Below are 140367 nucleotides of genomic sequence, written 5' to 3'. Positions count from 1 at the left end.
TACCCGGCCTTAAACAAACTATGTAACTATACTGATGTCGTAGTCTAGGGATTTAAAACTAAATAAAAAATTTCTTTCTTTCTTTTCATAATTACAACCGAGCAAAGTCACGTTACAATATTAGTACAAAAACGAATCTAAGAAAACTCTACGAAATTCCATTGTCTACGATACCTCGTAGCTATTGCGTAGCGACTGAGATTTCGTAGACACTTTATGGAGCTCCGTAGTACTGTCTTGGCTACGGTGTAGCCGCTTTGCTACGAAAATCTTCGTAGTCTTCGTAGTATGACTGCATAAAGTTGTAACGGTTGATGTAACTTTTTAAATAAATTGCTTTTATAAATAAATTGCTTTAAAAATAATTATGCTGATCGAAACTTAACTCCTGTCTTTAGTACAGTTCTTTACATTAAATAAGTTAAGATAAACTGGCTATAAAAATAAATATCTAAAGGAGAGAAAGGATCTAAAATCTAAAGAAAACCGTTCTACTGGCCTGTGTCCCCTGTAATAAAAAATCTGTCTTGTTGGTTGATCTAAATAAATAATAATAATAAATAAATTAATATCCTTGGACATTTTACTCTGCGCCTCTAGTCCTAAACTAAGCAAAGCTTGTACTAGGGTACTAGACAACGGATATAAACATACTTAAATACTTTTTTTTGTTGTAAATACTTACATTATCCTACTAATCCTACTTCCTACTAATATTATAAATGCGAAAGTTTGGATGTCTGGATGTTTGTTACTCTTTCACGCAAAAACTACTGAACGGATTTTGATGAAACCTTACAGTATTATTGTTTATAACCCAGAATAACATATAGGCTACAATTTATGACGATCTGTGACAAACGGAATTTCACGAGGGTGAAGCCGGGGGCAAAAGCTAGTACATAATAAATAAAAAATCAGTTTATAGAACAAAACACATTGTTAATACGAATGCATGTTCTTTGTCATATAAATACGACAAGGGCGGTACGGAAACGCAAATATAATTTTGTGATGAATCCCACAGAACCTTAAAATGGGTTAAGAAAGTGTTAAAATCTATGCAACATGAGTAGGAGGCTCTTCAATTATCCTGGCTAAAGATATACAGATTTATGGGGGTTAATATACAGGGGGGATGGGTGTCGGCCGGTATATTGTCATGTTGCAAATTGCTAACACACGTGAGCTATTATTATAATCATAGGTGCTGCAGCGTGCTAGGGCTGGCTAAACGTTGTTTATAGAGTTTAGGNATTTCAAATAGAACTTTTTGTTTTTAAAAGAATATTCCGGTTAAATTTTTAGTTGTCAGCAAGGAATATTTACATTGTTTTTGTGGAAGATTATTTTAAAAAATTCGTTGTAGGAAGTAAAAAATATTGAGCTGATATAATTTAGTAAGCACAATATGTCTTAAATCATCTTCATCATTTCAGCTACAGGACGTCCACTGCTGAACATAAGCCCCTACAATGACTTCAACATTGCACAACCGTGCGCCGCTACTAACCGGTAGCGGCCTGCATCCACGCAACGCAGCATGGGACGTCCACCTACAAGGTGGACCGACGACCTTTATAAAGGTAGCAGGAAGGCGCTGGATGCCATAAATAGTTGTTGAAAAATCGTGCCAAGATTATATGAAAGTGCTTAATTTGATGAGTCTTCAAAAGTTACAAAATGATCCTGGGCTTCAATTTCTAAAGCACGTAAATCTATAAACTAAGATCTTTACTAATAAAAATTATAAAACTGAAGAGATTTTTGTTTGATTGAACGCACTAATCTCAAGAACTACTGGTCCGATTTGAAAAAATATTTATGTGTTGGATAACCCTTTTATTGAGGAAGGCTTTAGGCTATATAACATCACCATACAGCCAATAGGGGCGGAGCAGTAAAGAAAAATGTTGCAAAAACGGGAAATATTATTCAAACTATTTTCACGCGTACGAAGAAGCGGGAACACCAAGTAACAGAATAAATAGGGAATCTCATAGATTTATTAAGAATTTTGTAACTGGTTATGGTCATGGTCATCAGAGCAATATTCGTCGCTATCCTCTTACCCTTTTGTCAATCTACCGTCAATAAAAGACCTTTAAGCCACCGCCCAACTTATACAACCCTTTGCAATAAAGAACGAAGTCAAACGTTAGTAAACGGTTGGAATTCCATTAATATTGAAGATTTTAACGCCTTGCCGCCAAATTAAACGGTAAAGCCTTGTTCGCACTGGTCAAAGTCAAAGTCAAAGTCAAAAGTTCTTTATTTGCACAAACTATTCTAGGGGAGGCCTATGTTCAGCAGTGTACGTCCTATGGCTGAAATAAAGATAGACTATTTAAAAATCGTCAAACTAAAAATAAATACCAATAAAACGGGCCTTTTCAAGGCGAGAGTAAATAGGCACTTACAGGGCAGAACCGCCTCAGTGGTTTAGTGGTAAGACTACCTGCTTCAGACGCCGAGGTCCCGGGTTCGATTCCCAGTGGGGGCAGATTTTTCTGTTCGGTTTGGTTGGTGGTAGGGCTTGTTCTAAGTCCGCCTGGCTAGCTACCACCATCTTACCTAAGACTGTCGCCATAACAACAATGTTAACAGCATTGTTGTGTTCCGTCAGTTAGAGGTAAGATAGCCAGTTTCTCCGTGGTTGAGGATTCCGGGTGAAGCTCGCTTTCACCTTCTGCCTGATCATCACTTACCATCAGGTGAGATACAGGCCAAGAGCTTCCTCGTTGTGGAAAAAAAAATTGTTTCAAAAACTATACTAAATTACTCGACTAAAGCCTGGTCCGTGAGCACGTAGAATTTTGTCCAATGACCCCAAGCTACCCATCCTTATCGCTCGCGCGTAATTATGTTGCTGTCTCGCTCGCACACTCACTGCGGGCGCCCGTCGCACAGTCGCGACAGCAATTTACGCTCGAGCGATAAGGATGGGTAGCTTGGGGTCATTGGACAAAATTCTACGTGCTCACGGACCAGGCTTTATACTAAAATACTCGACTAGTGTGAACAAGGTTTAAGGTTGCGGTATTAGCATACACCTTTAGCCCTTTCGGTTACATTTGTAAAGAGAATGGCGTTGGAAGGGCTTTATTTAAATTTGGAACCCTCGTTACCTGAACTTCGGTCGTTTGAAAACTATTTGGAACAAAAAAATTAAATCTTTTTGGAGTTAAGTACTGGCCACTTATAGAGGCACCTCATTGTAGATATTTACCAGTAATAATGTTTTTTTTTTCGCACATTTTTAGCCAGTATCAAGTAATTTTTACACACACTTTGATAAAACTGCATTCTCGTTTGATTAAAAAAAAAATAATGTGAATGATGGCCAAAATGTTTTTGTTATTTCTTTTTTAAGAAAACGGATTGATTTAGATTCAATTATAATCGTTAAAAGTTATCAACTATAGCGCATCGTAAAGGGAGGTATATTAAAAATTTTATAGTTACAAAAATATTACTTACATAAGTGGACATAATCGCTTATGAAATTTTCTTTTGGTCAAGAAAACATTAAAGTAGGTGACCGAAGACATTTTCTAATCTACAACATGCTGAGTGGCTGCCTTTTTCGTTCAAATTAAACAAATAATGTAACTATACTGATGTCGTAGTCTAGGCATTTTAAACTAAATAAAAAAATTCTTTCTTTCTTTTCATAATTACTACCGAGCAAAGTCACGTTACAATATTAGTACAAAAACAAATCTAAGAAAATGCTACCAAGTTTCATTGTCTACGATACTTCGTAGCTATTGCGTAGCGACTGAGATTTCGTAGACACTTTATGGAGCTCCGTAGTACTGTCTTGGCTACGGTGTAGCCGCTTTGCTACGAAAATCTTCGTAGCTTTCGTAGTATGATTGCATAAAGTTGTAACGGTTGAAGTAACTTTTTAATGTAAATGCTTTTATAAATAAATTGCTTTAAAAATTAATAATAATGCTGATCGAAACTTAACTCTTGTCTTTAGTACAGTTCTTGATTTAAGTTAAGAAACAAATAAGAAAAAAAACTCTGAACTTAAAATCTAATGAGTCCCCAGAAATATCCCTTACCTTTTTAACGCTTGGTTTAAATCAATTGCCGTGCTCTAAAAAAACAGCTAAAAAAACAAAACACATTTAGTTAATAATAATGCATTTTCTTTGTCGGTCGTTTGGTGTAGTGGTTCAAAACGGACTACTATGCCGAGAGGTCCCGGGTTCGACTCCCGGCCGGGCAGAAAATGAAATGATGAATTTTAGTTTTATTTCTGTAACGGGTCTGGGTGTTACTAGATATAATATGTTATGTGTTTAAAAAGTATATAAGTAGTATTAAGCTAGCACTCATAATACAAGCATTAGTTGCTTCCTTTGGGGTTAGCCATCTAGAAGCCGCTGTGTGTAATTGTCCAAAGAAAGAAAGATATTAAAGATATTTGTGGGATAAATATGACAAGGGCAGTAAGGGCACGCCAATGTTTGTCGAATTAATCCGACAGAACCTTAAAATAGGTTAAGAAAGTGTTAAAATCTATGCAACATGAGTAGAAGGCTCTTCAATGATCCTGGCTAAAGATATACAGATTTATGGGGGTTAATATACAGGGATGGGCGTCGGCCGGTATATGTCGTGTTGCAAATTGCGAACACACGTGAGCTATTATTATAATCATAGGTGCTGCAGCGTGATAGGGCTGGCTAAATGTAAACAGACTTTGGGATCTAGAAAACTAGGCCTTCGTTCGTTCGTTCGTTTTAGCGGAAAGACCTCCACTGCTGGACAAAGGCCTCCCCCAGGATTTCCCACAGGATGGCACTTGACCTTCACTGGTTGGGTTTTTATTAGCGATCAAGCTGTAGATCCTGGCTACACAGGAGTTGCAGCAGTAGGAACGAGAAGTGGGAATCATCATCATCATCTCAGCCATAGGACGTACACTGCTGAACATAGGCCTCCCCAATGCTTTCCATGTTGCCCGGTTGGTAGCGGCCTGCGTCCAGCGCCTTCCTGCTACCATTATTATGTCGTCAGTACACCGTGTGGGTGGACGTCCCACGCTGCGTTTTCCAGTTCTGCGTACTATATGCCCTGCCCATTGCCACTTCAGCTTGCTAATCCGTCGGGCTATGTCTGAACTATGGCTAAACTAAACCTTCGGCTAATCGGGACTATTCGCACCTCTCGTTCCCACCGCTCCAACTCCTGTGTAGCCAGGATCTACACCTTGATCGCCAATAAAAACCCAACCAGTGAAGGTCAAGTTTGTCCCGGGGGAAAGTTAATCTGTCATTGGAGCCGCAACGAAATTAATCAGAAGAACAAAGTACAATTTTGCTTCTAGACATCTCTATTCAATTTAATGTGACGTCACATAGTCATACGAAATTTTCTACTCTTCTTTCATTTATCCCATCCGTTGCAGCACCTAACTAGCGTGAACGAACGCACCTCCCAATATCGGTGGGGATTATTTTTATGATGGCAACCCTGCGATATAACCCTCCCGTGCCAGCACTAAATTACCGGTTACAATTCATTTGGGCGAGGTGTCGCCGGAATTTATGGGTTAGAGCCGGCGTATTCGTCATTGTGGTTGGAAACACACGGGAGGCAGTTTCGTACCGACCCGCTGCGGTAAAGAAGTACTGATATTAACCGCCTCTGTGGTCTAGTGGTAAAGACCACTTGCTTCAAACGCAGTGGAAAACCCGGGAGGTTCGATATAACAACAATGTTAACAGCATTGTTGTGTTCCGGCAGTTAGAGGTAAGATAGCCAGTTTCTCCGTGGTTGAGGATTCCGTGTGAAGCTCGCTTCCACCTTCGGCCTGATCATCACTTACCATCAGGTGAGATACAGGCCAAGAGCTTCCTCGTTAAGGATAAAAAAAATACATTTGTTTGATTGTTTGTTTTCGTAATAAAGTAAAATGAATAGGTACTCGTATTTACTTTCCTATATACGAGAGGCTGGTTCGTAACGAATGTATGATATAAACGTGATTAGAAATGTGTGCTTATTTTTTTTTTAGTTTATAAGGCGATGGACAAGCAAGGTCTAGGTCACTAATGTGTAACGTTACAAATGTAATTTTTAAACGTTTTAAATTCGTACAAAATAAAACATTCTGATGGCGAATCTTTCTATTCATAACTTTTTGATTTTTAAAGAATTTCCTGTTCATAAACAAAATAATTGTATTTCTTAAGATCCCAAAATAAGTAAAATATTAAAAATATTTTATAAGTATGATTAAGCACTTGTTTTTCTTCTTTATTAAAATATTCACAGCATAAAAAAGCTGAGTTTCTAGATCAACTAATTCCCCGTAAGTTTACACCTAACAACGAACTATTTTGTGCCACATAAGCCGATTCCAAAACGCCACAGTTCCAATAATAAGTAATTGCTCCAGGTTTCTTCTGGAACGCGGTTTGAGAGCTGGACTTAGTGGGATTATCTGGAATTTTCCAGGACCTAAGTGTATTAAGTCAATACCTACCTACAGCCTTATTCACGTAACAAAACTTCAACGACAACAAATCGCTGAGTTGCGATCCTATCGAGTAATCGTTCTATCGAAATGACCCTTGTGAATACGGATTTAGAAATGTTTTTCAATGGAACGACTTTTGAACGTCAGCGAGATTTTGACTGTGTCAAAATATGTGAATTATGCCTGTTTTCACCATCGATCCCTAAATTTTAAGTGACCCGTATGAAAATAAAATTCATGTTAATGTGTGTGTTACCGTAGGAGTCACTTAAAAATTAGGGATTGATGGTGAAAACAGCCATTAGGCCACCAATAGTTTGCAAAATGGGACTAGAACTCGTAAGTTGCAGTTGCATGTTCAAATTTCGTTAGAGTCTAATTCTAATGTAGGTAATAAGCATGAGCAACGAACCAAAGTGGCTGACATAGCCCCAAGGATTAGCAAGCTGAAGTGGCAATGGGCAGGGCACATAGTACGCAGAACTGACGGCCGACTGGGGCAGAAAGGTTCTGGAATGGAGGCCGCGTACCGGAAAACGCAGCGTGGGACGTCCACCTACAAGGTGGATCGACGACATCGTAAAGGTAGCAGGGAAACGCTGGACGCAGGCCGCTACCAATCGATCAACATGGAAAGCATTGGGGGAGGCCTATGTTCAGCAGTGGACGTCCTATGGCTGAAATGATGGTGATGATGATGATAAAGCACGAGCATATGCTCAGAATCATGGGCGATATTAAAATTTTAATTCTTTATTAGGTAGGCCATTTTCAGGGCACTTATACACGTCCCAAATAAAGCTTGCTCTACCACCACTTCGGGACGGAAGAATTAAATATCTTAGTTTGTGAGTAATTAATGGTGTTAAAACAATTTATTAAAATGAGTTTCTATTCACTTTTAATTTAATGAACATGGCTTCACCATCATAAATTTCAGCCACAGGACGTCCACTGCTGAACTTAGGCCTCTCCAATGATTTCCAGATTAGTCGGTTGGAAGTGGCCTGCATTCAGCGTTTTCCTGTACCTTTATAAGATCATCTGTCCCTCGAAAGTGATTAAAATTGACTCTATCTCGAACGTCACTCTGTCTACAAACATAAGAGGCAGTAGATAGTACAGTCACGGAATGAAAAGGTTCGTCAGTTTTCAAATTGATTCCTTCAACGAATCGCGAGCACATATTACCTTTTGAAACTATGTTACAGAATAATCTCGAGTTAGAGAAAATAATCTTTAACTGTTCGTCAGTAAAGTTCAAAATTATTCAGATCAAAGTTGTTTGATAATTTAACTTGTCAAGAAGATTATTATGATTGATAAACTAAAACCTTCTTGTTGGTTCAACCTGCCATTATCTATTAAATAAAAAAAAACTACATTTTTTTTTTGCTTTCGCGGTTTGCGTTTGTAACATTGCACTGATGGGATAGAAAAATAAACAAGCAAAACCTTATTCGTTAGCAAACGTCATATTTATTTAAATGTTAGCAGTGGGTCTAGACAAAGTGCAAATTATGATCGCAAACCAGTCGAAAAGTGGTCGAAAAGCCCCTTCTTTGTATGGAGTTTTGACAGATTCGATTTTCGATTCGATCAAAAAGTGCGTTTTGTCTAGGGGGGCAGCACTGTTTCTTGCACTGTTATGTTGGCAGGTTTGACTCTTACAGTACCTAGTGCAAGCGAAAACCGACACTAAGGTGACGAACCTTTTCATTCCGCGACTGTACATTAGTTTACAAATCAACTCGACTTTCGACTTCGAAAAAATTTAAAGCCGAATTCTCATATTTCACACGCGAATTCCCAGAAGATAAAAGAATAATCATCTATCATGTCAGAAGCAGAGCTAAGACAAAGGAAAATAGAAGACGGTTCTATTAAATGCTTACATAAATAACTTTGAAGCTCGCCCCATAATGCGAACAATAGGTCTTCGCCGCCGGAATAGGGACCTTATGACGATGGTAATAAGGCAGGGGAATAACGCCTGCAAATGACTGACGGTAAATGAAGGAAATACAGGGACTTGGTACTGGATCTGAGAAAAGTGGAGGTGGTAATTTAGAATTAACTACACAGCCCGTGTAAACTAAAGTCGCTGACATAGCCCGACGGATTAGCAAGCTGAAGTGGCAATAGGCAGGGCACATAGTACGCAGAACTGACGGTCGATGGGGCAGCAAGGTTTTGGAGTGGAGTCCGCGTACCGGAAAACGCAGCGTGGGACGTTCACCCACAAAGTGGATCGACGCCCTCATAAAGGTAATAGGAAGGTGTTGGGTGCAGGCCGCTACCAAACGGGCAATGTCGGCCGTTTGGTGTAGTGGTTCGAAACGGACTACTATTCCGGAGGTAGCGGGTTCGATTCCCGCACAGTACAAACATTTGTGTGCATGAACATATTTGTTTGTATTGGACTGGGTGTTTTCTATGTATAATATGTATGTATTTACAAAAAAAAAAAAGTATTTAAGTATGTTTATATCCGTTGTCTAGTACCCATAGTACAAGCTTTGCTTAGTTTGGGACTAGAAGCGCAGTGTAAAATGTCCAAGGATATTTATTTATTTATTATTTATTTATTTAATGTGGAAGTCATTGGGGGAGGCCTATGTTCAGCAGTGGCTGAAATAATGATGATGATGACAGTCCTTTAACTCTTCTTTTTTGACAGCTGCCTGGTTTAGGGTTTAAAGCCCTTAAAGTATTTAGTCTTTAACTACATTTAAGTGGATTAAAAAACGCCATATCCAATCTTCCCGCTCCATACCAACAATACAAAATCAGATGTCTTGAAGAAAGATGTATTAATCTGAAACATTAAGAGTAATTTCATATTGTTCCACGTTGATATAATTAACTTCGCGAAAAACGTCGTCAAAAGAATTCTGTTAATTTCGGGCCAGATTGGTGTTTAATTACCGCCAGTTGTTTGTAGGGTAGACATATTTAATCTGGGAGTTCATAAAAAAGTGGGTAAGTACGAGTTACGCTGGCGGTTGAGGGTTCCGTAGATCTTTCACACATTCTTAGATACTCGAATTACCTGATTTTGATACAGCTTGGGCTTAAAAATATAGAGCCATTTAGTGGTACATAAGTCTGTTTTTTTTAACTTGGATTAAAATTATGTACCTATAGAGTGCCAAATGGAACTAGACATGTTAACTAACGAACTAATATGTTAAATATGTTAATGTATGTTAAATGATATACAAAATCTAAAAAACTTGTACTGAAGACAAATTCATGTGCTATGTCTGTTCTTTTTTCCGCATACCTTCTTTGTCCTTAACAAGTGATGTTCATCGTAATAAATGTTTCTTTCTTTCTTTAAATTAATGATTTTTGGTAAATTATTTTCTTATCCTGGCCACCATTTTATAGTAAATTCTTTGTCCATGAAAAGGGGTATTCCTAAGTTATGTAAGTAAGGAACTTACGACGTCCGCCATAATGTTCTGTAAACATTGGTCGCGAGCCAATATTATATTTAGCCTATTATTTTCTTTTTCTTCATAAATCAGAGATGTGGGAGCATCTTTTTTCTTTTGAATAAATTTAAAAAAAAAATTGCATTAGGTACATAGGTACTTCAAATAGACATTTAAAGAAAACACGTGTCTACTAAGGCTGGGTTGCACCACCTAACTTTAACGGCAACTATAACGATAACCGGTGCTTTTTGTATAGTCTGACAGATATTTGACGTTTGTCAAAGTTAAAGTAAGATGGTGCAACCCAGCTTTGGAGCCGTTTTTGAAAACTTATGTGGAACCCTATAGGTACCTACCAACAAAAAACGACCAATCGTCAAACAATCTTTCATGGTTATTTGTTTTGACGATATTAAGTAACATTTATGTATTTTATTTCAAAGTTAATTAAACCTGTGCTTCAATANGGAGGCAAACGAGCAAACGGATCACCTGATGGTAAGTGATTACCGTCGCCCATAGACACCCGCAGACCCAGGGGCGTTACAGGTGCGTTGCCGGCCTTTAAGGTAAAGATACGCTCTCCTCTTGAAAGCTTGCAGGTCGTATCCGTCCGGTCCGTGGACCTTTTGATCACTCTTAGTGGTGGTTGGAATGAATTTATACCGAATTGTTCAAGAAAACTATTCACTGATTTGTTAGACTAGGCGCAGAACGCCGATTTTTAGTTGGCCGATAGTTGTGCCCGATTTTAATTTGTATGAAGAATCGGCCAAATCAAATCGGTGTAATGTGCGCACTTCCATACATGCCCATACTGATCAACTGCCCGACTAAACTATCGGCCGACGAAAAATCGATGGTCTGCGCTTAGGCTTAAAGCTCGTATAGTTCGAATTTGATATGGCTTAAAAGGTGCAGACCTGGAAAGTCACTAAAGTCTGTTTATTATTTTTTATTTTTTACTTTGGATTATGACAGAACAGTCAGCTCTCAATTTCACAAAATCACCCATTTTCCTACTCGTAATTTTATCCAAATGCATTGTTTGTGCTATTTTGTTAACTCATTTTATGGTAGAAATATTAGTCCATGATAAAGGATATTCCTAAATAAGGAACTTACGACGTCCGCCATAATGTTCTGTAAACATTGGTCGCGAGCCAATATTATTTAGAGTAGGCGCACACCGTTGATTTTTCGTCGGCCGATAGTTTAGTCGGGCAGTTGATCAGTATGGGCAATTGGGCATGTATGGGAGTGGTGCGCACACTACGCCAATTCGATTTGGCCGATTCTTCATACAATTTAAAATCGGGCACAACTATCGGCCAACTAAAAATCAACGGTGTGCGCCTACTCTTAGCCTATTATTTTCTTTTTCTTCATAAATCAGACATGTGGGAGCACTTTTTCTTTTGAATTAATTTCTAAAAAAACGCATAGGTACTTCAGATAGACATTTAAACAAAACACAATCTCTAAGGCTGGGTTGCACCACTTAACTTTAACGGCAACTATAACGATAACCGGTGCTTTTTGTATAGTTTGACAGATATTTGACGTTTGTCAAAGTTAAAGTAAGATGGTGCAACCCAGCCTTGGAGCCGTTTTTGAAAACTTGTGTGGAACCCTAGATACTACTTTTGTACTTATTTCCATGCTGGATCACGTTAGCAAAAGCCAACAAAAAACGACAAATCGTCAAACAATCTTTCATGGTTATTTGTTTTGCCGATATTAGTAACATTTACGTATATTTATATCAAAGCTAATTAATATACCGTGCTTCAATATTTTTGAATCTTATTAAATTGAACATGCGTTACTTTTGACTAAGGTGCCTGGAAGGCTTAAAGTCTAAAGTTTCTATCACACCTGAACCTGAGGTAGTAAATTTTATATTAGGTAATTGTTCCCTTCATTTATTTCAAAGAATAGCAGCGACCCACCCTTGTTTCGGATAGGTATAATGTATCGTACTTATAAACCTCCGCAGCTCCGTCTTAAATCACTATCTATTAAAAAAAACGCATCAAAATCTGTTGCGTAGTTTTAAAGATCTAAGCATACATAGGAGGGACAGACAGACAGGAAAGCGACTTGGTTTTATAATAAGTAGTGATTCCGTCCCCATAGGCGTCCAATAAATTAATTAACCCATTCGCATTCACACTATATGTAGGTACTGCTGTTCAACAAATTGTTGTTATTAACAGACTATAGATGCGAACATCCGCCAGCTGACGCCGACGGCTTGTGGCGTTGGATGCCACGCCTCAGTAACCAGCCGTTCATTAATACTCAGTTTTAAAATTGAATATTTTAGCCCGGAAACGTGGCCTCTCTCTATAGGCCTTATACAGAAGCTCAAAGTTGCTATGGAGAGGGCTATGCTCGGTGTTTCTTGACGAGATCGAATCAGAAATGAGGAGCTCCATAAACGAATTAAGGTCGCTGACATGGCCCGACGGATTGGCGGGCTGAAGTGGCAATGAGCAGAGCACATAGTACGCAGAACAGACGGCCGATGGGGCAGCAAGGTTTTGGAATGGAGGACGCGTACCGAAAAACGCAGCGTGGGACGTCCACCCACAAGGTGCACCGATGACATCATAAAAGTAGCAGGTAGACGCTGGACGCAGACGATCTGGTGAAGGTAGCGAGAAGTGCCTGGATGCGGGCAGCGCAGGAACGTCCCGTTGTTGTTGAAATCCTTGAGAAAGTCCCAGATGGGACATAAATTGAAGAATAAACTTAACTTATTTTCTATACCTTGTCTTTGCGTTGTATTGTATCCACACAATAATATATTAAGAATTTACATGATTCATCATCATCATTTCAGCCACAGGACGCCTACTGCTGAACGCCTGAACATAAGCATGCAAGCATTTCCCCATATCGCCCACTTGGTAGCGGCCTGCATCCAGCGCCTTCCTGCTACCTTCATGAGGTCGTCGGCCCAACTTGCGGGTGGATGTTCAACCGCTTACATATTAAATTATCTTTCATTTAATTATAATAGAAGATTAAGATTAATACTAATAAGGAATGCATCAACACTGTCAATCAACTGACGCTGATTTCACGCTATTAACTATTTCATTTCAATGCTATTAAACTACATTAATTTGATTTGATTTGACAGCCCCCTATGAAAGCTCACGTCATCACTTCAAATATTATGTAACGTACAGTCGACAGAACAATAAACACTGTTATTAAAAATTTTTAGCAAATAGAGTCGCTTCTCAAACTAAATTTTAGACCATTTAGGCGCATTAGGGCTAATTATCATTATGGCTATTTCTCATTTTGGCTAAAATGGGATCCACGCGTACGAAGTCGCGGGCGCGCCGGGCGGTCGCTAGTCTATTAAATAAATTCAAAGGACACTGGGCAACAACACCACTACTGGGTATATTTTTAATCTGTCCACACTTTAATCTGATAGAGCAAGACCGTGCGCAAGTTACAGGGTTGCCATGTTACAATACTATTGTCAAGAAAAACAAACAATTGCAAGCTTGTTGGGTGAAAAAATACTTTTTTAGACTCCATTGATTTTATAAAGTCCACTACTCTTTTTTAATATTAGCACGCTTCGTAGTTCGAGCTAATTTCAGTGAAACCTACCAAATCTATGTAAGACCACTTGGAATTATGCAAATAAAGAAAATTGAATTTGACTTGGCTCACTTTCAGCTTAGTTCCAGTTATTGGAATAAAAAATATTTTAAAATTCAATCCAGCGACTTGGCCCGTGGAAAAAAAAGTGGTCCAAGTCACTGGAAGACTCTTTTTATTGAGATTAAGTTAAACAATGGTAAATTAAGTTTCGTAATTTGCAAATATAACCATCATCATCATTTGTAAATATTGTCTCGCATCAATGTCTTTTTCAGTTTGCACGTAGAAAATTGCGAGAAACTATCCTTCTCTCTCAAAACTCAATAAAAGTAACTTAATAATAACTTAACATCCAACTAAAAAAAAAACATTGATTCTGGTAGCAAAATACCAGTTAAAAAAAATACCTAGCCTGTTGAATACACATCTACACTATATTAAAAAGAGTAAAGATTTGATTGTTTGTTTGTAGAATAGGCTCTGAAACTGCTGGATCGATTTTAAAATTATTTCAGAATCCTATTTTCTGATAACATAGGGTACGAAGTTCGCCGGGTCAGCTAGCAGGTATATTACATAATGATAGATACTTATTGAGTAAATTGATAACTCCTACGAAAGCCAAATGTTAATTAAATTTGAAATTACTTCAGGGACTTAATTGGAAATTATGTTATGATCAGCTTCCTATTATAACAAACGATCCCGGAACCGCCCGAGCCGTTTGACAGCCCTAATAACCGGGTATAACCGGTTTGAACCGCATCAATCCGGATGATCCGTACAAAGGTTCTCCAGAGATAGTGGGATGGGTCACAATGGAGATGTGGACAGTAGGATCACTACTATTGACAGTTTCATTGCAATTATGGCTATAGAATCTGTGGATATGTATTTGCAAAGATGGTTTTCGTTCAGGGGGCGTAGTGTGAGTTTATGTCAAACGCATTCGATATCAACTGCTTTAAAAAATAGGTATATTAGGATTTTAGTTCTTGAAAGTTTCCGCTAGAGGCGCTGTACAACCCATCATACATTTAATGACACTTTTTTACGCAGACGTTAACTCACACTTCGCCCCCTGGTGGTTAGTGAATTGAACCAGGGATCGCGAGCTCGATAATATGTGAGAGCATGAACATAATATTGCCTGTTTGTCTTAATATTTAATCCTTCAAGCTCCGTGAATCTAGACACAATAGATAATCAATTGTTATGACATTAATTAATGCCCGTCTGGGACTCAATCGGTTAAGTATGTTTATGCAAAAGCTTTGCTTAGTTTGCAGCCAGATAGCGCAGTGTAAACATGTTCAAGTATAACAATTTACTTTTGTTTTGGTTAGAGCAGAGTTTTCAATCAATTAACCAATAATCTAGGATGGAAACAATCCTATGTTTTTCTCCAGATCTCTTAGGGAGCAGGAAGGCGATGAAAATCGTTGAGAGGCCTATGTTCAGCAGTGGACATCTTATGGCTGAAATGATGACGATGATGATGAAATAGCCCCATAAGGGCTACCTTTTCTTTTTTTATTATTTTCTATTGACGTTCATAAGTGCCACTTGTGGTCTAAACTGAATAAATATTTTTGATTTTGATTTTGATTTTGATTTTGATTTTGAAAATATAAATCTCTTTGCAATATTAAGTTTAAATCAGTTAAGTAGTTATTTTAAGCGTGAAAATATAGATTCATCCATCGTCACAAACATTCACATTTCAATTTTTTTAGGATTGAATTTTTAAACAAACAACAATCAGAAAAAGTCGAACTGTCTTAGGCGGGTCTCGAACCTACGACCTTCCGCTTGCCGGGCGACTGCTCTTCCTGAGTTACTTAGAAACTGAATGAGCCTGTCGAAATTGTAATACGCTGTTATGGCCGCGTTTTATTTCATCAATGTTTTTAGGATTGTAGCAGCGTGGGACGTCCACCTACAAGGTGGGCCGACGACATCGTAAAGGTAGCAGGGAAGCGCTGGACGCAGGCCGCTACCAATCGATCAACATGGAAAGCATTGGGGGAGGCCTATGTTCAGCAGTGGACGTCCTATGGCTGAAATGATGATGATGATGATGATGAATGTTTTTAGGATTGATTTTAGGTATACCAGTAATATTCTATTTTCTTCTGCATCGAAGGTCTATGATTCTACTGCATCAACGTACATTATGCCTGAGGTTGTTTCTTACGGAAAATGGGGTTTAAAATATCCGCAGAGAAGTGGACTGGACAAACTTGAAGTTGCTTTTGCATGAAATAGAAAGGGTCTTAAGTCTTTTTAATGCGAATGCTATTTATTGTACAGTCGTCTCATCAGGCTGTACATATTTGTTGGAAAATCGCTCTTATTGCAGCTACGTTAAGGGCTATATTTCACGGGGACACCATGGCGGCGCACCCAGTCGCCGCTACCAACAAAATGTACAGCTTTGCGCAACCAAACGGACACCAGGAGAGCTGTATACATTTTGTTGGTAGCCGGCGACTGGTTGCGCCGCCATGGTGTCCCGGTGAAATTAGCCCTAATAGATCGTTTCATCCACGAAGACGCGCCCCACCAATGTTTGGTCGAGGGAAGCGCGGGTGCGGGGAGTTTGATCCAAGTCCGAGCGTCATTATTGTAGTGTGCGTGTGCACTCATGGATGATTTAGCGTGTACCGATAACACTCAAACATTAGCAGAAGAATGGTGGGGCGCGTCTTCGTAGATGAAACGATCTATATGTAGATGCTGCAGCTGAACTAGAGCTTAAAGCTTGATGTGCCATGAGCCATCGTCGACCTTTATGTAGAGCGAGTAAATGAGTTTCTATTTTATTTAATTATTATTTATGTAGAGTGAGTAAATGAGTTTGTATAGTAATGTAAGTAGGTACTTGTACACCTGCGTAATTTTAATAATCTGATTATTATTTATTTAATCTCAAAGATTTGTTTGAAGCCGTTAAGATAAAACAGCTTTCTTCATTTTGAGTAATAAAATAGAAAACCAAGGGGAACACAAAGATAATTTTGCCTCTGTCTTTCTTTGTTAGTGATGTTTAACAGATCGAAGGTCCCGAATTATTGATATACCAATCCTTATTTCTAAAACTATTATTTTAAGTTAAGGGACAAGTGCTTGTCCAACCACAAGGTGGGAAGATCACCTCACAAAAGTGCTGGCTCATTTAGAAATCATTGGGATAGCAGTAGACGTAGACGCCCTGTGGTCATCATTTCAGGATGATGATACCCTTGCAGTTTTATTGATTCTAGTAACCGGTATTTAATAGGTACCTACAGCACAGAATATATAACCTACAGTCTTGTCTAAATTATACAACTCAAAGGTGACTGACTGACATAGTGATTATTCAACGCACAGCCCAAACCACTGGACGGATCGGGCTGAAATTTGGCATGCAGGTAGATGTTATGACGTAGGCATCCGCTAAGAAAGGATTTTATGAAACTCCACTCCTAAGGGGGTAAACGGGATCCACTCGTACGAAGTCGCGGGCGGCCGCTAGTCAGACTATAAATTCATGTTTTTCACATAGGATTACACAGTATTTGAAGTGCGTTCTACTGTTTGACGTAGATTTGATTGAAATATATTCTTAAATTAACTTTAGAAAGTTAAAGTTTTCCCTGTATACATGTACGTACGTACAATATTCAGGACTGGCTCGTAGATACGGCCTTATTCAGTGTGCAAACAAAACCCGTGGTTAGTGGGGATATAAATTTAAAATTACTTGCGGTTAGTTCAGGGGTCGACAGTTTATTTTTAGACTAGATTGAATTTATTTTAGTCAGATGTATTATCGATTTTCTACTGGCCTTCAAACTTAGTACCAAATTAAAATTTATCCCAAATGATTTAAATTTAAATTCTTTTTTATCTAAATGAAAATTGATAAGTTTGATTTATAATTTTGCATGCCAAAAGGTGGAAGATGGAGATACTAAAATACTTCTAACACCTACTTGTAATATCCATGTTCGCAATAAACATATTCGATTTGACTTGATTTGTATATTTTTGTAAACAAAAAATCACTAACTCCAGCACTAAAAACATCAGTATACCACCACCCTGTGGCACCATACGTCGAGTGGTGTCCGCTCGCTCTCAGCTCGAGAGCCATCCACTCGACCGTCGGTCCGCCGTATTTATTGTAACTCGTACGCTATTGCTGTTGTGTTGTACATTAATGGCGTACTACATTGTGTCCTTGTGAAATTGTAATTGTACATCGATTAAACAGTTGTTATTGTGATGAGAGTTGACTATGTTAAAATTCTAAACAGGAGGTCAATAGGCTAGATGACAAAATTTCAATTATTAGTCCGTCAGACAGATAATTAGAAAATATTAGACTCATATTTTTTATTTTATTTCATAATTAAATAATAACAGTGCTACATCGAGTTGAAATGGCGCGATACGTCACGCTTAAGTAGAATTTTTACTCAAAAGTGACGTCACGCGACATTTCAACTCAATATAATACTGTAATTATTCGATTATGGAAAAAAATAAAAAATTTGAGTCTAATATTTTCTAATTATCTGTCTAACGGACTAAATAGAATTTCGATTTCATTATCCAGTCATCATCCCTATTGATGTTGATAGTGTTAACATACTCACTCATGTACACTTCCTTCAAATCCCTACTTCCCTACTAATATTATAAATGCGAAAGTAACTCTGTCTGTCTGTCTGTGTCGCTTTCACGTCTAAACCACAGTGACCCGATTTTAATGAAATTTGGCATAGAGATAGTTTGAGTCCCGGGAAAGGACATAGGATAGTTTTTAACCCGGTTTTTGAAACAGGAACGCGCGCGATGTAGTTTTTCTGTGACACAAAATTTCACGCGGGCGAAACCGCGGGCGGAAAGCTAGTAAGTAATAGGTACTTATATATTTTTGAAAACATCATAATTATGTTGGTACTTGTCAGACTCTAAAATGCATTTACTTGTACAATAATAAACTTGCTTGATATCAACCTATACATGAGATGAGGAATTGTATTAAAATGTTTAAAAATGCCTAAAGTAGGTAGAGAATCATAAATTCAAATTACTTACTATTTCTTAGGAGCTACACATTTATTATTTGACAATTACCTACTACTTATTTATAAAATCTAAGGCTGAGATGCACTACCTAACTTTAACTGTAACTATAATGATAAGTAACCGGTGCTTTTTGACAGATTTTTGACGTTTGATAAAGTTAAAGTAAGATGATGAAACCCAGCCTAAAACGATATTTTGGATTTCAAACCAAGTAAGTACGTACTTTTGATTAATTTTCAATATCACATAAGAATAATAATATCATCAGTTGAAATATTGAATCCAGGGATAAAAAGGCCTCGTGGGAAATCCAGCGCCGACTTAGATATTAATCAAACGAAAACAAGGAAGAGCAAAATGCTTTTTATAATAAGAGAAATAATGGAGGAAAATAATTCACTTCCTTTTGCTTTGGACGCGAGTAGGCATGAGATAAGCAAAAGTAGAAAGATTATACATGTATTTTGAATCTACCTACAGGGCGAAAAAGTCGAAAAAACCCTTTAAATAAGACTCTACTCATGATACATAGTAAATTACCCACATATCGTCGCTTGCCTCTCTAACTGACGTAATTATCTCACATTTTTTTCGAAACTGAGTTATCTACCCTATCTTAATCAATTTTGCAAGACGAATCAATCTGTCTAATTGCCTGAAAATTTTGCTAAATGTCAGTTACGTCAGTTACGGCCGAATACTGAAACGCCATTTAAATATTTGACGGCTTCTCAAATAGTTAAGCAGCTCCTAAACTTACATTTCGCATACTCAAAACAATATCTGAGCAGTTCTCAATTTTTAAGCACCTCTCAAATTAAGTTGCACTCAAACGCCACTTAAATGAATTTTCGCATACTGAAACGCCATTCAACGCTAAGCATTACTCAAACAACTGTCAAATCGTCTTAAGCAGCTGTTAAATTTGAGAGTGCTTGCGCGGTATCTTAAATCCTATTCTTATACCTAAATCGACCTAAATAGTGGTAAATAATGTGTGTCATCGTTATCATTTCTTTCGAGCCTCGAGGAAATACCTAGATCTAATCGCAGGAACGCAATAAGGCTGAACGCTATTGAAAAATATTATTATAATGACATGCAATTCCGAGCGAGGTTCCGCGTCTCTAAAGAAACGGTGTTGTTTCTGGATTCATAATTTGGAAGCTCTTTGAAACCCCTCACCAAATGCCATACAACCAGTGGACCAAATACTTATTATAACCCTACTGTTCTACGCAACGGGAAGTTATGAACGTGTACTAGGTGATATCTTCCACATCTAACAGCCAACTGTGCATCGTATAGTGCACGAAGTAACAACCAAAATAGCTGCTATGAAATCGCTTTACATAAACATGCCTATTTCTGAGGATTAAGGGGACATCGCATAGCAGCATTTCCAAGAGTTGTTGATTTGTCAATTTGATGCTCTGTCAGTCAACAATGATAAATGTCAATTGTGGTTACGTTTCGGTCCACGATCGCCACTTAATAGATTTCAACAATAAAAAGTATCACATTTAAAATTATTTTTTTAATTAAATAAAAATGCAAGCATTAATTTTTTTATATGATAAAACGAGATTTATATATAATAGAAACTAAAAATAAACTGTTCTATGTTAAGTTGATTGAGTATATTTCCATAAAAGACAATACATAACCAAACGATGCTGCGTGTAATGGATAAAAGACGTAAAGTTATCATTTGTGTAAATGAAAACATACTTTTTTTGGTAAATGTTGCCATTATGTAAACATTTGAGAGCTGCTTAGCTGATCACGGCTTCAAATCCATTGAGTAGCGTTTGAGAATACCATTTAAAATTGAAGGATACTTAAATTTAGGAGCCCGTCAGCTGAGTGACAGATTTGAGTAGTGTTTTAGTATTCGGCCGTTAGAGAGGCAAGCGACGATATGAGACAAATCTAATGATTAAAACTTTGTACAGAGTGTACAGACGACAACACATATTATAACTCAAAGGTGACTGACTGACTGACTGACATAGTGATCTATCAACGCACAGCCCAAATCACTGGACGGATCGGGCTGAAATTTGGCATGCAGTAGATGTTATGACGTAGGAATCCGCTAAGAAAGGATTTTACGAAACTCCACCCCGCTAGTCTCGTTATAGGAGCACACCAACAATACAAATGAACAGTAAAAATAAATACAAAAAAAAATCATTGGATTTGCTTAATATTTGGTTCATGTACTACAACTTATCATGAGTCTAATAAATTATTATAAAAATCTCATAAAACTCATTAAATTTATTTTTGTAAGTAGCCTTTAAAAAGCACTTTTACACGTCCCAGTATTAACCCTACCACTGCTTCGGGACAATAAATGGGCCAGTGCTGAGAAGAAGCAGCGCAAGAAACTCAGTCATTGTTATTGTAGTCGGTAATTGAATTAATTTTTTACCTTAGGTCCATAATGTGGCTATAAAGTCAATAAATCTGTCAAAGTTACAGCAAAGAGTGTTATTAAAATGTACCCTCAATCAAACCAAAAATCCCTAACTATCTATCAGCCATTTCTAAAATTGCCTGTCGTTTCCACATCCTCTTCGACAAGCAAAGAAACCCAATCCCTCGCATACTTGGGGCATAATCAAAGTTTGTTGGCCAAATGAGTTTCATAACTTAATTTGATATACCTTCTTTCGGGCTTGGAGTCCAGTGAGGGGAGCATGATATTGTGAAATATATTTCTTAGTATTAAAAATAAAGTATGTATCTAAAAAGGTACAAGTTAAACTTCTCGGTTACCAGTTGTCCCAACTGTTGTACTGTGTCCCAGTATAGTACAAATTAAGATAATCCATATGACAATATACTACACTTGCGTCTTCCGGCCCGTGGTCGCCACTCGAGTCTTTCTGTCCCAACGGCCATCAGCTCTATGAGCTAAATGGCCCTGCCCATTGCCATTTGAGTTTAGCAATTCTACGGGATAAGTCATTCAATCATACAGGAAAACTCCGAGCATAGCATGCTCCATTGTCATATTGCAAAGTGAAGTAACAGACTTTATTTCAACCTCTGTTTAAGTTGATTTTGATCATAATATTATATTTAGAAAATTGTTACTTCCTTCCTACTAATATTATAAATGCGAAAGTTTGGATGTCTAGCTAGATGTCTGGATGACTAGATGTCTGGATGTTTGTTACTCTTTCACGCTAAACTACTGAACAGATTTTGATGAAACTTTAAAGTATTATTGTTTATAACCCAGAATAACATGTAGGCTATAATTTATGACGATCTGTGACAAACTAAATTTCACGCGGGTGAAACCGCGGGTAAAAGCTAGTACTACATACAATATTTCTAAATACTTGCGCTGTAAGTGCATCATCATCATCATAATCATCATCATCATCATCAGTCATTAGCCCCTCTGCAAGAAGATGGCTCTCTCATGGTCTACCATGCCCAATTGCCTACCTTGGCCAGACAGGTTGGGAAGTACACAAACCTATCTTTCGCTTAGCTCTATCTATGAGTTAGCCCTACCACTTGAGTTGAATTATATATGAGAGTCGTTTCCCTCCGTGATGTCAAGGAAACGCCGCAGAAGTTTGCAGCGAGTATTTGGAGTGCACGAAAAAACAACAACAGGCCGAAACGGAATATTGTGTTCGCATATTTAATTTGATGCTTCTACGAAGGTTCTTCAAGGAGTTCTTCTTGCTAGTTAGAAAGTGGAAGGCACAGTGTAAGATTGCTAAAAGTAGCCTAATTAGTAATGAAATGCTTATGTATCAGGTGGACGTGAACATTGGTCGCCGAGGGATGTATCCTGGGTTAAAAAGCAGCAGTTTTAATTAGTCCAGTTAACTTTACAAAAAATACTCGACACCTATTTTTCTTTCATAAAAATTGAAAGAGATGAAGCGCGCCAAAGTACAAAAGAAGAGGCACGTGAAGTTAAGGAGTGCTACAGCACTTTGTGACGTCATGTGTCATTGACGGACTAAAATTTCTGTTTTAAGAAACTAGTCTTTTATGCAGACCTCTAGCTCTTTAATCTTATGGCCGTCGGAGAAAAGTTCTCGAATGGTTAACATGGCCTAAAGCCCGGTCCGTGAGCATGTAGAATTTTGTCCAATGACCCCTAGCTACCCATCCTTATCGCTCGCGCGTAATTATATTGCTGTCGCGACTGTGCGACGGGGGTACCCGCATGTCATTGGACAAAATTCTACGTGCTCACGGACCAGACTATAGACGACGTTATGTCCCACTTGGTGGACCGACTATCTGGTGAAGGTTGAGATGGACGTCCTATACAGTTAGCATCCAGGTGGCTCATCGTTGGTTACAGGAGGACATAGGACACTGCATTTTCTTTATTCCCGGTTTTTCGTGCGACCGGTGTTTTTTATTCAATTTAACCATCCAAAACCCCCAAAAATATGTTATCAATTGCTAGCGGGTCTATTGTCAACCGCTCATTACCCGCAGGCCATTAGCCGCTGGAGCGCCGCCAATATAAAACTACCCCCGATATTGGCGGTGAATTTGCCGGAGTTATAGCGCCGTGTGTTCGCGTGGAAACTGTGGAGTCTCCTTTCAAAGTCAACGTAAAAAAATATTTATTTGTATAGAACGTCTAATTTAAAGAAATGTTCAAATAAAACAGGAATAAAGTACACAGTTTTGCGTTTCAGAAGCCTTTGCATGTCCCATAATATTTTTGCTCTACTAGGTAGGTATACCAGACTGGTCTGGACAGCGGTTACAGATTCGGATCCCCAGAAAAAGAGAGCAGCAGGATGAGGAGGCATGATTGGCAGACTGGTAGACTAAAAATACTTATAAAGATAATAATAATGAATATGTTCCTCCAAAGGGATTTCGTTACTGACATACGGACTCAGAAAATCACAGTTCGAATGTCAGGCCGTAATTATACAATTAAGTTAGATTTTTCATTTTTCTGTATCTTATGACCACTAACCTACATATTTATATGGGAAAATAAATAACTAACATGTTTTACATTTCGATGTTGGTTTCAAATGAAAAGTTGCACCAGAAAACCTCATAATCCATAACTAATAAAGTTTTTTTATTAACAAAAAACATTAGTCTGTGACGACTCCACACCAGTTCTGTTCCATTGTTTGAAGTGTAGGTAATTAAAATCGGCAGTGATATTAGTTCTCAGGTGGGACGAAGGAATCCCGTGAATCTATGGCGGTGGCCAATAAAGGCACGTCAAGTTGGACAGGCTTATGTCGTTGCAATAGAGTCGATTTTGTAATATCTGTTGATATGCTGTTGTTTGTATTTTGTTTGTGGGGTATAGACATGAGAAATGTAGTGCGAGGTTTAATTAATTTTGACAATAATATTTGTTAATTGACAAAAATTCAAGGCTTAGTTGCACCACCTAACTTTGACCGTAACTTTAACGATAACCGGTGTTTTTTGTATGGAATTTGACAGTTTTTCGACGTTTGTCAAAGTTCAAGTAAGTGAAGGTCTTAACCTTCACTATGAGATAAATATTAATAATTAATATCATATATTTACATGATAATATTGTTTAAGATCGAAAATGTCACAGTCAAAAGTCGCTAGTGGAGCTACGGGACTATTCCCACCTCTCGTTCCCACCGCTGCAACTCCTGTGTAGCCAGGACCTACAGCTTGACCACCAATAACTCAACCAGTGAAGGCCAAGTTTATCCCGGGGGAAAGTTAACTATACTGTAGTTGAGCTAGTAAATAAAATAGGTAATTCATGACCGTTAGTAAAGAGTTACATGAGTATTAAGAATACCTTTATTAGAGAAAATCCAATAAATTAATTCTAAGTTGTAGACCAGTAAATGAGAGCTACGAACGTTGCCGAACTTAAATCTCAACAACAATTTAATCCTAATTACTACGAGCTAGAGTTCAAAATAGAGCAGTTAAATATCAATTTAGAATCAATTTTACTAGTAAATGGCTGAATGCTTTGGAAACTACAGGGACGGATTTGATCATTCATAGACACCGTTTTTTTCATTGTTTGATGACTTAAAACTGTTTTAAAATATTCCATCTTCATTTGGCAGATATACTATCAGAAATCTGGCAACCTTTATCAGTTCAATAGCGTTATAGTCAGATTATCAAAAAGCAGTGAAACTAGCTCTTCGAATCACTTGAGTAGGTACTAACGCCTGTATTCATAAACATCTATGAGGTCTCACAGTGCGCGTGGACGCACAGGGTGACACATGAACCAATCACGCTGTGCGTTCGATTTGCTGCTTTACTTAAGCAATAATAAACTAGTAAAACTCGAAGTTGACAGAACAAAAAAAAAATATTTAAAAATTTCAGTGTGTTTTGACTCGGCATTACATACAATAATTGTGAGTTTTTGCCCTAAATGCTGTAATATGTCAGTAAACGTGTTTGAGATCTGTACATTGATAGTCAAATTCAATTCACGCCTGAAGGTATATTTTAAATACAGTACAAAATTGCATGAACACTGCATATTGAGATATTTTTTTAACGTTAATAAAAATACACTGATAAAAAACCGTAATAATAATGTTTTGGCTTCTGAATACGTCCCTGTGTTTTCACGGTTCATTACCGACCAGATCTTTGGTCGTTTAGAATAATTTTAGGCAAGTGCTCTGTTAACATTACACGTGAAAAGTCACTGAAATGATTGTTTACTTCATTTTTGGGCTGTTTCTACTTCAAATGGAGAGCGATGCTGTGAGATTTTTTTATTAGTTTAGTATTATTAGCGTTTCAAAATGTGACTGGACAAATGGAGAATGTGAAAGTGTTATATGAAAGCCCGCGACATCGTATCTCGTTTTACCCCCTTAGGGGTGGAGTTTCGTAAAATCCTTTCTTAGCGGATGCCTACGTCATAACATCTACCTGCATGCCAAAATTCAGCCCGACCCGTCCAGTGGTTTGGGCTGTCCGTTGATAGATCACTATGTCAGTCAGTCAGTCAGTCACCTTTGAGTTGTATATATTTAGATTAGTGTTTAAGACTCCACTAGTTGCTAGCATAAGTGGACACTATAGCTGTGACCACTGAGCTTCAACATAGATTTGCCATCATCATCATCATCATTTACTTTCCACTGAAAGAGTTCGACCCTCTCTTATTTACCAAATGAAGGATTTAGCCTACATTCTCCACCCTGGCCAGACGGGTGAGAGATTTGTGAATGAATTTGACTAACTTGTCAGTTAATACTGATAGTCATCATTGACCTCGTCACCATAGATCAGCTATGTAAAATTAGGCAACTAAAGTTGTATAAGCAACGGCTCGGGGGGAAAAACTCAACTGCGTAAAAATGAACAAAAAAGATAAAAACAAGACAACTTAGTGTTCACAAAATTAAATGCAGTCGGAGGCATCAATGACTAATTCTTTTATTGGTGATATGTAATTAATGCCGATAGGTTCTGAAAAAAAATAATGTTTTAATGTCTTAAAAAAATATGGCGCCTAAAATCCGCCTTTTTGATTTTTTCAAATTTTAATATAGCCAGTGTCACTCTCACGATTAAGACGAATCTAACGACACATCTCACGCTAAGATCGGTCATGCCGTTTAGGCTGTAGGTCGTGCCAAAGAAATATACATACATACACTCGAAAAACACAATCCTCCTTCTGGCGCAGTCGGTTAAAACTATCAATAGTAGTAGTAAGTAATTAATGACCCGTGATTTTTGTTTATTGCAGCACAAATTCAAAATCAAGCTCATGACGATCACCAGGTGCAACATACCAGAATCAAAGTTCAGCCCAGATCGACCTCCGAGAGCGAACTACACTATCAGAAAACGGGACCGAGACACCCCTCTTTTGAATCTCAACATAACCACACCAAAGAAACTGGGGCCTATGACGGTAACACTTTTTTGGCAGGTATTTGACGCACGCACCTGATGTTATGTGAGATGCAGTCTAGGATAGTACACACCTACGGGACTATGCACACTTCTTGTTCCTACGCTGCAACCCCTAAGTCGCCAGGATCAACAGCTTGACCGCCAATAAAAACCCAACCAGTGAAGGTCAAGTTTGTCCGAAGAAAAGTTACATACCTGCCCTCAGTCTCGCCTTTTCAAGTCCCGGATTATGTGTTCTAGAAAGACAGCAGCAGGCAGCGTATTCCAGTCCCTACAAAAGAGTTATCGAAACGTTTAGTGCGAGCTGGTGAAATGTCGACAATGTAGGGATGGTACTCTAACCTGCGTCTGGTTTCCCCATGGTCTAAATCTTTTGTGAACAGCTAGGGACTGGAAATCGCTACATACTGCTGTTTTGTCTGCAGCAACAAATAGTTCTGTCGAATCCACAGATATATATCTGTGGTCGAATCGTTCTTAGGTGAAAAGTTTTGGCGACGAAATACCCAATAGCGAAAGGTTCTGCCAACCAAGAGTGATATGAATTAATGACTGTCGGAGATACGAGTATATTTCACAATCAGCAATGACACACAGATCGGTTTTTCTTTAAGTATCATCATCATTTCAGCCATAGCTTAGGCCGTCCAGTGGACGGCGTCCACTGTTGAACTTCTTCTCAGCACTGACCCATTTATTGTCCCGAAGCAGTGGTAGGGTTAATAGTGGGCCGCGAAAAAGTGCTTTTTAAAATCCTACTTGCAAAAAAAATATTTTATAAAGTCATAATTTCCAGATGGCCTACCGCACGTACCAGCTGCAGCAGAATGCAGTCAGGAACCTGATCTTCAAGCTGGAGAAGGTGTCCTGCAGCAACCCCATTACGTTTAAGGTCATCAAGATCATGAACGCGAATATCAGCAAGGACTGCTATGTGCGACCCGTAAGTGCACGTTTTTAGTCGTCATCAGAAGGTCGAAGCACACTTCCACCACCACTGCCACCATCATTACAGCCATAGAACGTCCACTGCTCAAAATAGGCCTCTCCCAATGATTTCCATGTTGATCGGTTGGTTACCTTTATGATGTCGTTAGTCCACCTTGTGGAATGATGAGGATGGAAAAGGCTATGCTCCGTGTTTATTTACAAGATCGGATCAGAAATGAGGAGATCCGTAAACGAACTAAAGTCGGATTAGCAAGCTGAAATGGCAATGGGTGTGGCAGCGATCGGTGTGTTGTAACGTAACAAGTGACGTCACGTGTTTATGTAAATTGTTTTACTAATTTGTATGTTTTTTATAAATTTTCAGGGACTTATTTATATCAAAAACTTCGATTTCAACAGTCTAGCATGGGTTCTGACCAAATCCATGACCAGTGCGGGGAAGTAAGTGAATTTTAAAATAATATTTAATTCACAGGTTAATTTGGTGTTCAGGATTTACTACAGTTTTTTTGAACAGTGATTTTTTGACATAATGATTATGTAGACTGTAGACATACAAATCTGAATTCTCGCTGACATTTAACGTAAGACCAATCTAAATATGTATTTAAAACTCAAAGGTGACTGACTGACTGACATAGTGATCTATCAACGCACAGCCCAAACCACTGGACGGATCGGGCTGAAATTTGGCATGCATGATGTAGACATCCGCTAAGAAAGGATTTTACGAAACTCCACCCCTAAGGGGGTAAAACGGGATCCACTCGTACGGCGGCCGCCAGTCTGTACTCCACCCCGGTTTGTTCTTTTCCTAAAGGTTTCCTAACTTTTTCTCCCACACCGTTGTGGCTAAACGCAAACCGCGAAAGCCAAGAAAAAAAACATTGGTCTTAATATGTTGATTTGTACTCGTTTTTACTGAATGTTTTTATTTTTGGTACCAAATAAATATTTTTTTATCTGGGGGCACGGCAGTGCCCCCACCAAGTCGAGCAAAAAAGCGGCACGGCCGTACCATCCTTTTCTCGAAGCAATTCAGGCCATTTTCGACCGCCTGTAACTTCGTTGTGGATAAAACTAGAAGGCTGAATTTTCATTAGCTATGNAATGTTACTTGGGAATGATCTAAGGTTGGGTTGCGCCATCTCACTTTAACTTTGACAAACGTCAAAAATCTGTCAAACTTCACACAAAATACACCGGTTATCGCTGTAGTTACGGTCAAAGTTATGGGGTGCAGCTCATCCCAAACCTATCTTTTGCGCTGATCCTTACACAACTTAAAATATGGCACTTGAAAATTTCAACAGGTTTGCCAATGCATCCATAGCTCAGTGGTTAAAGCACTCGCCTGACAAAAGGTCGTGGGTTCGATTCCCCGACACAGCCGATACATTCAACTTTAAAAAGCCTGTAATCAATGCTGTTACATATAAATCCGTATTTACCCTACCTGGTGCGGTTATCAGAGTACGCCAATAAATCCTAACCGACTGCGCGAGGGAGGTTAATTTAGCCAAATTTATTGGAGTCCGATTGTGAATACATTTGGAGCGGGAGTTGCACAGAAAAGTGGGCTGATTTACGGGATGCGGTCGCCTTAGCGGGTGTAGCCCGGGAGCTGGGGAAGGAAACTGTAAATTGATTTGATTTCGGGTTCTTTGAACTAGAAATTGGTACCTAATAGTGACTAAGTTTCTTGCGCTGCTTCTTCTCAGCACTGGTCCATTTATTGTCCTGAAGCAGTGGTAGGGTTAATACTGGGACGTGTAAAAGTGGTTTTTAAAGCCTATTTGCAGAAATAAACGAGTTTTATGAGTTTTTTTTAACAAAAAACATAAAAATCGTCTTCATAGATCGTTCGTTTCAGCCAAATGACGTCAAATTCTTGACAAAGACCAGATTTCCTATCCTGCGCTGCACGCATTCATGACTTCTTCATAGGTCGCTCCAGACATAAAAAATCCTTGATTTGTGTTAGGAAAGAGTCACTTCTCAACACAATAAACATTCCAGACGGTAAAAACTAATGTGACAAAATGTGATCGTCAAGTAAGTTAATTTGCGATTCCGCTGATGCCATAAATTACTGGGATGGTGTGATTTTTTTATCTCAATAAAGGAAAACTATTTTTGAAAGAAATGAAAGAAAGTACACAGCAAGATAATAACTTTTTCATAATTAGTTAAATCTTTCATAGATAAATCAACAAGACTCTCATTTTACTGACAAAAGAATGATTTCGTGGCTCCAAAGTAAAATTTTCTTAGAAAGCGGTGACGAACCTAGTTACCCTAAGTTTTTGGTGCCCGACTCCCGGCCTAAAGCTCCAGACAATCCTAGAGCCGGTTACGACCAGTTTTATCCGGCTTGTCGCTTCTTCAGGCCAAAATGGCGGCATAATTTAGTCGGCGGTCGTCGCCACAATTCGATTCTAGTATCTTAACATTGAAGCTTTGGTTCTGTTGTTTTGCGGTTTTGCTCAACGCTCAGCGGATTAATTTCGCAGATTTACCGGTCAGAGTATTAGTTACTGCGCACATTACACGGTTTGGTTTAACATTACTTATAGGTGTACCGCAATACTGAGTTAGTTCCTGCGTGTGACGTCAATAGAGCTGCAAAGGTATGAATGTTTGAAGACTTTTTCACATTACGCCTGGACTATTTATTTATTTATTTAAAACTTATATGCAGACAGAACGGTGTACATAAGGCGGACTTAATGCCTTTCGGCATTTTCTGCCAGTCAACCTTAGGGCCAAACTGAGAATAAAGTAGGCGATATAAAATTATTACGAATTTAGAAAAAAAAAATTACATAAATAATATATGAATACATACATAGACACATATAATAATAGGATGGATGACAAAGGGAGAAAAAAAAGAAGGAAAAAAAAGGGAAAAAAAAAGGTTGGGGTTGAACAGGAATCATGAAGATGAAACACTAGCGAGAAAATGTTTTCGCACATGAAATTTAAAGGTGGACTTGCTGGGAGCCTGCCTGACGTTTTCAGGGAGACCGTTCCAAAGACGAATGGAATGTAGAAGAAAAGAGTTGGAAAGAAAACCAGTACGATGAGAAGGACTAGTTAGAAAGATTTTCTAACTAATATTACTTCTATGGGTACTGAACACTGGAATAAACGAATAAACATAGATAAGTAAATCCTTTTTTTTGTAATACATAGAAAATGGAAAACATTTAGACAAATTCCTAACGAATAAGTTCATGAAATGTTTGTAATTTGCAAGAATCGAACCCGAGACCGTACCAGCCATACTATGTAGAAGTACATAGTACCAGCGAACCAGTAAACCAAATGGTTATCTAATACCAATAAATAGTGTGTTTTTATTAAAGGCTTACGAGTATTAGCTTTTTTCAGACAAAATTGCGGTCAGAAGCTAGTGTGAAAGAAATACAATTATTTGATGAACTTCAAAGTAATTTAAGTGGTTATTTCTTTTTTTTTGTAATAAAATAATGCATAAAAGCTCTTTTGATTTAATTTCTCAGCTTTTACTACAATGTAAATAGAGATAGAGTATGTTGATACGAACAAAAACGTAGAACAAGTCTGTCTAGACGAAATCTTAGTGGAGCTTATTACAAAAATATAAACGGGCATTGAACACTTGTTGTCAATTACATTTAGTATAGCGAAGCTATTTCAAACACGCATTTAACGTCCGTTAAAGTTTTATAAAAACATCACGTACTTATGTTTTTATTAAACAATTTGATTGAAATATTCTTGTTTTATCTCTATTTTAGTTAACATCCTTTAGTACTTCACTTTGGTATCTAAGACAGTTTATTTATATTAATCACTTTTCTGTAAAACAAAACGAGTAAAGAGTTATCTATCTATTTTGCTTTTTCGTTCCCTAATGCTACGAAAGCCACTTTTGGACGTTCCGCTTCTACGTTTAAATCGTTCGCCGCCATATCGGTATTTTTAAGGGTTAAAGGTCAGAGGCAGACCGTGTTCTGTTTACTTTGTACTTTAAGTTACGTTTGAGATGAGAAGAAAGACGCACAAAGAAAAGGTTAAGTAGCCGAAGTATCATTTTGTTATATTTCATTAAATATAGAGAGAAAAAGCTTTTCTATAAGATTCTGTTACTATTAGACACTGAAAACCGCTGTGGTCTAGCTAGTGATTACACAGATTTATTTTTATTTTATTTATTTGATGATCACCAACAAGGTTACATTGTATATCGTTCACACAAGTAACTTATACAGTGTGAGTCACGTTAAAGTGTACATATGAAAATAGATGAAATTAGACCTATTTTTGTCGACAAAAAAGAGGTCAAAAAATTTTTGAGATTTTTTTTTATTTTTTTTATAGAATTTTTTTCTCCCTATTACTTATTGTAAAGAAAACGTAATAACTTTCAAACTAAGCGGTATATCCTGATAAAATAAAAACAATAATAATGCTAAATAACAGGCGATACTAAAAAAATACATAAAATACACAAAAAAGGCCAACAAATAATAAAAAATGATACTTTTTGAAAAAAATCTGCTTTTAAATTCGTGTTTTTTTGGTTATTTGATAAATTTCTCCAAAAAATGCCCGTATAACCGGAGGTTTTTATGACTTTGTATTATTCTCTATCGTATTACCTTCGTAAAACAAAAAATCGCATGTCTCTATCCCCATCACAACGTTTGCAATGATCGTTTGAACTAAGCCTCTCCGGGCGCGCCATTCAACGCTTCGTTAACAACGAAACTGAAAATGGCTCTAGATTTGTAATTTTGATAAAGACAAGCTAGATTTCAAATAAAAACAAAATATTTCGAAGTAAAATAAGCATTTTAGTTAAAATTTAAATTGTCTCTACCTGTAGCGGAAAATAATGTTGTGGCAGGCCTTTGTTCAAACGATTATAGCAAATGTTGTGATAGGGATAGAGACATGCGATTTTTGGTTTTACAAAGATAATACGATAGACAATAATACAAAGTAATAAAAACCACCTGTTATAGGGGCAGTTTTTGGAGAAATTTATCAAATAACCAAAAAAACACGAATTTAAAAGCAGATTTTTTTCATAAAGTATATTTTTTTATTATTTTTTGGTATTTTTTGTGTATTTTATGTATTTTTTTAGTATCGCCTGTTATTTAGCATTATTACTGTTTTTATTTTATCAGGATATACCGCTTAGTTTAAAAGTTATTACGTTTTCTTTAGAATAAGTAATTGGAAGAAAAAAAAATCTATAAAAAATTAAAAAAAAATCTAAAAAAAAATTTGACCTCTTTTTTGTCGATAAAAATAGGTCTAGTTTCATCTATTTTCATATGTACACTTTAACGTGACTCACACTGTATATTATATAGATTTGTTATATTATAATCTGGAAATCTAGAGCTCGATTTTCAGACATAAATTAGAAAATTCCTGCTTATTTTATTAAGGCTTTAGGCTATACATACAACATCACCCTACACCAAATAGGGGCGAAGCAGTAAAGAAAAATCCTGCAATAACGGTAAATATTATTTAGACTATTTTCACGCGTACGAAGTCGCGGGCACAGTAGTTTTGTATTAAAAATGTTTAGTCTAATGTGCTGTCAACTTGTAACAAGATATTATTTTTAGTTCAGTCTATTGTTTTTGAAATTGCTAGAATCATTATCTAAAAATACATTCTAATAGTCTTTCTAGAAAGATTATTACATAAATATAATTACCTTTTTAAAAAAATAAAACCGACTTCAAATGCGTGAACACAAAAAAAACTAAAAATTAAAAATTTTGCGTATAAAAAAGTTCATCCCCAATTTTCCACCCTTAGGGGTGAAATATTTTCTTCAAATTCGCATGAAACCACCCTTTTGATAATACCNATTTCAGCGTTCTTTTTACTCTTTTGACGTTGCGTTGACAGCTTTTACCTAAATTCGCGCGGAATATTTTTGTGAAATGGCTCTTAAGGGTTAAAGGTCAGAGGCAGACCGTGTTCTGTTTACTTTGTACTTTAAGATACGTTTGAGATGAGAAGAAAGACGCACAAAGAAAAGGTTAAGTAGGTAGCCGAAGTATCATTTCGTTATATTTTAATAAATATGTACAGAGAACGGGGCGGGGCACATAGCTCGTAGAGCTGATGGTCGCTGGGGCAGGAAAGTTCTTGAGTGGCGACCACGAGCCGGAAGACGTAGCGTGGGCAGGCCTCCCACTAGGTGGACCGACGATCTGGTGAAGGTCGCGGGAAGTGCTTGGATGCGAGCGGCGCAGGATCGGTCTTCGTGGAAATCCTTGGGGGAGGCCTTTGTCCAGCAGTGGACGTCTTTCGGCTGAAACGAACGAACGTACAGAGGAAAAGCTTTTCTATTAGATTAATATTAGAATAAACGCAGCGTGGAACGTCACACAAGGTGGGCCGACGACCTGATAAAGGTAGCAGGAAGGTGCTGGATGCAGGCCGCTACCAACCGTGCGATGTTGAAGTTATTGGGGGAGGCCTATGTTCAGCAGTGGACGTCCTGTGGCTGAATATGATGATGATGATGATGAATATTAGACACTGAAAACGTCTGTGGTCTAGCTAGTGGAACTCAGATTTGTTATATTTGGAGGTCTAGAGATAGATTCTCAGATATTACACAAATTGAACGTTCATGCTTATTTTATTAAATATGTAAGAAATATTGTATTTTAACCTACAAAATAGAAGACTAGAAAGTCTCTACTAACAACTAAGTATGTTGTAGGTACCTACTTATTATAAAGTTGAAGAGTTTGTTTGTTTGGTTGGTTGAACGCACTAAACTCAGGAACTCTGGTCCGATTTGAACAATTATCGAGGAAGGCTTTAAGCTATGTTATCCTTATAAATAAGGATAACATCACCTTACAGCCAAAAGGGGCGAAGCGGTAAAGAAAAATGCTGCAATAACGGGAAATATTATTCAGACTATTTTCACGCGTACGAAGTCGCGGGCATAGCTAGTTTTGTATTAAAAATGTTTAATCAAATATGCTGTCAACTTGTAACAAGATATTATTTTTAGTTCAGTCTATTGTTTTTTGAGATTGCTCGAAGCATTATCTAAAAATACATTCTAATAGTCTTTCTAGAAAGACTATTACAAAATGTCAAGCAAAGTCGCTTAAAAGAAATAAGTTTTTCAGCCAATTACTGAGATAATAGGACCCTTGTTAGATTACCATACATGGCCTCTCAGGTTTCAAACTTCATGAAAGAATTTAATACTTGAAGTATATTCAGTAGAATCAAATCTCTGAACGAGCGTACTATCTACTAATATCAGGCCTGTTCATCTCCGCGAGTTTACATCGAAAACAAAACACGCACGATGGCCCACCTACAGGATACTATTCGACAAGGCCTCACATACGAGCGAACATTGACTCACGCACGCGTATTCTTGTGTATGATGGAAGAAAATAAAGAAAATGGTGTACTGAATACTGTGCAGTATTTAACTGCCTAAATAATGATAAAAACACAGAATGTACTTNAAAAAGATTTGTTCAAATCGGTTCATAATTGGCGGAGTTATCGCGTAACAAACATAGAAAAAAAAAAACATACGGGTCGAATTGAGAACCTCCTCCTTTTTTGAAGTCGGTTGAAAATGTCAAGCAAAGTCGCATAAAAGAAATAAGTTTTTCAGCCAATTACTGAGATAATAGGACCCTTGTTAGATTACCATACATGGCCTCTCAGGTTTCAAACTTCATGAAAGAATTTACTTGCAGTATATTCAGTAGGATCAAATCTCTGAACGAGCGTACTATTTACTAAAATTACAAATATTTTGTCACCTATCCGCGCGCTGGATTCAGTCGAACCTTAACTTCGAACTCCTCTTATGTTCTTCTGATTAATTTCGTTGCGGGTCCAATGACAGTTTAAAACTTGACGTATTACAAAATGTAAAAGTTTGTGAGGATGTATGGATGGACTCTTTCACGCAAAAAATAAATTAAAGCCTGAATGTTATTTTATGGTAGCATGAAGGCGCTGGATGCAGACTGCTACCAACCGGTCAATATGGATCATCACTTACCATCAGGTGAGATACAGGCCAAGAGCTTCCTCGTTGTAGATAAAAAAAAATCATTGGGGGAGGCCTATGTTAAGCAGTGGACGTCCTGTGGCCGAAATGACGATGAAGATGATGATGTCATTTTGCCCTCCAAACATAGAAACATTTGATAAAAAATGTTTCCGACATAAAATGATAATTTGAAAATCGCATATTTGTAGTTTTTCTATGAAGTTTGTTTGCATTGAGTATTTTTAGATAAGTAGGCTGTCTTTTTAAGGTCATAGGTCTATTGCACTATTTGCACTCTAATTGTAGAGACAATTACCATGAAATAGTCTTGACAACTTATTCTTCATTAAGCTGGAGTTTGGCCCTGACTAGGCACAATATGTGGTCCTACTTCAATATCTTCTATTACGACGAAAATTTCAAAGTTGAATTACAAAATTCGTAGAGCAACTTCTCCGAACGTAGTTTTAGTTCCAATCCTGGCGCAGACATGTTATCTTTCGATTTTACTCTGATTCATTTGATGGAATAATATTATAGGCCTATTTCTGTATGTTTTTCTTATTTACATAAATATCCTATTATTTTAGATGTAAAAGTTTGTGAGGATGGTTGTTTGTTACTGTTTCACATAAAAACTACTGAAAAATAACATTGGGCTATATTAATTTAGGACGATAATAGTTAATTACAAAGTTATGTGTCAAATCAGTCTTTCAGTGATACTGGTGATACCTACTAATAATTTGAAGAGGAATCATTTTGTTTGTTTGTATTGAATAGGCTTCGAAACTACTGGACCGACTTGGAAAATTCTTTCACCATTAAAATCTTACATTATTCCTGATGAACATAGGTGGTACGAAATTCGCTGGGACAGCTCAGTAATAAACTGAATTTCAAGGCGAAGCCGCGGGTTAAAGCTCTACATAATCTACCTCTATATCGAATATCGCTTTATTATCGAATTAAATATTTCCCCGATAGCTGTTCGTTATAACTCGAACTACAAATACTTCGAATTCCTAGAACTGATACGAAGCAATCTGTTTTATATTAAATTATTACACTTTTCTNACTTTTTTCTTATTTCTATGTTGAGTTTCAGCTTTCTTGTGTTTGTGTACCTAGTTAGTAAATAAAAAAATCGTTATTGTCCATTACACATTTAGGCCAGTTTCAACTAAAACTAAAGTCAAATCTATAATGTTACATTACAGGCGAATGCTCGTCAGTCAGTGATACATTACAATGTAATACTCAAAATAGAATCTTTAATGTTACATTACACGTGAATGCGATGAGGGAGCACCTTTGTTAACAACTCACAATAGAAGAAGTAGATAAAAATGTTAAATTGAAAAAGTTGCAAAAAAATTTACATACTTTACTTTTATAAAATCCAAACTTCAAACTACAAACTAAAATACAAGACAGATCTCAAACTTGACTCAAATCAAACTTATAGCATATCTTATCCAATTTAAAATGTAAAATTCATATTCATTGTATTCAACTTTGGACTTTTCTGTTTAGTCAATGTTTGAGTTGTGAACTTGCACCCGTATTCACAAACGATGCTTGTTTAAGTGAAGCAGCAAATCGAACGCACAACGTTGAATAGAGCTCTGTGATTGGTTCGTGTTTCTTTGCGAGATCGAATCAGAAATGAGGAGATCCGTAAACGAACTAGCACATAGCCCGACGAATTAACAAGCTGAAGTGGCAATGGGCAGGGCACATAGTACGCAGAACTGACGGCCGATGGGGCAGCAAGGTTCTAGAATGGAGGCCGCGTACCGGAAAACGCAGCGTGGGACAACCACCTACAAGGTGGACCAACGACATCGTAAAGGTAGCAGGGAAGCGCTGGACGCAGGCCGCTACCAATCGATCAATATGGAAAGCATTGGGGGAGGCCTATGTTCAGCAGTGGACGTCCTATGGCTGAAATGCTGATGATGATGATTGGTCCCTGTTCGTCCACGCGCACAGTGTAACCTCATAGTAATGTTTCTGAATACGGGCGATTATTTCGGCAATAAAATAAGATCTTCAACGGATCCAATATAACAGATCGCGATATTTCAGTGCCCTTAAATATTTGGAGCGTCAACAAAAAAGTGGAGCATTAATATTTATTACAATTGATTTCCACGGAACTTCTTGCTTTCTTTGTTTGTGGTTTTTCCAGAAATAATTAGTCACTGGATTCGAAGAACTCGTACTAGGTTGTTTACAGATTGAAACGTGGTAAACAAGTAGTAATATTCCTACATAGAAAAAGTCTTTAGATTGGATTACAAAAATGGATGAACTTACACAAAAAACTGAGAATCAATCAGATAACCTGGATTCGAACACAAAACTTGTATGGAAATAAGAATTTGTGAAGTCACTTCGATAATCTGATGTATTTTTGCATCCATGCGGAGCCGGAATGGGTTGCGCGCTATAATTTTTCAAATAATTAGTAATTACCTACTTAAAAATGTAGGTACAGTGTATTTTTTGGAACCAAATTAATTTTTACTTTACTTTAATTTTCTATTGCACAATTTACTAATGGTCCCGTTAACCCCAAGCACTACTAACAAGCTAAATACGTTTGTTAAGAGTGTCCACAACCGGGTTCGAACCCGCGTTCCTCGGATATCGATCGAGTCGGCAGTCCGACCACTTCACCGTTCGGCTATCGTGGCTTCAACATAATATATTTAACCGCCTCTGTGGTCTAGTGGTTAAACCACCTGCTTCAGACGCAGAGGTCCCGGGTTCGATTCCCAGTGGGCAGAATTTTCTGTTCGGTTTGGTTGGTGGTAGGGCTTGTTCCAAGTCCGCCTGGCTAGCTACCACCATCTTACCTAAGTATGTCGCCATAACAACAATGTTAACAGCATTTGTTGTGTTCCGGCAGTTAGAGGTAAGATAGCCAGTTCCTCTGTGGTTGAGGATTCCGGGTGAAGCTCGCATCCACCTTCGGCCTGATCATCACTTACCATCAGGTGAGATACAGGCCAAGAGCTTCCTCGTTGTGGATAAAAAGAAATGTATGAATTTAAAGATCCGTATAAAGTGCCTTTAAAAGGACGTATTAAAGAATATTAATATCCCATTTTGTTCTGCTCTCAGTACAAAAGCTCAGTCTCTCAAAGTTCTTTATGTGAAACAATATGACGGTCACGGGTCAGCTTTTTACATGCTAGATACCCGATAACGAGGCCCCCAGAGGGGAGGTTGTGGTGTTTCCATGGTTAATCCAATTTTTAATCGATTCGTGGGTAGTCGGTCAGAATCACATTCGCATCGTAAGAATTATTTTCCGATAGCTTAATGGCTAGCAAATTTTATTGTTTCAAAAATCCCGCTTTTATACAAAATAAGTAGTTTTGGCTATGTGTTGATAGATCAATCAGCCAGAAAAAAATGTATTTTTCTGCTAGATCATCTCAATTTTTATTGACTGCTTAACACCCAGAGTCACAGATCTCTATAAAAAATAAACAGCACACTTCCGAATCTTGCCCTAGCTTAAATAGGACCCGAAAAATAAAATACTTACCTAAAGAAACAACTCACATCTTCCTAAATAGGGCCCGAAAAATTACCGTCGTACAATGTACACAGGGGCATACAAATTGCCGGCGAGCTAACCGATTTTTAATCTGATCGGGAAATGGGAACGGGTTCCTGGAGGGACTGGCGTCCTCCGGCCCTCTTGAGCCCTCCTTAGGATTAATCTCTGGTTGTATGAGCCTCGTATATTATTTATGTAGATATTATAGTATGGGATACGATACGTGCCGAAAATTGGTCTTATTTTGTCCCTTATAATGTTTTTAAATTATGAAGTTTATCGTATTTGTGCCTTGACTTATTAAAGATAGCGTAGCATTTATGGTCAAATCCGTATCATTACCTATCTGTTCTAATTAAAGGTATTCGTAATATTGATTACTTACCGTACACAATCAATTGAAATAACTCCTAGAAATATCCCAAGTTGGCGTCATGTACCTACTTATCTTGAGAAAAATTGACAGCAATAAAAATCAACAAAATATTATGTACTATCGGCAATAGTGTTAACTACCTACCCATTGCCGGTTATGTCATCTCGTTCTATCGCAAAGAATCACCATTTAATGAGAGCGAGAGCAAAAATGGAAATGGATAGTTAACAATGTGGCCGATAGTACAACGGTAAAGACAGAGGAAATACAATGAAAAATACTATTTAGAAGGTACTTACCACTTCTGCCACCGCTCCATTCTCGAGGCTTCCACCAGAATCACTAACTGCACATAGCACTTCACTAATTTTAACTAGCACACACTCAAGTTTCAATTTGTTAAAATCATTGCACTATTTTCAATTACATAAGTCCAAAAATACGCGAAATATTCAATGACATATCATATTTTATAAAAAACATACCTATTAGGAAATATTATAAAAATTGTGCGACAGACGTTGCTCGCAACGGACAACACGACACTGCTGTTTTGACAACTAGATGTCATAAAACTGAACTACCTACAAAAAGTTTGTATTGAATTTAAGAACGCTTGCTCCGTCTCATACAGGAGGTACCTCCCTTGCCGCTGGCGCGGCGGCGGCCTCGGCTGAGTGCTCCAAGCGGCGCAAATATGCAGCTCTCAATGAGAGTTATACAGGGTGTTTGGCGCATCGTGTNGAGTAATCCTTCTGTACCTGTACTATTACTTATTCTGTGTCACTGGACTCGAATAACTCGTGCTAGGTTGTTTACAGATTGAAACGTGGTAAACAAGTAGTAATATACCTACATAGAAAGTCTTTGGATTGGATAACAAAAATGGATGAACTTATCTACACAAAAAACTGAGAATCAATCAGATAACCTGGATTCGAACACAAAACTTGTATGGAAATAAGAATTTGTGAAGTCACTTCGCTAACCTGATGTATTTTTGTATCCATGCGGAGCCGGAATGGGTTTGCGCAACCAAACGGACACCAGGTGAGTAACTCTCTGTAGAGCTGTATACATTTTGTTGGTAGCCGGCGACTGGTTGCGCCGCCATGGTGTCCCGGTGAAATATAGCCCTTAGAGACCCGTATAAGTGCCTTTAAAAGGACCTATTAAATAATAAGAATATCCTATTTTGTTTTGCTCTCAGTACAAAAGCTCAATCGCAAAGTTGTTTATGTGAAACAATATGACGGTCACGGGTCAGCTTTTTACATGCTAGATACCCGATAACGAGACCCTGAGAGGGAAAGTTGTGGTGTTTCCATGGTTAATCCGATTTTTAATCGATTCGTGGGTAGTCGGTCAGAATCACATTCACATCGTAAGAATTATTTTCCGTTTGACTCCATAGCTTAATGGCTAGCAAATTTTATTGTTTCAAAAATCCCGCTTTTATACAAAATAAGTAGTTTTGGCTATGTGTTGATAGATCAATGATTGATCTATCAACACATAGCCAAAACTTTCTTTCTGGCTGATTGATCATCAATCAGCCAGAAAAAAATGTATTTGTCTGCTAGATCATCTAAATTTTTATTGACTGCTTAACACCCAGAGTCACAGATCTCTATAAAAAATAAACAGCACACTTCCGAATCTTGCCCTAGCTTAAATAGGACCCAAAAAATATAATACTTACCTAAAGAAACAACTCACAACTTTCTAAATAGGGCCCGAAAAATTACCGTCGTACAATGTACACAGGGGCATACAAATTGCCGGCGAGCTAACCGATTTTTAATCTGATCGGGAAATGGGAACGGGTTCCTGGAGGGACTGTCGTCCTCCGGCCCTCTCGAGCCTTCCTTAGGATTAACCTCTGGTTGTATGAGCCTCGTATATTATTTATGTAGATATTGATAGGTACGTGCAGAAAATGGGCCTTATTTTTTCGCTTGAAATGTTTTTAAATTATAAACTTCATCGTATTTGTGCCTTGACTTATTAGAGATAGCAAAGCATATATTCAAATATCATTATTTGCATTAAATATGGTCAAACCCGTATCATTATTGTTCTAATGTAAAGATACTTAAGTATATTGATTAACCCTACACAATTAAAATAGTAAGACACGGGTCTTAACGCGACGTTTATTAATGAGTTACATTATGTACTCACGGCCTAATGTTTTGGCTGCGATGATGCAGCCGTGGTCCCAAGCAGACTGGCAGTCTTACTAAGTATTTTAGTTGAAATGGAACGCGAAAGTTTAAAATCCTACAAAATTAATTGAAATAACGTTCTAGAAATATCGCAAGATGGCGTCATGAATCTTGCAAAAAATTCACAGTAATTAGAATCAACAAAATATCGTGTACTATTGGCAACAGTGTTAACTACCCATTGCCGCTTATGTCGTCTCGTTCTATCGCAAAGAATCACCATTTGATAACAGCGAGAGCAAAAACAGAAATGGATAGTTAACAATGTGGCCGATAGTACTACGGTAAACACAGAGGAAATACACAATGTAAAAGATACTATTTAGAAGGTACTTACCACTTCTGCTACCGCTCCATACTCGAGGCAGCATACACCAGAATCACTAACTACACTTAACAATTCACTAATTTCAACTAGCACACTCTCAATTTGTTAAAATTATTTCACTATTTCTAATTACCTACATAAGTCCAAAAATACACAAAATAATATAAAATGTGCGAGAGACGTGCCTCGCAACGGACAACACGACACCAACGACACTGCCGTTTTGACAACTAGATGTCATAAAACTGAACTACCTACAAAAAGTTTGCATTGAAGGTTTAGGAAACTACCGTCAGATAATGAATAAAAAAAATATTTTAAGACTGAACTTCCACGTTCCATTACAATAATACATTATCGTTTTAGCGCTCACCAGTTAGTGCCACTGTAGAGTAAGGTCCTGTCACTTGCTGGTAGCGAAGACAGTGGCGCCAACTTGTGAGCGCTATAGTGGTAGGAGAACTATCGCATTTGCACTCATCAAGATGGCGCCACTGTTGAGTAAGGTCCTTTAGGTAAGGTCAATCGCCAGGGGTGCCAACTGTTAAGTATAAAAACTATAGCACTCATTAAAATAGGTCACAAAATAATCACAGTTCTCAACGCGTGTATTTCTTCTTCTTCTTTTATTTTGGAACGACTTGGTTTTGAGAACCATGATTTCGCCAATGTCACGGTTCCTCATCGCGCGTATAAAATGAGCACGCACAATTCAACGTTACGGTTGTCGTGGTCACAGGCAGACTGGCGGCTTGCGGCATCGTCCGTTGGAGCGTGCTAAAAATTTTTAGCTACCCTCGAAAAAAAAATTAATATGTATATGAGAGGTTTTTTATTTTATTATTTTAAGGGTTTCGTACTTACGTCAGAAGGAAAAACATAATTTTATTACTTTTTTGTGTGTTGATTTATTTTTAGGAGGAATTTAGGGGTTCGCAATAGGTACATATAAAAAATAAAAGAGGGAGAATTTTGCTAAATTATTTTAAGGGTTTTGTATGTCAAAGGGGAAAAAATAATTACTTTTTTGTGTCGCTATAAATTTTTTGAGAGGAATCTAGGGTTTTGCAGTATTACAAGATAGGGTTACCTTCAATATATTTTTTTCAGAGCTGGATTTAGATTTCGGAGTAAAATAAAATAAAGAGTAATTAAATCAAACAAAGCATTTTAACATGTATGCTTTAATTCAATTTATGCCGATTACATTATCATGAGCTTTATTACGTAATATCAAAGTCACATCCGGAATTATCGAACAATTTACAACCTTATTTAGTTACCAAGTGGGTATATTTTACAATGAGTTATAGTTTAATTGAGATTTGCCCAGCGTTTTCATTTAAATCTTAAGACATTCATTTATTAAATAACTAGAAATCGCTGGTAAAATCGTATAACATTTAGTTTGTATGAATAATAAATTATATGAAACTATAATTATCTCAACTATGAATATTTAAAAAAAATCCGTATGTAATAAAAAAAATGTAAAAAAATGAACCGTATGATAATGAATGATTTTTTACATCTGCCATTTTAAGATTGACTCACTTAATTAAAATGTGATTTAATGTAAGTATCTTATCGTATTGACAATATTTTTGAACGTTCGAGTAGTTCTTAATCTAAATGACAAGCTCTTGTTTTTTTTTTTTAACAAAAACAAAAACATCTTAAGGCCGAAATTAGTTTACATTTTTTTAAGCAAAACTTTTTTCGTAAATCGTAAATGTATATTTTTACAAATGAGGCACCTGAAATTTAGGAGAGCTTGTTTTTTTTAATAAAAAAAAATTTTGGTTTATGACTCGAGATTTATTAAAACAATTTTTTTCAGTCTTTTTTACGCGTTTTATTTTTTTTAAGATTAACTGAATGCATTATTATTTTGCAGTTTCTCAAAAATTTCAGCTGGACTTGTGCCTCTACTATTATTACCAAAAAAAGTTATTTTTAAACCTTAGTACCTAGAAAGTTCGTTCGAGTAATGTTATACTATTCTTGCAATAATATTAAGTGATATTTTACTCTCAAAAATGGCGTAAAATTATAAGGCACGGTTTCAATAATTTACTAAACTTACAATTACAATGTAGAATGAGAAAGGACGTTTCACATCTAACGTTTTCTATCTAATTTTAAGTTTTATGCGGAAAAAACACTACACTTGGCACTTTTTTGAGTCAAAAAAAGAAAAAAATCGTTAGAATCCTTGATATGTTTTTAATAATTGGATTATCTCAACAAAAAAATAAAGGAAACAAAAGGCGATAAAATAAAACAAAAGTATTATTATTAGATTTTTTATTTAAATTCGAAATGTAACAGTAAAACATTTCCGTAAATATAAAATCGTATTTATCAATGGATGGATTTTCAAATATTTGAAAAATATTAATTTGTCTTTTCAAAATAATAAATGAAAATCATACAATTTCGTGTATTGCCAATAGACAATGATAATTAAGTGTTACAAGTTCGACATGAAAATGAAAATAAAAACGAAAATAAAATATTAAGTAGGTAGCTTAATAACTTAAAAATAAAATTAATAAAACTTTGGTATTCGTATTAAAACCGATTAAATTTTGGAGTAGAAAAGCTATTAATATAATAGAAAATTACATGAATTTATTTACAATCATACTAAGCTGGGTATAAATTATGAAATGAAGGAAAATTAAATAATTATTGTCAGTTCGCATTTTGAGTATTATTTTTATATTATTTACACACTACTCGTTTGAAATGCTGAAAAAACCTAGGTACTTGTAAAACAATTACAAAATAATTCAAAAAAGTCTTTTTTCAATGTATTGTGATGTCATTTATTTTTATTTTTTATTTAGATCCAAATATTGTCATTTGGAATTTCTATTATTTATTTATGTTAACACTATTTATCATTATTCTTCGAAACTTTACCTGCATTATGTTAAAAATGAATATATTAATTAATCTGTAAATAATATAAATAACATTATAAAACTTTTATTATAATATTGAAAAGATTGAAACTTCCAAACGACATTAAGAATCTAAATATTTGGCAGTTTGTGTGATTAAATGAATATTTAATAACAAATGCATTCCAACATTTAGAAAATAAATGTATCTAAACCTTTACAAAGAACAATCTTAAAACAAACGGTTATAACCGACGGGTATAATTCAAAATTTCCCCAATAATTTTTATCATTTCATTCATAATGATTCATTAAAACATTGAAACTTTAATCATTCCGTAACAATCATTAATCTATCGAAAAAACTTAAAGAGATCCATCGTGGGAATCGTTCGATTTATTTTTAGCAAAAAGGAGAAATAATTTTTAATAATAAAATTTTATAATTATTATTATCTAAATATAATTTCTAAAATGATTTACTTCGATTGGACATGAGTGTTTCCTTCATGTCTTTTGGACGTAATGTCTCGTATTACATGTAATTATAATTATTAATAATAATAATGATAAGTCAGTCGAAATGTACAACCAGACTTCAGCCCAAACAATAACCTCGCGAACTGTAAGTGGCTCACAGCGACCAGCGAGTGACTTGGCGAATCAATCGCACAATGAGTGACTTAGCAACTGTCACTTGAGTGACTCGGCGAATCAATCGCAAAATGAGGGATTTGGCGTCTCAGTCACTTGAGTGACTCAGCGACTCAATCGCAGAGTGAGTGAATTAGTGACTGTCACTCGAGTGACTCGGCGATTCAATCACACGTAACTAAAAGTCTAATTGCACACAAATAACATTGCATTGTATTGTCAAAACATGACTATCTAAATTATCAATACACGTATTAAACAACTAAATATTGACACAATTTTAGGACACCCGAATGACAATCATTCGCTAACTAAAAGTCTTTAAACACAATGAGTTCGTCTCAGTTCAATTTTGTAAGAAACTTTCTACAATCTTAAAATTTCTTACCAATTTTAAGTTTCTAGTTAGTTCGACATCTCAGCATCCTTTGACTTAGGCAAAAGTACAACTAAACATAGATTTGACACCATGTGAGCTTGAGTGAGAGAACCCTTGACTCATTGTTAATAACTAACTAGCTATATTTACACAATCCCCCTTATTAATAAAAAGTTACACCTAAGATGACCCCTGGATTAAAATGACATTTTATACTAAATGTCAATTTGAGCCAGAGTTCAACTAGGGTGTAACTTTTATTATTAAGGGGTTAAGAGTGAAACTCATAACGAGTTGCAAAGTCAGTGACTCAATGTCAACAACTATCTACGGTATTTACAATAACAGTGAGTGAGTGAGTGACTTACTCAACGAGTGTCACTCACTCTGAGTGTGAACTCACCCTTACTTACAATTCGCTGTCCAGTCCAGGGCTGATCACTCAATAGTCACTTTCTAACTAATTGCACTGTTATATCGTTCGTATCACATGAATTATTTCGATTCTATCTACAATTGTTTCTAGTATGTACACTGTAACACTTAAACGACGTGGGTTTCACTCCTTTTGTTGTACGATTCGTCTATGGTCACGTTTTGTTTTTTGTTTTCTTTCCTGATGGTGCCGTATTGTGGCACGTCAGAAGTGAGGTTTTGGACAGTGAGTATTTGACTGGAGTTGCTGTTCTGTGGGGTGCTGGAAGACACAGGGCTCCCGTACTGGTTGCCGTACTTGTGCCTTGACGGGTCTTTTAAGATGGACTGCGGTTGTTTTACCATTGAAGGTGTCTGCGATAGTTGAGGGTGCTGAAAGAAAAAAAAAAGAGTTAGATTATGTTTAATTTTTTTTATTTGTTACGCTGATCCTATAGCAAAAAAGATAACTATGGTCAAAATTAATCATTAAAAAAAATTCAATAGTATTCAACTCAGATAAAACCAAATAATAAGTGAGAAATCTATAAAAAGCTCAGTTTTACGCTGATAATAACTTAAAAATTAAAAAAAAACAAGAATAGAAAAATAAGAAGTGGATAAAACTCAGTTTTACGCTAAAAATAACGAAAAAGAAACAAAATTACAATTAATTATTATGTATATTAGATTCCGAACAAAAATGTAATTGGATTTTTTTTACTTTTGGATAACAAAATATTTTAATAGAATAATGGTTTATTTACCTGATTGCAATTACCCTGGTGCAGGACTGTGACGTCAGGCGGCGGCACCGCCATCTTGTCCAGCCGCTGCCGCCGCAACGTGCCGCCGGAAGACTGACGGTCTAGTGCTGCAAAGAAAGGAACGTTTCAGAGGAATGTTTTAAGAGACACTTTTGTTGTGCTGAATAAAGGGTGTAGCACACTTATCAACTTGGAAAGGGATCGTAATATCAACTCGAGGCGGTCAGTGTGGTGTCTGAGTGGTGACTGAGTTTGTTCCGGCGTTTCTTCTCAGCACTTGCCATATGTTTGTCTCGAAGCGCTGGTAGGGCCCAAAAGATAAGGAGACATGTAAAGTGCCCCATAAGGGCTACCTTTTTCTTTTTTATTATTTTCTATTGACGTTCATAAGTGCCACTTGTGGTCTAAACTGAATAAATATTTTTGATTTTGATTTTTGATTTTGAGTATTCTTTGCGGTTGCGGTTGACAGCGCGCGAAAGGCGATACGTTGTTGATCCTTTTCCGAATTGATAGTCTGTTATGACCTTAAAGATTCCTTATCATCTTTTATCTTTAAAGTAATAGAAATAAAGATAAAATGCTTTATTTTATTCTTAAGATGTATACAGGTTGTCGGGAAGAGGGTTAGCCAAACACAATGGGAGGTCAAATCTTAGAATATTAAGTAAAAAAAACACCAAAAAATTTGCCCAAATAAAGGTTGTATTCTCAAAATGGTTCAGGTTGTTGTTTTTTTACATAATTATTTTGTTTTTTAACATTAAGGCCCTTTTCACACGTCCCGGTTGCCGGCTAACCGGCGCCGGGTATCCGGTGGTGAAGTGTATGGGCATGGTACGTAGCTTTCACATGTTCCGGCGTAATTAATCCGGCATGCCCATACTACTACACTTCACGACCGCTTCTCCGCGCCGGTTAGCCGGCAACCGGGACGTGTGAAAAGGGCCTTAAAGTTCATTAGCATTTTAATCTTCAATTTTTTTATCCTCAATATGCTCAAAATAATAAGTTTCTTCTTACCATCAAGCCCATAATTATGCGGTGGGCTGGCCATATGCGAGGGCGACCCTCCCGGCACTCCTCCGTTCATGAGGTGAGGCTTTGGCAGAGGCTGGGCCCCGTACTGCTGCGGCGGGGTGGGGGTGCGTCCTGCTTGCTGTTAAAACAAATCATATCAAGTTAGAAACAAATCATATCGAATTAGCAACAAATCATATCGAATTAGAAACAAATCATATCACATTAGAAACAAATCATATCAAATTAGAAACAAATCATATCGAATTAGAAACAAATCATATCAAATTAGAAACAAATCATATCAAATTAGAAACAAATCATATCGAATTAGAAACAAATCATATCAAATTAGAAACAAATCATATCGAATTAGTAACAAATCATATCGAATTAGAAACAAATCATATCGAATTAGAAAAAAACCATATCAAACTAGAAACAAATCATATCAAATTAGAAACAAATCATATCAAATTAGAAACAAATCATATCGAATTAGAAACAAATCATATCAAATTAGAAACAAATCGCACTGATAGTGCAAACGGGTAGTAATTCAAAATGTGTCTTTTTTCATCATCACTTCAGCTATAAGACATCCACTGCTAAACAGGCCTTCCCCAATAATTTTTACATCGCCCGGTAGCGGCCTGCATCTCTTCTGTTATCTTTATGAGGTTTTGGAGAGGAGGCCACGTACCGGAAAACGCAGTGTGGGACGTCCAGTCACAATGTCGACTGTCGACCTCATAAAGACTTTTTTCAGAAGATTTTTTTAATTATGCTTGTAGTATCATCTCAAGAATCGGCAGTCCGACAATCGCACCAATGATCATTGGTCGCCTATAGGCTACCATCATATTTTGAAAAAGGCTGAGACCCTCATATACAACAGAAAATAATGACAAAGGCCAAATAACTCACCTGTTGCAAGAATTCCCCAATAAGTGGCGGGTAGGACAAGTATCTATCCGACGCCATGTTGTAATAGGACCCGTCGAGTGGAGGCATCGGGCTGGGTGCGGGCACGTAGTTTTGTTTGCCTGGGAAAATAGCTTAGTTTAATACAAGTGACAGGTGTCAAGCAAAAATATACTGTGGTGTGTTGTAATATGTAAGATTTTTGTAATAAAAATGTATGTTGAAAAGTATAGGCCGCGCAGCGAGAGTTGAGACAATCAACACAAGCAAAGATTTGTATTTGTATACGTTCGTTGCGCTGACGTTTTGTGTAGCCTGACAAGCGCTTTGTCTCGTTTGCGCTCGTTATCAGTAATATTTAGTAAAAGCAAGGTAGCTAGTGTATTCGATATTTGAACTTTAATGTTGTGTGCTTTTGCACATGCAAATATTACGCCAGTGTGAGGAGTATCATGTTTGCCTCAACTTTCACTGCGCGACTAATGCCCGTTTGCCCACATTCAATCCCTAATTTTTAAGTGACCCCTATGAAAACAAAATTCCTGTTGTGTCATCATAGGGTTTACTTAAAGATTAATATTTATTTATTTATTTTATAGAAACCAACAGCTATAGAATATTTAAATAAATAATTTTTAATTAGGGATTGATGATGAAAATGGGCCTCAGTTTCTTCCGCCACTTTTTAGCACCAGCCCACATTTTTTTTGTATTATACAGTACAGTGGCCATAATATGTTGTCCCGAAGTGGTGGTAGAGCAAGCTATATTTGGAAAGTGTATCAGACTTGGAAAGTGTCTATGTACCTACTGATAAACTATTTTCTTCTTCTTGTCGTGTCTACAACAAACCTACACAGAGCGTCAGCCCAAAACTCCGCCGCAAGAATGGCGTAAACTATCTGATTTGATATGAAATTAAAACTCACCAGCACTTCGTCCCAGCGTACTATGTCCGCTAATATCTTTGTGCCTGTGAGGATGCGGCAGCGTCCGCGCGTGGTCCCCTTCGTACACCGCGTAGTTCGGCGGAGGGTAGTCGAGGGGAGGCGGGATGGTCAGCCCCTGCTCGTCTAGGAGGTAGGCGTCGGTCTGCTAGAGGAGAGAAGAAACGATGAATATTGAATTTGTTGTTGTTGTAATGTGCAACAAAATGTAATTGTAATGTAGCAAATGAAAGTCATGAACGTTATTTCATTTTATAAAATACCATCAAAATCAAAATTATCTTTATTTGTTTAGACAAATTAAATTAGTACTTACAAATCGTCAAATGCTCTTAAGGAGCCTATACATGTCTCATTATTTTTTTGCCCTACCTAGAGCTTCGAGACAAACATTTGGAAAGTGCTGAGAAGAAGCGCCGCAATAAACTCATCCCATCCCATTTTAGTTGAAACATATTGAAATTCAACCAATCACATCATCACTTTTTCAACTGTCTAAATTTTCATTGTTTTCTAGTCAGAAGAAATGTTATCTACTAACTTACTTAAACCGGGTCCAGACGGGTGTAATGTGTAATGTAGGATTACGTGTAATGTTACACGAATTCTACGTGTGGACGGCACTACGAGCATTACATGTCAAGTGCTGCCCATACTATTTCCATTACATAACACGATATATTCTATTACGCTTTACACTCGTGTGGACCCGACTTTAGGTACACAGTTAGGTACCGTTACTTTACTATTATGTACTATATTAATTGAATTTATAGGTCTACAATTTTGTGTTACGGGTATTTCAGTGCTCAGTCCTGGAATAATTATTTTTTATTGAGTCCTTACCTAGCTGCGTATTGTGTTATTTCGGGGAAGTTTAGAATAAATAATTAACCGCCTCTGTGGTCTAGTGGTAAGACCACCTGCTTCAGACGCAGAGGGCAGATTTTTCTGTTCGGCTTGGTTGGTGGTAGGGCTTGTTTTAAGTCCGCCTGGCTAGCTACCACCATCTTACCTAAGTCTGTCGCCATAACAACAATGTTAACAGCATTATTGTGTTCCGGCAGTTAGAGGTAAGACAGCCAGTTCCTCCGTGGTTGAGGATTCCGGGTGAAGCTCGCTTCCACCTTCGGCCTGGTCGTCACTTACTCACTTACCATCAGGTGAGATACAGGCCGAGAGCTTCGTAGTTGTGGGTTAAAAAAAAATTGAGTTATAAGTTTNTTTATTATAATTTTAAAATATTGTTGCTAACTAAAAAAAAGCTGTTTTAAATTTACTGTACTATTTTTTAACTTTGTAGTCTAATTTATAATTTAGTTACTAGTCTGACGCCTGTATTTACAAACGATGCTATTAGAGTTCTGTGATGGTTTCGTGTGTGACCCTGTGCGTCCACGAGCACTGTAAGACCTCATAGCGTAAGTTTCTTCTTACCATCAAGACCATAATTATGCGGCGGGCTGGCCATATGCGAGGGCGATCCTCCCGGCACTCCTCCGTTCATGAGGTGAGGCTTTGGCAGAGGCTGGGCCCCATACTGCTGCGGCGGGGTGGGGGTGCGTCCCGCTTGCTGTAACAAATCATATCAAATTAGAAACAAATCATATCAAATTTGAAACAAATCATATCTAATTAGAAACAAATCATATCAAATTAGAAACAAATCATATCACATTAGAAACAAATCATATCAAATTAGAAACAAATCATATCGAATTAGTAACAAATCATATCGAATTAGAAACAAATCATATCGAATTAGAAAAAAACCATATCAAACTAGAAACAAATCATATCAAATTAGAAACAAATCATATCAAATTAGAAACAAATCATATCGAATTAGAAACAAATCATATCAAATTAGAAACAAATCGCACTGATAGCGCAAACGGGTGGTAATTCAAAATGTGTCTTTTTTCATCATCACTTCAGCTATAAGACATCCACTGCTAAACAGGCCTTCCCCAATGATTTCCACATCTCAAATTATGTCAAATTAAATACAAATCACTGATTATACAATAGGGTGGTAACTCAAACTGTGTCTTTTTTTCATCATCATTTCAGTTACAGGATGTCCACTGTTGAACATAGATCTTCCCCAATGATTTTCACACTGCCCGGTTGGTAGCGGCCTGCATCTAGCGCCTTCCTGATTATTTTTATTAGGTTCTAGATCTGGAGTGTAGGCTACGTACCGGAAAAGGCAGTGCGGGCCGTTCGTAGCCTGTAGGCTATCATCATATTTTGAAAAAGGCTGAGACCCTCATATACAACAGAAAATAATGACAAAGGCCAAATAACTCACCTGTTGCAAGAATTCCCCAATAAGTGGCGGGTACGACAAGTATCTATCCGACGCCATGTTGTAATAGGACCCGTCGAGTGGAGGCATCGGGCTGGGTGCGGGCACGTAGTTTTGTTTGCCTGGGAAAATAGCTCAGTTTAATACAAGTGACAGGTAACAAGCAAAAATATTATTATACTGTGATGTGTTGTAATATTATGTAAGATTTTTGTAATAAAAATGTATGTTGAAAATAGGCTAGTTGCCTAAAAAAATTTTTTTAGTCCGTAATGTTTAATATCAAAATATATTGGACACATATATTTTTATTTGTCAATCTAACAAATAATTACATAGTTATGGTGCGTTGAAGTTGCGCACGACGTCACAACGTGCGGCATTTTTAAGCAAGCGTTGACGTCACGGGCCTCTTCTTATGAACTTTGGGGCGCTTTATCTCTTTAAATTTTCATTAGCTAGTTTGAAAAAGTGAAAAATACGTGTAGAGTATTTTTTGATAAGTTAACTGACGGACTAATTAAAACTCTTGCTTTTTGACCCAGGCAACATCCCCATTATAGACCGCGCAGCGAGAGTTGAGACAATCAACGCAAGCAAAGATTTGTATTGGTATACGCCCGCTGCGCTGACGTTTTGCGTAGTCCGACAAGCGCTTTCTGTCTCGTTTGCGCACATTATAAGTAATATTTAGTAAGAGCAAGGTAGCTAGTATATTTGATATTTGAACTTGAACATGTTGTGTGTTTTTGTACATGCAAACATTACGCTAGTGTGAGGAGTATCCTGTTTGCCTCAACTTTCGTTGCGTGACCTATAAATACAATTACACATAACTAAATCATCTTGATCTTTTCAGCACGAATCAGTCAGGTTAAAGTTATTACTGGGACGTGTAAAAGTGCTTTATAAAAACCTACTTGCAAATGCTATAGCTATAAGCTATGGGGCACACTGAAAACCAGCGTCGTGGCCTTCTTCACCGGGGTCCACGGGCCACGGCATATGCTGAGTGGGGTCCCATTGCGATGAACATCGCTGTGCGACAGGGTGGCACTGCTCAGTTTACTTTTTCTTCCATTGTATGTTTTGTGTCACCTCTGTCTTATTTGCTTTTTTTTTATTTACCTGTTTTGTCTTTTGTGATGTCCATGGCAATATGTTTCTTTCTTTCAAATTAAATGAATTAATATTTGACATAGGTTAAATTCATAATAATTAGAATAAAACTCACCTGCACTTCGTCCTAGCGTGCTATGTCCGCTAATATCTTTGTGCCTGTGAGGATGCGGCAGCGTCCGCGCGTGGTCTCCTTCGTACACCGCGTAGTTCGGCGGGGGGTAGTCGAGGGGAGGAGGGATGGTGAGTCCCTGCTCGTCTAGGAGGTAGGCGTCGGTCTGCTAGGGGACAAAAGAAACGAATTAGTGAAAATATTGAATAGTGTTGTAATGTGCAACAAAATTGTAATCAAGCATAATAAATATTTTTTCATGGTCTGACGATAATAATTATGGATGTAATTCTGTGATTTACTGAACTCAAAGCATTTTTTTTTATAAAATCCCAATTAAGTTATTGCAATAAACACTGGAGTTGTTTGTAGCTTGTCTAAAGATACGTTCAACAACGTTGAATATCAAAAAAATAAAAAATCTGATGATTTTCTCGCCTCGTCTATGGTCTAGTGGTAAGACCACCTGCTTCAGACGCAGAGGGCAGATTTTTCTGTTCGGCTTGGTTGGTGGTAGGGCTTGTTCTAAGTCCGCCTGGCTAGCTACCACCATCTTACCTAAGTCTGTCGCCATAACAACAATGTTAACAGCATTGTTGTGTTCCGGCAGTTAGAGGTAAGATAGCCAGTTCCTCCGTGGTTGAGGATTCCGGGTGAAGCTCGCTTCCACCTTCGGCCTGATCGTCGCTTACTCACTTACCATCAGGTGAGATACAGGCCGAGAGCTTCGTAGTTGTGGGTTAAAATTGAGTTGTAAGGTTNATAAGTTTCCTTACCTGGCTGAGCATATGCCGGTTCGGCATCGTCGGCACCTCTGGTATGGGAGGCGGCTGCCGATCATCTTCGTCCTGTGAATACGTCTCTGACTTCTCGGAGACGGAGCTCAGAGTCTCTCCCGTCATGGTGTCGTTGTACGACGATGGTGCATACATCTCTATGGTGGCTGACTTTGACGCTTGGCCCGCTTGTTCTGGAGATTGGGTGGGAGTTAGTGTTGTGTGGTGTTTTGTAAGTTGGACACTTATCTTTTAGGCTGAGTTGTACCACGTAACTTTACGATAACCGGTGGTTTTTGTATGGAATTTGACAGTTTTTTGACGTTTGTTAAAATTATAGTAAGATGGTTAGGCAGCTTACTTTAATTTTAGGCTTTGGCTACATTATAGGCAAAGTTAGGTGGTGCAACACAACCTTAAGCTGAGTTGCACCACCTAACTTTGACCTAACTTTAACGATAACCGGTGGGTGTTGTATAGAGTTTGATAGATTTTTGACGTTTTTCAAAGTTAAAGTAAGATGTTGCAACCCAGCCTTAGAGTTTAGACGGTCCACGGTCTTGACAAAAGTCATCAAGTCTACAGAAATACAAAAATTCAAAAGGAGTATTTTTTGATAAGTGTCCAAATTACATCGATAACGAAATAATCATTTACATATGAAAAAAAAAATGATAAGGTAAACAAGACTAATTGACAAACAATTACTACTACGACATGTAAATAATTGAAAGAAAATAACATGAGACTAAATAGTAATGAATGATTATAAAATTGTAAAAAATAATAATATAGACACATTTCAAACTTGGAAAAATCAACTTCTTCAGGTGAGAATTGAATCTAAGACAAGAAAGTTTTTTTTTCTTCTTACATTATTATGTGCCACTGTAATGTCTATGTAATTGCCTGTATTTGTGTGATGTCCATTGTAATAAATGTAACTTTCTTCTTTTGTAATTCAACTGTTTTAACTACTGATCTACCGAGAAGTGTACAAAAAAAATTGTTGAGTCACCTGATTTAGTAGATTTCTCCAAGTTCTCAATTAGTCTGAGATCTTATTAAAAAGAATGTAATCTATAAAATAGCAACAAAAATCTCACCTTTCAGCCTTCTAGAGCGGCGTTTCAATACAAAGCAAGCGACTAAGGCAGCGTTTATCAGAACTAGCACAGCGCCAGTTATTGACACGTACACCACTACTGATTTGGACACGTCAGCTGTTTCGACGTATTCTGTCGATATGACGTTCAACTCGCCTACTTCGGATGAGGGTGATGCTAGGATGGAGAAAAGAAAAGAAAAACTTAGAAAAAAAAACCAGAAAAAGAAAATAAAAATTGGTGAAAAGAAGTTTTTTACTAAAAAAATGCATAAAAAACACAATAAATGTGAATGAAAAGCTAATAATTTTTTTGTAAAAAAACTTCTATCTACCAAATTGTGACACAGAACATAAAATAACATCCATATACAACACTTAAATGCTTTTATTGACGTTGGATGAACTTCATTTTTATTTTTTTCTTTCTTTATTTTAATTATTTTGTTTATATTTTTGTTTTTGGTTGTTTATTTATATTTTTTGTTATTATTAATTTATCCAGCGTCAAACCAAGCTTATTTTCAAACTGCAAACCTCGTATCCTCTTATTCGTCCGTCTGTGAAGACAGAACCCTATCAGCAGTACATTGAGCAGTATGAGAGCGGTGCCGACTATGGTGCCTATGATGATGAAGACACCTGGCACGTTGTAAGAGTTGTACTCTTCTGAACTCGACTGTACTGATGTTGGGATTATGTCTTTTGCGTGGAAGTAAGGAATGAGTTTAATTTTTTATTCTTGGTTGAAGAAAAAACAGTTCATTACCTATATTTTTTATGATCATTAAAATAGAAAGACAATACAAGTATTTTTTATTCATTTTTATATTGAAGTGAATCAAGGCAACAGTTTTTTTTTTCAATTTGTTATTGCACAAATTACCTACTAATACTCCCGTTAGCCCCTCGTTCTAAGCTCAATATGCTTGTATCACGAGTGAGCTCACCACAATAGTCGAGCGGCTGCGGGAATCGAACCCGCGTTCCCCGGATCACAAGTCAGCCAGTCCGACCCCTTAACCATTCGGCTATCGTGGCTTCAACAATTTATTTTGATTGCATAATTTTCTGGTTTTTTTTCTTGTTTACACTGTTGATTGAATTTGATTCCAATTTATTTTTTTATCAGTAAAATCCTAAATACAATCTTATATATAAAAGAAAGTCGTGTTATAACTCAAGAACGGCTGAACCGATTTAGCTGAAAATTGTCAGGGAGGTAGTTTAGAGCCAGGAGAAGGACATAGGATACTTTTTATCCCGTTATTTATTGCCATTAAGGCGGAACAAAGTTCGCCGGGTCAGCTAGTTAATAATAAAACTATACTCACTCAATGTCGTGACTTTCGTGTCATCAGGCCTGTATTTGCTCTGTCCGATGTTGTTGATCGCCATCACAGAAAACACGTAGTCCGTGCTCCTCTCCAAGCCTCCAATCGTGAAGGTAGTCGAGTTTTTGGGCTTGACGTCTTCGTATTTGTAGGAATCGTCGTAGATTTTGCTAAAAATGTGATCGACAGTCAGTTTTTGTTCAAAAAGTATTATAAACAAGTAGTTTTGACTGTACTATGTAAGTGTTTGTAAAAAGAAATAGATTTTGCAGATGTTTTTTTTTATTTTAAATCATATAAAAAAGGATCAGGGGTGAAGTACGTAAATGCAATAAAGCATTCATTTCCAGTCCATTATGATAAAACAATGTAATTAAGTATTTTTAAAGAAGTTTAAATAACATTCCATGTGGATATAAAAAAGTACTATGTTTAATATTTTTAACACGTGCAAAATGAAGTTGATTTTATTATTCTTCAAATATTTTTATACGAAACATATTATTGTACTTACCGGTATCGAATCCTGTACCATGGTCTCAGTCCGCCGTCGAATCCAGGCACCCACTCCAAAGTCACAGAGTTGTGAGTCACGTTTGTGACGGCGAGCGATATGACTTGGTCTGCGAAAAGTGATGTTATTGTAAAAGAGAAAAAAAGATAATAATAGTGCAGTACCTATAATGCAGTGTTTTTTATTACATTTTAAATGGCAAAAAAAGAAAAAAAAACTAATAGAGAAAAATATAAAATTAGTTCTTTAATTTTACTTTTAAGTATTTAGAAGGTTATTGGTACTTATTTTCTATTTCAAAAATCACAAAACGTGATTGTTAAAAAACTAATTTAAGCCTTTAAGGAACATAATGATTTTTTTATTCTAAAAAAATATGTTGCTGCTAGAAAATAAACTTTCTTAAATAAAACTACTTACTCTATGAATGAAAATCTTACCAGGTGCACTAGTAATATCCAGTTTCACAGAAGTAGTACCAAAGCCCAGATCGTTCCTGGCCCCGCATTCATAAGACCCGTAATCGGAGGACGTGACGTCATTAATCAGAAGCACAGAAGTGTAAGTTATGGCGTCGATCTTGTGGAACTCAGCAAAGTATTTCGTTGACGTGTTGACGGGTAACTTGGCGCCATTTTTGGACCACGTGAAGTTGGGGGGTGGCGCGGCTTGGCATCTAAAATGTTCCAAAATTAAATAGATTGTTCCGAAATTTTTTTAAAGTTCCAAATTACAATTTTCAAAAGTTCCAAATTAAAATTTTCAAATGTTACAAATTAAAATTTTCAAATGTTTCAAATTTAAATTTTAAAATGCTCCAGATTCAACCAAAAGTTCTGAATTGAAGTTTTCAAATCCTAACTGTTACTACCTATGCCCTTTTTAATTTTTTTAACACTCCGTCGTTACGGGAACATGTTTTCACATATTTTTTGCATTGTAAATCTTAAAAGTATCCATATCACAAAACAATATATAAGAAAGATTTAAAAAATTACATGACACGTGAACGTGATGCTTCAAAAAAATTCTGAATTAATTATTTTTGACTTAGAAAAAAATGTAGGTACTTAATCATATAATACTTACTTGCAAGTCAACCTGCCCACTTGACCCACATTCGACGCGGACTTCATCAGATTCGGGGTCGAATCTATCTCCGGCTTGAACTTGACAACCAACATGACGTCTTGCTTAGTTTCTTTCCCCACCCCATTATTCACAATACACTGGAAATTCCCCACGTCTTCTCTCGTCGCTTTCGGGATAGTCAAATAGCTGGTTGAATTCTTAGGCTCAAATATGACAGTTTTTGAAGACATATCGTAGTTTTTGCGCTGCCAACGGATGTGTTCTGAATTCAGTGGGTTGCCAGTTGCTGTGCAGGATAAAACAGCGTCTTCGTTTTGGTTCGGTATCGCTGATTGGCCTGTGGCTTTTATGCTGGCCGCATCTGTTTACGAAAGATATTTGGTTGAATATTCAGTATTCAAGCTGACTTCAATTTTTTTCAATTCTTTATTACCAAAACGACTATAAAACTCTTAACAAATCTAGCCACAAACATCTTAATTTGATACATAAAATTTTACGTAAGATAAATAAACAACTATTTGTTTGTGAGCATGTTCTCGTAGCATGCCAGCCTTAGACACCTCCTGAAAATTTGTGCTCAAAGACTCACTTAGCTGGCAGGATATTATTATGTAGTTACAGTTAGTCCTTTTTGGCAAAACAAAAAAGTGGCGTTTCTTACACTATAACTGTATTTTGCTTTGTGTCCAATAAAGATCTATTCAGCATCACGATAACAAAATGGCTACAATAGGGCTGTTTCCTGGGTCAAAAAGCAAGAGTTTTAATTAGTCCGTCAGTTAACTTATCAAAAAATACTCTACACGTATTTTTCAGTTTTGAAACTAATGAAAATTTAAAGAGATAAAGCGCGCCAAAGTTCATAAGAAGAGGCCCGTGACGTCAATGCGTGCATAAAAATGCCGCACGTTGTGACGTCGTGCGGAACTTCAACGCACCATAACTATGTAATTATTTGTTAGATTGACAAATAAAAATATATGTGTCCAATATTTTTTGATATTAAACATGACGGACAAAAAAATTTTTTTTAGGAAACTAGCCTATTAATGTACTCACAATGCACAGACACAGTGATATTGACGGTAGCTGCCCCCTGCGAGTTGACGGCCTCACACGTGTACACGCCGGCATCAGCCCGCGACAGGCGGGTCATGTTCAGCATACTGCCTTCTGATATTATTCTATCGTCTGCGAAACAAAAAAATAAAATTAAACTTTTCATATAACATTTAGTTGCGGATTCAATGACAGTTTAACTTTCCCCCGGGACAAACTTGACCTTCACTGGTTGAGTTTTTTTGGCGATCAAGCTGTAGATCCTGGCTACACAGGAGTTGCAGCGGTGGGAACGAGAGGTGGGAATAGTGCCGTTCTCTCATGAGTCGAACAGGTTAGAATGTTCTCGGAAATTTTCTCCAGTTATGACAATGTCATCTAGGTAAATAAAGTTAATAGTCATAAAGATTACAGGTTTTAATGTAATGAAAAAGTTTTATTACGTAACGGGAGAAAAATATCTTGAAAGGCTTTGGTAAAGTATAAGTTCTGTGTAAATAATTTAACTAATTCTAAATAAAGTAAGGGTAAATTCGTTGCTATTAAGTGACAGTATTCATTTAGATGATCCGTACTTTTTGTCATTTCATTAAAAAAACCTGAACAAATAAATAATGATAATATTTCAAAAGACGACATCTATTAAAAACATAAATAAAACATAGACAATGAATTAAATTAGCGTGATGAAGCTTAAATATAATAATGTCAGTTGAAAACTATAAATATAGCAAGTACATACATATAATGTAGTCAGGGAAGTTTAGGTATAACAAAATGAAAGTACTCATAATTAAAAGACAACAACTACACAGGACAAAAGGGCTTACATTTAGATAAATAGATAACACCTTATTGTACACCACACAAAATAAAATGAAAAATGAAAGAAGAAAGTAAAAAGAGTTATTCGGTCAACGCAAAAAAGCTGAAGTCAAAGAAAAAGAACTACAAAAACTTACTACCGCTGCTATACGAGGACTGCGTGATGGGCAGGCCGTCTTTGGTCCAGGTGTACGTGATGCTGCCAGGGTTGCCGTCAGCTCGCAGCATGATGATGAGAGGTTCATTCTCTTCGCCTACCGCCGTTTCTGGGGTCGTCTCGTCGAAGATTGGCGCGTCTGTGGCAAGATTTCAGACATGATGTAATGATGTTTCTTTGCTCATGCACAAAATAGATGAGGCTGAAGACGTAGTGTGGGCAGGCCTCCCACTAGGTGGACCGACGATCTGGTGTAGGTCGCGGTAGGTGCCTGAATGCGAAATCCTTGGAGGAGGCCTTTGTCCAGCAGTGGATATCATTCAGCTGTAACGAAGCACAAAATAGGAATGTGGCTCATGGTGAATAGGTACTACTAACCTATCTCACATAAGCATTATAGTCAGCATTATCTATACTAATATTTTAAAGAGGTAAAGTTTGTGTGTTTGTATAGGTATTTGTTAAATTGTAAGGGGATCTCGGGATCTACTGAACCGATTTTAAAAATTATTTCACCAATAGAAAGCCACATTATTGCTGAGTGTCATAGGTTATATAAAAAACCGAAAAATTCCACGAGGGCGAAGCTGCGGGCGGAAAGCTAGTAATAAATATATTAAGAACTACCTATCTGGATTTTGTTAGCATACAATTTATTTTACGATGGAAGTCTTGATGTCTTTCACAAATTTATTATGACACTCCTAGAAACGTCAACGCGTAATTCTAATATTGTCTTGTAGTATGATCATGTAATTTAATGACCCTTAGTAACATGTAAAGTCTATTTGTTATTAACAAATCAAATCAAAACTGATTAGGCTTAATCTAATTTTAATTAATTAAATTAATTCTAGACATTCATTAGCCTTTATACGATCGCTACTAAGTGCTCTCAGCATGAATTTTAATCAGTTAATCTGAACAGCATTTGCGAGAAACATTCAATTAGCAAACTTAATAAACTAAAACATTAAGTCACTATAGAGGTATAAGCTTAATTTATTATTATTTACTTTTGCGATGTTTGAAGGTCATAGTAGACATATAAACTCGGAAAGGGATCAATACCGTATCGCCTTTCTTGCGCTGTCAATTGCGAGGCGAGGCGTTTACGTTACGGTGCGGATAAGTGTGCGTTGCAGTATGGAGGTTCATACAAATAATACTAACCGCTTTGAGTTGATACGGTTACGATCCTTTACGATATATTTTTTTAAATCTTAGTAAATTTTTATTGCACACATTACTAACAGTCCCGTTAGCCCCCCGTGGTAAGCTTAATATGCTTGTGTTACGAGTGGGTCATGCAATAGTCGAGCGGCGGTGGGATTCGAACCCGCGTTCCTCGTTTCTATCGCGTTCGGCTATCGTGGCTTCATAAGTGTGCTATTCCTGATAGTGTCTGATCTGCTTACTTAACAATACAAAGTTGAACTACAAAACAAATTAACAAATACTTACAAAGCACTTTCAAACTCAGGGCGTCGTGGACGCTTCGTTGAAGCGCTTCGTTCATAGCCTGGCAAGTATAGACGGCTCCGTTCAATTCCTTGGTCACGTTCAGTTTCAAGTCTATTGTGGACACCGTTCCACCGTGAAGACCCTTCTTCAGTTGCATTGGAGACCCTGAGAGAAAGAAAATTGTTAATGAGTGTAACATAACATAATGATGTTACAACACTACTCAGATAATAGACTATAGATTTATTCTACACATCCCTAGCAAAATCTATACTAATATTATAAATGCGAAAGCAACTCTGTCTGTCTGTCTGTCTCGCTTTCACGCCTAAACCGCTGAACCGATTTTGATGAAATTTGGCATAGAGATAGTTTGAGTCCCGGGAAAGGACATAGGATATCCCGGTGTTTGAAACAGGGTCGCGCGCGATAAAGTTTTTCTGTGACAGATAAAATTCCACGCGGGCGAAGCCGCGGACGGAAAGCTAGTAGTCTTTGTATGGAGGAATGTCAAGGATTATTTATTTGCTTGTTTACATGTGATTCAAGACTCATGACGCATTCCATACTAAACGTCACTTTAAACTAATATTCAACGCGCGTGTAAGACAATGTTTTAAGTACAGTTAGAGGTGGTCGATCCTAAAAAATTCAATAATATTTCTAAGAAACTTCAGTTTTTCAGTCCTTAGACAATGTAAAGTTCACTAGTAATTTAGTTTTTATTCCATCATTTCACTTATTTGTAAAATCAGTGTTTTCATCTTATAAAGTGATTCTTTTGAAATCACATGTGGTGCTTCATTGTATTCTAAAGAATGTAAAAATAAATAAATATTTTTGAAGTCAAATTCAATAGTGCCTGAAGATAGATCAGAAGCCTTCTAAGGGTCCTCGTAGACAACAGACTTTGGGTCAATAATTTGTCCGTTTTCTAATTTGTACAAGCAATCGACCAATACCAAATCGGTGTACTGTGCTTACTTTAATCAACAGCCCGACTAAGCGCCCAAAAAGACTGTATTCTACGGGGGCCTCTTCTTCTTCGTCGCTACACTCTTGCCAGAGTGGTCGTGGTCGTCACACCAGGTCCGGTGGCAAGCCTCACAATCCGTCGCCATTCCTTCTACACTGCAGCCTTTCTTGTGCACTCGTGGAGTGGACAATTGAGTGCGATTTGACCTGGTCAGTCCAGTGCATGGGCGACCTGCCGCGCGCTCTTGTGCCCTCAACCTTCCCCTGCTGACAGTTTAATTTTCCCCCGGGACAAACTTGACCTTCATTGGTTGGGTTTTTATGGTGGTCAAGCTGTAGATCCTGGCTACACAGGAGTTGCAGTGGTGGGAACGAGAGGTGGGAATACTCGTAGTCCCGTACCTTCCCCTGCACGACAAGTCGTTCAACAGAAGCGACGGGGGCCTTTAAGACACCGAAGTTTGTTCGGGCTGTTAATCAGTATGAGCATGTATGGAAGTGAGAACATTACACCGATTTAGTATCGGCCGATTCCTCATACAATTTGGAAACAGAACTATCGGCCGACTAAAAGTCTAGTCTGCACGGACTCTAAAACCTTACGAAATGTATCATCTCAATTAATTTCTCAGTCGAATTTATGAAAATTTGATGAGGCCTAGTCACAATTTCTAATTACTTAGATGAGGTTTCTCATACGTCAGTACGTATTTAATTTCACGATTGTGTCTAGTGAGCTTTGTAATTAACACTCCATTAACCGAAAGCTTGTTCGTCTTGAAATAAACTTGTACCTTTGTTCCCTATGTATTGGCATCTTGAGTAATAGGTAAGGCTTATAAACTAATAAATGATAAGTTTGTCGAAATAGGGTTATGCATTAAGTTTTACATCACATTAATTTATGTGTGCAGAAACACCAACGTTTGATGGATGTTAAAAGTATTGATGTTTTGGTAGTTGGAGGTAAGATGGCCAGTTTTTCTGTGGTTTATAATCTGACGCAGTTTGAAACGCACTGTTAGTTTGTATTCTCAGGCGTTATATTATAAACTGACGGAGTTCACAATTTCACGTTGACATAGATCGTTTCATCCACGAAGACGCGCCCCACCATTATTTCGCTAATAATTGAGTGTTATCGGTACACGCTAAATTATCCTACACACACTACAATAATGACGCTCGGATTGCTCGGCTCAAACTCCCCGCACCTCGCGCTTCCCTCGACCAAAAATTGGTGGGGCGCGTCTTCTTGGATGAAATGATCTAAAGAAATCTTTGCTTGTGTTGATTGCTTCAACTCGTACTGCTTTAAGCTATAATTTGTTTGGTCTTAGCTTGACATTTGAATATGTAAAACACTGACCTTGAACCGGTATGCCGTCGCGCCACCACGACAGAGTGGCGGGTGGGTTGCTGGATGCGGCGTCGCAGTAGAGAGTCGCTTCGATTCCCGGCTTGAGCTCTTCCGGCACTGCTCTCACCTTCACTGTCTCTGGTGCAACTGTTGAAGAAAAAATAAATTTAGTAATCGGTTTCATCTTTAGATTTACGTAGTCAATCACGATCGTATTCACAAACATTACTATGAGGTCTCACAGTGCGCGTGGACGCACAGGGTGACACACGAACCAATCACAGAGCTCTATTCAAAGCTGTGCGTTCGATTTGCTGCTTCACTTAAGCAAGCATAGTATGTCAATACCGGCGTTAGGCAATACGAGTACAATGGAACGAGGTGCAATAAATATTTAGCAAAAAGATAAATATTTAGCTTAAGTTTGTTTGATATTTCAAAGTAACACCTATTTCATCATTTCTGTTACATTCAACGTAAAAACAGCCCAGAGTAAGATTTATTTTTAAATACTTAAATACTATCCAAGAGTACCTCAAAGACAGTCTAATAGTATAAATCTGTGTCACCCTTTCCTCTAATTTTATTGAGCCCGACAGGGTTCATACTGTCCTATATTATTTCATCATCATCATCATCATCATTTCAGCCACAGGACGTCCACTGCTGAACATAGGCCTCCCCCAATGCTTTCCATGTTGATCGATTGGTAGCGGCCTGCGTCCAGCGCTTAATTGCTACCTTTATGATGTCGTCGGTCCACCATGTTAATCATCCTATTTAACATGTGGAATAGCAATAAAGAATTTGAACCTTGCTTGCAACAGTAACTTGATCTGCTAGATATCTATCGGAGACCAATCAATAGCATAACTATTTGACAGCAGTTAGTTAGATTGACAAGCAAGTCAATTTGATGATCTGTGTACATCAAATACTTTTGCCTAATAAACGTATTCCAGGAATACATTAGTACGCCAAACTATTTATATTACAATTTCAGCACCAAACTAAGTGAAAAGGCTAGATTTATTGAAATTGTATCGAGAATTCCAATCAACTACAATAAAACATATTCAATACATTCTGGGAATGATATGAATCCGTCAATAATTTTAGTTTCGACGAAATTATTATTTAGAATAGCATTCATAAGACAATAAATAGAATGAAGGGTAATTCAAAGAGATAACGGTCAATGGTACAAAAACAAGTCAAAGTCAAAACTATCATAACTTTATTATTAGGTGATTGTTAAAGTAGTACCTACCTAAAAATCGTGAAATAAAATTATTCAATAACTCTTATAAAATGCGAACAGCTAGGGATTGGAACTCGCTGCCTGCTGCTGTCTTTCCTGAACACTATAATCCGGGCCTTTTCAAGGCGAGAGTGAATAGGCACTTACAGGGTAGATATGTACCATCCTAGACTGCATCTCACTTAACACCAGGTGCGATTGCGGTCAAATACCTGCCTTGTTATGCATAAAAAATAGTAAATAAGACATGTCATGTCAGTCATCAAACATGTCTCACAATATTTTTGCCCTACCAGCCCTTAGAGACCAATATTTGGCAAGTGCTGAAAAAAGACGCCGCAACAAACTCAGTCACCACTGTCTGCCGGTTTAAAAGTAAATAAATACAAACGGATCTTCCTAGTAACTATCTATTTAACATCAATGGCTGTTATGTAATAAACAGCTTGTTAAAACAAATAAAATACCCACAAGAGAAAGGTTCATTTGAAAATATCCTTTGAATACCCAAATTCCGCTAACTGAACCAGTCCTATGTTAAGAGTCCCACGTATACAAGGCTTAACGTTGTATCACTATTTTCTGTGCCTATCTTTTTAAAAACAGCTTAATTTTTTACTGATACCGAACAAGATGTAGGTATGTATATTCAAATGAAGAATTAGAGTATTTATGCCCAGTTTAGGGCCGTTTATGTATACGAATATCACTCTACTATACAGGGTGTTAGGTAAATGGGTATATGAGCCGACACTAGCCCATGTTAACATGGTCATATAAATGGTATGTTGAAGTCAGAAAATGTATATCTTCATTTTAATTATTTTATTTTTCATACAAATCGGATTTTATAATATTTATTTTGTATGATAATTAAAATAATTAAAATGAAGATATTAATTTTCTGACTTCACCAAACCATTTATATGCCCATGTTAACATGGGCTAGTGTCGGCTCATATACCCATTTACCTAACACCCTGTATAAGGCTAGGAAACGAGTATGAACTATTAAATTTTATTAAGTGAAATGTAAGATTTAAATAATATTTATTTTTCTCATTAAAACCATACAGTCACTTAAATGAGATAACATTAAGCACCATCTTACTTTAACTTTGACAATCGTCAAAAAACTGTCAAAATCCATACAAAAAGCACCGGTTATTGTCATTATTACGGTTAAAATAAGATGGTGCAACTGAGCCTAAGTGTGGGTAATACAAAACTGTTCAGTGAGTATTTAAAATGTTGTCTTGGCAATAAAATGAAACTAAAAACTAAAACTAAATCAACAAAACAAGTTGTGCTTCTGTACTTTTGTTTTAAAAAGCAACCTGAATTCTTTTTATTGGGAAAGTATATTTAGAGCCACACTAATTAGTCCCCACCCTACGTGGGACGCTTAACAGTTTGAATTATGAAAGCGAACAGAATTTTGTGAGAACCGAAATTACAGGTTGGTAATTAGAAATTTAAATTAAGCAAAGCAATATGAATTTGCTAATTTTCTTTCGGAGTTCAATGTAAATCATTAGGTATGCAAAAGGTAAAAAAATCACCGGCTCCCTTGTTTATTTCGGAAAGTTATTAATTACCTACTCATTCATTTTATATTTTTCTATTGCCTAATATAACAATTTTACATAATATCGAGATGTTAAATAACACTGACAGAAGCCTTTTCTCTGTCACCATTTACTGACAAAGAGCGGTGTTGGCTGCTGTTGGCTGCACATTAAGTGACCTGTCATCATCATTATCATCGTAATCATCAGGTAAATAAGTCTCCACTGTAGACACACAATCGTCTCCAATTTACCAGAGGCAAATGGAGGATTTGGCCAGAGGGGTTGGGAAGGCCTGATGTTCGCATATTTCTCCCTTAGTTACCTCTTACGACATCCACGAAAAGAGTGAAGGACATATTCTTAGATACCTGTGTACCTGTTTTCATAAAGGTCTTGGAAAGAAATCAAACCTTAACTTCGAACTCCTATGTTCTTCTGATTAATTTCGTTGACGGGTCCAATGACAGTTTAACTTTCCCTCGGGACAAACTTGGCCTTTATGATAGGGTTTTTATTCGCATTTCGCACTCAAGCTGTAAATCCTGGCTACACAGGAGTTGCAGCGGTGGGAACGAGAGGTGGGAATAGTCCCGTTAATACTGTTTGAGTTAGCGCCTTGAATATGCTTTTAGTGTTAAATGTTAATCTCCATTTTGGAAACTAGATGCTAGATGGCACTGTTCCTAGTTAGCTCGCGATATCAAAATATTTTTTCCGGCTTATAAGTACTTCAGTCAGATTTTTTTAATAACCTGTCTATGCTCTGGAACTGGCGTCTTTGCCTAACTCGGCAATGTCGGCATACCCTCGGAGAAATACCTAAAAGTCGAAAGAAAAAATTAGATAAAGTTACTTTATGTGACTCACAGTGAACGTTCAGCGTGACAGTCTCAAACAGCGGTATCTCAGTGGCGCTGTTGGTTGCTTCGCAGCGGTACTGCGCCTGGTTGTCAGTCACGTTGGTCAGGATTGATATCTCCGCTGACACCGACTTGTCAGTGGTTTTCGTCACTGAGTGGATCTGAAAGAAAATTAATAGTTTAAAAAACTATAAACACGCTTTTAATTACTGCACTAAAATGTGAGAACATTTNACAATTTTGTGCTTTTGAAAAATAAAACGCCAAAATATTTAACGTCTATTTTAATTATTTGATAGATTAACGCCCGTATTCACAAACACTATTATGAGGTCTCACAATGTGCTTGGACGCACAGGGTCACACACGAACCAATCATAGAGCTTTATTCAACGCTGTGCGTTTCTATTTGCGGCTTCACTTAAGCAAGCATCGTTTGTGAATACGGGCGTCAGTCATTTGTGATCAGTGTGCCTACCATGAGTTTACGTTAGGTGTGCTCGCTAGCGACTACGTAAAAAAATGACATTTAAATGTATGACATATTGTGCAGCGCCCCTAGCGGCTACTTTCAAGAAATAAAATCTTCATAGAATTTTTTGACGTATTCGTTAGCGAGCTCACCTAACGTAAACTCATGGTAGGCACACAGTAATTAGCTTAGTACTGACGTCATTTCTATTCTTTGAATAAAATATTCAACATAAACAATATCCGAAAAAAGTTAAACTAGGCCGCATCTTAAATTTAAAACCTTATAAGAATGGCGGTCAGCGAACTGTCCCTCCATAAATAAAATTTTCTACACCATAAACCTCGGCGAGGATCTTTCTTAGTTTAATGGGTTTTTATTGTATGGGAGGTTTTAAATTTTCTTGAGGAAATTATTAAGGGAGGGTCCATAAGACTTAGTTAAGTTATTAACAGTTATTCGGTGGGAAAAAGGGCAGTTTGGAATACCTTGTAAGGTATTTTATATCCTGCAGATTTCTTATGCAGAAAGTAGGATGTTTTTTCTCTCTCGTGGACAAAAATGTGAATCCACGAATAGCGATATTCATAGAGATATAGAGAGATGCCAACTAATGCGCTGAGTTCGAAACTCAGTGTCGCATTAGAAATTGACACATACAAAGTAATCAAAATATGTGCTCATTATCCACTGCAGTATCAGTACTCAACGTTTGAATAATCTTTAGTACTACGCAAGCAATGTAAACTGTTTACATTATGACGTCTGCAGCAATTGTGTTCTGTTTTTGGGCATATTGCTGCAACACCGGCCCCGCCCCCTTGTCACATCTCCCTTTAGTTTCTGTGATCTGTGGCGATATCGATAGGTGCTCTAAGTGAATTAGGCCAGGTGCTATTCGTGCGGGTGCTCTAAGTGGACTACGTGGTCAAAAATACTTACCTTCTTGTCGTTCTTGAACCAGGTCAGGGTGGCGAGTGGATTCCCTCCCGAGGATATGCAGGACAGCTTCTGGACCGTTCCAGCTGAGAGGGTAGTCCCTGGGATGTATCCGGTGATCATCGGTGCTGAAGGAGGGTCTGGAACAAGAGAATCATTGTCATTATCATCAATAGGCTACTTGTATCTACTTGAAACGTAATCGCCCTAAGCAAACTTGGCGCCGCACTGTGGCAGACGAGGCGAAGAAAATCGGCAAGACCTGGAGCGAGATCAAACGCGAAGCTCAAGACCGAACGCGACGGAGGACTGTTGTGGACGCCCTCTGCCCCATCTAGGGGACATAGGACCTTAAGTCAAGTCAAGTCACTACAGGCGCAAGACCGTGTCTTTTTCCCAATGACAAATGGAGGATTTAACCTACATTCCCTACGCCTGGTACCCTCCTCCCGTGCCGCTCCCATACCTCAAACACTGACTGAGCTAAGTACCAACGTAAGTAAGTAAGTATATATTTTTAAAACGGCAGACAGTGGTGGCTGAGTTTGTTGCGGCGCTTCTTCTCAGCACTTGCCAAATGTTTGTCTCGAAGCGCTGGTAGGGCAAAAAAAGAATGAGACATGTATAGGCTCCTTAAGAGCATTTGACGATTTGCAAGAACTAATTTAATTAGTCTAAACAAATAAAGAAAATTTTGATTTTGATTTTGATTTTACCAATCTAAATATAACTCAAAGGTGACTGACTGACTGACTGACATAGTGATCCCATCAAAAACAATACTTGTCAAAAAAAACAAGTCTCGCAACTCAGTTGTTCTACGGTAAAAAGTTGTGAGATCCATGTAATACCAAGTCCAGGCCAGGAAATCTTTAACGTTTTACATAAATTATTGACTTGGCCATCGCACTAAATAATTTAATTTACACGTGTTTTCATGCGATGGCCAAGTCAATATATTTATGTAAAACGTTAAAGATTTCCTGGCCTGGACTTGGTATTACATGGATCTCACAACTTTTTACCGTAGAACAACTGAGTTGCGAGACTTGGTTTTTTTGACAAGTATTGTTTTTGATGGGATCTCATTTCTTTTTGTATTTTGTAGACAGCAGTTATGTATCTAGAAAACTGGACCGAAATTGAAAAATTTTACTCGACTTGGCGGTTGCACTACCGTGCCCCCAAATATTTTAGTTTTTCCTTGATTCATACACCAAACACTACTTATATTCCAAATTTGAAGCTTCTAGGTCTGCTAGAAGTGCCTTAGAATTTTGATGATCGGTGAGTCAGTGAGTCAGTGAGTGACAAAATTAAGTAACTTTGACCCGTTATAATTCTTAAACTACTGGTTCAAATTGAATGAAATTTTAAATATACCGTGTCTTTACAATGCCTGCATAGCTAATGAAAATTCAGCCTTCTAGTTTTATCCACAACGAAGTTACAGGCGGTCGAAAATGGCCTGAATTGCTTCGAGAAAAGGATGGTACGGCCGTGCCGCTTTTTTGCTCGACTTGGTGGGGGCACTGCCGTGCCCCCAGATCTATCAACGCACAGTCCAAACCACTGGACGGATCGGGCTGAAATTTGGCATGCAGGTAGATGTTATGACGTAGGCATCGTTAAGAAAGGATTTTACGAAACTCCACTCCTAAGGGGGTAAAGGTAAAACGGGATCCACGCGTACGAAGTCGCGGGCGGCCGCTAGTATAGCATATTGCACTAATTATAAAAATGGAACCAATTCGTTTTTGAAATGCATTAATTTTCCACAAATCATAGTACAAGGGCCCCGCTACAAAATTCGTATAGCATACGCCATACACCCAGCCAGTAATTAAAATAATGACCGTCGCCACCCTAGTTCGGTTAATTGGGGACATGTCCTGTTTGTATGGGCATGCTTAATTATGAAGGTATAACCACTATGCTGAGTAAATGATGATATTAATTATTGGGAGTAAATAAGGCGTTAGGGTTGTTTGGAGGGTAGTGTTACAAGATTTTTATAGTGTTTTGAGAGAGGGTTTAGTTAATTTTGTTTAACCCTTTTCTTGGCATTGTGCATTTAGAGATACGTTGACCAAAACAAAAATATGGGGGAGAAACCAAAAACTATTTTTAAATGTTTTTTTAATATAACTTTAGACCAAATACTGCAGATTGTGTTACACAGTATAGAATCGCTACAGGCTGCACAGATTTAACAGTAATATTCAAAATGTCAGACCGTTGACAGGCGTCTACGCACTGGCTAATATNGGGTTAAAGATGATAGATATAAGAAAGGTAGTAAAGAGTTTAAAGTAAACCAGATTTTAAATCAATAGTTTAAGTGTTCTGTAAGTATAAAATACAAAAAATATTTTAGATAAGCTTTGGCTCTTTGTAGGTTTCTGAAAAAATGGTCTAAATAGAACTTATTTTTATGTATAAATCTTACAAAAGCAAAAAAAAGTCTTAGGCTTTCATATGTTTTAAATCATAATTTGAAAGACTACACTTCACCACTTTACCTACGGCGTAGACAAAGGTTTCAAACAAAAAATAAGTAATACTACGTAATATACGAAGAGCCTACTTCAAACACCCTACATTATCAAGATAAAATCTAGAAAAGGGACGGCTATTTTACGAGTGATAAAGTGTGCATACCAAAATCACACCCCAATGGACGGTCAAACTGCTGAAGACGTGTCCAATACAACACTAACGTTCGGAAATCACCGGATATATTCCCAATAAATACCGCTTACAATATCAGCTCACGTCACGTGATATTCAAGTCACGTACGATCGTATCAGCCCGGGTGGAGCGAGGCGTGCGGTGTGTGGCCCCTGGACTATATTGTTGACTAATAAATTAGTGTTTTTACACTTCGCTGTGACTGAGGACACATTTACACTATAGTTACTGTAAGTACTTTATGGGCAGGGCACATAGTACGCAGAACTGACGGGCAGCAAGGTTCTGGAGTGGAGGCCGCGTACCGAAAAAAGTAGCGTGTGACGTCCACCCACAAGGTGGACCGACGACCTCATAAAGGTAGCAGGAAGGCGCTGGACGCAGGCCGCTACCAACCTAGCAACATGGAAAGCATTGGGGGAGGCCTATGTTCAGCAGTGGACGTCCTATGGCTGTGATGATGATGATGATGATGATGACTTTACTTTGAACATGAAAGTAGCTCTGTTGAATTTAGGCAGATTATAGATTTTTGTTGTAGCTACAGATTGTTTTGCACCAAGAATTCTGAACCTATTTTTAATCCTATACTATCTATACTAATATTATAAATGCGAAAGTAACTTCTGTCTGTCTGTCTTGCTTTCACGCCTAAACCACTGAACCGATTTTGATGAAATTTGGCAAAGAGATAGTTTGAGTTCCGAAAAAGGACATAGGATAGCTGTTTTTATCCCAGTTTTTGAAACAGGAACGCGCGCAATAAAGTTTTTCTATGACAGACAAAATTCCACGCGGGCGAAGCCGCGGGCGGAAAGCTAGTATCACAATAAAGTAAAGATGAAAGTTTTTATATTTAGAGAACCCATCGTTTCTCATGTGAGGGATGAATATGAAAATTCTTGTTAAAGCTTTTGGTAAGAAATGTGATATTGATAAGGGGACTCGCTTCAAAGGCTGTGTGGGAGGACACAAGGGAAGGAAGCCAGGAGCAAAAGGTAGAACGTTGAGTTACGAATAAATAAAATAATAGTAGTTGTTAATACGAGGTATTCCTCGAAGCGCACCCATTTTGAGGCGCACCTAATAAACCGCACTTAAACTATTCCTTGAAGCGCACCTATGTTATGTCGCCCTGGTACTTTTTATTCAATTTCCCGCAAAAACGATTCGAATCTGTAATTCGAATTTCAAACACACGTGTGTGTTCACACGAATATCCAGGATCGGTAAAGCAGGATCTGAAACTGGATTGCCGTAGGAACAAGCCCTTACAATACAGTGTTATCTTACGGCCATATTCAGAAACGATGCTTACTTAAGTGAAGCAGCAAATCGAACGCACAGCGTTGAATAGAGCTCTGTGATTGGTTCGTATCACCCTGTGCGTCCACGCGCACTGTGAGACCTCATAGTAATGTTTGTGATTCATCATCATCATCATCAACATTTCAGCCATAGGACGTCCACTGCTGAACATAGGCCTCCCCCAATGCTTTCCATGTTGATCGATTGGTAGCGGCCTGCGTCCAGCGCTTCCCTGCTACCTTTATGATGTTTGTAAATACGGGCGTCTTTCTTCTTCTATTTACAATACCTATTGTATTTCGTTCCATTTATTTCGATATCGATACAACAAGTAGTTTCCAGTTTTGACCGCGTTTCAATACAAGCCTTCATGAATCAATGCCCTCAGTAAGTTCTCAATATAATAGTCAATAAATTAATACTCAATTCACTGAAGTAGAATCTATTATATTATTTGCTTCGCAAAATATGAATTTTGTTTTTATTATAGTAGAATATTGCCTGGCCAAAGAAATATTAATGTTTTTTCGATTCGACTTATTGTAAGTTACTTTTTGATTCGATGTTCAATATTACGATGTCTTTCATTGTGTAGTCGATATGAAAAATCAAATTGAATAATTTATTCAATATTAAATTGATTGAAGCTACCAATAGGTACAGTTAAGAGCAAAATGACGATTTGTAAGAACTATTTATTAGTCTAAACAAATAAAGAAATTTTGACTTTGACTTTGAGTCAGCGTCAAATAGTTCGTGATACCCAAAGTCGCTATAAAGTTGACTGCACAACCTTATTTCAATTGTAACAAAGACGTATTGCGATCTTTTTGGCTACTTTGGGTGTCATTAACTATAGATCGTTTCATCCACGAAGACGCGCCCCACCATTCTTCCGCTAATGTTTGAGTGTTATTGGTACACGCTATATCATCCATGAGTGCACACGCACACTACAATAATGACGCTGGGATTGCTCGGATCAAAGTCCTCGCACCCCGCGCTTTCCTCGACCAAAAATTGGTGGGGCGCGTCTTCGTGAACGAAACGATTTATATTTGACGCCGACTATACCAGTCGACAAAACTGTTGTCTTCATTGCATAATAAATAAACATACTATTTCAAGTCATCCAACATCTAAATGACAAACGCAATAGCTTTCACTTGCCGTCGCCATTTTGAAATAACAATCCGCAAAATGGAAGTGTATCACAATGATCCCGATCGGTTCCGTGTTGCTGTCTCTACCGAGCAATAATAACGCGATGCAGGCAAAACATGTATGCTGTTACAGGAAAAACTAAACAGCCACAATATATCGACAGGTTGCTTGTTCAAACCGGGCTCGAAGGACCAAAATGAAACAAGTCACTTTTTAAGTCGCTCATTTAGTTACATGATCTAGGATTAAATGAACTTGGCTGGGCAATTGTCACATGTAACTTTTCAAAACATAATTCTTTTCATAATGAGACATAAGTTTTTGACAACACAGGGTAGTCACTGTATTTTTTGTATGTTGTTATGTTTATGAAATCCTTGGGGGAGGCTTTTTCTCCAGCGGTGGAAATCATTGGATCGAACGAACGAACCATCCTAGACTGCATCTCACTTAACACCAGGTGCGATTGCGGTCAAATACCTGCCATGTCAAGCATAAAAAAAAAGGAACGTTGCGTTATTATTATTTCCGGCTTACACTTTTGTGTCTCAGCTCATGGCTGGTATCAGAGGAAAACACGGGCCTAAGCCAAGTGCAATCCCGATTCAATATTCGTACCTAATTTAAATCATTATGTTGCTGCGTTTGTGCTGGTGGTAGCTGTCTTAATGAGGGTTTTCGCGAATGAAAGATCCTCTAGATGGCGGGACGTGGATGTGGGGTCTGACTGCTGATTGGTGGATTTTGACATATCTGTCAATGTCATGTCAAAAATAACCAATCATGCAGCATTTGGAACTCACGTCTACGTATTGCCGTCTGGCGGATTTTTCATTCGCGAAAACCCTCATTGGCTAGGGGTTTCGTGAACTTGCAAAAATTTTCTGACTATTCTACAGGTGTTCAGGATAACTGCCTTTTGGAGTGATATATTATTATTATGTTAACCTCACACAAATCGAATGGGCTGTCTTTCTTCGTTTAGCTACAATCATAATAACGTTCGCATAAGCAAAACATCTCGGTAATGGCACGCTCGTGATGGATGCTTTTTGTCATCGCACTGACAGCACGTGCCGGTTCGAACCCCGTTGGGTACATCACATAAATTAAGGCAAGTAATGTATTGTTCGTGTGTTCCAGAATATAGCACTTAAGTAAGTAGTCTGTAAATGATTCATTTGGTTTGTTCTGAAATATTGAAATACCTATAATAGAATAACACCCGTATTCACAAACGATGCTTACATAAGTGAAGCAGCAAATCGAACGCACAGCGTTGAATAGAGCTCTATGATTAGTTCATTTGTCACCCTGTGCGTCCACGCACACTGTGAGACCTTATATGTTTGTTAATACGGGCGTACGTAAGGCTAGTTTCCAAGGCTATCCAGTGAAAAGGACCCCGCAAAACTGGACTAAAGAATTACCGTTTTTTGCGGGACACTACAAACGGGATGTTCGTGTGAACGTTGATATTAAAATACGTATCCAAGAACGACGAAGACGTTAAGAAACCCAATTTTACGCAAAAAAATAATCTGATATGAAGCCTTGAAAACCAGACAAAGGAATCAAACCCATACAGCCTACCACAAGTAGTAAAAAAACCGGACTTAGCACAGTCACAGCACTAGCTATAATCGAGAATCAACTCCTCTAGAGCCTAGAAAATCACACAAAAGAATCAAAAACCTACCGCGAACAGTAAATTCTCAAAAAAAAACCGAACTTGGCACATCTCTAGCTGTTACTGTACTAGATATACCTAATAATAGAGAATCAACTCCTGTAAAGCCTAGAAAATCACACAAAAGAATCAAAATCCTACCGCGAGCCGTAAATTCCCAAAAAAACCGAACTTGGCACAGCACTAGCTGTCACCGCACTAGCTATAATAGTGGAGCAATTAATTCCTCCGCCGTCCGCACTCTCATTACTTTAATGAGAAGTACGTGCTGGCCAGTCACCCTTACGTAAGGGGCAGTACACACAGTATAAAGTGCGAGTTCCCGCACGTTGGGCTTACGAAGTTGGTGGGAAGTATTTTCCCATTGTATGGATAATGTGGGAAGTTGCTGGTACAATTTTTTGATAGATTGTAGTTATTATGTAGGTATAAAGTAAAAATATGTAACATTATAATAATTGTATGGCATCAGAATTAAAACCAAGATACCTATACAGGGATGTGTGTATAGGGATTAGGTATATGCTAGTATTCTTCTTTATAGACATAAAAGTCACATAATTTATTTATTTTCCGCAAATAGGCTTTTTATAAGCGCATTTATTACATCATTGCTTTAGGACAATAAATGGACCAGTGCTGAAATCAGCGCAAGAAACTCATGCCCGTTTTCACCATCAATCTCTAATTTGTAAGTGACCCCTATGGTAACAAATAACAGAAATTTCGTTTACATAGGGGTCACTTAAAATTTTGGATAGATGGTGAAAACGGGCATCAGTCACCTTTGTCAGTCTCTTTTTCAAGGGTTTACAATAGTATCAAGTTATTAATATTGATGCTATGATGATCAATAGTGCCTAAGCCTATTCATTGGAAAGTTTTATACATTCCGGGCCATCAAAAAATTAAGACAATCTTTTAATGAAAAAATCGAGTGTATTGTCGACAAAAGGTAACCACCATTGGTTACCAAAAGCAATTGACAACCAATACGCTCATCTACACCCGACTTTACTCGTCATTTGGCGATTCCAAAGCTATCCGAAACACGATTTACAATCTACTGCATATTTATGAAGGCGTTTCAGGACACAAACTAAGCTCGGTTTTTTATATTTTACCGAATTGTAAGCAAACATGCTTTGAAATTATGGTTCTGCTTGTGAACTTCTATGGTTTAACGGAAAAGTTCGCTCGATGGACTGACGACTTATTTAAGGCAGTCATTGGGAATCGTTTCTATGCTCAGTGGATAAAAGACGATGATCTCATAATCATCATAATTTCAGCCACAGGACGTTCACTGCTGCGCAGTGGGCCACAGTTCCAGCTACCCGTTTTTTCTCTCGCTCTCATCAATGGTGATTCTTTGCGATAGAACGAGATGACATGACGAGAAATGGGTAGCCGATAGTATAGGTTGGTAGCGGCCTGCTCCAGCGCCTTTCTGCTATCTTTATAAGTTCATCTGGGAACCTTGTGGTTTATAAAGGTAGCAGGAAGACGCTGGCCGCAGGCTGCTACCAATCGATCAACATGGAAATCATTGGGGGAGGCCTATGTTCAGCAGTGGACGTCCTATGGCTGAAATGATGATGATATTTAAAAAACAGAATGCCAAAAAGGACACTAAAGTTTTGAGAAATTATTAAAATCACTTGTAAGTCATCAACTACAGAATTAAAAATTAAATTAACCTTCAAACTTGGGAGAAACTTTTGATAATTATTATTATTAGCTAAGACTTAAATTACTTAGTTGGAGTTCGTTAAATATGCTGAGGTAAGGATAGGATGACATTAAATTTATGAGACAGTATCTAGTCTTTAGATTTTATAAAATCTTTTTAAAGTTACGCGTCGTAATAAATTAGGTGGTTTCATAACTATTATTACTTCTTTTCGACTTCTTCTATTAATTAAAGTTTAAAATATCTAATACTTAATCACAACTATAATGTCAGTTGCTTCTGGGAAGAAGGCTGTTTTCTTTATTTTTTCAAAGGTTTTATTAAAATTATACAATTAATGTTTAATTCATAAATCTCGCCAATAAGCACTAGACAGGGAAACAAAAAAACACAAAATTTATAGCGGTATAGCTATTTCCCACGGTTTCGCCCGCGTGAAAATTTGTCTGTCACTGAAATATATTATCGCTTGCGTCCTTGCTTCAAAAACCGAGATAAAAACTATCCTATATCCTTTCTGGGGGATCAAACTATCTCTTTACCTAATTTCATCAAAATCGGTTCAGTGGTTTAGGCGCAAAAACCTCGCAAAAAGACAAATAGTTACTTTCGCATTTATAATATTGATTAGGATTATTACACTATGGATGTAGATACCTAAGCATTCTTTTTTTATCCACAACGAGGAAGCTCTTGGCCTGTATTTCACCTGATGGTAGGTGATGATCAGGCCGAAGGTGGAAGCGAGCCTCACCCGGAATCCTCAACCACTGAGGAACTGGCTATCTTACCTCTAACTACCGGAACACAACAAGGCTGTTAACATTGTTGTTATGGCGACAGACTTAGGTAAGATGGTGGTAGCTAGCCAGGCGGCCTTAGAACAAGCCCTACCACCAATCAAACCGAACATAAAAATCTGCTCCCGCTGGGAATCGAACCCGGGACCTCTGCGTCTGAAGCAGGTGGTCTTACCACTAGACCACAGAGGCGATTTAAAGAAATTCTATGAAATATGAACCAGGTTATCTCCACTTCACAGTATTACAGAATAAAATAATATTACCCAGTATCCTGCACCCAGCCTTACATAAGGAATGTTAATTCTCCCTTCGCAAAGTAAATTTCGTCGGCCCCGCGCGAAATGCCTCACTATTTTACATTTTTTAGCGGAAAATCTACGAGATGTGGTCGCAAATGACGTACGAGTTAGGGGTCTTTCCCAGGGCTATCCAGTTTTGCAGGGTTCCGCAAAACTGGACAGTCGTGTGAAGAAACATGTGTGTTTGAAATTCGAATTCCAAATTCGAACGGATTTTTTTTGCATGTATGAAACACGTGACTAAGTGTGATGACTTTTGATGACTTTGACCGGTGATGACTTATGGTTCGGAAACGTGGCCTCTCACTTTATGCCTTATACAGAGGCTCAAAGTTGCACAGAGTGCTATGGAGAGGGCTATGCTCGGTGTTTCTTTACGAGATCGAATCAGTAATGAGGAGATCCGTAAACGAACTAAAGTCGCTGACATAGCCCGACGGATTAGCAAGCTGAAGTGGCAGTTGGCAGGGCACATAGTACGCAGAACTGACGGCCGATGGGGCAGCAAGGTTCTGGAGTGGAGGCCGCGTACCGGAAAACACAGCGTGGGACGTCCACCCACAAGGTGGACCGACGACATCATAAAGGTAGCAGAAAAGCGCTGGACGCAAGCCGCTACCAACCGGGTAACATGGAAAGCATTAGGGGAGACCTATGTTCAGCAGTGGACGTCCTATGGCTGAGATGATGATGATAAAACACGTATACTAAATGGGGTTCTGCGAAAAAGCAGTTCCTGCAAAAAACGGGATGCCTCCGTGGGAATAAGCTCTTAATGTTACTCAAGGTAACACTGGAGCATCTTACGCCCGTATTGCTGCTTGCTTAAGTGAAGCAGAAAATTGAACGCACATCGTAGAATAGAGATCTGTGATTGGTTAGTGTGTCATCCTGTGCGTCCACGCGCACTGTGAGATCTCATAGTAATGTTTGTGAATACGGGCGTTAGTCTGACGTCGTCTGTGAGTTAGAACATACAATATTAACGGAGAGGTTTATTCCCCGTAGGTTAGGCTAATTTTTATTCCTGGAATACGTAGATTCCGGGAAAAGTGTATTTGTTTGAAAGAGAAGCTTTATAAAAGCTCCTATCACGGGAGTGTGTGTAAATATCATTATAAGGTATACATCTTGCAGGCTTCAACTTCTTTGAAAAACCTTATAATTAAAAAGGCAAGACTTATTTGCGCTAAATAAATGAACACGCGAATGAAATTGTAAGCAAAAATTACTTGTGTACCAAAATTTGTTAAATAAACAATTATAGTAAAGTAAAAAAAAGATAAATAAAAGGATCAAAACCATCCAAAGAAACGCTGAAGAATACACTTTTAGACAGCCTATAAAATCTGTCAAAGAAATACAGCCAACATCACGCACAGAACACACGCATTCGCATTAGAAATTCACACGCACAAAGTAATCAAAATATGTGCTCATTATCCACTGCGGTATCAGTACTCAACGTTCGAATAATCTTTAGTACTACGCCAGCAATGTAAACTGTTTACATTATGACGTCGCTGCTGTCATCATTGCCGTCGCGAGCAATGTGTTCTGTTTTTGGGCATATTGCTGCGACACCGGCCCCGCCCACTTGTCACATCTCCCTTTAGTGTCGGTGATCTGTGGTATTATACCATTCGTAAGAATCTATTTATGCGCACCTTTAAGGAAATGGGTATATAATATACCTACTCAAGTCAAGAAAAGAAGCGATGCTTATCTGACGTTATTAATGTCAAAATCTAAAAGGAAAGTCTTTAAATATTTTCTAGAACCCACCAGTCATGAGAGAGCCATCAAATAAAATTCACTCAAAGACAATCGTAAGCGAAGTGCGAAAATTACTTCCAAAGCGGAGTTTCATTTGTTAAAAGGCTCCGAAACTTTTTCTTTGGCGTCCAGTTTGTTCCTTTTAAATATATAAATGTGACGTCTCCTTCCCTCTTTCAGGGCGAATGGGGTTTTTGCTTCGTCACCTCGATTTCGTGGGGTATAAGGCAAAAGATATTGGCTGTTGAAAGTGCAGAATATTTTTCTCGAAGCGCTCTGTTAGACATGTAAAGGCTCCTAAACAGCAAAATTTGAGAGTTTGCTTCTAATTTTATTCGTCTTGAAAGAAGGTTTCATTGAAAGGTAGAATATTACACATTCCTTTCCAAGAAAAGGGATCATAGGGATAGAAAAAGACATCCCAGGGGATGTCTGGAAGAGACCGCTTGGACCTATTTGTCATAAAAATAACATTGGTAAAAACCACTTTGCCCAAGTACACGACTGAAGTTTTAAAGTTGCCTATGTTACAGTCAAAACTCATAATCGGTCAAAACCACTTTTGACTGCAAAAATCAGTCAAGAGTGGTTTTGACTAGAAAAATCAGTCAAAAGTGATATAAGTTATGACCGAATATGAGTTTTGACTGTAACACCTACATTTATTTGTTATATTTATTATTTTATCCCGTTTTAGTTGAATAAAGGCGTACGTAACTACGTACGTACCATCCAAAAAACTTGCGTAAACAATTTTCAATTTCAAATTCATTCTAAGTAATTCCCTTGTCAAGGTACTGAAATCCAGTTTACCCATTCTTTTGTCAATCTAGATGAAGTTAAAATTCATATCATCATTAATCTCTAATCTTTGAACTTAGGCCAAGCCCCAAGACATGATAAATGGTCCATAGATAACAAGTTTGTTCGTATGCCTAAGCTTTAAGGCATATGCCCGTGCGTTGCTAATTTTGTATTGAATAGGATGTTTTTGACACGTCAGGTACAGGGATTGGCTGACGGGATGGTGTATTGTGTGGGTTGTATGGGCCAAACTGCTTGCTGGAAAACAGCACGCATCATCATCATCTCCAGGGAATTTATTAGTATACTCTGCAGGAGCACGAAATTCGAACTCCTCGTATGTTCTTCTGATTAATTTCGTTGCGGGTCCAATGACAGTTTAACTTTCCCCCGGGACAATCTTGGCCTTCACTGGTTGGGTTGTATTGGCGGTCAAGCTGTAAATCCTGGCTACACAGGAGTTGTAGCGGTGGGAACGAGTGGTGGGATTAGTCCCGTGCACGACTCGAATTTATCAGAGACAAATGGAGGATTGTCTGGGTTTAAAATTGGTAGGCGGTAAGGTTCGTTCCACGTCCACCTGGCTAGCTACCACCAACTTACCTAAGTCTATAGTCAAAACAACAATGTTATCACCATTGTTGTTTCGGCAGTTGGAGGTAAGATAGACAGTTCTTATGTGGTTGAGGATTGCGTATGAAGCTCGCTTCTACTGTCAGCCTGATTATAATTTTCCATCGGCCAAGATGCAGGCCAAAAACTTCTCCATTGTCTATTACCATATTTTTTAGTAATTTGTATTGCACAAATTACTAATAGTCCTGTTAGCCCCTCGTACTAAGCTAAATATGCTTGTGTCACGAGTCGGCAAATCTGACCCCTTCACCGTTCGGCTATCGTGCCTTCAAAAACCATTATACAAGGAACCACTGCGCACTGGTTTAATCCAAGATTTTCACTTAAGAAAATGAAAATCTCGATTCTAACTCTGTAACTAGCTCAGTTATTTATGAGTCTAGAATTCAACTTAACGACACTTAAGCACTGACTTAAGGACTGGATAATAGATTAGCTTACCAATTGAGGCCCTAAAATACAGGCACGTCTATCGAACGCCTAAATCTGAGATTGTTTTTCGATACTGTAACAGATAGCCCCATAAACAACGTGAGATTCAATCTGAGGACTCAGGTTCTCAAAATACGTGCATGGGAACCCCAAGAGGGCTAAGAACATACATTTGAACACCTCTGCGGACTAGTGGTTAACCATTTGTTTCAGACCCAGAGGTCCGGGTTCTATTCCCAGTGGGGCGATATTTTTCTGTTCGGTTAGTGGAGGGCTTTTTTTAAGTCCGCCTAACTAGCTACCACCATCTTACGTAAGTCTGTCGCTATAATTATTGTGTCCCGGTAGTTAGAGGTAAGATAGCCAGTTCCTCTGTGGTTAGGATTTCGGGTGAAGTTCGCTTCCACTTTTGGCCTGAGTATCACTTTCCATCAAGTAAGGTGCAGGCCAAGGGCTTCCTCGTTGTGAATAAAGAAAAAATATCAAAACTAAAAGTTAGGTTTAAATTGGTGTAAGCTGTCGATTGTTATTTACAGTTAAGCACCGTGAAAGCTCCAAAGTTCAAGATTCTATATTATTTATGGTATCACCTGAATAATTATTTATATCAGACGTTTATAACGACAGACAAAGTCTGACAGACCACAAGATTCACCACACCATAGAAGAAGTTGAAATCTGTAATTATTACTTCGATTTTTACAGTGTATGCAGGTGAAATTCTTAATCTATAAAATATCAGCTAACTAGAATCTTTATGTGGTCTTTAAAAGTAGGTCAAAACGCATATACTTTGGCAAACCCTGGCCATGGCGGCATGAAGCGGCGAGTGAGCGAGACAGCCGCTAAGTTACATACTGCGGGACAGAGACAGCAACACTCGGTGCGTACTTAAGAGCGTTGTCACATTTTTCATGCAGAAATCGAGAATTTGGCAGATTTCGAAATGATTTTAGTCATATAATTTATTGTTATAGCTTCTTTTGACTTATATCATCATAATTATCATACGTTTTTACGGAATGTCTATTGACAAAATCTCGTTCAAATTGGATTTTTGCCTACGAAAACAGCGAATTTCGAAAGCCCGATTTCCAGGTAACTCGCGAAGGCACAACTTTGAACTAGTATTACAACAAATTTATTTCTAAGTAAGAAGATAGAATGTATTCATTAGAATAAGCATACCCTGAAGAAGAAAGTGTATTGAGAAAATTTTAATGTTTAATTCATAAAAATGCATTTTTATCATGTCTAAGATAGTCAAAATTCGAGAAAATTACTGCAAGAAAACAGGTCACATCTCATAATCTAAAAGTCATTTGGCAACATAAACTACTTTATACTTAAGAAGAAACATGGTACTATTACTGTGTGAAAAAGAAAAAAATATCTATCTTCAATCTTCAAGTGAAAAATTAATTTGAAAATACTATAAAATCGGGTGCATCAAATGGCATAAATCAGTGGTGCTTTGGCACTCGTAGACGCCGGGTCTATGTCAGTTGACTGCCCACTGACGTATATGCGTCATGCGTGATTTTTTCGTAAATTGTAGTATGATTGAGTACTTTTGATCCGCAAGTATTTTTAATTTATTTGTTTAGGTATTTCGGACTTGTAATTTCTTTCTTTTCAAACTTTTTATTATTTTACTTAAAGAATATGGGTAGAATAGACAAAAGATATTATTATGGTATCTGTTTGGTCAGGAAAAAATAAATGACTAATAAAAATTTTAACAGGGTATCAAAACATTAGTCTAAGCTATTGTGTTTCTACCAACATAAAATATACTCTTCCTTACTAATAAAAGTTGAATAGCGTCTGTATGGTCATACAACGCTTCGTCATGTTTTTCCGAAAGCTCAATTACTGACGACTGAATGAAAGAAATTGGTGCGTAATTATTCATCTGATATTAAACGTTTAGTAATAAAGGGGTAGGTCAGGTAAATGGCAAATCCACCAGCGGTCACTCGATGACACTGTGTACCTAATGGGATAACTGTTTAAAAACACGATTAGATAAATTTTGCTCTATGGATAAAAATCTTAAAGTTACCTTTGATTTTTTAGCATTATACGACCGTGGTTTATAATAATAAATTCTATAAAATCACAATGACATCAGTATTTACCTCTTTGATTTCCTGACTTGTTTAGATTTACAAAAACTAAATATTTATTATTAACTTTTAGATAATAATGCGAATGGCGCTTACGATGTTTAGTTACGAGCTCTTTGATGGACACAGATATTAAAGATAACGTTTAAAAAATGGCACGCTCGTTTTCATACATTTCATTCTATTTATTTAACCTATCCATATTTATGTGCGGAAACGTCACAAAATCAGAATAAATTTTAATTTTTCCATCCCGCATCATAAAAACTAAAAAGTCAAAAGTAAAATTTAAATAGTAAATATTTTTTATAAACAAGCTTTTGATGCTGTAAAAAGAATAAAATAAAACATAAATTCTTCTACACCCATCAACTTATTACTTTAATCAATTTAAAGATTAAAAACTTGTCGCGGGATTTACTAGTGTAAAAAATACATACCTAACGTAACTTGATTTTGCTAAAAGTCTGATCTGAGAAAAAATCAAATAGGTAAATTATACATTATTTCTTTATTATTATGTATGATGTACTGTCTTAGGTACGATAAACTACGGATTAAGATCGTTTAGTCGGCGCAGCGTTGAAATTGTACAGATAAATGCAGTTTGCGCACTCACTACGCGACGTCAAGCAATAAAAACCTAAAATTCGAACGCCAACTTTTTGCTACAACGCTCTTAAGCGAGGTTTAATCCCGAGGTTTATCGGGTTAGGAAAAATATGGGCCCGAGTCGACTTTCGCGACAATGGTTCTGTATATGAATATGGAAATCGGATGGGAATAATTTTGAACGCTTTGTGTTGGTTAACCGATTGCAGGAAGTGGGGTTATGGTTTTGAGATTGTTCCTACTGATATGGACACTTTAAATGAGTAGTTGGAGGATTTTATATAGGGTGGAATTTTGTAATGCCACCTAGAGGGAAAGTACTCTTAATACTTTAGTAGAAAATTTTACTCAAAGAAAACATTTCTTTATTTTTTAAAAGATTGAAGAAAAGAAGAAGTAGGTTTGAGAAAAGAAAGATTGAAAAGAAGTAGAAGAAGAAAAGAAAGAAGTTAATATGCTGAAAGAAAATAATCAAGTTTCGTGATAAATTATAAAAAGTTGAGTTTTAAATTACTCACACTGACATCTTTTCAAGCTTAAATCAAACCGATTTAGATGAAATATGGCATAGATTAAGATAGTGACCTAGTTAAAAGCATAGGATAGATTTTATCCCCGGATTTTGAAAGAGGAAGGAAGAGATGGTTAAAGGCTTATGTGGGAAGGTTCTTTTATCACGGTACAGAACCCTAAAGCAGGCGCCAAGTCGAGTGCGTTTCCGGTCCCCTGAATATTATAATTCTGCAGTCGTTTATACGCTAGACAGTTGTGGCGAACAAAGAATCACCATCCAGTTGCGTTTCAGTTGCATTTCAGTGGCGTTTCAAAACAAATAAAGCTTTGAAATCCAATGGATGGTTTTCTTTTAATTAGCAGATGTTATTGAGCTGGGCATGTGGGAGAAACGCTGCGGACTTTGTAAAATAAATAGCGATCTTTTTTTAAACATAGTCTGTTCGTCTTTTGTTTTAACCGGAAAGCTTGATAAAAGATAACAATGGCTACATTTCTGTCATGCCTAGAGGTTTATTAATACTTGGATATCTATAGGTACTAATATTATAAATGCTGAAGTAACTCTGTCTGTCTTTCACGCCTAAACCACTGAAGCGATTTTGATGAAATTTGGCATAGAGATAGTTTGAGTCCCGGGAAAGGACATAGGATAGTTTTTATCCCGGTTTTTGAAACAAAGTTGTTGGTGACAGACAAAATTCCACGCGAGCGAAGCCGCGGGCGGAAATCTAGTTAACTTATAAAGTGAATTTATTGAATTAATGATAGAGGTACAATTTTTAGGTGAAGATTGGAGCTGGTAGTCGAAAGTTCATCAGACTACGAGTATAGGTGAACCAGACAACATCAGTAAGAATAATTAAATTAATATTACTTTCATTCCTGCCTTCATTAATGACATTCTAAATTACACATACAAACACAAACAGCGTTGTCGCACTATAGTGCGTTTATAAAAGTCATTCCAACCACTACTAAGGCGAATAAATGATTATTATTATTATTATTATTACACATTAATGTCATTATACCGATAGTGTCACATTATAACAACGCAAATATACAGGGTGTAATTTTTAACAGATTTTAGTTGCTTCGATTCCCGGGTGTGGCAAGCTTTTTGGAAATCTTTGAATGCAGTTCTATTTCTTTTCAGAAATAAAGGAATGTTCTCTTTGAGAAAAAAAATCTATCTACAATATTAAGAGTCTTACCCTCCAGGTGGCATTACAAAATTCCACCCTGTAGATCTTTTAAACCGTCCTCATACCTATCTAATATTAAGTACCTACTTAAAGTAATTAAATAAACACTAATTACAAAAACTTCACAATACACGTAAATTTGTGTTAAAATTCACAAAGCATTCGCTATTAAAAGCAAGTGAAGTTTAGTTAAAACTAGTGCTCAAAACAAAACATTTTCATAAAAGCCTTTTATATTCCAACCCGACTGGCTGGCGTCATGTTGGCAGTTGACTTCCGTTTCCGCAAATATGATAATTTTCGCGATGTTGGTAGCATAAGTGTTTATTTTAAAGCTTTATGTAAGCGTCAAAAGCTCTATACAGAGCGTACTTTTAATGTATTTCGAAATTAGGTAATTGCTTCCTCAAGCTAATTAAAATAAATTAATGTTTTTCTTTAATTACTCAGTAGATGATGATGGCTAAGAATAATATTAGTTAAATGTTATTTATAAATAGCTTTTGCCCACGGCTTTGGTTCTCTCTAACTACGGCTTTGGTTCGAAGTCACAGAAAGACTTCAAAAAACTGGTGAAAACTACCCTACGTTTTTCGCTAGATCCCATCTATTTCTACCAAATTTCATAAAAATCGGTTCAATGGTTTAAGCGTGAAAAAAAATTAACAGACACGCAGAGTTACTTTTGAATTTTAATTTAATTATATTATTATGCTGAAGAGTTTGTTTGTTTGAACGTGCTAAACTCAAGAAGTACTAGTTCGAATTGAAAAAAAAAACAATTGTGTTGGATAGCCCATTTATTGAGGAAGGCTTTAGTCTGTATATCTTTTCGCTACGACCAACAGGAGCAGAGCATCAATTAAAAATGTTGCGAAAGCGGAAAAAAATCCAACTATTTTCATACGTACGAAGTCACGTGCACAGCTAGTTTATAATATTTGTTCAGAAGATTGTCTAAGCATTTGACTAGTCCCAGAAGCAGTAGCGCATTTCGCGTGTACATTTTTAAAATAAATCCGTAAGTTTTCCAATCACGTACTTTTCAACCCTTCAAATGCAGGGCGAACCAACCGGCGGCGCTTGAGATTAAGGGTCGCACGTACAGACGTCGCTATATAAACTATTCATCGTATTTTAACGTTGGAATCACGCGATCTTTATCGGATATACGTAAAAATGGGAATTTACTCTTCAATACCGCTTTAGTCACTGTTTACATTACTGTAGGTATTTTTGTTTAGCCCTACACCCTACAGGATCATGAGAACTTTTAACAACTTTAGTTAGAGAGACACGTTGCCAAATAATGAAATTAAATATTGGATGCAAAGTGGACTTCTTAGCTTAACATAATTTAAGAAAAAAGAAGATTAGCAATTTGTAAATACTAATTGTTAATCGACTCGTTAACCCCTCGTGGTTGTACTTACCTGCCAGTGAGTTTACTACAAATAATAGTCACGTGACAGCGGGGTTCGAACCTGCGTGTCTCGGACCGACACCATTCGGATATTATCGCTTCTTATCTCTGTGTATTTTGGTACCTTAATTACCGCCCCATTTTTAATGAAACCCTACTCTACGTGGGACCCTTAATACTCGAGCACAGTGGTACAATAGGCCATTTACAACTATTTACCTTCATATTGCGTTTGAGTGTTAATGCGAAAAATATGAGGGTATTATAGGAATAGGTGGCCATTGTAGGAACAGTAAAATGGACGTAAATAACTTTCCTTTCACTGCTGTATTACCTTTAGGTACTTGTAGTAACAAATCATGACGACTGTATTGATAATAAATAGTTGGAATGCAACTGAAACATTTTAGGAAATATTTTTTAATATCAAACTGGCTGTGCCCGCGACTTCGAACGCGTGAAAATAGTTTTAATAATATTTCCCGTTTTTGCAACATTTTTCTTTATCCGCCCCTACTGTAGGAGGTTATTAAAGAATAAGTCTAAGCCTAGTCTTTCCTCGATAAATGGGCAATCCAACCAACACAAAAAGAAGTAAGACAATATTAATTACTAGCGGCCGCCCGCGGCTTCGTACTCGTGGATGCCGTTTTACCCCGTTAGGGAAGGAGTTTCGTAAAATCCTTTCTTGGCGGATGCCTACGTCATAACATCTACCTGCATGCCAAATTTCAGCCCGATCCGTCCAGTGGTTTGGGCTGTGCGTTGATAGTTGCAAAACTCACTAACACCTACTCTAAAACACGTAGCACCAGACTTTAAAAAGCCTTTGATTCACAAAAAGAAATACAACTAAAAACGGCAAAAAGCCAGCAACTTTGCTCACGTTTATTTTCCCCAAAAATTACCTTCCCACCCCGAATGGAATTACTTACAAATGCACCAGCATAATGAAAACATTCTAAAAATACACCTTGATATAACCTACGTCCTACCCCACCTTATTAGGCAAGATATATACCCCAAGCATTACATACTGACTTCATTTAGTCTTATGTCTACATCATAGGGGATGTAGGGTGCCCGTGATGACTGTAAGGATACAGGACGTGAGTGAATGAGTGAGTGAACGAGATAAGAATCATTGGGGTAGACGAAAATGAAAGATGGGTCAAGAAAATGATGGCCAGTTTTTTTTTATCTAAATAATAATAATAATATTAAAACCTGAGGATTAGTGGGTTATTGAGAATGTAATTAGATAGGTAAATAGTGTTTAATTGGTGAAACACAGTGGTCTGAAAAGTACCCACTTTAAATTATCACTAAGAAACAAATACAGCACTTACTACTTAAGTAAATATCAAGAGTAAATTATCACTAAAAAAATATAGCACTAACTACTGAATTAAATATCAAGAGGCTGACAAAGGTGACAGTCTTACCACTTCTTCTCAGCACATAAATGATGTCTGAAAAGAACCCACACACCACAAAAGAATTTGAATTTTAAAACGGATATTTTCAACAATATCGCCATATTCCCCATAAAGATCGCTTCCACCTTCGGCCTGATCATCATTTTCCATGCAGGCCAAGAGCTTCCCTGTTGCGGATAAAAAAAAGTCCTGTCCAGTCCCACGTTACATATAACCCATGGCCACCCTACCTTAGCAGCACTTTCCTTTCCTGTCACGTCTGCCAAGATCATCGTAGATGCCCAGACTTGACTTGATTTTAACTTTGACGAGGTGGGAATGGGGGGAAGAGGGGAGTAATAGTGCGCACGATAGTGCCTTATGGTCCCAATCATTCTGCGATGTTTAGCGTTTAGTTCAGGCTTGTTGTTGTTGATGATATTACGCAGTAATTAGAGTTTAATGTTGATTAAAGCTGACACGGGCTGAAACTTTGGATACTGTTTTAGGATTAACCAACTTTCTGTCCATGGTTACGTGTATTTTGGTATGTGACTTTTGTGATCGTTAACAGTTTATTTTTCCAAAAGGGAATATAATATTTTAGTTCAGTCTTGGCAAACGAAGTCTGAAACCAATGTAGACTTAAAGCCGGGTCTCCAGCATGTGTTTTGGCCTACAATCAACAAAAACAAATCAACATTCAACAAAATTGCTTACAAAAAATGATTTTGTTGATTGTGTAGGGTAAAACAAGCGCTGGAGACCCGGTCTAAGATACACATGTGGACAACTCGCCCGTGGATCAGTTTTTCACAGGGCGAGCTGTTATCTAACTCAAGAGAAGAAAACGCACGGAAGAAGAAGAATATAGTCGTTAGTCTGCTTGTGACCACGTCAAGCCGTGAGTACATAATGTAACTCATTAATAAACGTCGCGTTAAGACCCGTGTCTTTCTATTTTAATATACGTTCAGTATTCATGAACGGGTAATACCGACTCACAAAGACATGAGAAAAGGCACAGAAGAAGAATATACGTTAAGTACTCACATAGCACGTTGATTGTGTGCGTTGCCACGACATTCTCCGTAAGCTGTGCGTTGATCCCATGGCAGACTACCACGATGGAGCGCCGGTTCGGTTCCACCACCACCGTTATGTTGGAGGTCGTGATCCAGCCACCTGGGGAAGGTTATCATTTGGTTAATTCAGATCTAACTTCACTTGGTATGATCATTCTGGTAATATGGGGAACATAGGCGTATTGGTTAGGGAGGCAAAACGTCGTACTCACGTATCTAAATGCTTATAAAGAGCAGGACAACATTAAAAGTAACTACACTCGCGAGCAAAAGTATGGAATCACTTACATGAAGTTGTTTCCACGCGATGTTGTGTACTAACGAATTTGTTAGTAACAAAAAAGTGCCACCATTTTAAAGATTAAACTTTTGACTTTAAATTGATATCAAATTCATTTAAATCACACCAGTATTTAAAAAGATATCGCGGCTGATGTGAAGAAGTAAGGAAAAAGACATGTATCAACTGTTTGATACGTCGCGAGTTGCGGCCTTTACCCCCTATAAAAGCACGTGTTTTCGGATTTTTGCTTTCACACGTTGATCCATACACATCTCCGCTTCTTTTGACACTTTAATTGGGATTCTACACCTTCAGAAGCAGCAAAAATCTTTGCACTATTGCAAGAAGGGCTCAGCCAGCGGGCTGTCGCACGTCAGCTCCTCATAAGCCAGTCCTGGGTTTCGAAAGTTTTAAGACGCTTTCGGGAGACTGGTGGCTTTATCCCGAGACCAAGTTCTGAACAGCGCCGGTGCACATCGCAGAGGGATGATCGTTTTTTCACGTCGACCTCTCTATGAAATCGTCATTTGACTGGTATCGACGTGCAGCAAGAGCTCAGAAATGTTCGTAGGATAGCTGTTACCGAGTGGACAGTTCGTCTAAGATATAAGCAATAGAATTTGACTCCAAAAAGGCCTGTCACAGGCTCGAAACTGACGGCAGGTCACCGATGGTGTGATTTAAATGAATTTGATATCAATTTAAAGTTAAAAGTTTAATCTTTAAAATGATGCTACTTTTTTTTGTAACTAACAAATTCGTTTGTGCATAAGATTACGTGAAAACAACTTCATGTTAGTGATTCCATACTTTTGCTCGCGAGTGTATAAAACCATTGTGAGTAAAAGTTACATTCGACATAATTATGGTAATATATTATTGTAATATAATCCACCAGTAAAATTATAGATTAAAAAAGTAGCTTTTTAATGTTCTTAAATATTTTCGGAATACGCAAATGAGGTATCCAAAAGTGGTGGGGATATCGCTTCAGTTGCTCCTCAGCAGTCGGCCAGAACGGACGTGCACAAAACTCAAAGTGGCGACGAGTGAACATTGGCTTACCTTCGGGCGATATGACGGTTCTGTTGCTGGCTTCCTTGTGGTGTTTCCCGAGCACCAGCCATTTGATGTCAGCTGCTGGGTTGGAGGGAGCGGTGCTACAGCTGAGAGGGACCGGGTCTCCTACTCTTGCTTCAGAGGGTCCAGATATGGTGACGTGAGATGGAGCAACTGTGGAAAAGAAAATTGTATATTAGAATATTACTGACTATTGTATTAGCTGATCTTATAATGTGGGCAAGCCCACCACTAGATGGATCGACGATCTGGTGAAGGTCGCGGGAGGTGCCGGCGGCGCAGGACTGGTCTTTGTGGAAATACTTGGGGGAGGCCTTTGTCCAGCAGTGGACGTCATTTGGTTGAAACGAATGAATTAACGAATGAAGTTTTGCCCATTAATATTATTAATCAAGTAGTTTCTAATTTTGTCTGTTTTAAAATCAGTCAAAGAATATTATTAATTAGAGAAAATCTTTAAAAGTCACCATACTTTACTCATTAATAATAATATTAAAAAAATATGGCAAGTTAGAAGCTAAAATTTCAACTACAAAAAAGCATAATTGACTTTAGAAACTTCTAAACAAAGCTCATCAAGTTTGTTGAAGTATAGCTTTTTTATTTTAAAGGCTTCTCAATTCCAATCATTAGAGCGTTAAAAAGCTTAGTTAAGCTTTTGTGTGGAACTTGAAACTGAAGTTCAGACAAGTATTCGAATAGTTTGCTTAACAACTGGAGTTGCTTTAAGTATTTACCCGAAACCGGACAGTGTTTCAGCAATAATTCATGATACTAAAAGCTTTAGTTTAATATCTGAAGTTAGTACTTTAATAAACTTATTATGCCTATTATATCTACTAGCTTTTACCCGTGGCTTCACCCGCGTGAAATTCAGTTTGTCACAGATCGCCATAAATTATAGCCTATAAGCCTATATGTTATTCTGGGTTATAAACAATAATACTGTAAAGATTACTACATATAATAAATACTTATTATGCCTACGTATCCATTAGGAATAGAAAAGCCGTGTGGTGACGGCAGAGTAGAATACATTTGTCACCAACCCCTACTCTTCCCGCGGGTGTCGTAAGAGGCGACTTAGGGACTACACATCAAACAGAGAATGGGCAGCAGCGCTCTCTGAAAAACATCAATCTTTTAAACTGCGATCTCCAACCCGCCTGCCTAGCGTGGAGATTATGGCAAAACCCTCCACTATAGTGGAGGAGGCTCATAGTCCAGCAGTGGACTGTAAAGGGCTGTTGATGATGATGATGATCCATTAGGAATACCGTTTTCTGAATTTAAAACGAAAGGCTTCCACTGTTGGATAAATTAAGTCCTTTAGCAATGATAATTTATCCTTTATAAACGTACAACAAAAACATTAATTTTGTCCCCACCGAGATCGAATCTGTGCGTCATGTGAAAAAACCAGGCCAGCCAGGCTAGGATGCATGGTCATGATAAAATCTTATCGACGATTTTAGACGATAAATGTATGGGCTTATCGTGTAAAATCGATTAAATACCTCGATAAAAGTTTAACGTGACGCGCATTCTAGGAATTACCCACCTACATCAAATTATAAAATATCGATAACAAAATTCTTCTACAAGACATTATTAAGATCTATATAAATTAATTTAATATCAATAATATCCCTTGTCAATGCCAGAAACTTTTTGAGAATCTCTTTGAGAGCATTAAATGCTACTAACAAAATAAAAATCCTCTTTAAGATTTCAATAGCACTATCAAACAAAAAATTGATGCACTGGAAATTGTATGACAGCCCCATTGCGCCTGACTGAACATTTATTAATAATACTGTATTGGACATGTTCAATAACATCAAAATCCATGTCCAAATAATAGACAATTTTGAGATATCAAAATGGTTCGAGCAAGTCTTTCGTTATTTGATATAACGTTAAATCTTTAGAAATATCTCCATTATCATTCTAGAGGCGAACTCGCATTAGATGTAGCAAGAAGTTAAAGGCAAAAGTATAGAAGCAATCCAAATTGTCTACATTTTGAGTAGAACCAGGCCTGTTCATCTCCGCGAGTTTACATCGAAAACAAAACAAGCACGATGGCCCCCTACAGGATTACTATTCGACAAGGCCTCACATACGAGCGAGCATTGACTCACGCACGCGTATTCTTGTGTATGATGGAAAAAAAATGAAGAAAATGGTGTACTTATAAAAAAATGAAGAAATTAAATCTGTTTATATTATTATTGACTGGAATAAGGAAAGGTAGTTTTTGTGCCTTTTCCTTTTACTCTGCGTATAACGATACATTGCGTCATTATTGTCAATTTTGGGTAATTCGACTTAATACTTATTTACTTCGTACCGATGATTGCTATAATTTAAACTTGATAAGGATATTCTTTATACGTTATTATACCTAACCCTTGGATAATTGGGGTGTCTTTTTACTATTATTTATTGTGTGGGTTGAAGTGACGTCACAACTCTGTTGTCAGATATTTTTTATTTACATATTTTATTTTATTTATTTAGGTATACCAACAACATTACAGGACACCAGAGTATGACATGACCTGCAAAAAACGGGATGACTTCGTAAGAAAGCCTTATGGTTCGACCAAACTACGCTATCAGCCTGCGTGCGCGATTCTAAATCTTTTGATGGCGACTCGAATACGCAAACGATTCGAACTCGAAAGTTTTTCGTGGTAGCCGTACTGAAGTTATAGGACTTCGATACATTCCATGTCGAAGACACCATGATTGCACCAACCACATGTAATCCAACAATAATCACGACGTAATGCATTTACAATTACATATCAGTGTCCTGGCTAATCAGTCCCAGACGGACTGTAATCCAATCTGGAGGACAGATGAACAAACAGATTCTGTAGCGCTGGGCTGCTCGCAAACGAGCGACAAATCGCATTATCAGATCAATGAGGTCTTTAAAATTAGACGTTTTGCAAGAACGGAAATATCCCGTTTTGATTATTTGGCTGTTCGTTCGTTCGTTCCAGCTGAAAGACGTCCACTGCTGGACAAAGGCCTCCCCAGAGGTTTTTTCCACAATCATTTCCACTCTAATAAGTTTTTTTCACTCATGCCTGTATCTAAATATAACTCAACTGACTGACTGACTGACATAGTGATCTATCAACGCACAGCCCAAACCACTGGATGGATCGGGCTGAAATTTGGCATGCATGTAGATGTTATGACGTAGGCATCCGCTAAGAAAGAATTTTACGAAACTCTACCCCTATGGAGGTAAAACGGGATCCACGCGTACGAAGTCGCGGGCGGCTGCTAGTTAACGTACTAAAACTTTTACATTACTCACTGATATTGAGCTTGAATGACATTAGAGGAGTATCTTATACTCTTCAAGTGAAATCCACTTACTGATAGATGAATAAACTTATTCTATGTAATACAAGTCTGGTTACATCTGCGCGACAAATCGCATAATATGTGTTTTGCTAGACTAACGCCCGTATTCACAAACATTACTATGAGGTCTCACAGTGCGCGTGGACGCACAGGGTGACACGCGAACCAATCCAAAGCCACGATTATACACGATAGCCGAACTGTGAAGGGGTCGGACTGGCCGACTCGTGATCCCGGGAACGCGGGTTCGGTCCCCGCCGCCGCTCGACTATTGTGGTGAGCTCACTCGTGACACAAGCATATTTAGCTTAGTACGAGGGGCTAACGGGAGTATTAGTAATTTGTGTAATAACAAATTACTAATAATCTTTAAAAAAAAAAACACAAAGCTCTATTCACCGTGCGTTCGATTTGCTGCTTCACTTAAGCAAGCATCGTTTGTGAATACGGACGGGAGACTTTGATGTTTGTGTTAATCAGAAAGTAACTATTTTGAATTTTACTCGAAGATCGTGAAAGAGGCCCTTAGCCTTTCGTTTTCACAAAATGTCTTTTAAGATGATGATGACTATGACGGATTTTGACAATAAAATGATAATCTAAATATAACTCAAAAGTGACTGACTGACTGACTGACTGACATAGTGATCTATCAACGCTCAGCCCAAACCACTGGACGGACCGGGCTGAAATTTGGCATGCAGGTAGATGTTATGACGTAGGCATCCGATAAGAAAGGATTTTACGAAACTCCACCCCTAAGGGGGTAAAAGGGATCCACGCGTACGAAGTCGCGGGCGGCCGCTAGTTAAACATAAAATGAATGAGTTCACAATCCACAAACCAATTACGCAAAGAAAAGGCCAAGAATGATCTGTCCTTGGAGTCCAAAACAAATTAATTAACTAATTACATTACTTCAAAGTACTGATCCTTATTCACTGAAGCGAATTCGGATGTTCTCTGTATTTATCGAGGGGTATAATATACCTTTTAAGCAATTACTGGTGTTTTAACTAATCTTTCGTTTATATTTGTGTAGTCTAATTGCTAAAGAAAGCATAACATACTTGAATGTATTTCTCAGTAAGGGGTAAGATTAAATCGCTGCCCAGTCGACCGTGTGTGGAGCGCCTTATCGAGCAAATATTTAGAGCTGGCTGTAATTTAGTTAGAAAGGTTGTCTGAAGGTTGACTACCCTCAAAACTTAATATTGTTTTAAGATGAAACACACTTTTGTGTGTTTAGGTAAACACAATCGGATATGTTCATTCTGTTACGGATGCTGTTTGCATATGGTATTGGTATTGGTTTGTTCAAATATACGTATTGGAAAGGATATTTTGTTTGGTTGCAAACTGAATGGGTTTCTTGTCTCTCTGTCTAAAGTATGATATTGGAAAGAGATGCATTGTCTTTGAGGTTTTACGACTCACGGTGAAAAAATGTTTACTTATATTTATTTATAGGAAAAATGGCCTGTACGTTTGTTCCTATTTTGTTATGTTGCTACTGTTGAACGGATTTTGATGAAGTTGATTAGATTTCGGGAGTTCAATTAAAAGATAATAGCAGACGTATACGAGTATAAGTTTAAAAGAACCTTCTAAATCTAATGAAGAATTAGATTTTTTAAGGTAGACTAGTTTTGAAAATTTTTATTTTTGATTTTGTCCAAGTTCTAATATCACTAGTTTTTGACCGCGACTTGGTTTGAGTATTAAAATTTTCTTAACAATTAGGAAGAGAAGTCGCCCGGCAAGCGAAAGGTCGTGGGTTCGATTCCCGCTTTAGGCAGTTCGATTTTTTCACGTTGTTTATTTTTAAGGTTCGAATAGTTTGTTCCAAATTTTAATATAAGCTTTCATCGAAATCCATATAAGTAGTTTTTACATGCAATAGTAACTAATCCTTACAAGTATTGACAGTCTTTCAGACCGAGTTTTTGATCAGACAGGCTGAAACGACAAGTGTTGTACCAAATAATCTATCTAAGCTAGCAATATCTTTCGTAAAAATAGGTATGTTTGATCAGACAAACCGAAAATCAGGGATGTTATGGATATCCGTATCCGTAATCGTAACCTAAACTTTTGGATAGGTATCCGAAATAAAAAAATATCTGAAACCGTAACCGATTCAAAAGTTTCGGATAGTTTCGGATGTAGCCAGTTTAAATTGTTTTTTGTATAGCATTATAAATGTAAAGTAAATAACAGCCTGATTTACCTTTACTATAATGTTATCTAGTATCAATTTTTATTTTTTTTATTACTTTTTGTTCGATGTAAAGTGTGCGGCCATGAATGAAACGTGTTGGACAACTATCGCAAATTGCATTCTAAAGCACAGATATCCGTAACCGTAACCAAAACTTTGGGATATCCGAAATAAAAAAAATTCCGTAACCGAATCCATAACCGAAACTACATATCCATAACATCCCTAGAAAATTATGTTCAATCTAAACTAGTAAATCTTCCCAAACTGCAATGTTAGCCTTTGAACACATCCTCTGCCCGAGACAGGCATCGAACTGGTTAACCGATGCGGAAGGATCGCTTTGAACAGGCTAATGGGTACGAAAGGCTTTGGATATGGATTTTGCGAATTTTCTTCACTTTTCGGGTTAGGGGGTTTGATTTTGTTTTTGAATGTTTTTGTATTTTGGGAACAAATGTATTGAAAGGTACGGAACCCTTATATTATTATTTTCTTGAAAAGACTTGGCATGTTTATTGTGGTGCATTTTGGGGTTCTTTAAAAGTATTGAAAGCACGGAATGCTTAAGCTTATGAAAGCTTAAGATTTTTTTTTATGAATTGTTATTTTATATTATTATTTGAAAAGCTATTAAAGAAATTGCGCAAAAGAAATCAAATATAATTAATTAATTAGGTTAAACATTTTAGATTTTCTTGCTGCCAAATTGAAAACTACAATTTTATCTGGACTAATTAAATTAGCACCTAATAGTGCTCTTAAGAAGCCTTTTATTTTATTGCCCTACCAACGTTTCGAGACAGACATTTGCAAGTGCTTAAAAGAAGTTCATCTTTGATGATGAGATGAACTTCTTTTACTTGAACTTGCAAACAACTTATTCTTTACTATCGTAATTCTGAAGCCCAGAGGGCCAAGCCTTAAAACTGCCTAAGTACAGAACGTTTCTTTTAGGCAACATAAAATACGAATTCCTTTTATAAATAGTGTTTTGAGACTCCTCACAAGGGCCAACTCAAAGCGGTTGAGGGCCGCGTAGACAAACTGGCTAAGTACAAAAAGGGAGATTCCGCCACGGTCCACTGGCGCATGCTCGCGGGACCCGGTTACCTGCTCTTTGTAAATAAACAATGAGCTGGGACTAGGGGACAGTTGTTTGGGCGATGGTTTAAATTGTAAGAAATTTTGTGCATTTAATGCCCCTTTTCACAATCAATCCCTAATTTTTAAGTGACCTCTATGGTAACACATAACAGGAATTTTGTTTTCATAGAGGTCCTTTAAAAATTAGGGATTGATGGTGAAAACGGGCGAGTACCCTTTTTCTAAAGATCCTGTAAAAATTCCATTTTGCACTGAAAATTTTGAGAGGTCAACTCTAGGTAAGTAGTTAAGTAGTGCCCACCTAAAACACGCTTTGACTTCCACAATAAATTCATTATGATGGGTATTGTATTAAAGTCAGAAAGAAATAACAAAATTTATTTATTTTTTCAAAATGTAAATGTACTTTTTGGAAGCCTACTTGCATAAATAAATCATTTGATTTGATTAGAAAATGTGTGCTATTACATTGACGATTTGAAAGAAAGAAAGAAAAAATGTTTGTGATATTTCCCACAACTCATTAAAAAAACTGCAATGAAAGAACAACATAGGAATTAAAAACAAACATGTGTCTCTAGTCGATAAAACTGAGTCTATCATTGAAAGATTACTGATAAAAATTGATATTCTCGTACCATAAGCAACGACTTCTGAGGTCGAAAATTGAGGTGTCAAAAGCTCAGTTGAATTTTCCCGTTTTTTCCGAACGCTCAGTTAAATTTTCCTTATTTTCCGACATACGCTATTCTCCACCTCAACCGCTCACAACTTGCGCCACAACCATTTCAAATTACCGTGCTTTTTGACTACGACTCGATAGGGTTACTTTATCAAAGGATTTGGAAGGGACTCATTATTTGGACGGAATTATACACACACAAAATCCTTATTTAGTAAACATGGCTGAAGTAAGACTGAATTTATTTGTGTAAGGCGATATTTTTTGTTATCTCAACGTTACTTATGGATACTGATACTAACCTGTTGGTTAGATGACAAAATTTAAACATTTAGTTAGTCAGACAGATCATAAAAAATATTGGACACCTACCTATTGCTTAGGTACCTGGAAGTCTTTATATGTATAGACTTCGGACGCAGGTAGGACAATCTGGTCAGGTCTTGGATGGCTTAAACATGGAGTGCAGGTGCGGTTTTGTTCCCCAGTCGATGAAGCACCTGATGTCGTGCCCTGAGTGCCCAAGGAACTGTACTCAGGAGGATTTGATGAGTGCTGCTGACAACGCCACTCTTGTGGCGTAGTTTTGGACTGACACTGTGTAGGTTTGTTGTCGACACAAAAAGAAGAAGACCTACATATTTTTTTATATAAAACGAGTTGAAATTGTTGAAATGTGGCGTGACGTCACGCCTTTGTAGATTTGTGAAATCACGTACACAACGTAATGTAATTATTTTTTTGATTATGACAAAAAAATACGTGTCCATTTTTAATCTGCCTGACTAAATGAATTTATATTTCATTACCTACAAAGAATTTAATATACTATTTATTTCATACACAATTTTCGGAAGTATGTTCACTTATTTCTTGGAATCTCGATTAGAAGGTTTGAAGTAAATTAGATTAATTTCTAGAATCCATTTTGAAGATAACTTGACAGATTCAGGGAACATATTTTATTATCTTTGCTTATTTATTTATAAATGTAATAAGAAGCTTCTTCACATTATTATAAAACTTTTAACTAGGTCTAATTTATTAGCTTTCCGAGTAAGTCGTCCATTATACTAAGACCTCTATTTTCAAATCAAATCCTTTATTTGCATTACATGTGAAACTAGTACTAGAGAGATCAAGCTGTATCTGAGAACCTAAATGACTAATTGAAATATAATATACTGCATATTTTAAGTTTTTAGAATATGTAAATGAAATTATTATTCACTCAGTAGTTTTTGAGTTAATTTGTGACAAACATACAAAAAATCTTAATCAGATTTGTGTACTGATCTATACTAATATTATAAATGCGAAAGTAACTCTGTCTATCTTGCTTTCACGCCTAAAACACTGAATCGTTTTTGATGAAATTGGGCATAGAGATAGTTTGAGTCCCGGGAAAGGACATAGGATAGTTTTTATCCCGGTTTTTGAAACAGGGACGCGCGCGATAAAGTTTTTCTGTGACAGACAAAATTCCAAACGGGCGAAGCCGCGAGCGGTATCTAAGCTAGTTTCTTATAAGAGAATCAGTTTCTCGATTTTAAAAAATACAAGCTCTACACTGCCTGTAGTTTATGTAGTTTATTTATTCATTTATAGACTATCTTAAGACTATTCCGAGACCAATATAAGAGAGCTAAGGTAAACCTAAAGCCAATTTCAACTGCATTGGTTTCGTATAAATGCTTTAAAATGTTAGTCCTAAGGGAAATTCCACACCGACGTTAGTTGCTAGTAGCGACACCTATTCGGGGCTTAGAATTCTAATATCTATAACTTCTGAAGTTATCAAAAATCAAATCAAAATCAAAAATATTTACTCAGTTTAGACCACAAGTGGCACTTATGAACGTCAAAATATAGTGTGTATAAAAAAGAAAAGGTAGTCCTTATGGGGCACTTTACATGTCCCCTTGTCTTTTGGGCCTTTATTAAGATTTAGCAAAAATACCAACAGACTGGCGCCCGTATTCACAAAAATTACTACGAGGTCTCACAATGCGCGTGGACGCACAGTGTGACACACGAACCAACCACAGAGCTCTATTCAACGCTGTGGGTTCGATTTGCTGCTTCACTTAAGCAAGCATCGTTTGTGAATACGGGCGTGAAAGTACTTTCGGATTTAAAACAAAAAGTAAGTGTATTTTGACAATAACAAATAACTTCAACGTAACAAATAATAAATTCACTTTTCGTGCGATTTGTAATCCTACTGATATGGTAAAAATGTAAAATCTGGTGAGGATGTTTCTTACTTTTTCATGAAAAAACTGCAGAACAGATTTTGATTTCTGTGAGACAAAAGGAAGGAAATGACAACTGAATCGCTAGCAGTCATCTCGAAAAAAGTGAAAAAATGACTTATCAGGTTCTACTTACAGAGCACGGTGAGGTCGATCTCAGCCTTCAAGGTGTTGCTGATCATGATATTCTTCGCTTCGCACGTGTATCTGGCCTTGTTGTCGGATGCATCGGCCTTGAAGGACAAAACATTCTCTGACATACGCCCGCTGGTTCTGTAACAAAACGGAAAAAATTACTTAGGATATTTTGCACTGCGGCATCTTAGTTCGTTCGTTTCAGCCGAAAGACGTCCACTGCTGGACAAAGGCCTCCCCCAAGGATTTCCACAAAGATCGGTCCTGCGCCGCTCGCATCCAGGCGCCTCCCGCGACCTTCACCAGATTGTTGGTCCACCTAGTGGGAGGCCTGCCTACGCTACGTCTTCCGGCTCTTCAGCCAAACTTTTATCCGAGAATAACTCCTGGTATAACTGGCACATTGACAGTTTCAGTATGGGAAATATGTCAAAATGTCGAATAACTGACGATTTATTCTGAGTTTAATATTTACTCTTGTTTGGTTGAATCCACCCTTTTAGGATATTTTGCTCAGTTATTTATCTACATAATTATGTTTATCAATTAGGTAATAAATGATTTGATTTATCTTATACTAGCTTTCCACCCGCGGGTTCGCCCGCGTGGAATTTTATCTGTCACAGAAAAACTTTGCGCGCGCGTCCCTGTTTCAAAAACCGGGATAAAAACTATCCTATGTCTTTTTCCGGGACTCAAAATATCTCTATGCCAAATTTCATCAAAATCGGTTCAGTGGTTTAGGCGTGAAAGCAGGACAGACAGACAGAGTTACCTTCGCATTTATAATATTATAGTATAGAACTAGAAGTATAGATTTTCAAAGGAATAAAACCGAAGTGAAATCTATGAAATATATTCGCTGAGGGATAATTTCAATATGTTAGGCGTAAAAACCTTCACGAAGAAAAATGAATTTATTATTGAACGCATGACTTGCCTATAACTCAGGCCGTCAGTCAAAACACCCTAACCCAAGAAATTCAAAACTGGAAAACAATCTCTGGGGAGAGTTTGACTTATCCCCACTTTTCGCCTCGCGCTTTTGAATTCATAATTACGTTTTAGTTTTGAATTTGGAACGTCTCGAGAATTCGCATTCCATAAACGTATTTTAATAATTTTCGAACATCTTTTTTGGCGTTACATTTTTGAGGAAATTTGAGTTGTTTTGATTATTTTGACACGAGTATTCTTCTTGTTGCTAGGTAAAGTTTGTAGGGCATAGGTATATGGTATTAAGGCTGTGCCCGATAGTGAGTGTAGTGGAAGTTAATTAAATGAAAGAGTGGACTGTATACAATTAATTGTCTATTCGGTATAAATTAACAATGATATTGAGACCGTTTAGTGCAAAGTCGTTGAAGAGAGTGCGTCAGGATCGTCTTCTTAGATGTTCGCTCACGAACCGAACATTGCTCGTTCGTTCGCCGAACGCTCGCCGCTCCCTCCGGTCACGCCGCCCGCGGGCAATGTCCGTGAGTAGACAGCCCGCGATTTCGTATGCGTGAAAATAGTTTAAATACCTAATATTTCCCGTTTTTCCAATATTTTTCTTTACTGCTGTGGGTGATGCTATATAGCCTTAAGCCTTCCTCGATAAATGGGCTATCAAACACAAAAATATTTTTTCAAATTGGACCAGTTGTCCTGCGATTAGTGCTATCAAGTAAACAAACAAACAAACTTTATAATATAAAGTACCTACATAAAGCTATAGAAGTTAATTAGCAAACGAATTATATAAATAAAAAAAATGATTTTTTAAAGGGAAAAAAATTAAAACAATATTGCTCTATTTTTATAAATGGCAACAAAATACTTGACAGTGTGTTGCTCACAACTAAAACCCCGTACCCCAAAGTTTGTCGATGAAACAAAAAGAAACGGTTTAATGCCCAAAACCGTAGGTATTTAAAAACTTCTTCGTAACTTCGCAAAAAACCGCTCAACCCCGGATTCTCGTTCTATAAATATTGTAGAAGCCGAACTACGTTCCGAAATAAGCAAAGGAGAACAGCCACACCATTCATTTAACATTATTAGAAACGCACTTTAATAATATTATAATCCTACTAATAATATTATAAAATATGTAGAAGTTTGTAACTCATTCACGCAAAAACCACTGAAAAGATTTTGATGAAACTATCCAGTATAATTTACCTACATCGATATCATAAATTAACGCGTGCGAAGCCACAGGCACACTAGTCTGATGACGAAGAAGTTATCATGACGTCGTATTAAAATCAGTGGCTGGCATTGGCATTTCTGTGGCAAGAAATTTTATAGTCTGTTTTTTTCTACTTAATTTCACTGTACAGCCTACCAAAAAATATGCAATTTGTAATGAGAAAAATGAGTTATCTGATTTCTTCAGCCTACACCCGAACTACGTAGCGGCTAGTTGGAAACTCTCAGATGTTTGAGATGAATAATTTCTGGCGCGAATTCTAGCCGCCATTTTGGAATTTTAAAAAGTGAAGCGCGGAAAATGTACGTTTCAGAGTTACGCAACTCTTCAATGCGGCCTCAAGTTATACGCTCGTTAGAGTTAGTAGTAGCTAAATAGTAGTAGAGTTAGTATAAGCTTAAATTTATTTATTTTTTGCCGGATTTTTGACGCATTCCACTTTAAGTACTAAAATATCGATAGGTGCTCTAAGAGGAATAAATAATAATAAATAAATAAATAAATAAATCTTTGGACAATTTTACACAGCGCCAGCTAGCCCCAAAGTAAGCAACTTAATGCTTGTGTTATGGGTGCTAGCTTAACGGATATACTACTTATATACTTTTTTTTTTAAATACATAAATATTATACATAGTCACACCCAGACCCGTCACAGAAATTAAAATTTATCATTTCAATTTCTGCCCGGCCGGGAATCGAACCCGGGACCTCTCGGCATAGTAGTCCGTTCTGAACCACTACACCAAACGGCCGACTATATGGCCGGAATAGGCAAGGTGCTATTCGTGCAGGTGCTATTCGGGCGGTATAACTAAATGGGATCCAGCAAAAAACGGGATATCTCCGTGGAAACGAGCTCTTAGTAGTCACCAACATAATTTTTAACAAATATACCATTTCTATATTGAAAATACCAAAGCAGCGGATTACATCCTTTCCAAGTTAAATTCCAAAGATCTGTAATAAAATATATGAAAAAGCCGTAAATTTAAAGCCAAAACTTGCTTCTGGATACCATCCAAGCTAACTCTTTACTGCAAGATGTAATTTATAGTATACGTCTGAATTTCAGACTTTCTATTAGAAAATATTTTTTTGTATAAAAAGTAGCCAAGTGAGAGACGGATTTGAATACTGCTAGTGTTGAAGGAATCCCAAAAAAAGAGCGATGAAAATAAATTGTACACAAGATTTTAAGTTAAGTACTACCATACAGGGTGATAGATCTAACACTGAACTATACACCGTATATCTAACGCCGGTATTCACAAACATTACTGTGAGGTCTCACAGTGCGCGTGGACGCACAGGGTGACACATGAACCAATCACAGAGCTCAGAAAAGCAGAAAGTATATTTATTTATTTAGACTACAAGTTATTAAAAATTAATGAACTAGAATTTAGAAAACACCTCAGGACGTTTTTTTTTACAATAAAGTAAAAATAAAGATAATTACTTTTACCAATACATATATACAAAAATTCATAATAACATACATATAAGAATATGAACAGTTACCAAAAACACATGGCGGCGTGTTTGGGCTCATTCATAAACACAACATCCTCTCTGTCTTAGTTGAGTGACTTTTACAGTCCAACAGGCACGCTCTAACACGCTTGTTCTTGAGATTTTCTCACGGTCTGTGAATACAGGGTGTCTGCTATTTATGTTTATATTTTAACCTAGCTTTTGCTCGCAACTTCGCTAGAGTTAAACTTTGGACCCCCGTTTCATCTAGTTAGTGGATTAATTTAATTTTAGCGCAATCCGTTAAGTTTTTCGAGCTATATTTGTAATAATTGATTAAATTTTTCATATTTTCGAATCCATCCATCTTTTTTACACAAAACGATAGGTATGCTAGCATGTGCAATAGAGACAGGTAGCTATAAAATTAAGGAAACAGTGTTATAGAGCATGACTTAAATATTATCGTGTTAATAGACAATTGTCTTTGAGGGTTTTTAAACGGACTCTATTAGGTAACACGATAAAAAGAAACAAATAATTTTCATAGATTAAGGTACATATTAATAACTATGAACTGAAAGGGTGATAGAGAAATTAAAATAAGTATTATTTCATGTAACACCCTGTATATCGTAGGGAGTAGGGACTTATAAAAATTCATAGGCTTTTAATGTCTTACTAATAGGTTGTTACATTGTAATATTATGCAGCTGAGCATCAATTGTAATTAACGATATAATTACAAACTAAGGTCAGTCCGCGGGTTTGTTTGCGGTTTTTACTTGTAGGTACCTACTTACTAATTTGAATTGCACAGCTTTTTCCGACTAGTGAGGATTTTTAAGTTATTTACGATTTTTGGTTTTTCAAAAATGTTACAGCGTAACGAGAAAGAATAGATCTTTCTGTAGATACATTATTTCAAAATATTTTTTACAAGATATTATTATTATACTCTTTATTAAACATTTATAAAAAACACGGATTTAAAGAAACCTAAACCACTTTTACCATTAGATTCAATACGTTTTCAAAATCTCATTTGAGTTTTGAATTTAATCTCAAACGTATCCCACGGCCACGGTGCGTGGTCAGACATAATCCCACGGGATAGTATATACCGTGGATACCACAAATTGATTATTTTTTTGTAGTAAACGAACTGTGATTTGATATGGCCGTTGTCTTAAGATGGTTGAAATGTCTTATGATAGTCTAAAATAGTTATTTTGTTTATTTAATTTCAATCCACAGCTCTACGTAGACATACTAGTTTTAGACAGCGGTTTCGTTCGCGTGGCTATACCAACTTTATAATTTGAAATTATCAAGTTATTTAAAATTTGCTTTGAGAGGGGATTCTTAGGCTGAGTTGCACCACCTAACATTGACCGTAACTTTAAAGATACCGGTTATCGTACCGGTAGTAGTTTTTTGTATGGAGTTTGACAGATATTTGACGTTTGTCAAAGTTAAAGTACGATAGTGCACCCAGCCTTAACGTTAGAAAATTGTAATAACTTTATGCTCATAGTTGCTAATATTGACGTTCCATAATGTTAAAACTTAGTTGACGATTTATTTTGATTAAGTTCGACGACGACTACGACTTTTACGTTTCAACTCTCAGGGGTTTTTAAACTGGTAAAAACTTTATATCTTTTAATAATTTTTTCAGCATCTTCATCGTGTTCATCAAAATACATATTGAAAGCCTTATTTTAACCGTGACTATAACCAAAACCAGTGTTTTTTGTATGGAGTTTGACAGACTTTTGACGTTTGTTAAAGTTAAAGTAAGATTGTACAACCCAGCCTTAGGCTCTACTCCCAGAAGGGACACACAAAATGAAGACATCACATTCAAAACAGCATTTGAGCACCAAATTCTAAGATCTAAAATTAGTTTAAATTACAGACCAAACCAAAGTTTAGCCAACATTCTAACTAGCGCGGCATCGAACCAGAGTCCTTGTAATTATTAAGCCCACAAGTGGGGCTAATTGATCAAATGATTGCATCCAATCAATAGCCCTTTCAAACGCTAATTATAAGTGCGGGTTCGATTCTCAGAGGGGTGACTTTGGGGTCGACTTTTAAAGTGGTTAATAAGTAGGTAATTATAATAGAAAATTGCTCTGTGAAATCTGCAGGGAAATTTTGAATTATGCATCTGAATTCGTTAGGCAGTTAACTACTGGAGATCGTAGAGAAGAAAATTTAAAATAATGTTCTAAAATAACATTGCATTAGTGTATTTTAACCTACGGAGTTCCAGCTTCGATTTTGGGGTCAGTTACTAAAACTGTATCTATAGTCAATATTTGCCCTTTATAATAATAAATCGATAGGATTATTGCGCACTACATTAAATTGAAAAGGCTTAATTTTATTGGTCTTATAACTAGGGAGCGTACTCTTTCAGACTGTCAATATAAACCAAAAACCATGGGACCATGGGGTCCAAGCGCTCGTTCCTTTCAGAGGCGGCGTAAGGCGTAGGCGACGTGGGCCACCGCCTACGGCCTCGCGGTACAAGGGGCCTCGCGCATCAAAAATTTTGAAAAATGTATACAAGGTGGAGATGACAATATCACAATACGAACATTGACTATTAAATATAAATTCTTGATAGCTANGAATGGCCGATTTATATTATTCAATTCTGTGACCATACACCCGCCATTCTGACGTTCACTTTTTTTTATTATTTCATAAAATCCGTCTTCAGGTCGCCACAGAACAAGGCCTCGCGAAATCTGTCTTGCCCACATCAAATTTAGGTCTTGCCCCGCCTCTGGTTCCTTTTATAAGGAACTGGCAAAGAGGCTCACCGAGGTGACCGGTGATCAAAAGGCTGGCAGCTATTTTGGTCAGAGAATTAGCCTGGCCATTCAACGTGGCAATGCTGCCAGCCTTTTGGGCACCATTCCTGACTGCGGCGCTGGGGGTGAAGTATTTTTTATTTTGTAAATAGTTTTTATAATTAGTAATTTTTAAATTTTAGTTTTTAAGTCATTTTAAGTTAATGTAAGTATTATTATAAAATTTATTCTCGAATAAACAATACGAATTTAAAAAGAAACCAAAAACTAAAGTAAAAACTGAAATGAAATTAAGATTTTCTAAACTAGCTGTGCCATCTACGTTCAGCAGAAATAATGTAGCAATTTAATGGTGAAAGATTTTTTCAAATCGGTCCAGTAGTTCAAAGCCCTATTTTATTCAAACAATCAAATCATTCCTCATTATCATATTAGCGTTAATGTAGATATTTCATACATTTGGCAGAGTCACTATCTTTTTCCTACATTACTACTTATCTAAGCGAATTCTATTTGTCTACAAACCCAGATACACACAGCTTGTCTGTTTCCGACTTAATTTATCGATTCAAATATGCATTAGTTAGCGATAAAATCTTTCCCAGGGGCCGTGGCCGTCTACCGTGAAAGAAATGTATAAATTTTAATGATAATACTTCTTGCCCCCATCGTAAAAGGTCTTACAATGTCTTCATGATCGTTTGGTACCACCTGTTTTTAGATCATATTATGGGGAGAACGTTTAAGTATAGTCAAGTATAATTGTTTTGCTATAAAACATTAATAGCAAGATAATAAAGGTTTTTAAATAGGTAGTATAAGATAGTTTCTTTAAACAATTGAGCTCTAATAAACAAGAAAAAAGTTCTGTACTTAAGTACCTACTGCTCTAACTATTCACAAACGATGCTTCCTTAAGTGAAGCAGCAAATCAAACGCACAGCGTTGAATAGAGCTCTGTGATTGGTTCATGTCTTACTCTGTGCGTCCACGCGCACTGAGACCTCATAGTAATGTTTGTGAATACGGGCGTGTGACATACTGAAAAAGAAAAATATTAAGTAGGTAATTCTTTTTGCCACTGTTTGACTACTAAATAATTGTAACAAAACTCGCAACAAAATAACATAATTCTAGAACTGAATTATTTCCCATTAACCAAAGCTCAATTATAAATAAATAGGTTAATAAAGGTTTCAGAATTGCGATTTCGGTAAAATACCTGCCTTGTCATGCATAAAAAAAGAATCATCTTTTAATGCAACTTTCCATCCAACAGATTCTTATTTCATTCTCCATTTATCTCAGCACTGGTTTTAATTAATTACGATCTAACTCGATTTCTAATTAGCCGACTTTTTACCTTTACAGAACGGAAATAAAACAATAGAAGCAACAACGGAAAAGGTTGGCCATTCTGCGAAGCGCGCCGTTTCCGGTTAGACTTCATATTTTCCGGATGCAAAAACTATTTTCCCTTTGAGGCGAAACACAAGCTTTACATAATGGGGAAATGGTCAGTAGACCACTGGATATGATAGATACATACCTAGACTTTTTATTGCACCCTATACTTCAAACTAAGGAAATGCAAAATTGGAGTAAACGAACTAAAGTCGCTGACATAACCCGACGGATTAGCAAGCTGAAGTGGCAATGGGCAGGGCACATAGTACGCACAACTGACGGACGTTGGGGCAGCAAGGTTATGTAGTAGAGGCCACGTACCGGCAAACGCAGCGTGTGACGTCCACCCACAAGGTGGACCGACAACCTGATAAAGGTAGCAGAATGGTGCTGGAAGCAGGCCGCTACCAACCGGGCGATATGGAAATCATTGGGGGAGGCCTATGTTCAGCAGTAGACGTCCTATGGCTGAAATGATGATGTTGAAACAACTTCTAAGAGCAGAAAACATAAAACGTACCTGCTGAAGTAATCCTACTGAAAATATTTTCACTAAAAAACGTATGTATAAGACAATAGAGAACAAACAGACGTTAGGTAATTGAGTTTTTAAAACATATTCTGCGGCGGCAACGTATATTTATAAAAGAAAAACAACCAAATGTGTGGGATTTTCAAATTAGCTTTTTATATAGAACTCTGCTCGCTTTGAAATATTGTTTGATACCTTTATCATAACGTTCCACGAATAACAATGTTTCTAAAAAATACATCAGAGACAAAGAAAAAAGGGTTTGACAACTTTTAATTTGATATTTAGATTGTAAATATAAACTATTTTTCATATTTGTCCCGTTAGTTTTTAGCCCCTATACGTCTAGGTAGTGTGGGGAGTTTAGGATAAATCATATATTAGCCTATAGCAGTGGTTCCCAAAGTTGTCTGGGCTAAGAATCATCTAATACAAGTTCCCAAACTCGGGACCCACCTATGGGAAATTTCGCCAGCTGCCAAGTGGTTGGATGGGTAGGGTGGTGTGTCGTTCTACAGGCAGGGCCCACTCATGGTTCGCTCGCGACCCACCACTGGGTCGTGACCCATAGTTTGGGAAACCCTGGCCTAAAGTCAATTGGAGAGGGTCGACAAAGACAAAAATATGACAATGATTACGCCACCAGTAAGATCTAGGATGCGCGCCGCGGTAAGCGTTTATGGCGCCATTTTGTCGATTTTAAATAAGCTCATACATTTTGACATTTAAAAACATAGATAAGATTTTGTTTAATTTCATACAAAGAATACTGACCGCCTCGAGTTGACACAGTTACGATCCCTTTCCGGGGTGATAAGTGTGCTTCGTCCTTAAAACGCTATGCGTCAGATAGAAAGTATTGGTACTTTATTGCTGCTTAGTAAAACGTCACACCAAACCCAAATTTAAGTGACAGCTATACAAATTTGTCCCCCCCATAAAAACCGCCGTTTGTTCTCCACAAAAATCAAATCCAATTTCGTTCCATCCAAATCCGTCATATAAAACTATCCGGACACGACCTTTGTCCGAATTTCCAATTCCATGGAATATTCTGGAAACCCGCAAAGAAGTCCGCGAGGTCTAGGTACTATTGACCTCAATCCTTTTAAAGGGAGGTCGAAGTTGGAAACATTTGGAAAAAATAATATGTGCTATACATAGAGATACTTCGAATCAATAGAGTATGCAATTCTTACTTTGCTTGGCAAAATAAGGGCAGATATCAATGGAGTATGCAGTTCTCAAAAACTGTTTTAAACGAGGTGACAATAGTCCAATGGTTACTGCATAGAACTCCTCCAGAGGGGTCTCTAGTTCGATCCCTGATCATAGCAGCAATGTTATTTTCTCTCAGCTCTTTATAATGTAAATTAATCACTATTTTTTAAAGCTTACAGAGAAGTTCAAATTTTATAAAGCAAAAAAGAAAATTAGGTAGCCTAAAACTTGCATAAAATAGGGATCCATGAGCTTGACACTTTATCCTCCTTTGCGCAGTCGGGTAAAAAACGAAATCATCTTCCAGCAACATCCCCTTAACCCCACATAATATTTAAAACATTAGACCCGCCATCGGAAATATAAGAGGGCCGCGAAGCTGCGGACATATTTATAAGACTGACCTCTGCGGGCTTACGAGACCGATCTGTTATTAAATCGTGCGCCTGAGACGATGAATTTTTCATTCCAAGTCTATATAGATCGTAAACGAACTAAAGTCGTTGACATAGTCCGACGGATTAGCAGGCTGAAGTGGCAATGGGCAGGGCACATAGTACGCAGAACTGACGGCCGATGGGGCAGCAAGGTTCTGGAATGGAGGACGCGTGCCGGAAAACGCAGCGTGGGATGTCCACCCACAAGGTGGACCGACGACATCATAAAGGTAGCAGGGAAGCGGTGGACGCAGGCCGCTACCAATCGAACTCAAACATTAGCGGAAGAATGTTGGAGCGCGTCTTCGTATATGAAACGATCTATCATTATTATCATTCAGCCGTAGGACGTTCACTGCTGAACATAGGCCTCCCCCAAAGATTTCCACAAGGGCCGGTTGGTAGCGGCCTGCATCCAGCGCCTTCCTGCTACCTTTATGAGGTTTTATGTCCACCTTGTGGACGTCCTACGCTTGTGGACTTTACTAAAAGTTAATCTAATGAATATAACTTTTGTTCTGTCTGAACAAAGACTCAAGAGGGCTAGTGTAATATTAGTAGCATTACAAAATGTACGAGTAGGTCTATCACAACTTAACACCAAACGATTACAGCACACAATCTCAATAGCAGCGGGTTTGTCACTATATTTCTAGCAGTTGTTATGACTATAAAATAAATCAACGCAACGTGGGGGAGATGCAACGGGCTAGATAAAATGGCACAATTCAGAAGTGGTAGCGGGAGCGGGAAATACTAGTAAAACGCCAAAGGTTTCAGATTCAAATTCTTTAAAGCAATAAAGAATTCCAAGCGTTACATTTCATCATCTTTTCAGCCACAAGACGTCCACTGCTGAACACAGGCCTCCCCCAATGACTTCCACATCGCATGGTTGGTAGCGGAAAACGTAGCGTGCGACGTCCACCCCACAAGGTGGACCGACGACCTGATAAAGGTAGCAGGGAGGCGCTGGATGCAGGCGTTGTAAAAATAATATAAGACAATAATGGACCCTGTTGGACGTTGGGTACAGGAAAAATTCCATCTATGTATAATGTATATTCTCCGCACAGTTATTTGTGTGTTGAACGCAATTTTTCTCATTTTCATCTGTTTTTCGTAGTCTAAGACTTTTTAATTTTTTATTCCTATTAAAATATTAAATACCTACATTTAAGTTGAATATGGAACCCTTATGACATTGGATTTTGTTATGGTAGTCTAGATAAAGGGTTTTTTTAGTAACAAACAGGCTTTTGATAAAGAAATCAATGGGCACATATTTCAAAATCGCTGCAGCCTCCATTTTGTGCGGCATCATTATAAATTTCCCTCTAAATTTTCTGGGGCGTTATTTATTACTTAATCTTGAAGCTTGGTAAATGTTTTTAAGAGTAAACTGTGGAGATATTTATTATTTAACAAACGTTTAAGATGTCCTTTTAAATCTTGCTTGTCCGTGTATTGTTGGGCTGAAATTATATTTTTCGGATAATATATTTGTTGGATGTAGCACATATTGCAGGGCATTTGTCAATGTTTTGTACTTTTGTAGTATACAATTGTTTTCGTATGATATACGACTACAATATAGGAGAATAACAGGACGATCGCTTGCTTAGTCTGCTGATAGCATAATAATAAGCTTACAAAACCATTTGATGGTGTTGAGATGCTTCTAAGCGATCTTCATCATCATCATCATCATCTAATTATTTAGTGTCATCAACAGAATACAAAATGCAATTAAAAAAATTGATTTCATTTAATTTGATTAGAACTACGACCCTGTCCAATTTACCAGAGGTAAAGGGAGTCTTTTTTACCATCTATTGTACCGTGATACCATCCGGTTACCATTTTTACCATCAGGTGATCCGTCTGCTCGTTTGCCTCCTATCACATAAAAAAAAAAAAAAAGAAAAACCGTGTCTGAAAGTAATTAAATGATTTGATTTGCATTTGCCTCTGGTACTGGTCTAAAATAAAGGATTTAGTATATCTCGAAATGATCTACTATCTAGGTACATACAGCAAATACTGGAAATTTACATGTCAACTATAATTTATCTCTTAGCTTAGTAAAAAAGCTCAGCAAATGAAAAGTAGTATTCAAGACATCATTTTTTTCAATTCAAAACTTAATGTCCAAGAACTTCAATTCAAAAACTTTCAGACAGTTCAAATCTCGCCAACTCGTCTCAATAACCAGTTGAAATTGAGCAGCAAACTTCCCCAAATATTAGGTTTTTTACCCCCTATCAATTACTGGCGGGGAAACTTGAAAATTGCTTCCCAACTCCCAAACTCGGATAGTTCGCGCTACTGATGGTTCAAGTGCTAACGGAATATTCCAGTTTAAGTTTTAGTGCTTAGGTAATAAGATGTATCGCGTTTAGAAACTTGCTTCTAGCCGCTGCTCTGCTTACGATGATTTCACTTTGTTACTGGTTTGTTTATTTATTTATTTAAAGGACAGCTAACAACATTACTACATAGGATTAATTTTTATACTAATATTTTTTTAAATTCGACTCAAAAACCTATGTGAAATACCTGTCAAAATCAGTCCAGCGGTTACGGTATACTGATATTCCGGTAAAAACACATTTTTTAAATGTTTTATCCAAATAGTTTTCCACAAACCATCACTACTGATATTTTCTTAGTTATTATCTGTTCGGTTAAGAATAAAAGCTGACAAGACCCGAGTTTGACTAATGATCTCTAAGATCTTTTGCACTTCGAACTATACTTCCATAGGTAGGTTCTTACGACAGCACAGATACATTTTGCCTGCAAAATCGCCCTTATTGCAAGTAGATAAGACTCTACAATGCATAACTTGAGATGCCGTTTGTACTTAGTTCGATTTCGCGAGAAGCTTCATTAAAAACTACTTATCTAGTTTTGGGAACTCGGCGTGGCGTTGCCAAGGGGTTTAAATTCGACGTTTGAGTTTTGAACTGGAGAATTGTAAGCGAGAATGCTTGAAGACGCCTATTAAGGTGATTGGATATTCTTAACGCAATCAATGATCGCTTGTTTGTAACCATAATAGAAACATTTCGCAACTTCTTTTCGTCGTCAAAATATCTTTCTTCTTTTTCCAGATCCTTCAAATCGCACGAAGTTTTCACAAAGCAATATTACCTACGTTTTTACAAAAACGCCGCAGGCAACCATGTCTGGGGTAAGCCGACAGCTAAGTTTGACTAATGATGTCGTTGCAGCCTCTTTGTGCCATCGACTTTGCCAGCGATATCTGAAAAATTGTTGTGTAAACACGCGGCCATCTTGGATTCTTCGCTCTGACGAAATGTTAAAGTTTTCTTCATTTTGGAACAGTCACAAACATTAATCTATTAATACAGTTTATTCTTGAAATCTAAGGAGGAAATGTATCAGTTTTATGCTTGGGTTTTATTTCATCATCATCAGGTAATTTAGTCTCCATTGCAGAAGTACGACCCTCTAATTTACTAAAGTCTGGTCCGTGAGCACGTAGAATTTTGTCCAACCCCAAGCTACCCATCCTTATCGCTCGCGCGTAATTATATTGCTGTCGAGACTGTGGGACGGGCGCCCGCAGTGAGTGTGCGAGCGTGACAGCAACATAATTACGCGCGAGCGATAAGGATGGGTAGCTTTGGGTCATTGGACAAAATTTTACGTGCTCCCGGACCAGACTATAGAGGCTAATAGAGGATTTGGCCTACACTCCCTACGCTGGCCACGGGACTATTCCCACCTCTCGTTCCCACCACTGCAACTCCTGTGTAGCCAGATCTACAGCTTGACCGCCACAAAAACCCAACCAATGAAGGTCAAGTTTGTCCCGGGGGAAAGTTAAACTGTCATTGGACCCGCAACGAAATTAATCAGAAGAACATAGGAGGATTTTTCAAGTTATTTATAATTTTCAATTTTCAAATTAGTTTGAGATGCGACTCTTAACGCTAAAAATTAAATAACAACATAGGAGGAGTTCGAAATTAAGGTTCCACGCTGGCCAGACGGGCTGGGGAGGCCTGACTAAATGATTTGTTGATCAACAAGTAAGTGTAAGTAATATTCCAGGTAACCATAGCAGTCTCTGAAATTACTCAAAGGTGACTGATTGACTGACTGACATAGTGATCTATCAACGCACAGCCCAAACCACTGGACGGATCGGGCTGAATTTTGGCATGTAGGTAGATGATATGACGTAGGCGTCCGCTAAGAAAGGATTTTACGAGACTCCACCACTAAGGGGGTAAAACGGCATCCACGCGTACGAAGTCGCGGTCGGCAGCTAGTTATACTATATCCAATCAATATGGCGTACAAACCAAATTATAACTAAAGTTCGGTCTTTGATCGGCCATGATATAATGGTTCCTAGAACGAGCCAAACTTCAAAACCATCAGTCATCTTGACTTGGCAGCTATACCTAAAACACACGTTGACAAGTCTCAAATATTTTTGAGGGTAGACGAGAATTACGAGAGTGGCCAAGTGGTATAAGATTGAGAAAAATGTAGTGACCCCGCGTCCTGACGAAAAATGCTCTAAGGACAACCTAACGATAGTTTGATAAATGGATAGCGTTTGCCACTCGGGTAGTGATGGGACAGTGTCGATAGATTTTTATCGATAAGATGAATTGTGGTGAAAATTTATTTTTGACTTTGTTCTGTAAGAGCTCAAGAGATAGTTGGTTTAATCAACAATGACATTTTATTATTATTTTCCCCTGTTGTAAAAACAAAATGGATACATACATTTATGGATGCCAGTATATCAAGCTAAACAATGTAGCTCTTACCAGCTGTATTAGGTGATATATTTTTCGCAAGAAACTTATAGTCTCATAAATTACCTAATGTTGTCAGTTAAACACTTCATTCTCTTTGGATTTTACTTACGTTGTCCCTCGAGAAAAAATACCACAGTTTGAATTACGAAATTATTCACGGATAAATGTCATTACGTAACAAAAAACACTAGAGCGAAGCGATTTAGGCATTAAAAGAGCTGCTTAAGTTACTTTTAGCCGCAAGAAATTACTTTTACCCTCAAGAAAATGTTAGATAGTCGATACCTTCGTTTAAAATTTCCATCGACCCTTCTAACATCACTAAAGCGAATGAAAACCGATGTGACCTTGTCCCGGGGCCATCTTTTGTCGTTTTGTTGAGTATCTGCTGTTATCGTGTCGAGTTTGTTGGATGTTTCCCTGTCCTTCGCTGTTCAGATTAAAGATGAAGGCTTTGACGGAATAGATAGCAGGTTTCGGAAGAAAGTTTAAATTTATGCTGTAATTATAGGTTTAGCGCTTAACTTAGTGTCTGCGGTACGGGAGGAGTGACATTGATCTATCTAAATATAAAAGGAGAAACTGGCTGACTTAGTGACATATCAACGCACAGCCTAAACGGCTAAACGTAGGCACTTGAATTTGGAAGGGACGTAGCTTAGGTACCTTATAGTCTTTTTCACGTAAGATGATCCGTATGACACTTTAAGGTTATCCATATTACGCATACTACATATGCAGAATATTTTTGAAAAAATATTTGTATTTTATTAGCAATATAATAAAAATAACTTAAAGAAAGAAAGAAAAACATTTATTTGGTTCAAACTTAAAAAATATAACACACAGAATGAGATAACAAAAAACAAGTATAAGTTAGAACCAAAATTGGCCACCGCTCAGCATGTGTCATGCTCTGGAGTGTAATAAAACCAGAACACGACGCTGTTATTCTGCGGTGACCATTTTTGGAGAGAGCTGGAAACAAACATCAAACATGAGATGAGACAATACACAAAAAACAAACAAAAGAGAAAAACAAAATAAAAAATAAAAATTACAATATTAAAAGAAAAAAGTAAATAGTAAATAGAGGGCGCCACCATCACATACGGGTTTTAGCAAATTTGGCGAAAATGCACAAGTTCACCGCCATCAACAAAGAAGAAGTTGTTTTGACATTTGCAAGAGGGCGCCACCATCAGTTCAAATACTAAATGTATTACTTTTCTCTATGACTAAAACCAACTAAAACCACAGAATAATAACAAGTAGGTACTACGCTAAAACTTAAATTACATTTTTTAAAAAACTAATAAAAAACAACACGGAGGTACAACTTCACTTTAATTCGGAGATCGCGACAACAACAGTAAATTTAACTTAAACGAAAAGCAACATGCCGTGGCTATAAGTCACAGTCCTGAAATAAAATCTAAAATTGGGAGAAAAAGAAAACAAAAAAAAAAGAAAAAAAAAGTCAATCAGTCATGTCAATCATTCATCCGTCAAGTGTCAACATTTTATTTTTACTGCCGTTTGAGTGGGTGATTTTTAGTTTTGCAATAAATAAAAAAATATGTGCATGAGCATGCGCTGCCACGCAGATGGAAAGTGACGTGGCAAAAAGTTTGGAGCATAAAACGTCATGGGACAGGGGCACCAAACGTTCTCCCCTCGCCGTAAGCATTCAGGGCCTCCGTCGGTGTTGGAATTACAATGTTCATACACGTGTCGCGCATAACCTAGACGTGAGTACATTTTGAGCATTTGACTTCTGTAACTCTATTATGTAGGTTTTAAGCTTGTTTCTTAATGTACTCTTAATTTTCAGGGCGCGCATTGGCGGTGGTAGGTCATTCCAGCACCGCGTGGCTGCGAATCTAAAGGATCCCCTGAAAGCCACTGTGCGATGTTGAGGAGTGAGAAAGGTGTGTGTGCACATTCTTTTATTATATCTGTTGCTATCCTGTGCCCAAGCCAACTTCTCATACAGATAAATTGGCCTTTTTGTGTTAATGACTCCAAAAAGCATGATGGTCAAGTGCAGCCGCCTGCGTGCTTCCATTCTCATCAAGTTTGCCGAATTTAGAAAAGGGGACACATGTGTNGGTGTGTATGCACATTCTTTTATTATATCTGTTGCTATCCTGTGCCCAAGCCAACTTCTCATACAGATAAATTGGCCTTTTTGTTTTAATGACTCCAAAAAGCATGATGGTCAAGTGCAGCTGCCTGCGTGCTTCCATTCTCATCAAGTTTGCAGAATTCAGAAAAGGGGACACATGTGTCCTCGGGGGAATATGAAAGCAGAAACGTGCACAAGAGTTTTGAACTCTCTGTATGAGTCTTGCAGTCCTTGCTAGGAGGCATGGTCCGTAAACCGTGTCACAGTAATTAAGCTTTGACAGTACCAGTGCCTCACAAAGTGAAATTCGAAGCCTTTCACACAAGTACGGTCTAATACCTTACAACAACCTCAACCGATAGAAGCAGTTCCGAACGCAGTCAGCTATAATGGCTCTCGAATCTCAAGTGGCCATCCATAATGAGACCAAGGTTCCTGGCCCACTCAGATACTATCCAATTCACGATTTAGCAAAGCTATTGCGCTCGCATGACCGGCTGGATTGAATGAGACATAGACTTGCAGGTCATCAGCGTACAAGTGGTAGTTACAGTGTGTGATTTGAGTAATTATATCTGCGCTATACAGTATGTAGAGGATGGGTCCTAATATTGAGCCTTGTGGCACACCGCGAGTTACCACCTGAGGTTGGGACTGTGACCTAGTACCATTTGCGTGTTTCAGCTCAACATATTGCCGCCTTCCGGACAGATAACTATGAAACCAACGGACAGTACCCGGGTCGAGACCATAATAGCTCATCTTGGACAGCAGCAAGGGTATATTAATTGAATCGAAGGCCCTAGAGAAATCAAGCAACAGTAGCAAGGTGACCTTCCCCTGGTCCTGTGCAGCCAGGATATTATCAACAACATCTGCCAAGGCTGTTGCCGTCCCACAGCCTCGCCGGAAACCTGATTGATAGTGTGGAAGCATATTGTTTTCTTCAAGATATTTGGTTAGCTGATCACACACTATCCTCTCAAGCACCTTGGAGAGGCATGGGAGGATACTTATTGGCCTGAGATCACGCAATGATGTTGGGTGGTTATTCTTCGGAATTGGTTTTATAAGTGCTATTTTCCAACTATCAGGAAATTTATTGTCAAGGATGGATCGGTTGACTATTGCAGTAATGGCATCCAGTGAATGCGGCAGAGTAAGCAACAGCATGTCAAGTGACAGGCCATCATGCCCCTGAGCATTAGATTTGAGTCCATTGATAGTTTTCAAGACTACTTCTGGACTGACAGTCCGCAATGAGAAATGTGCAGAGCCACAGTGCCTATGGTGCTCAAAGAATGTGAGCTGTGACATTGACACTCCATCAGCACCTGGCACATCCAAGAAATGTAAATTTGTTTGGTGTGCATCATTAAACATGGAAGGTAAGTCCTCTGAATTCTTTCTGTTAGTTAAAACTCTATTCAAGTTTTTCCACAATTGTTTAGAGTCACTCATACAGCTATTGATGTGCTTGGTGAAGTAACTTGACTTTTCATGCTCTATTGCACCCACGACCACTTTTTTCATGTCAGTGTAACTCTTTTTCAGAGCTGGGGTTCTGTGCCGCTTGTACTGGGCATGAAGCCTGTCCCTTATGCCCATCATTGACTTGATTGTGTCGGTAATCCACGGATGAGGTGGGTGCCTGAACTTTCGAGTTTTGATTGGGGCATGCAGGTCAAACAGACCAACAATACAGAAGGTGAAGGCCTCAACTAATTGGTCAACATTGAGAATATGGTCGAAGTTCTGCCAGCTAATTGCCTCAAGGTCAGTATTAAACAGATTTGGTAATATGTTTTTTAAGGGCCTATATGTAACCCAGTATGGCCCAAGTTTTTCCTTTTTGACTTTAAACTCGGTCAGAAGCACAGCATGTCCACCTAGTCCAGGGGAATGCTTTACCAGAACACTATGAGCTTTCAAGTCTGTACATATCACATCAATAAGAGTGGCACTGTGGTCTGTGAAGTGGGTTGGCTCAGAGATAAGCTGATTCAACTTGAGTGTGTGTAAGAATTGTGTGAATTGCTTATATTTGCTACCCTCTATGTTGAGTAGATTTATATTGAAATCTCCCGTTAGTATCAACCCATCTACCCTAGGGAAGGAGGTAATAGTCTCTGTAAGGTTATCAAGAAACATGTCAACATCCTGCCATGGCGGTCTGTACGCGGTGCCGATGACAATATTCTTATTGACCAAGCGCACAGATAACCACATTTGCTCAACTGAGGAATGGGCATTAGGGTGCTGACACACTCTGACATTTAATCCCCTACGAATATAAAAGCCTACTCCTCCACCCCTGCCTCCCCTAATGTGAGTTGGTCTCGGGACATGTTTCAACTGGTAGCCTGGCAGTTTAGGAGCCCTCTCGCTCTCCCCCTCCCTAAGCCAGGTCTCATTAATAGCCAGTATATCTGGGGCTATACCACCCACTGCAACAATAAATTCTTCATGCCCAGTACATAGTGATCCCGCATTATAGAAACCCACCAACAAATTAGTTAACCCAAGGCCTGTGACTGTATAGTTATATAAGTATAAATACCACTCATTAGGGATCGACAAAGGACAGAAATGACATAACTAACTAACTTACATAATATTATGGCTAAGATTGCACTCAAAACCATTGAAAAATTAAAATTGAATAGAGTAATTAAAATGAAGTTATCATATTGAGAAATAAGTAATATTGAGGAATTCAGTATAAAAAAAGCACAAAAGTATGACAATATTGTGTAATTGTTTAACAGTCTTAAAATACTAAGCATGGTTTCAATGTCTTTGCAGTTCAGTCAGCTTGATGGAATGCCAAACACTCTTTCAAGATCTTCCATCGATCGAAGCTGGTAGATTTGAGCGCCATCGCCCCTGCGCACGAGCACACGGCCCCGCCTCGTCCAGCAGTACCGCCATTGTGACCTACGGCACTCCTCGCGCGCCCGGTGGAAGAGCAGGCGGTTGGGGCGAGTCAACCTTTCGTTGACGTAGACCCTGCCGCCACCGTCGCCCGCCAGGCCGCGGCGCACGCGCGCGGCGCGCAGCAGCTCGTCGCGCAGGTGGCGCCGCGCCAGCCGCACCACCAGGCGGCGCGCGCGCCCGCCCGCCTCGGCCGGCGGCGCGCCCACGCGCTCCGCGAACACCACGTCCCGCTCGTCCAGCGCCACGCCCAGCCGGCCGGCCAGCACCGCGACGCTGTGCACGGCGTTCTCCCCCTTCTCCTCCGGGAGGTGGCCGATCTCCAGGTCCGCGAGCAGGGCCTCCTGGTCCCGCTCGTTGAGCTCGAGCCTGAGCTCGGCCACGGTGCGCTCCAGCTGCGCGCTCGCCCCCGGCCCGGGCGCCGCCCCGGCCTCCAGCCGCTGCTCGAGCGCGTCCATCCGCGCCGCGCCGGCCGAGGCGCCACTCTGCACGGCGAGGTTGATCACGTGCAGGCGCTGCTCGACGGCTCCGACCTTCTCCTCGCAGCGGATCACCCGGCCCGTCAGCTCCCTTATCTCGCCGTACACGGCGTCGATCCGGGTGTGCATGGCCCGCACCTCCTCCCGGAATTGCCTCATCTCAAGGACGAAGGCGTGGAAGTCTGGCATCTCTACAGTCGCGTTGTGCGCGGTGTCGTCTAACGCCGGCCCCTCAAGCATGGAGACGTCCAGGCCGACGGGGCTCATGGAGGAGGCGCCCCGCCGCAGCGTGACGCCGTCGTCGACAGCGGCCCGGACCGGCGTGTCCGTATTGTCGCGCTTGGGCTGCGCGCTGACGCAGGCGACGCACCGCCACCGGTCCCTATGCTCCCCGACCAACGTGCCATGGAAGCGCTGCTCAGTAACGCCGGCGCACACCAAATCGTAGTGCTTTTTACACGTATGGCATGTCAAACACCTCCGTCTGTCCTCAATCTTGCGGAAACATCCGCCGCACGTTTTGTTTTTTGGTGACATGGTTTTTGTGAGTGTAAACAAAAACGAATAAACAATTGTAGTGATGTGTGTTTAACTTGATATCGCTTCAAAACCCAGTCTTTGTGTAGTATTTGTGAGCGTTTATTTGATGTAGTAAAGTACCTTATATGCCTGCCACTTAAACTTGAGTTTTCTCACTTGCTANAGTAAGCAGCAGCATGTCAAGTGACAGGCCATCATGCCCCTGAGCATTAGATTTGAGTCCATTGATAGTTTTCAAGACTACTTCTGGACTGACAGTCCGCAATGAGAAATGTGCAGAGCCACAGTGCCTATGGTGCTCAAAGAATGTGAGCTGTGACATTGACACTCCATCAGCACCTGGCACATCCAAGAAATGTAAATTTGTTTGGTGTCACATCATCCAAGAATCAACATCCAAGAAATGTAAACTTAACTACTTGTCTTGAAATATATAGTAAAATCTGAGTCTATTGATTATACTTTAATTAAATACGATGTAAAAATATTTTTTATTTAATGTACGCAATGTGTGAAACGGAATAGATTTAGTGCTGGGGTATTTCTTGTATGATAAAATCAATTATTTCGGCGGTTCATTAATCGATTGCAGTGAATACTTAGNAACACACTACTGTTATAAATACTACTTAATTTTATTCAGTCAATTATTTTCGGCTTCCTTAAAAATACGTTTGATGTAAAATAGAGAACTTTTTGTTTTAAAACAGGTAGTAAAATGTACAACTTTGATGTTTAAGGCTATATTGAAGGTTTTGTAGTTTAATACATTTTTGTTCCGCCAATTATTCTGGGCTTCTTTTAAAAAATATATTAATTGATGTCAAGAAATATAAATTTTATGTTCACATTTTCCGGGAATAACAAAGTAATAAAGTAAAAGGCGATCGAGGGTTTCAATGAAGACTTCAGGGAAAAAGCTTTCAATTATTTTATTCTTCGAATCAAGTAATCAAACGATACAAAAACCACGTGATTTATATCAACAAAATTGTTAAGCCGGCACTAATTTCCTATACGCCCTAGGTATCGATAGTGCCATCTACGAAGACGCGGCCCACCATTCGTCCTAATTGTTTATAGTTTATGTGTGCATGCTTCCGCCAATGTTTGAGTGTTATCGGTGCACGCTAAATTATCCATGAGTGCACACGCACTCTACTCAATCAAACTCCTCGCACTTCACGCTTCCCTCGACCAAACATTGGTGGCATCGTCGTTATTGGCCTATTTATACATGGAAATTCTGTATAATTCCAACTTAAATGGCTGTGGGTATGAATAAGTTGTACTTAAATATTGTTAACACAAGAGCGGTGTTTGCTAACACAAGCAACTGTATGGTTAAAAGGAAACTCCAAACCCTGTATGTTATTTAATGTACTTTTGTAATGAAATAAAATATTTTGTATTTTGTATTTGTATTTGTGGGTGGGGCGCATAGCTCGTAGAGCTGATGATGGCCGCTGGGGCAGAAAAGTTCTCGAGCAGCGAGTAGCGACTAAGGAAGACGTATTATGGGCAGGGCTCCCACTAGGTAGACCGACGACCTGGTAAAGATCGCGGATAACTGGATGTGGGCAGCGCAGGACCGGTCGTTGTGGAAATCCTTGGGGGAGGCCTTTGTCCAGCAATGAACAACTTGGCTGAAACGAGCATAGGTACATACAGGGTGTCTCAAAATTAGCACGTCACACTGGAGGTAGCTGGACCTAAGTCGCATTGAACAAGCATAAATGTCCAAGTCCATACAAAAGTTTCATAAGTTTTGAGATATTATGACCAATTTTAGTTGTAAGAAAAATTCCACAGAAAAGTTTGATTAATTTTGAAATATGACTGATAGTAGCTGTTTTAAAAATTACTTATTATACTTGCCCGATGCGTCTTAGGCTTCATTTACCTCTGGTGTCAGTCGTCGTTTCAACCGAATGACTTCCACTGCTGGGACAAAGGCCTGTTCCAACGATTTCCACAACAATCATTCCTGCGTTGCCCGCATCCAGGCACTTCGCGTGACCTTCACACGACTGTAGACTGGTATCAGTTTGACGTGCTAATAAATGGGACATCCTGTATGATCTATATTCAAATTATATAATACAGCAGTTAGAACGTTGTACCGATTTAGGTTAATGACATTGATGCTGTGTCTGACGGCTGTTGTAGAGATTAGTCAAGCGATTGGTGAGATAATGGTGGCCATTAACAGTGCCTTCGAGGACGGATTAAGAATAAGGTGTACTGTACATTAGGTACCCAGGCTGTAGGCGATAATCGTAGCCATGACTTTAAATTACAAATGAATAAAATCCAAAATCTACCTGAAAATGCCAAGTGGCAGGTCGTGGTTGTTACACATAGACAGACCGCCATTTTTGTTAAGCATAAGGCAGGTATTTGACCACAATCGCACCTGGTGTTAAGTGGGATGAAGTCTAGGATAGCACATATTATCTGCTCTGTAAGTGCCTATTCACTCTAGCCTTGAAAAGGCCCGGATTTATCGACATGCACAGTTAATTAAATTAGACGATCAATGTTCGGAAAAAGTGCCGCCAAGCTTTGACGCACATACTAATAAACACTTTAGACTAAGAGGTTGTCAACGCCAGACTTATTTATTGATTGTTTTGACCGTTTCAACCCCTTGCCAGATAATCATTTTAGGGTAGCTGTCAAAGCCATGCTGACATAAACTTCATGACGCACCAACGTTCTTGCCTATGTTGGGAGCATGTGCTGACCAACTTTCAGCTTTTATAAAATAACATAGTCTGGCGTTCACTAGCTCTTAGTCCATATAGCCAATTACATACTGAACAAGATACCTAAGTGTACTGTAGTAATTTCTTTGCATCGGATTCGTTGTTTAATAAAAACTGCTGGCCGCTTAAGTGAGTAGCAATCCTAATACATAATAAGAAGTGTTCAAAAGGCACTGCAAGTTGAAAACAATGGTAACAACAATATTTTCGCCGTGCAAACCTGTCGCAGTTCTCCAAAACATATTAATACTGTTGTTCCAAACTTCCGGGAATTTTTCAATGGAACGGCGGAGTTTCGCCGTTTCTTGCCAAACAAAAACAAAGGGAATTAAAGATGTGTTATCATGGCCGTTCTGGGAATTTCTTTACGCTGGCTTGTGAACTTTGTTATTTCATTGTGATGAAAAGTTATTATTACATTATTAAACAGTTTCAACTAGGTACAAATATTGTAATTTTAGAACTAATGGCCGTTGGGGTAGAAAAGTTGACGAGCGACCACGGACCGGAAGACGTAGTGTAAGACTCACTCGGTGGACTGATGATCTAACAGAGTGGATAAAGACCTCCCCAAGGTTTTCCACGACTGGTCCTGCGTTTCTTGCATCCAGGCGCTTCCCAAAATCACTAAATGCGTAACACACACTCTATAGCTCATGCCTAAAGCGAGATTTGAGACCATAACAGTGGTTGGAGTTGTAGTCTAGTACGCAAACCACTAGCGGCCATCTTGCTAAATTGATCTGCTTTGAGAATTGTATTTAGTTCGTCCATCCATTGGGCAAAAACATTGGTACTTCCTTGTACAGTCTCAGCGTCAAATATTTCGTTACACCCAATGTGGTCAAATAGTTCACAACACAACCTTATTATTATTTCTTTTCTTACCGAATAGAGTCGCTTCTCAAACTAAACTTTAAGTCGGGACTCGAACCCACGACCTTCCGCTTGTCGGGCGACTGCTCTTCCAACTGAGCTACTAAGACACTGGATGAACCTGTCAAATTTTTTAAGGATACGCTGTTATGGCCGCGTTTTATTTTATCCATGTTGGGTACTACTGCCCTTTAACATCTAACAGTACAAATATTTGACTGTCAGTTAAGATGAAATGGTACTTTATTGTAGTGTAAAGAACTTTTTGACTATTTAGGGAATCATCACAAATAAGGTCTGAATGATGTTGACATTGAGATGAATATTTCATTAACTGAAACAAACTGTACACCGAACTTGAATGTCGTTGAAATATGCACCTTGTTTCCACGAAATTAGGCCTTCATTTGCTTAATGTAATTTGCCTTGAATTGAACATCCAGTTTAGATCAACTATTATTACGTCAATCTTTATTAATACTGCGTAGTTCGTTAATTGAAGTTAGCAGTTAACTGTTAACTCGTGAACTGTTAAATTGAGTTATAATTGACGTTGAATGATACAGAAATAATTTACTACTAATAATAATACGGTACAATAATTACATTATAATTGTAATCGACTTTGTGTTGACATTTATTTTAAACTTGAAAAATCGATTGACTCAGTTGGGTATTGAACCTACGCTCTTCTTTAGTTAATGCAAAAATGCTTAATAATTATTATTACTTGTTATCATTCCATTACCAGGCGTCCAAATGGAAATAAAAATAAAATAAGTAAATTACTAGATTTTTGCTAAAGACATTACAAAGTTTTTAAAATCTGGAGCCAAAACTATCCACAGTTACATTTCCCCAAAGTCATTTTTCAAAATGTAGGGAACCAAATCCAGGACCTCTAGATCAAAGGATAATAATTCTGTAACCACTAGACATAATCTAACTACTTTGTGTTACCAGCTAGAGCCATGGGTGGCACAGTTTAGAAGAGCGAAATAAAACATTTTTCATTTTCAATCATTCTGTTCAGTTTATTTAACTCTCGCGGGCTACCAAAATCATCTTTGCGGTCGACCGTACACCGCGGTCGATCTCTTGCCCATCACTGAGCTAGACGATTGACATAGTTGATTTAACTGAAAGCATTTCTATTGAAACATTTTCCCAAAATGTATGTCCAATCACATCCATCAATCCTGCTACCTTTTCCATCACCGTTAGTTGTAGGTACTTGTACCTATAATAACTCACTAAGAAATATCGAATTTCAGCTACAATACATTCGACAATCCTAAACCCCATTCCACACGTACTAAAGATATTTTATGAATAAGTTTGTGTGAGTGGATGAATGGATTCAATACATAGTTTATTCAGTACATAGGCCATTTCCAGGGCACTTACATATGGAAATAGGTGAAACTAGACCGATTTTTATCGACAAATAGAGGTAAAAAATGTTCTGAGATATTTAAAAAAAAATATAGAATTTTTTTCTTTCAATTACTTATTGTAAAGAAAACGTAATAACTTTTAAACTAAGAGGGGTATATTCTGATAAAATAAAAACAGTAATAATGCTAAATAACAGGCGATACTAAAAAAATACATAAAATACTCAGAAAATAGCAACAAATAATAAAAAAAATATACATTTTGAGAAAAATCTGCATTTTAATTCGTGTTTTTTGGTTATTCGATAAAATTCTCCAAATAATACCTCATAACAGGTGGTTTTTATTACTTTTTGTTATTTTCTATTGAATCACCTTTGTAAAACCAAAAATGTCATGGTCTCTATCCCTATCAAAACATTTGCTATGATCGCGAAACTAGACCAAGTTTCATCTATTTTCATATGTGCACATTATCAAGACTCACACTGTATAGCTTGCCCTACCACCACTTCGGGACAAAATAGGCTGGTGCTAAGATGACGTGGCGGAAGAAACTTAGTTGCTTTTTTTCTTTCTTTCAGAAAAAACAAGGCTCCTTTATTTATAACGAACGAGCAAAGCCACAGGCAACTAATACAATACTTAACCCTGCAGACGTAGCTATTAATTATGTATCATCAACATCATCATTTTATATTTTTTATATTTTTAAACCGGCAGACAGAGGCGACTGAGTTTGTTGCAGCGCTTCTTCTCAGCACTTGCCAAATGTTTGTCTCGAAGCGCTGGTAGGGCAAAAAAAGAATGAGACATGTATAGGCTCCATAAGAGCATTTGACGATTTGTAAGTACTAATTTAATTAGTCTAAACAAATAAAGATAATTTTGATTTTGATCATTTCAGCCATAGGACGACCACTGCTGAACATAAGCCTTCCCCAATGCTTTCCATGTTGATCGATTGGTAGCGGCCTGCGTCCAGCGCTTCCCTGCTACTTTTATGATATTAATTTATTAATTCTATCAAACAGTATTTATTCACTTGGCAAGTTTTTTACAGCAAAAAAACTTTATTCAGTAGATTTGCGTCTCTGGCCCAGTTCTCCAGTCAATAAACTCGGGTCTTTATGCCAATTTAAAACGCGGTGCCAAGTCGGTGTGCCAAATAATCTGGCCACTTTCATTCTGGGGTGTAAAGGTGTATTCACATTTACAGGGTGTGCGTGAGGTGTGTTTTGTTTATTTGAAGACAAGCGGGTTAGTCGTTTGCGTCGGGTACTATGCTAGTTGTGGCGGATTTGATTCTATGGTGGATGACTGAGTTTCTGGCACTGCTTCTTCTCATCACTGGCCCATTTATTGTGTATTGGTGTAGGGTGAAAGTTATATGATTTTAAGAATTTATTGTTGTAAGCTTTCGTGGTAACTAACAGAATAATTATTATTGACGGGATTGCTACCAAGTACCCTAGTTTCGAGTTTCCGATATTTCGGCACTGTTGCAAGCGCCATGATCACGGAGTAACTGAGGAAACTGGTAGTTGAGATGTTATGGGCAGACATAATATCGGTCTACCCTCTTTCGCAGTCTTTTATTACGAATGTCTCCGGTACCACTGTTCACCAACTTTTAAGAAGCCTATTTGAAGAAAATAGTGACTATTAGGACTTTTTACCCGACTGCGCCATAAGAAGGGTTATTTATGTAGGTATCTATAAAAACAGGTAAAAGTTCTATAATCTATTGTCTGGCCGTTTTGCTTAGTTTTTTTAATCCACAACGAAGAAACACTTGACTTGCATCTCACCTGATGGAAATTGAACTAATGGACCTATGGAGAGAGATTTTCAGTTTGTTCTCCAGTATCTACCAGTGAAGGTTGAGTATAGTATACTTGTAGCTACTGGAGATTATTGACTTGTAAAATTACTCATTGTAAAATTCCTAGAACTTCTTATCCCTTTTCCACTAGGGCGATAATTAATTTAGTAATCCTTTCAGCGGAATATTCCTCTACCGCTCAGCTCATGTAGTAAAATTACTAGGACGCTAACAGCTTATTAAATTAACAAAATCTTATTCAAAGTTTCCATAATAAGCACCAGTAAAACGGTCCTTTCTCACAGAAATCCAGTTTTACAGGATATAGTAATACAGAATCCGGATGGATTTTTTCGGGACACTGCCAACGGGATGTTCGTGTGAATATTAAAATTAAGACACGTACTACTAAACGAAATCTTGCAAAAAACTGGATGCCTTCATGGGACGATGCCATAATATTCCTACCCGTCTGACGAGTGAGGATGGGCCTCTGGTAATATTAGAGGGAGCGTAGGTACTTACTCCTGCATCATGAGCTGATCATGATGATGATGATGATGAAACATATTTCAAAATTAATAATGTTTTTTTAATTGACACGCAATAATCACAAAAAGAACCAATAAATGAATACAAATAACAAGCTGCAAAAAGTTCACACAGTTTAAGTACAGCCTAAGTAATGTCGCGCTAGGGTTTGTCGCTCCAAAGTTCTGTCGTGCTTTCGTTTGTCGCTCCATCGTTCTGTCGCGCTAACGTTCGTCGAGCTAATGTGCAGTCGCGCCATTGATTGTCGGCATTACGTACTGTCGCCACTACGTTTGTAGCACCTTTCTTTGTGGCAACTATGATAATAATATACACTCCATGTTCACACAGTTTTTGTGTGACCGCAGCTCTACGTTGCGGTCATAATCATTAATGCGTTATGTCGGTGATATCACGCCTACCACACTGGAATTACTATCACGTAAAAAGGTAACGATGTTCCGTCATCGTAACTNCACCGTTAAAATACCACCAAGCAACAAATAAACAGAGGAGAGGCGTACTTGTCGTGAGGATACCATGGGTGTGTGTTTTGTGGTAGTGTTTTCGCTGCGACAAAGATGATATCTCCACTCAGCTTCGATTCGGAAATTTGTTTGGTTATTTAAACACATCTCCTTTATTTTATTGTCCACTTTGATGGAAACCGCACCTGAGAAGTCTGGCTGACGTTTCATCATCATCATCATTTTATAAGATTTAAACGTTCCATTTCAACTAAAATAGTAAGACACGGGTCTTAACGGACGACGCCGCGAGCCGCCAGTCTGCTTGTGACCACGGCTGCAGCATCGCAGCCGAAACGTCAAGCCGTGAGTAGGTATAGATGACCCACGCTGAACTGTCCCACCAAACTCAATGACGGGGGGGCTGGCTACCATCGTTCAACTATATGGTTTCCAACATGGCAAAAATCGGAACCAGCGATCCGGTATTGACGGTGGCGCCCCACTGTCAATGTCATGCGTAGAACAGTTCAGTATTTTGGAACTATACTCGTACTTAATAAACGTCGCGCTAAGACCCGTGTCTTACTATCATCATTTCAGCAAGCCCTCAATGATTTCTACATCGCCCAGTTGATAGCCGCCCGCATCCAGCGCCCTCCTGCTACCCTCATGAGGTCGTCGGTCCATCTTATGAGTGGACGTTTTACGGTACGTGACCTCCACTAAGTATGCCTGTTCTAGCCTAAACTACTAGTCTTTTAAAGATAATTAAACCAGCAGCCTGGAAACATTATTATTATCTAAGACGTAAATTAGTCAAGGTGTGTGTACTCACTGATAACTATGTTTTTCTCCTATCGTGACGTCACTAATTATGTTTTGACTTGCATCAGCTGTTACTGCTACCACAGATAAACTGATCTTTAGGATGCGGCCACACGATGCGTTGCTCTGTACCCTGAGCACGAATAACTCTCCTAACATTACTGATAGTATCACAATAGTATCCACAACTGTAATGGCATTTTTTAATTTTTCATTTAACAGAAACGATTACCATACGAGAACGATATTTATTGATGCTCAGGGCTCTGGTTTAAGACAAAAAACAGTCTCGCCCTGTACAGAAAAACGTGTGGTGGACGAACCTTAACGAAACAAAAATACAAACAATAGTTTCTTAATGTCTGACAAATGAAGGTGCACTTACTTAATTTGTTCTTAATTCTGCCGAAATTAAAATTGCTTGCTATAGTTAATTCGATTGATAACATGTGACACCTTGGCCCAAAAATCAAGGCTTTTTAGGTAATTTAATTGTCATATTTCAACATGCCTACGCAATAAACTGAATATTATAGATTGTTGACACTAACACGAGATTAAACACGTACTTTAGGTAGGTGACTATATTTAAAAGAAGTGTAGAATAAGACAAGTAGTTAAGTACTTTTCGGGTTTTGTGAGTTGTTACATTTGTAGGTATAAAGGAGATTAACTCATGAATTTTAGCTGATGATAATAATAGGGCTTTTTCCGTGGAAGGGGATATCCCCCCTTGGAATCTATTAGGAAAACAACATAATTTATTCACTAATTCTTCAACTAGGTGGGTACCTATAATTTAAAACTGTAAAGGTACTTAATTTACAAGTTATTAAGAAGAAAGCTACTATTTTTTCACTAATTCAAATACGAGTAAATACCTCCTTAAGAGAATATGAATTTTAAGCTCTACAATGGCCTATAATAACCTACCATTCCATAAAGTAGTAAATAACTTGAACTTGACTAGGATAGATCAATTTACGTCCAGTCTAAAAATAGCCTGACTAGGCTGGACTTGTTTAGGTTCTTGACCTGGCAATGACTTTGAAAATATAAGTACCCTACATTAAGTTTAAAACTTGACCATTTTTTTTACATGATAATTTTCTTTACCTCACTTTATGTTAGTAGAAGTAGACAGAGGTAGACTGATGCCCGTTTATCACAATCAATCTCTAATTTTTAAGTGACCTCTATGAAAACAAAATTCCTGTTATTTATTAGTTATTACTATAGGGCTCACTTAAAAATTAGGGCTCAAAAACTTAACTCCGACAAACGTTACTTCGACATTACATTACTCCGACTCTACTAGGGCGAATATCCTTTATCTGAGTAGTGTAGTGTCGAAGTAAAATCATGTCGATATTCAGTAGTGTCGGAGTAACGTAATGTCGAAGTAACGTTTGTCGGAATTTACTTAGGTAGCCAAAAATTAGGGATTGATGGTGAAAACGGGTATGAGTTTCTTACGCCACTTCTGAGCATCAGCCCAGTTGTCCCGAAGTACGTAGAGCAAGCTATATTTGGGACGTGTAAGTGCCCTGGAAAGGGCCTATCAACTGAATATACTATTGATGAATTCAAGGGCTTACTCAAAATACTTTCAACTGTTCATCATCATCAGTCCTCTCCAATTTACCAGAGACAAATGGAGGGTTTGGCCTGCACTTCCCACGCTGGCCAACCCACCACCACCCATGGCCATACCAACCTTGCGGTTATACTGGCCGAAACGCGGGAGGTGTGCGCGGAATTGCGGCTGCCTAGGGCAGATTGCACTCCACCGCGCCACACTTCTTGACTCCCTACAAGTTATTTTTCTTCGTCCTTGTCCCTATGTTGCAGTTCTCCCGGATGACACCATTTGGTGCGCACGCTGGCCAGTCGGGTAGGGGAGGGCTAATATCCGCATTATTGCATTAGCTTAACTAGTTTGAGTATAGCGTTCCCTACTTATTTGAGACGCGCCCCCTTTTCGACCATACAAAAATTTCCGCTCCCCGCCCCCACTTACAGTCAAGTTTATTTATTGTAAGTACACACTCACCGCTCACGAACATGTGCTAATTAATAGACGAATAAATAATATTATATTCTGTTCTGTTCTGTTCTATTCTTTATTTATTGGTCGTATCGAGCAGTCTGGAATGCATTCTCTCAGCGGTCGCACGTTGTTTACACTTAAGGTTAGACCAGACCAAAGGTTAGACCAGACCAACGCGTGCAGCCGGCGTGCACGATGACGATGGCGATGGCGACCAGACAGCGTGTATGAATTTGTAGCGATGTGTTCACATCAACGCGTCCTGTCATTGGTCGCGGCGATCTATGCAGCGTCTGCACGCAGCGATCAGCGATCATCGCGACATTTGTCACTGTGACGTTTCTGTTTTTAAAATCGATGTAATAAATAGTAAGTAGGATCTGTTAAAAAGTTTTTACACAATTAAAAATGAATTATTCATAACATACCACTAGTCTGACCTACTTGAATAATAAAAAGGTTTTTCAATACTCAATACTCAATAAGTTTATTGCTTCCTTAATAGTACATTTAGGTGTTACATAGTTATATTTGGAGATCATTAAGGACCCTGTTGGGCGCTGCAAACTAAAAATGTATAAGAGAGGAGGCTTCTTTTTATCATAGATAGAAAATTATAGTTTAGGTACATCGCTAATGAATTTTATCGTCTAAATATTCTTTTATGGTGTAATAGCATTTCGTAGTTAGTAGCTTTTTTAGTCCTGTTATGAATTTACTATTATTATTTTCTTTTAATAAATGATCGGGCAATTTGTTATATATTTTTATGGCCATATTGTATGTGCTTGAAGAAGATAAATTTAGGCGGATGGTTGGTATTTTTAATTTATTTTTATTTCTCAAATTATATTGTGGACATGATTCTTCGCGTTTGGTAAAAAACTCAAAGTGGGAGCGGACAAATTTACAAATATTTAAAATGTAGATACAAGGCAAGGGTAGAATTTTGTACTTTTGAAAATAAGGTTTACAACTGTCTTTGGGCTTGATATTTGCTAATATACGGATTAGTTTTTTTTGAATATAGATGACCCACGCTGAACTGTCCCGCCAAACTCAATGACAGGGGGGCGCTACCATCGTTCAACTATATGGTTTCCAACATGGCAAAAATCTGAACCAGCGATCCGGTATTGACGGTGGCGCCCCACTGTCAATGTCATCGACAGGACAGTCCAGTATTTTGGAACTATAGGCGTGATTGACAATATGCGTGACAGTGACAACCTGCACGCGCAGTGATCGCCATCGCGGTCGCGGCAGTGTGAAACAACTTTTGCACGCGCAGTGGTCGCCATCGCCATCGCCATCGCTGCACGCGTTGGTTTGTCCGAACCTTTAAGTACACAGATGGCCCGCGCCCCCCTTTAAAGGTCTTTGCGCCTCCCCTGGGGGGCGCGCCCCCCTCTTTGGGAACCAATGGACTATAGATATTCCAAACTGATAAAAAACATTTGGCATTCATAAGGTATTTGAAATGCCAAATTCTCTATACTTTATTATGCAAAGTTTATTTGAATATGAATCGTAAAATTGCACCTGTATTTTAAATGTTTTTGAATATATTTGTATAAATTAAAATTCATTAACCGTTAAGAATCAAGACGTAGTATGCTATAAGAAAAACGGGATTTCTAATACAATAACATTATAAAAAATAGGAAGACTTTTAGACTTTTACTAGCCAAGCTATAATATTTTGAAAGGTGTAGAGTTTTTGAAGTAAGGTTTGAAGCGTTACGCCCCTAAGTATTCATAAACGTTACTATGAGGTCTCACAGTGCGCGTGGACGCACAGGGTGACACAAGAACCAATCACAGAGCTCTATTCAACGCTGTGCGTTCGATTTGTTACTTCACTTAGCAAACATCGTTTGTGAATAGGGCGCGTAAAGTTAGAAGCTTGGCTCTACATTATCTCCTCTTGGCATACTTACAAACATACATAAACTTAAAAGTGACTGACTAACTGACTGACTGACTGACTGACTGACTGACATAGTGATCTATCAACGCACAGCCCAAACCACAGGACGGATCGGGCTGAAATTTGGCATGCAGGTAGATGTATGACGTAGGCATCCGCTAAGAAAGGATTTTACGAAACTCCACCCCTAAGGGGGTATAACGGGATCCACGCGTACGAAGTCGCGGGTGGCCGCTAGTACATACCTACATAAATGTACATACATAACTACGCGCAAACCCGCTCTTAGAAACTAGTTAACCAGTAAGATTAACTATATTTAGTTCAAAGATAATAGAGAAATGTCAGTTGTGCAACGCTTAGAACCAAGCAGCAGCGCTAGTTCTATTTTAACTGCAGGTTAAATATTTGACCTACCTTTTGCTGATCGCTGGTTACTGCAACGGCACTTAGAAAAGCATAATGGGGTGTTAACACCATTCAATTTACGTACTTTTTATGAGACTGTTACAATGAGGGTTTTCGCGATTGAAAAAACCGGCAGATGGCAATACGTAGACGGGAGGTCCAAATGCTGCATGATTGGTGGATTTTGACATATCTGTCAATGTCATGTCAAAAATAACCAATCATGCAGCATTTGGACCTCGCGTCTACGTATTGCCATCTGGCGGATTTTTCAATCGCGAAAACCCTCATTGAAACTTAACAGTGACCTAATAGATATGCATTAACTATCTTAAAGTAGCTTAAAAATCTACTTATATTATGATAGAAACTTAACTTATAGAGACTAGGAACTTAATATTAACTGTGCTCTCCCCGTGTTGTTTTGAAGAGATCGCTTCTTAGCGATAAGACCGCCTAAATGTGTTACGAACACCTCCTTTTATATGTTAGTTTTTTGTGGTGTGCAAATAAAGAGTCTGTCCCTCTATCTTCTAACTAAAATAAGTATATTTACAATGAATGTATTTACTTGACAGCTACAGTAGGTAGTTTAAAGTAAATGTGCCATATTAAAGACAAAGTCGCGGAAAAATCTAGTTTATTCAGTGTAACAGAAAATTTGTGACTAGCACCAAAATTAATTAATTTAACCTTACACCTTTAAATGCAGATAAAATTAAGCATGCCATAATTAATCACGATATCTCAGTGGCTTTGCGACTGCGTTCTCAACATAGACGCGGCCGGTTCGGAACTCGGGCATTGTACCGCGGCGCACGCGCAGAACAGACGCAGTTTCCGCGTCGATCGGAATTTAGTTCGAGAAACCTATTTAATTTTTACATTAAAAAATAACTGTTTTGGCAGTTTTCGGAACGCAACTAGCTACTACTTTAGCGGTCCGAATTGTAGTGTCACCGGTTTTTAAAGTTAATTTTTTTGCAACTTCGTGCATTTTATACGTAAAGTTTTTACACAATAGTGTTGATTTGTGCAGTGAAAGAAAAAGGAAATAAGTGTCGTAACGTAAGTTTTAAATTAGTATTATTATTCGTTTACTTAGTATTCAATTGTATCTTGTCTGTTATAATTCGATTACTTTATTCCGATTTCCGATGTAAGTACGTAATACTCGCTGCTGATGAATTAGCAAGAGTTAAAATTCAAAAAAGTTTCGAAAAAAGTACCCTGTGAAAAATTATACCTTTTTTCTGAGGGTTAACTAATGAACCGATTTATAAATTCTCGCATAATTTGAATTTTAGTTCATCTCAAATAAATATTCAGTAGCTAACTTTTTTCGTAGAATAATAATTTCCAGAAATTGCAGTCACCTTAACATTACCTACTTCTTTATTCCTTAAGATCTACCTTATTAAAATGTCTACACCCCACAGAAAAACAAAAAAACTAAAAAAAAAGAAACACAAAATTGAGAGTTTTGTCGCCTTTATCGCTAGGAACAAGATCCAAACAAAATACAGTTGGTTTACATTTAAACATTATGTATTAGATTTATCAGATAATAAATAAATTAAATAAATAAATGACGCAGGCAGTCATCTCATTCAGGTAAGAGCGTAGGTAAATGGTTAGTAGTAAAAACAGTGGGGCCGCAAGTTCTATCCCGGCCTGTGCCACTTTAAACCGGTAACTATGTGAACCGGATTTTAATATCCTTATTTGTTATTTGGTTGATTGACATTTTAATAATGATCCGAACACAAATTATTCACTAATAATAATAATATCTAGTCTTTTGAAAAAAAAATGTGGATTTACGCGATTTTACCCAAAATTTAATTAAAAAATCCCATCCCGCTGAAAATCAAACCAAGAATTATGAGAGTCGAGACAGTCCCATTAGACTCTTCAACTAACAGAGAGACAGAGAGAGAGATTGGGACCCACCAACTCCTTAAACCCCGACGGAATCTTTGTATTTTTTATCTAATTCCTCTCTCTGTAATAGTCGGTTCTTCATACTCGATAGTAGTGGTCAACTTCAGAGTTAAGCCTGGTTTCCACCAAAGCGAAGAGGTCGAGGAGATGTGTTTCAATTACCGTTACATTTCGTTATTTCCTCATTCATCACCTCTCCGCTCAGCTTCAGTTCGAACACCTGTAGGCCTAAGATGCGCGCCGCGATAAGCGGTTATCACGCCATTTTATCGATTTTGCCCATACATTTTGACGTCGATAAAAGTTATCACGGCACGCATCTTAGGCCTACTGGAGAGGATGATTTGTCTCCACGGGTTTCTTTCTAACGCATTACGCATCTCTAAACCGTATAGAAAATGGAGGACGTTAATTCTTTCACTTATACTTAATATGAGTTCATTTTGTCACGCGATGGATTTATCGTCGTTAATAAAGCGATCAAGATAAATGCCGAGTCATAATAAACCCCAGATTAGCACAGACATAACTACTCCAATTTAAAAACATTCTTCCATTAAAATGTCGTTAACATTTCACAATAATCTTCAGTAATACGAATGCATATTAAATACATTCCGACTGTCACTTATAGGCGCCAAAGGGCTCTCTAATCTGTACCTACCTAATAAAGCAGGAGTGGCAAATAAAGCGACGCGAAGGATAAAACTTAGCACGATAGGAAAGGGTCCAAAGTTACAAACGTTACAGTTGTAAGTTTTAAATCGCTTCACAGAGCGAAGTAACTAACTACGTGCTTAATAGTTTTAGTTGTTATCTTGTGTACTTGCATCGAATAAATACTTTTCTTTCTTTCTAATAAAAAATCTCCGGAGCGAAAAGATTTCGGAAATACAACTGTCATGTTTAAACTTTGTCTAGGGCAGGGCTTCCCAAACTTTGAGTCGTCGCGGTACTATCCCAAGAGCGTCATGAGGCGATCGAAAATATATGTAGAGAAAGAGATGAACGGCAAACCTTAGTTGACCTTATTTGATCAGAGGGCGAGGACTTTACATAAAATGACAAATCCCAAGGGCGTCACAATAAGAACCCAGCAAATATTGAAATATTTTACGCCTATTTTTACGCTCCATTGTAATTTCTAATCCACTAGTATTACGCAGGTGTTACCTCATTTTGCGGCCAATTTGTCTTTGCCAAAATTACCATTTACCTACTTCAGTTACTTCACGGTATAGATACTTGCTTTTTTAATTTTAGACTAAGGCTGAGTTGCACCATCTTACTTTAACATTGACAAACGTCAAAAATCTGTCAAATTCCATACAAAAAATGCCGGTTGTCGTTATAGCACAGAATAAATAAGTACCACGTTATTTATTCTGTGCTATAACGACAACCGAACACAACAAATCTAAATGGATGTCGGTCCCATCCGGTGTGCCCCAGGGTTCACTTCTTGGCCCCCTCTTATTTATTATATTTGTGAACGATATAGGTAAGTGTTTCCAAAACTCTGAATTTCTATTATTCGCGGACGACATGAAAATACTTAAAAAAATTGACAATTTAAATGATTCGATGTTACTACAACATGATTTAGTTCGTTTTCAAAACTACTGCATTCATAACAAGCTGGATCTGAATGTATCCAAGTGCCAAGCTATTACTTTTACTCGAAAAGCTAATCCAACCAAATTTAATTACACTTTTAATAACCATAGTCTAGCTCATGTCGACCATATAAGGGACCTGGGAGTGATCCATGACTCGAAACTGCTGTTCGATGGACATGTGGATTATATAGTTAAGAAGGCCTCAAAGGCTCTTGGTTTTATTATGAGATCATGTGCACGCTTTTCCAATCTAAAACCTATAAAAATTTTATACTGTTCCTACGTTCGTAGCATCCTCGAGTATGCGTCTCAGGTCTGGAATCCCCAGTACAAAGTATACTGTAACCGAATTGAGTCCATCCAAAGAAGGTTTTTAAGATACTTGCAGTTCAAATCTAAGAAGCGCGATGTAGACTATTATGTGCGCTGCAGGAGGCACCACTTTATTCCTCTTGAGTTGCGTAGGACGGCTGCGGATATCAC

The 140367-nt window shown here is 37.8% G+C and overlaps 1 protein-coding gene across 1 annotated transcript; it reads right to left on the bottom strand.

Moving 5' to 3' along the window:
* Positions 1-45161: 45161 nt before the first annotated feature.
* On the bottom strand, positions 45162-123238 carry LOC114354619 (nephrin-like). Its single transcript, XM_028307104.1, has 25 exons — positions 122214-123238; positions 102259-102395; positions 92456-92623; positions 91076-91207; positions 69426-69562; positions 68019-68172; positions 64329-64466; positions 61985-62149; positions 60501-60659; positions 59539-59670; positions 58474-58837; positions 57825-58060; positions 57385-57493; positions 56871-57040; positions 55538-55714; positions 54432-54625; positions 53659-53824; positions 52428-52546; positions 51551-51686; positions 50909-50928; positions 50096-50261; positions 49170-49288; positions 48246-48381; positions 47223-47329; positions 45162-46848 (listed from the first exon to the last, which is right to left on the bottom strand). The coding sequence occupies exons 1-25, from the start codon at positions 123236-123238 to the stop codon at positions 46585-46587; spliced, it is 4830 nt and encodes a 1609-aa protein (XP_028162905.1). The 3' UTR covers positions 45162-46584.
* Positions 123239-140367: the final 17129 nt, after the last annotated feature.

Source organism: Ostrinia furnacalis, unplaced genomic scaffold (assembly GCF_004193835.3).
Source record: "Ostrinia furnacalis isolate ACB-3 unplaced genomic scaffold, ASM419383v2 OfSCF2094, whole genome shotgun sequence".
Taxonomy (NCBI): Eukaryota; Metazoa; Arthropoda; class Insecta; order Lepidoptera; family Crambidae; genus Ostrinia; species Ostrinia furnacalis.
The sequence above is the reverse complement of the archived record's forward strand: the minus strand, read 5'-3'. Positions and strand labels throughout refer to the sequence as shown.

Bases quoted from the DNA above. Each gene is read 5' to 3' on its own strand.
- LOC114354619 (XM_028307104.1), bottom strand. From the start codon at position 123,238: ATGTCACCAAAAAACAAAACGTGCGGCGGATGTTTCCGCAAGATTGAG. The intron at 68,173-69,425 runs GTAAGTATTTTT...ATTTTCTTTCAG, and splicing joins GGTTCAAGAACGACAAGAAG to ATCCACTCAGTGACGAAAAC. The intron at 53,825-54,431 runs GTAAGGAAACTT...TTTGTCCCCTAG, and splicing joins ACCGGCATATGCTCAGCCAG to CAGACCGACGCCTACCTCCT.